Source organism: Hyaena hyaena, unplaced genomic scaffold (assembly GCF_003009895.1).
Source record: "Hyaena hyaena isolate Hyena2069 unplaced genomic scaffold, ASM300989v1 scaffold_233, whole genome shotgun sequence".
NCBI classification, from domain to species: Eukaryota; Metazoa; Chordata; class Mammalia; order Carnivora; family Hyaenidae; genus Hyaena; species Hyaena hyaena.
This window is the reverse complement of record NW_024080866.1, coordinates 1,088,342-1,231,374: the sequence shown is the minus strand read 5'-3', so window position 1 is coordinate 1,231,374 and position 143,033 is coordinate 1,088,342. Positions and strand designations below refer to the sequence as shown.

Genomic DNA, 143,033 nt, shown 5'->3' with positions numbered 1-143,033 from the left:
GTTAAGCAACTCTTGATTTCAGCTCAGGTCATGATCTCATGGTTTGTGAGTCAAGCCCATGTCCAGCTCCATGGCTGTGGGGCTCTGTGCTGTGGGGATCTGTGCTTCAGGGACCTCTGCTGACAGCGCACAGCCTGCTTGCAATTCTCTCTCTCTCTCCCTCTTTCTTTCTGCCCCTCCCCCACTTTCTCTTTTTATAAAAAATAAACACACATTTTACTTATTTCTTTAAACACACATTAAAAGGAATAAGAACAGTCATCATTTTCGAGTGCTTACTATGTACCAGCACTATGCTAAGCATTATACATTCATATTATTTGCTCATGACAACATCCCTAAGATGTAGGTATTATTATTATCTTTATTGCACAAATGAAAAAATTGAGTCTCAGAGAGATTAAGTAACTTGCCCAAGAACATTCTGCTGGTAAAATAGCAGAGCCCCTATCAGCTCCAAAGACGATGGTCCTTCCACTCCATCACACTTCATAGTGCTGGTCACCCAGGGGTCAGTTAGGTATAGATCAGAGACAGTAGTGGAGTTGTTGGGGCTGGAAAGTGGGAAGTAAGGACAGACCAAATGATGAACTGACTTGTTAAATGGGAATAATAATAGTACCTACCTCAACTGGTGGTTGGCAGAATTCAGTTAAATAATTAGTAAATCATAAATGCTTTAAAAAAACAGCTACTAATATATAACACATATTAATGAATATTATGTAGTAATTGCCATTTTTATTTGTTTATTGTTTTTTTCTTTTTATGTCCCTATAATAAGCCCCTGGTTTCTCTTGGATTAGATCAGAATTTAACATTGTCTTGGTTATTTTTTTTTAATGTTTATTTATTTATTTTGAGAGGGAGAGACCATGTGCAAGTAGGGGAGAGGCAGAGAGAGAATCCCAAGCAGGCTCCACAGCTCGATCTCATGAACTGTGAAATCATGACCTGAGAGGAAATCAAGAGTCAGACACTTAACCGATGAGCCACCCAGGCACCCCTGTCTTGGTTCTTCAGTTGTTTGTTTTTGTTAGTAGTTGCCACTTTTAAATTGTGGTAACATATACATAAAATTTACCATTATAATCATTTTTAAGTGTACAGCTCAGTGGCATTAAGCATGTACACACTGTTGTGCAATCATCACCATCATCCCTCTCAAGAACTTTTTCAACTTCTCAAACTTAAATTCTGCTGTTTGCTTTTAATAATTACTCACCTAAGCGGCGCCTGGGTGTCTCAGTCTGTTGGGCGTCTGACTTCAGCTCAGGTCATGATCTTGTAGTTCACAAGTTCAAGCCCTGCATCAGGCTCTGTACTGACAGCTCAGAGCCTGGAGCCTGCTTCGGATTCTGTGTCTCCCTCTCTCTCTGCCCTTCCCTGATCATGCTCTGTCTCTCTGTCTGTCAATCTCTCTCTCTCAGAAATAAATAAACATAAAAAAATAATTACTTAACTCTTACACTAAATATTTTTATGCTCCTCTCTTCTTAACAAAAGGCTGTGGGTTGTAGTGGAGAACATGGGATGAATATTACAACCCTGGTTCAAATTCAGGTTCCCTCACAGTATTTGAACTTGAATAATTCACATTCAACTCTGAACACCAGTCCCTCCTTGGAGATAAGACTAACATATGGAGAGCACACAGGGTTATAGTTAGTATTAGAAGAGGTCACCAAGGGAAAGAAAGTATGTTGCAACCTCCATGCAACACACATGACCTTTAGGTTGGTGGATAGATAGTACTTTTAAGATCCTAGCTCAGCTCCTGGCATAAAATAGGAACTCAGAAAAAGTTCTAAATGAACCAGAAAGAGAAGTTTCAAGCTGCTGGGTCATACTGCCCCCTGGTGGTAGCCAAGAAACATGCAGAGTCTCTGACCTCCCAGGTACTCTTGGGGCTGATTGGGTAAGATCAGAGTGGGCTGGGAACTCAGAGAAATCCAAGGTTCCCTCCCCAAGGGGCTTTTCCTCTTCTTCACCTAAACGCACACATGATCCCCCGACATTCCTCAGCTTCGACTCTTCGTTCCAAAAGGGCCACTCTCCTTTCCATAAGCCTTTCTCTTACCGCTTTTGCTGATGCTGTTCTAGTTCCCCACTGGTGGCTCACCCAAACCCTAAATCCCCTTCAGACCCACGCAAATCTCACCTCCTCCAGAAGGCCTCCTTGCAACCCACCAGCCGGGCTCTCCCTCAGTCTTTTTGAAACCTTTGCAGAACTCACAGCCTGTACTTAATTATATGCTGTGTGTAGTTCTCACCAAACTTTGATTCCTTGATATAATTTTCTTAATGTTTCCCACCGCCTTCATAGCATGAACTGAAGAGGTGGTCCCAGTTCCTTAAAAACTATACATTTCTGAATCCCTAGGTACAGCATGCTTAGATATGGGCTACAGCACCAGGTACTTTTACAAACATGCCTTCAATCCTCATGATAATTCTAATGCAACTCTACTGCAAATTACATATTTCAATTTGTAGAGAACAAAACTGAGTCTCAGAAAGGTTAAGTAGCTTGACAAAAGTCACACAGCCCATGTGTGCCTAATTACAAATCCACAGAATAAATTCCATCTCCCATGCCAATTCTTTTCAATTATTACCACCTGCCTGGCATAATGCCTTGGGAAGGAATTCAGAACACCCAGGCTTGGAGGGTTAAGTGGTGATTTGATTAGTAATGTCTTCATAAGTGAGACATGGAGAATGGTGACACATAAGCTTTGTATTTGCCATCCTTTATCTACCTCATGCTGGACCAGGTCTATGGGAGGATCCTCCGTCTTATTCTGGACATAGATTTAAGAAGGCACAGTATGTTGAATAAACATGAGATTTCAAGTAAGACTGACCTGGATTAAAATTCAGCTCCACCAGTTTCTGGAACTTTAAGCTGTTAATTGGCCTCTCTAAGTGAAATGTGGATAATAACCCCTGGGTTATAACAAAAAATTGGGAGGAAAAATAAACCTTTGTTGTTCTTTCCACAAGGCTGAATGTAAACTCTGAGACTTATTTCTCTAATTATCACAAGGGTCTTAATTTTGAGAGAATCTCTGAAGATGTTGCTATAATCTACCTATTATTTTAAACCTATTTTTATGAGAGAGAGAGAACACATTCCCCTAAATGAGGAAACAGAGTGGGAAAAAAAGCCTTCTGTAAACACCTTTGGCATACTACCTGGAACGGAATAAGTGCTCAACTGGTGTTACTTCCTTCTCCCCTACCTTCAGAAATAGAGAGCCTGATTCCTATCAATCAGTAGTTTGAAAGGTTTGTCCTTCCTAGCAAATAATAATTGTATGTTAAAACTATCACAAAGATAAAACTTTAACGTGACAAGGCCATCTGATAATCACTAGTCTCCAAATGTGATATACTAGGAAGGACATGATATTGTCTATGTGATGTTACTGCCAAAGGTGTCTAACTTGAATCTAAACATGAGGAGTTAGACAAAAACAAAACAACTGGCCTGAAGAAAGAAATAAACAAACAAAACATGACTGGCCTGGATGCTTCAAAATATCAATGTAAAAAATACCAAAGAAATGTATTCTTTTGGGTGGTTCAGTTGGTTTATTACCCAACTCTTGATTTCAACTCAGGTCTGGATCTCAGGTGAGTTCAAGCTCTACGCCCAGTATGGAGCCTACTTAAAAACAAACAAACAAACAACCCACCAAAAAAAAACCCAAAAAAGACTGGAAAACTGTTATGGATTAAGAGAGATAGAAGAGATAGAACAATCAAATGCGATGTATGATCCCCAAAACAAAAACAGCTAAAAAAGACAACTGGGAACTTGAACATGGATATATATTAGAGCATTGTATCAGTGTTAAATTTCCCAACGGTGATAATTATGTTGTGGCTGTGTAGGAGAACATCCATGTTCTTAAGAAATACTTGCTAAAGTGTTTAGGAGAGAAGTGTCATGATGCCCACAAGTAATTCAGATGGATTAGGAAAGGTTTATGTATGCACATATTGTCTGTAGGGAGAGTGAAAGCAATTATGGCAAAATGTTAACAATTCAATCTAAGGAAAGGGCATCCTTGTATTACTCAGAGTTTTCAGAAGATTTGAAATATTTCAAAATAAAAAGTCAAGAAATATATGTATATATTAAACTAGAATGAATACATAATATATATTATATATTTTCTATTTTATTTATATATTATATATTTCACTAATATATTATATATATTACTAATATACATATTTTTTTTAATTAACAAAGTTTTAAAGTTGTAATGCTCCATGTTAGTGAGTCCTAAACATACAAGGAAATTTCCAAGTGATAAATTGGCACAGCCATTTTAGAAAACAATTTTGCAAAACATGTCTGTGCATTTTAACATAATGATGTTCCCAAATGCTTCTGGGAATTTGCCTCAATAAATGAAAAGAAGAAAAAAATTTGACAGGGCACATGGCTGACTCAGTCAGAAAAGCATGTGACTCTTAATCTCAGGTTCATGAGTTCAAGCCCCATGTTGGATGTAGAGATTCCTAAAAAAAAAAAAAAAAAGTAAAAATTGTGAATAATGATTTTAAAAATATTTGAAGACTGTATCTCAACATGAAAAAATGAGATGGGGTGTCTGGGTGGTTCAGCTGGTTAAGGTCTGACTATTGACTTCGCCTGAGGTCATGATTTCATGGTTTGTGAGACTGAGCTCACCATTGGGCTCCATGCTAGCAGGGCAGAGCCTGCTTGAGATTCTCTGTCTCCTTCTCCCTCTGCCCACCCCCGGTGCCCCATGGCCATGATCTTTCTCTCTCTCTCAAAAATAAATAAACATTAAAAAAGAAAAGTATGAGATAAAAGTTAAATTTTTTTTTTAAATCTTTATTTATTTTTGAGAGAGAGAGACAGTGTGAGCAGGGGAGGGTCAGAGAGAGAAGGAGACACAGAATCTGAAACAGGCTCCAGGCTCCAAGCTAGCTATCAGCACTGAGCCCGACGCGGGGCTCGAACCCACGAACCGTGAGATCATGACCTGAGCTGAAGTCGGCCACTTAACCGACTGAGCCACCCAGGCGCCCCAAAAGTTAAATTTTGAAAAAGCAGAATACAGAGGTATAACAAAAAACTGGGAGGAAAAATAAACCTTTGTTCTTTTCACAAGGCTAGATGGAAGCTCAGACTTGCTATAATCCACCTATTACTTTACCTATTACTTTAAACCTATTTTTTATGAGAGAGAGTACGTTCCCCTAAATGAGGAAACAGAGGGGGGAAAAAAGTCTTCAAATGAGGTCCTGACACTGCCTGCTTGTATAGGAAACATTTTAAATGCACCAAGTCATTAATCACAAGCTCCTAGAGCAGGAATAATTTATCCTAATTAATTTCTTTTTAAAAAAATTTTAGGGGCGCCTGGGTGGCTCAGTCAGTTAAGCATCCAACTTCGGCCCNCCCCCCCCCCCCCGCGTCGGGCTCTGTGCTGACAGTTAGCTCAGAGCCTGGAGCCTGTTTCAGATTTTGTGTCTCCCTCTCTCTCTGACCCTCTGCTGCTCACGCTAACCCTCCGCTGCTCATGCTGTCTCTTCTCAGAAATAAATAAAACAGGGGCGCCTGGGTGGCTTAGTCGGTTAAGCGTCCGACTTTCGCTTGGGTCATGATCTCGCGGTTCGTGGGTTTGAGCCCTGCGTCGGGCTCTGTGCTGACTGCCAGCTCAGAGCCTGGAGCCTGTTTCAGTCTGTGATTCCCTCTCTCTCTCTGACCCTCCCCTGCTCACGCTGTCTCTCTCTCTCTCCCTCTCCTAGAAATAAATAAAAAGAAAATTAAATTTAAAAAAAAATAAAATAAATAAATAAAACATAAAAACAATGTGCAAAAAAAATAATAAAAATTTTTTATTGTTTATTTATTTTTGAGAAAGAGAGAGCATGAGTGGGGAAGGGGCAGAGAAAGAGGGAGACACAGAATCTCAAGCAGGCTCCAGGATCTGAGCTGTCAGCACAGAGCCCAACACGGGGCTTGAACTCATGAACCAGGAGATCATGACCTGAGCTAAAGTCAAATGCTTAACCGACTGAACCACCCAGGTGCCCCATATCCTAATTAACTTCTTAAAAATGAATTTACTTAGCAATAGAAATGATGGATCACTAAATATCCATTACAGAGCACTCAGCATGTGTCTACCTGTGGAGACTGAGAAGCAGTAACAAGAATTGAAAGGGTGAGAAACAAATGGTCTCAAATGATGAAAAAAATCACATATCTGTGATGAGCAGGAATGGAGTGTGGTCCTGTTTTACAAAATACTAAGATACATGGTGTGTGTGTAGGTGTGTGCAGAGACAGCCTTCTCTGAAGGATACGGATTCTTCTATTCCCTTTAGGATTCCTGTTTTCCACCACCCTAGTCCTGCTCTCCAAAGAAAGTCAGATGCTTAACTGACTGAGCCACCCAGGTGGCCCATGGCTTTTCTAATACCTTAGGACACATCTTGCCAATGGATGCACGAAATAAATTGCGATAAAGCACAGATGCTCAGAGACATAGCTTTATGCTGAGATGCTGAGCGTAGCTCCAGGGGGAAAGAGTGGGGCAGGGCCACTCTTGCCGCTCAGAGTGCACACTGGCTCTATAAGGGCTCACTGCAAAACAAACCCTGAACAGTATTTCCACTTATCACTTTTTTTCGTAAAAGCAAAAATCCTCTATGGGTTTCTTTTGGTTAGGGAAAGCAGGTATTAATGCAGGTCTTTCGTAAAAGCAAAGTGGTATAATGAGAACCTTGGAAAAGTAGGGGATGCCTGTAATGACAAGATATGAAACAACTATTTCTCAGGAGCCCAGTTTTAATTTATCTGACCAGCATCACCAGAAACAACCAGAACCACCAACCTAGGGGTCAAATACAGTCACATCTCTTCTACTTTTCAAAAGAAAATCAGCTTGGTCACTTAATATGATAGATTAGTGGAAAGCCCAATATCTGTTTCTCCCTTTAAGTCGTCCAACATGCCCAGTTTTATGCAAACCAAAGTGGCCAATATTGTTTCTGAGCACTTTATGGACAGAAGACTGGAAACACATTTCCATTCACCAGAGAACCTGTTTCAGGGAGCCGCTGCCTCTCTCACTGCCATGTGTGCAGCTGATGAAAACCCTTCATGGCACTGGGAGCTTGCTGCTCTGGATCTCTGTGAGGCTCTGAGCTGGACTCCCAAGGTCACCATCACAGGCTGAAGTGTGTGGTCCAAAATTTGTGTGTTGAAGTCCTAATGCCTAGTACCTCAGAATGATACTGTATCTGGAGATAGGGTCTTTAAGAGATAATTAAAGTTACATGCAGTCTTTGCTGTGGGCCCTGACCCAGTATGACTGGTCTCCTTTTAAGAAGAGGAGACAGAGACACAGGCATGCACAAAGAAAGACCATGTGAAAACAGAGGGAGAAGATTACCACTTACAACCAAAGGAGAGAGGCTTCAGAAGAAATCAACTCTGCCAATACCTTGATCTTAGACTTTTAACCTCCAGAAGTGTGAGAAAATTAATTCCTGTCATGTAAGCTGTCCAGTCTATAGTACTATGTCAACCCTGGCAAATTAATTCAGGGTCAACTTCATTCTTTTGCATGCATCTATCTACTTGTCCCAAAATCACTTGTTGAAAAGACCATTCTTTCCTCCATTGAATGCTCTTGGCATCCTTGTCAAAAATTAAATGACCTTGGGGCACCTGGGTGGCTCAGTCAGTTAAGCGTCCGACTTCGGTCATGATCTCACGGTTCGTGGGTTTGTGCCCCGCGTCGGGCTCTGTGCTGACAGCCAGCTCAGAGCCTGGAGCCTGTTTCAGATTCTGTGTCTCCCTCTCTCTCTGACTCTCCCCTGCTCATGCTCTCTCTCTCTCTCTCTCAGAAATAAATAGAATATTTTAAAAAATTAAAAAAAAATTAAGTGACCTAACGTATACAGGATTATTTTTGTACTCTTAAATCCATTGATTTATAGGTCTATCTTTATGCCAGCTCAACACTATTTGGATTAGTATAACTCTGCAGTTAAATTTTGAAATCAAGAACTGTGAGTCCTCCAACTTTGTTCTTCTTTTTTTAGGATCAGTTTGGCTACTCAGGGTCCCTTGCAATTCCATATGAATTTTAGAATCAGTTTGTCCATGTCCAGCTATAAAAAAAAAAAAGGCAGCTGAGATTTTGAGAAGTATTGCATTAAATCTATAGATCAATTTGGGGAGTACTGCCATCAATAATATTAAGTCTTTAGATACATGAACATACGACATAGTTTCATTTATTTAGATCTTCTTTAATTTTTTTCAATGACATTTTGTAGTTTTCAGTGTTTAAGTCTTTAATTTCTTTTATTCAGTTTATTTCCAAGTATTTATTCTTTTTAACGCTATTATAAGTGGAATTTTTATTATTTTTTTTTAATCTTTAACTTAAGTAACCTAACATGGGGCTTGAACTCACAACCCTGAGATCAAGGGTCATGCTCTCTACTGATTGAGCCAGTCAGGCACTCCATGAATAGAGTTTTAAAATTTTAATTTTTAAATTGTTCATAGCTGACTTTTAGAAGTACACTTGATGTGGGGCGCCTGGGTGGCTTAGTCGGTTAAGCATCCGACTTTCCGACTTTCGCTTAGGTCATGATCTCGCGGTTTGTGGGTTCGAGCCCCGCGTCAGGCTCTGTGCTGACTGCCAGCTCGGAGCCTGGAGCCTGTTTCAGTCTGTGACTCCCTCTCTCTCTGACCCTCCCCTGCTCACGCTGTCTCTCTCTCCTAGAAATAAATAAAACATTTAAAAAAAAAAAAAAGAAGTACACTTGATGTGGGTACACTGATCTTGTATCCTGCAACCTTGCTGAATTTGTTTAACTCAAATAGGTTTTTGTGGATTCTTCAGGATTTTCTCTAAATAAAATCATGTCATCTGTGAACAGGAATAGTTTTACTTCTTCTTTTCTAATCTTAAGAAATGTTAACTTTTTAATTTCTTTTTCTTGCCTAATTCCTTGGCTAGATCTTCCAGTATAATGCTAGATAGACATGAAAGAGTGGGTATCTTGGTTTTTTCCTGATCTTAGGAAGAAAGCTTTATACCTTTTGCCATTATGATATAACTATGGGGTTTTTTTTAAGTTTTTATTTACTTATTTTGAGAGAGAGAGAGAGAGAAAGACTGAGTTGGGGGAGATGCAGAGAGAGCAGAGGGAGGAAAGTTGGGGGACAGAGGATCTGAAGCTGGCCCTATGCTGATAGCAGAGAAGCCAGTACAGGGCTTGAACTCACGAAATGTGAGATCATGACCTGAAGTGAAGTCAATGCTTAACCAACTGAGCCACCCAGGCGACCCAACTATGGGTTTTTTATATGTGCTTTTTGTCAGGTTGAGAAAATTCCTTTCTATTTCTAGTTTGTTGGGTGTTTTATCATGAAAGGGTGTTGGATTTTGTCAAACAATTTTTCTGCATCTATTGAAATGACCACGTGTAGTTTTTATCCTTTATTCTATCAATATGGTGTATTATGTTGATTTTCACATGTTGAGACACCAGTGCATTGCTGGAGTAAATCTCATTTGGTCATGAAGAGTAATCCTCTCACTGTACTTGCTTGGATCAGTTTGCTAGTATTTTATTGAGGATTTTTACATCTGTATTCATAAAGGATATTAGTCTGCAGTTTTCTTTTAATTCGTTATCTTTGTTTGGCTTTGGTATCAGGACAATACTGGCCTCATATAATGAGTTAAAAAGTGTTCTTGCCCTTTTTTTTAAAAGTCTACTTTCTTCTTTTAAAAATTTTTAATGTTTATTTATTATTGAGAAACAGAGAGACAGAGCATGAGCATGGGAGGGGCAGAGAGAAGGGGAGCAAAGAATCTGAAGCAGGTTCCAGTCTCTGAGCTGTCAGCACAGAGCCCAAAGCGGGGTTCAAACCCACAAGCCGTGGGATCATGACCTGAGCTGAAGTCAGATGCTTAACTGACTGAGCCACCCAGGTGCCCTGTGTTCTTGCATTTTTTTAAACAATTTGAGAAGGATTGGTGCTGATTCCTCTTTAGACATCTGATAGAATTTACCAGTGAAAGCATCTTATCCTGGGATTTTGTCGTTTTTGTTGAGAGTTTTTTCATTATTGACTTAATCTCATTCCTTATTATAGGTTATTAGTGTCCAGTGTTCTGAAAAATTTGACTCTGACAGTTTTTGTCATATTTTTTATTGCTATTATGAAAGGATGAACTTTTGGAGTTTCTTACTCTGCTGGGTTTTTTAAATTTTTTAATGTTTATTTATATTTGAGAGAGAAAGAGTGCATGCACACAGATGGGGGAGGGGCAGAAAGAGAGGGAGACATAGAATCCAAAGCAGGCTCCAGGCTCTGAGCTGTCAGCACAGAGCCCGATGTGGGGCTTGAACTCACAAACCATGAGATCATGACCTGAGCCAAAGTTAGACACTGAGCGACAGCTACCCAGGCTCCCCGTTACTCTGCTGTTTTGTTGACATCACTTCAGTATAACTTATTACTAGTAATGTTAAGGTAGCCTCTGCAAGGTTTCTCCTCTACAGAGTTAAGATTTTTTCCTTTCCATATACTATTCCAGAGGTCAGCAAACCAATGGCTGCAAAACCAAATCCGGCCCACTGCCTGTTTTTAAAAACAAAGTTCTATTGGTCTGTTTTGGTAAATAAAGTTTTATTGGTACATGGTCACATTCATTTATTTATATATTTTCTGTGGCTGTTTCATGCTACAATAGCAGAGGTGAACTGTTGCAAAATACAGTGTATGGCTCACAGTGACTAATTTAGTTCCTATTTGGCTCTTTCCTGATTCCAACTATATTCATTAGAAGCATATCACTAAATCTAGCCCACATGTAAGGGGAGGAATTAAGGAGGAATTAAGCTTTACATTGCAGAGAAAGGAAGATCAAAGCATTTTTTGGACATATGTTTCAAAAAGTAATTAATAAATATTCTGGAGACTGTACTTTGAGACTATGCAAATATCCTGCTTCTCCTTAAAGTTTTGCATGCCAACATCAGCTTCATCAGTAGATCTTACTATTACTGTGGTGTTCTAATAGTGACTTTCTGCTTCTCTCATCCCTTTTACATGTATTAATTGGAATTCTTCTGTAAAGGAGATTTGTCCTTTCATCCCTATTTATTTATTTAATCTTTTAATTATGTAAGCATAATTCTTTGGGTCATAACCTATTACTATCATAATTTACTTCATGGTACAGGAATGGTACTTTCTCTTGCTGGAGAGACAACTGAGAACACAGTATAAGGTTTTAAGTTAGAAGCCTCAATTAGTGACCTTGAGCAAGTCTCTTGACATTTCACTCTTTTTTCTCATCAGCAGAATAAAAATATCAATAGCCACCTCACAGGATTCTTGTGAAAATGCTGTCGGAACTAAGAAGTAGGATGTAGATGTTAGGTTCTTGGGTAATGAACTTCCTTTACTCTTATTTTCTCCTTTATGTTCCTTCTCTTCCTCTTTCTTTTCTCTATTCTCATTCCACCTTTTTTCTCCTCTGCCTGTGTCTTGGGCCTACCAGAGGTCCCTCATGGCACTAAAGGGATGAATCCAGTGGGGTCTGAATCACAGCACTTTGAAGAAGGGCTGTTTTCAGGGCCAGCCCAAATAACCAGTTTCCCTCTGCTGCTATCCTTAGGAAGCTACTTTAAGGATTCCTTTGCTGTTCTAAGCAGATTGCTTCCAGCACACGTGCCCCCACCTCTCATTCCCCAGAGGGCAGGGACCTTGCCTTGTAAAACTCCTTTTCCTCCTTTACTGCACAATGCCTTTCAGATAGTCTTTAATCAACTTTAGACATGGATTTTAACATACATATTCTGCATTTTAAAATACACATGTTCTGCATAGTGGTAACCATGCAGATGGTCTTCAATCAACTTTAGATATGGATTTTAACACACATATATTCTGCATTTTAAAATACACATGTTCTGCATAGTGGTAACCACTATGCTGAACATAGGTATGCTACTGGCAAACATCACCACTGAAATTCACTTGATTGTTTCTATCTTTTTATTAGGGCCTCATTCCTAGTTTGGAGATATCTAACTTTATACTTTAATAGGCATTAGCTGTGTAGGAGGCTATGAAGTGAATCAGATATGCATGGCACTGGACCTTCAGGAACCCACAGTACAGTTCAGGAAAGAACACTCCGCACAAATTACCAACCACAGATTATCAAGGACTTCAAATATCAGATATCACATAGTCTTTGTTCAGCAGGCAGTGCATAACTAGTGAATGCTTTTGAGGTAGAAGGTGACATAATCTATACTGAGGAAGTGGGAGGGATGAAGTGCATAAGCTTGGATATAGGGGGTGCAGTTATGAGGCTTTTAGAATGACCAAGTGAGAAATAATATACATCAATGGCAGTAAGAATAGAAAGAAGTAGACAGAAAACTTTGCAACAGGACATGGTCAATTAGGACTCAGAGAATCTTAGGGGCACCTGGGTGGCTCAGTCGGTCAAGTGTCCGACTTCAGCTCAGGTCATGATCAATGGGTTCAAGCCCCGTGTTAGGCTCTATGCTGACAGCTCAGAGCCTGAAGCCTGCTTCAGATTCTGTGTGTGTGTCTCTCTCTGCCCCTCCCCTGCTCGCATTCTGTCTCTCTCTCTCAAAAATAAATAAACGTTTTTAAAAAAAAAGGAATCAGAGAATCTTAGAAGGTGACCCTTGATATTATCTGGGGGCAACTCTTATGTTTCAGCAGAGGAAGATGAAAACTGAGAACACTGTAACTTGCCCAAGCTCACACTGTTAATTAGTGACTATACTAGTCAAGGTGACTCTACGCTATGCTACAGTAACAGTCAAACCCCAGTCTCTAAGGTCTAATCCATAGAAGTTTATTTCCTACTCACAAAAAGTCCTAAGTCCAGAGGTTCCCCAGCACCATTCCAAACAATGCTTCAGGTATCCAGCCTGCTATCATGGGTTCTACCAATTCAACTCATACCCTCCAGGAAGAGAAAGTATGGAGAACATGTATCATTTCCTCTCTAACCCTACAGCCAGAATTAGAGACATGCCCCAGCCTAACTGCAAGAGAGACTGGGATATGTAGTGGAAAATGGGCATGAGATATTTGTGTGCTATTTATGAGCACTACATTCTCTGTCATAGTCCCAGAACTAGGAATGGCCTGATCCCCATAATCCAGTATTTTTTTTTATTACAGTTTATGGGAAGTGGAACCCACTTCATAGATTTGCTAACACCTGTGTTCTATCCTACTGTTACTGTAGACTTGGCAAGAGAACTGAAAACAGATTTTCAGTCTTGAGAGAAACAACCTCATTCAGAAACTGTAAGTAGGCAGCTTGAAATAAGCTAGGGATATTTCAAGAAACTCCAAACTATATATCACCATATGGCAATTATTTGTATAATTTGAACAATATGTGCAGAAGTATCTGTATACTCAATATACACATCAACTCAGAATATACACCTCTGCTCCATGACTTGTGAAGTCACAGAAGTAGATACAGGCCACAGAGTGTACAATGGACAGCCTCATAGTAGAGCATAGGAGCAGAGTAGAGCATAGTAGAGCATAGGATATAGAAGGATGAAGTCAATGACTCCCTAGGCACTTGCCTGATATGCTCCCAACCTCCTCCTGAGAAAAGCAGGCCTTTACCATTAGAACCCATATTCAAGGGGGGCCTTGATGGCTCAGTCAGTTTAGTGTCTGACTTCAGCTCAGGTCATGATCTCACAGTTCATGGGTTTGAGACCCACATCAGGCTCTGTGTTGACAGTGCAGAGCCTACTTGGGATTCTCTCTCCCTCTCTCTCTACCCCTCCCCTGCTTGCACATGCAACTGCATACCCTCTCTCTCTCAAAACAGATTGAATAAACTTAAAAATAACAAACAAACAAACATTCAAGGGGTGTCTGGGTGGCTCAATCAGTTAAGCATCCAACTTCAGCTCAGGACACGATTTCATGGCCTATGAGTTCGAGCTGACAGCTGTGCTGACGGCTCAGAGCCTGAAGCCTGCTTTGGATTCTGTGTCTCCCTCTCTCTCTGCCCCTCCCCCACTTGTGCTCTGTTTCTCTCTCTCTCTCTCTCTCTCTCTCAAAAATAAACATTAAAAAAAAAAACCTATTCAATAGCATGTGACTTAACACCCTGGCCATGACTGATCAGAGAAGGGGAAGATGCTTGACTCAAGGGCAACTAATTTCTAGGTGGGCAAGTGGCTTATGAGGTGATATGAAATTAACCAGGCCAATCAGAAAATAGAGATTTTTGAAGACAGTTTATCAGTTGATAGTAGGCACAGGAAATGAACGGCAGAGAAAAGACAGCATGCCATTGAAATAGTAGAAATCTAGAGTCAACGAAAGCCTGAATGTTGCTTCTCAAAGAGTAAGAAGTAGGTGGTTGGTAGTGCCAGACCATACAGAAGCTGTGGAAGCAGAATATCACTGAGTTGGCAAAGTAGCTGAGTATCAGAAAATAGCAAATTCCTGCCACTAAGGGGGCAATGAGATATTTTGGTCCCTAGAGTTGTGCTGATCAGATTCCAAACTGCATTTAAGTCCACAATAAGCCCAGCCATATGGCTATTCCTAAACTTCTAGCCTTTTTGCTGAGATTTCTGTCTTCTTTAAATCTCTAAGGTTGCTTACAATAAACCCTCATTACTTCTGATGGCCTGAGTGAATCTGTCCTCTGCAACCATAAGATTCTATTAGGCCATAAAAAGAAATGAAAATTTTTTTCCTAAAGGAACTAGAGGCAGAGCAACAAGAGCACCCTAAACCCAGTAGAAAAAGAAATGAAAAATTTTTTAAGTTCATTTATTTTGAGAGGGAGGGAGGGAGAGAGAGCATGTATGTGAGCAGGGGAGCAGAGAGAGGAGGGAGAAAGAATACCAAGCAGGTTCTGCCCTGTCAGCATAGAACCTGATTTGGGGCTTGATCTCATGACCATGAGATTATGACCTAAGATGAAATCAAGAGTCAGATACATAACTGACTGAGCCACCCAGCTACCCCAGCAATGAAGTTCTTTTTTAAAAAAATTATTTATTTATTTATTTATTTATTTATTTATTTTGAGAGAGTGTGTGTGTGTAAGCAGGGGAGGGCAGAAAGGGAGGGAGAGAGAGAGAATCATAAGCAGGCTCCACACTGCCAGCACAGAGCCCAACACAGGGCTCAAACTCATGAACTATGAGATGGTGACCTGAACTGAAATCAAGAGTCAGACACTCAACCAACTGAGCCACCCAGGCACCCCCAGAAATGAAGTTCTAATACATGCATTCTACAGCATGAATGAATCTTGAAGATATTCTGCTGAATAAAATAATTCAGACACAAAATAAATATTGTATCATTCCACTTACATGAAGTATCTAGAATAGTCAAAATCAAGGACACAGAATGTAGAATAGGAGTTACAAAAGGCTGGGGTCTGGGCAAATTGAGGAGTTATTACTTAATGGTTACAAATTTTCTATCTGGAATGATAAAACAAGTTTTAGAAATAGTGGCCAGTATCTAGTGGTGATGATTATACAACATGAATGTACTTAACACCACTGAATTGTACATTTTAAAATTGCTGAAATAGTAAAATTCAGGGCGCTTGGATGGCTCAGTTGGTTAAGCATCCAACTTCAGCTCAGATCATTATCTCACAGCTTATGATTTGGAGCCCTGCATCGGCTCTGTGCTGACAGCTCAGAGCCTGGAGCCTGATTCAGATTCTGTCTCCCTCTCTCTGCCCCTCCCCCACTCATGCTCTGTCTCTCAAAAACAAAGAAACATTAAACAATTTTAAAAAAGAAATGGTAAATTCGTGTTATGTATATTTTACCACACACACACAAAGACTCCATTAGGGATGCAGTATGATGCAAAAAACACCAGCTTGGAGTCAAAGAAACTGGGCTCATGACTCAGCTCTGCCCTTTTCTACCTGTGTCACTTTAGGCAAGTTACCCAACTTCTCAGTATATTCATTTGAAAAACAGAGATAATAAAACCCTAAGTTTGTTGTGAGGAACAATGAAGAAAAATATATTAAATCACTACATAAACATATTCTGAAAATGGTCTAGTGACTCTTGCTATGCATATTTGGAAGAAAAGACAACAGGTCTCAGTATTCTCATTTTAGGAAAGTGTGGGGCTTCTCCTTTGTGTGCTCAGGGCACACTGGTATGAACAAGCAGCTCACCACATCTGCTTTCAGAGAGCAGACTTCATTGAATGGCCCTTTTCTCCACATCATTCTGTCCTTCCCTCTCTAGCCCCTTTTGGGTCTCCAATGCTCTGCTGTTCTCTCTTCCTCTAGACCCCATGGAAACCAGCCTTTAGGCGGGATTATTTTCTCATTCAAACTGAAGTCCCTTCATTTCCCTTCCCAGAGTATATCTGTATTTAGGCTGAATCTCTTTGCAGGGAGGAGAAAGCTTGATACATTTAAGTTTGCTGAGTTGAACTGAAGGATTTTTTTTAGGCATCAGCAGACATGTAGGTATAGGGAATGTTGGAGGAAAGAAAGCCCTTCAAGACTTTTGTATCTCTCACAGCCGAGCTTTTAATAATCCTGAAATATTTGCTGACTAGGATCCTTTCTCTGGGCATCAGCAAAAGGTAGGGAGTGGATTAAATGGTTTTCTCAAATTCGATTCCATGCTGACATTCTAGGAAGTCGAGTAAAGTAGGCACTCACACCAGACAGGCTAGAGAGCTGTCCACGGTCCTGAAGTATAACTGAGCAGGCAAGCCTCCCTGTTTCTCCTAATTGTGAAGCCCTGTCAACTCTGGTTCAGACTATACTCAGATGATGATGATTATTATTATTAATTTTTATTTTTTTAGAGAGAAACAGAGTGCCAGTAGGGGAGGGGCAGAGAGAGAGGGAGACACAGAATCCAAGCAGGCTCCAGGCTCTGAGCTGTCAGTGCAGAATCCGATGCAACCCTACAAGGGGCTCAAACCCATGAACCACAAAATCATGACCTGAGCCAAAGTCAAACGCTCAACTGACTGAGTCATTCAGGTGCCCCCAGAGTACACTCAGATTTAGAAGAGGTAGATGAACAAATAATTTTGGAAAGGGGAAAGGATGAGAGAGATAGAAAATTACACAAGTACACACAACCTTCTGGATAGGCTTAAGCACAGAGAGACTGCTAAGGCCAAAACACAGATTTTTTTTTTCCCCAGAAACTTTTGTTTTGATTTTATTTTTATTTTTCTAAATATTTACTTATTTTTTAAAAAGAGGGAGCATGCAAGTGGGGAAGGGACAAAGAGAGAGGGAGACAGATGATCCAAAGTAAGCTCCATACTGACAGCAGAGAGCCCAATGTGGGGCTCGAATCATGAACCATGAGGTCATGACCTGAGCCGAAGTTGGACACTTAACTAACTGAGCCACCCAGTTGCCCCTGATTTTATTTTTAAATAAGAATGGTTACCCAGATACCCCAAATGCCTTAAGCAAAAATATGGGAGGAGTGAAAGAGAAAAAAAAAAAACTGTGTGTCAGGCAATGCAATGCAAAACCATGTAAACACAAATTTGTAAGCAGAACTATAACCACATAGATTGATGTGTCATCATCAACTGAGCCATACCAATGGACTCATAGTTCTTTATTTTTATCTTCTTTGTAGATAGAAATAGTTTAATTTTTATGAACAGAAGACAAATGGGAATATAAATTAGCCTGATGTCAGGTTATTTCATGTGTCTTTGTTAAAAATATCCCCCCTTCTCCAGAAAGTTTGGGGCATGATCCTCCTTATATGTTTTAATTATGTGCTTATTCAAGCATCTTTTCATGGGGGCCAAAGATACTTAGCTGAAAAAATAACTAGTCTAAAACCAACACAGAGAGGGGAAGCAGGCTTCCCTCTGTGTTCTTAGCACATATGGTCTGCAGTCAAATACATACTGCCTTATGGTGGTCCTTAGGTTAGGACCTCACATTAGCCATAACTCTCCAACTAATTGCAAGCTCCTTAGGAGTAGCAACCATGTCTCATGTCTTCTTCTGCACAGACACAAACAATGCCAAACACGCAGCTAGAAACACAGTAGGTGTTCAATAAATGTTGGTTGACAGCTTAAGGCAAAGTAGAGATGGAAGCTGGATTCCATTCAGATGATGTATTTTATTTTTCTTTCTTTTTAAAAATTTAGAGTTTTTTAAATTTTTTTTTATGAAAGAGAAAGAGAGAGACTGAGTGAGAGAGGGGCAGAGCGAGAGAGGGACATAGATTCTGAAGCAGGCTCCAGGCTCTGAGCTGTCAGCACAGAGCCGGACAGTGGGCTCGAACTCACAAGCCATGAGATCATGACTTGAGCCAAAGTTGGATGCCCAATGGTCTGAGCCACCCAGGGGGCCCCCAAACTAGGGTGTTTTTAATAGGGAAAAACGAAAAACAATATAAAAAATCCAACAAGAGACTGATTAAACAAATTATGGCACATCCATGCACTACACTGAATTATAAATAGAAGTAAATAGATCTAGATAGCTGCTATGGGAAAATAGCCATAATGAATGACATAAAAAAAAAAGCTGCAGAACAGTATATAAAATGCATATGATTCTATATTTATAAAAAATTTAATCTGAGAATGGTGACACTTTTTATCACTTCTATATTCATTGCTGTAATTCTAGCAGCTGGCATAGAGCCAAGATTCAGTAAATGTTTGTTAAATGCTTAACACCAAGGACTCAGAGTAGCACTTACAATACTTCCAACAGAGTGTGAATTCTGACCTTTTTCTGTTACTTCAGAAAAAGCAGGATTTTCCTATTGTTAGGCATAAAGGAGGGAAGAGAAGACTTTACGTTTTCTGTTTTGCTTACTTTATCTACCTATCCACCTATAAGTTAACCAATTTTCCTAACTTTTTATTTTGAAAATTTTCAAACCCACTGAAAAGTTGCAAGACTAATACAATAAGTATCTGTATTAACCAACTGTTAACTCTTTGCCACATTTGTTTTATCTCCCGTTTGTGTATGTGTGTTTGCTAAACCATCTGAGAGTAAGTTATATAAATCATGACAGTGCAACCCAAAATACTTCAGCATGTATCTCCAAAGAACATTTGCCTATTTATATATTTTTTCCAAAGAACTATTTCTTACTTTGAAATAGTTTAAGACTCACAAGAAGTTGCAAAAATAGTACAGAAAGTTCCCAGGTACCATTTACCCAGCTTGCTCTCCAAGATAGCATCTTATATAACCATAGTACATTATCAAAACCAGGAAAATGACATTGACACAGCAAATTAATTCAACTACAGATCCTATTTGGATTTTACTAGATTTCTCATTTTCTTTCTCTCATTCTATGAATTTTTCACATGTATAGATTTGAGTAACAGAACTGTTCCATCACCATACACACCAAAAAAAACCCCTTCATCCTTCATCCATTTTATAGTCACATTCTCCCCAAATCCTAATCCATCAACCACTAATTTGTTCTCCATCACTAATTTTATCACTTTGAGAATGTTACAAAAATGAAGTCACATATTATGTAACATTTTTAGGTAAGAATAATACCCTTGCAAAGTGAACTCTGTGCTGATAGCAGAGAGCCTCATGCAGGGCTTGAACTCATAAACCACAAACCACGAGATCAAGACCTGAGCTGAAGTCAAATGCTTAACCAACTGTGCCACTTAGGTACTCCAATAGTTGATTCTTTTCAATATAGAATAGTAGCACATTGGATGGTTTGTTTATTCACCTGTTGAAGGACATTTGGGTTGTTTCCTGTTTTTGTCTATTACCAAGAAAGTTGCTATGAACATTCACGTATAGATTTTTTGTAGATTTTCATTTTTCCAGACTAAATACTCAAGAATGAGATAGCTGGGTCATATGGTAAATATATGTCTAACATTATAAGAAATTGCCAAAGTGTTTTCCAGAATGGGTGTACCATTTTCAATCCTACCAGCAAAAGATAAGAGATCCAGATACTTTAAATCCTTGCAAGGAGTTGATATTGTCAGCATTTTGTTTCAGCCATTCTAGTAGGTAGATAGTATATATCATTGGGATTTTAATTTGCATTTCCTTGGGGCACCTGGGTGGTTCAGTAGGTTAAACCTCTGACTTCAGCTCAGGTCATGATCTCACAGTTTGTGAGTTCGAGGCCCACGTCGGGCTCTGTGCCGACAGCTAGCTCAGAGCCGAGGGCCTGTCTTCAGATTCTGTATCTCCCTCTATCTCTGACCCTCCCTTGTTCACACTCTCTCGCTCTCTCTCTCTCAAAAATAAAAATAATAAAACGTTAAAAAAATTTTTTTTAATTTGCATTTCCTTAGTAGCTAGTGATGTTGAACGTATTTTCATATGCTTATTTGCTGTTCTGTATACATCTTTGGTAAAATGTCTATTCAAATATTTTGCCTATTTTCTAACTGGAATGTTTGTTTTCTTACTGCTGTGATTAGAGTTCTGTATATATTTTGGATACAAATCCTTTGTGGGATGTATGATTTGTACATATTTTCTCCCATTCTATGGTTTGTCTTTTCTCCTCTTCCTCCTCCTCCTCCTTCATCTTTTCACCTTCTTAACAGGTCTTTTGCAGACGATTTTTTTTTTAATTTTGATGAAGTCAAATTTATGGATTTCTTTTATGGGTTGCACCCTTGGTGCCATGCCAAAGACTCTTCCCAAGTGGTTGTACAGAAAAGAATTTTCAACAATTTTTTTCACCTCACATGTGTTTACTACTGTGATAAATGCTGACAGAGATTCATAGATATAGGAGGGGCTTCCAATTAAGTTTAGACAAGCACATAAATAATTAACAGCAGAAGATACTGGGTAATTATGAGTCATGTGAATATTGCAAAGGTTATGGGGAGGAGGAGGAGGAGAGTTTATAGAAGGGAAGGCTCACTTTACATTTGAAATATCAGGGAAGACTTCATGGGGGAGATGGCATTTGAGCCTTAAGGATATCAACAGTTGAAGTAGAGCCAGAGGAGGGAATACCAGGAAGAGAGAGGTGCACAAGTGGAAGAACAGGAGTAAGACAGAAAAGTCAAAATTAGGGGCGCCTGGGTTGCTCAGTTGGTTAAGTGTCAGACTCTTGATTTCAGCTCAGATCATGATCTCACGGTTCATGAGTTCAAGCCCTGCATCAGGCTCTACATTGACAATGTAGAGCCTGCTTGAGATTCTCTCTCTCCCTCTCTCGCTGCCCCTTACCTGCCCTTTCTCTCTCTCTCAATAGATGATAGATAGATAGATAGATAGATAGATAGATAGATAGATAGACAGACAGATAGACAGATAGATAAGTAAACTAACTGAGTAACTAAAAAAAGGAAAGTCAACATTAACAAGCGTGCTGGGGTGGAGAGCCTAGAGGCTAGGTAAGTTCACTTTTAAATATACAGTACTTGAAAACCAGCAAGCATTCATGAGGGGATGTCCAACAGGCAGTTGGAGATGTGACTTTAAATTCCAGGGGCGCCTGGGTGGCTTAGTTGGTTAAGCGTCCGACTTTCGCTTAGGTCATGATCTCGCGGTTCGTGGGTTCGAGCCCCGCGTCAGGCTCTGTGCTGACTGCCAGCTCGGAGCCTGGAGCCTATTTCAGAGTCTATCTCCCTCTCTCTCTGACCCTCCCCTGCTCACGCTGTCTCTCTCTCTCTCTCCTAGAAATAAATAAAAATATTTTTTAAAAAATACTTTAAATTTCAAAATTGGAGGAGTGCATGGGTGGCTCAGTCAGTTAAGCCTCTCACTTCAGCACAGGTCATGATCTCACGGTTTGTGGGTTTAAGCCTCTCATCGGGCTCTGTGTTGACAACTCAGAGCCTGAAGCCTGCTTCAGATTCTGTGTCTCCCTCTCTTTCTGCCCCTCTCCTGCTCATATTCTGTCTCTCACTCTCTTTCTCAAAAATAAATAAACATGAAAAAAAATTTTAAGTTGGAAATTGGAAATAAGGATTTGAGAATCATCAGCATAGATCAGGTCTTTTGTTATATGCCCCAGAGCAACTTGTACTCTTCCTTTGGAGCACTTGTCACAATTATAATTAATTGTTCTTTAATCTCTCTCTCTCTCTTGCTAGAATTCCAGTCCCATGGAGTAGAGTCCACATTTGCCCTATTCCTAACACTAGTCCAGTGCCTTGCTCTCAGAAATATTTGGTGAATGAATAAAAAAGTTGATACTTCTAATAGCCACCATTTACTGAGCATACACATGGCAGGCACTGTATACCCACTTTGTGTATATGATCTCATTTAAACCTTGCAGAAGTCTCATGAGAGACAGGTCAAGGTTTCTCAGAACTAAATTCAATGGGTCTGGGGTAAGGCCCAAGAATGTGAATTTAAGTTCCCAGGGACTTCTAATTAGCAGTCAAGTTTGGGGACTACTCAGGTAGTCTATATTCAGGTAGTCTTCATCTATATGACAGATAAGAGAGGTGCTTGGGTGGCTCAGTTGGTTAAGCGTCTGATTTTGGCTCAGGTCATGATTTCACAGTTTGTGAGCCTGAGCCCTGGATTAGGCTCTCTGCTGTCTGCACATAGCCTGCTTTGGATCCTGTCTCCCTCCCATCTCCCTCTGCTCCTTCCCACTTTTGTGCATGCTCTTTTCTCTCTCTCTCTCTCAAAAATAAACATTAAAAAATTTTTTACAGATAAAGAAACTAAGTTTAGAAAGTCCAGTGGCTTTCTAAAGCCACTCTACTGAGCCAGCCAACTCAATCTTTCACAACCTTGGGGAGGTACGTTCTAAAGTCCAGAGCCATGATGCAAAACTAGATCTCTTAGGGAGAGAATTTTACCGCATGCCTCCCTTCCTCTATCTAAAGAAGAGTTTATGAGGGGAAAGCAGAAAACCAAACACTGGGTTTGAAACCAAGGAGAGCACTTCCAAATGCCACAGAGAGGCCACAGAAGATGTGGCATGAGGGAGAACCTGGGGATGCCTAACCAATGTATCCACAGTGCCTGAGTCTGGCTTTATAGGAAGATGAAGACACAACCTTTGCATAGGGCAGGGCACTCCCGCAAGAAACCTGGCCAGCTGGAAGGAACTGTGTTTTGAGGCTCAGCCAAGATCACTTCTTGGTAATAGAGCTTTGTGCTAAAAATATTTAAGCCAAACATCTGGGCCTGTAGGGTGGTATGCCAAGAAAGGGGAGGTACTAGTCCCTGGGGGAGTCTCAGTTTAGAATCTAAAATAAGCTAAGATAAGCTGTTTAGAAATTATAAAATGCAGCTCACTCTATATTTTCCAGACCACTACCCCTTTGTTGGATTATTAAGGTCTTTTGCCTTACTTCTGCTTTGTGTGTCTTTTACCTTGGGAGTACTGCAGAATGGAAAGAGAAAGAAAGGTAAAAATCCAACCAGGACATTTTTCTGATTTTTAGTTATTCAGCCCTGAATAACATGGTTTAAATGAAATTAGAACTAGAGCCCAGAAGGAAGATTTTCTAATTATCTGTCGTGTTTCTACTTAGCAACATTCAGGCTGGCTCCTGGTACCACAATCAAGGTTGGCTGTATTCTCTTTGCCAAGAAGCAGCCTGAAGGTCTGTGAAAGGAAATGATGGAGTTTCCTGAAACCCCATTACTAACCCCAAATCATATCCTGTTGGTGGTAGATGAGAAGCAATGACCCCTTATTTGAAAGAGGACAATAATGACAAGAACCCCCTATACCCATACAGCTTACAAAGCACCTTTGCGTACATCAACTCAGTCTTTCACAACCTTGGGGAGGTAGGTTATGTTATCTCTACAGGTTTGGTAAATGGCAGAAGCCACAACTCAAACCCATCACCTCTGATTCTTTGAACTACAACCCAGCCTGCTACTGTGTTACTGGTCAAAACTCCTCAGAAGCCAACTTAGCCTTATGCTGGCTGCATGGAAATTAATGAGACTTCAAGAGCCTCATTGCTCTAAGGAGAATTACGTAGTGAGGAAAGAATGTATGTGTTCTTGCCAGTGACCTTGTGCAGAGTGTTGCAGGTGAGCCTCAAAATGGGGGTAAGAGCTACCCTGAAGAGTGGCCAGAAAGGAAGTAAACTTGTGCAAAAGTCCTAGCACAATGGATAGCAGAGAGTAATCACTCAGTAGTGTTAACTAGCATTCTTACATCCTTCACCTCTTCAGGCATTTCTGAGCCCAACGAACACAGACTTCAGTTCAGGTCTGGGTCTGTGATAAGGAATCAGGGAGACGGGCTGTGGCAGAGCCTGATCATCTTCCATGACATCAAACATAAAGCCAAGAAATATGTTTCAAAGTCCCATAGGACTCCCCTTCTCCCTTCCTTTAGTGGTCTGTCTCAGGTAATATTTCCACCCACGAAGTTAAAACTTTTCTAGAACTACATCCTTGAGATTCAAATCAAGAAAGGCCTTCAGTCTGGAATTCTGGAGTCTACTAAAAAGTTCTTCTTACTTCCTCTTCGAAGCCATAACCACATCCCTACAGATATTATAAGCTAGAAGGTGAGTGCATACTGCAGACCCTACACTGACTCCTCCCAGCCTTCTTCTCTCCAGATCCCATTCTCTGGCTACCCCTCTTCCCACCCCACATCCTGTGCGGTAAAGGAGGCCACCAGGTGGACAGCACCCTTCCTCAATCCTGGAGTTTAATGTTTGTAGAGACCTCTTTTGTCCAAGGAGAGATCTACACAGGAAGGGCGCTCCTAAACCAGATGAGGATTTACACAGCCTGATATCTCTAGCACCTACAGGACTGGATGGTTAAAAGTAAATGAATTAAGAAGTTGGGTGTTATTCAGTGGAGAGTGGTGGGGGCTGTGGTGAACCCATCTCTATTGGGAGCTTGGAGAGGAGATGGGCATACAGGATACCTCCTAGAAAAACCCCAATTCCGGGTACAGGCAAGGAGGGCAGGGTCAAGGGAAGCGACAGAGCTGTGTGGCTTACGGGTGGAAAACCCGTTTATTTATATAAATGTCAGGGGCACTTCAGTTTTGCCCATTGCAGCCATCCCAGCTCTTTGATCTCCGCTTCTTTCTACTATCCGCATCTCGGGCCCATGTTCTTTTTCTATCCCCCCTCTTTTCCGGGGGCGTCACAAGCATTCCGCCCATCCACCCGCCCTGGGCGCTTCCGCGAGGGCTGCAGAGGAACGGCTGATGAGATGCTCTCTGACGTAGACCCCCTGGGAACCCCAAGCTGGCTGAGGGAAGGGACAAAGCCTGAGGGAAGGGACAAAGTCCCCACTCTTAACTGGAAAAACAGTGCCTCACCCTCAGGAGCTCCTGGATAGGGATGGGCTCGCTCACGGGACACCTCCCAGAAAACCCTAACTCCGGGGGGGTTAAAGGGGTCAAGAAGGACAGGGTCAAGGGAAGCGACCGAGCCGGGTGGTCTCCGGATGGGAAAGCCCAGTCGTTTAGGCACCCCTCCGTTCAAGTCACTTCCAAACCAGGCAATTCTTGGGGAGGGGCGCTGCAGACAGGGAGCGGCTCCTGCGCAAATCGCTTTGTCTCCGCGCCCTGGGTCCGCCGTGCGCGCAGCTGCAATTGTCACTGCGCTTCCCCGCCCCCGCTCCTGAATGCCCCCCTTCCGTCTCTCCGCCAGTCCCGGAGCAGGAGCTCCGCCCCCAACGCGCCGCCCCAGCCCCGGCGCCTTAAAACCCGGTGCACACCGCCCTGCCGCGCCCCGTCTGGCGCACCTCTTCTCTCCTCTGAACCTTCAGCCGCATCCGCTCTCCCGGCCCTGGTCCTGGCACCATGAGCTTCGGCTCGGAGCACTACCTGTGCGCCTCCTCCTACCGCAAGGTGTTTGGAGATGGCTCTCGCCTATCCTCGCGCCTCTCCAGCGCCGGGGGCGCGGGCAGCTTCCGCTCGCAGTCGTTGTCCCGCTGCAATGTGGCCTCCTCCGCCGCCTGCTCCTCGGCCTCGTCGCTGGGCCTGGGCCTAGCCTACCGCCGGCCGCCGGCGTCCGACGGGCTGGACCTGAGTCAGGCGGCGGCGCGCACCAATGAGTACAAGATCATCCGCACCAACGAGAAGGAGCAGCTGCAGGGCCTCAACGACCGCTTCGCTGTGTTCATCGAGAAGGTGCACCAGCTGGAGACGCAGAACCGCGCGCTCGAGGCCGAGCTGGCCGCGCTGCGGCAGCGCCACGCCGAACCGTCTCGCGTCGGCGAGCTCTTCCAGCGCGAGCTGCGCGACCTGCGCGCGCAGCTGGAGGAGGCGAGCTCGGCGCGCGCGCAGGCCCTGCTGGAGCGCGACGGGCTGGCCGAGGAGGTGCAGCGGCTTCGGGCGCGCTGTGAGGAGGAGAGCCGAGGGCGCGAAGGCGCGGAGCGCGCCCTGAAGGCGCAGCAGCGCGATGTGGACGGCGCCACGCTCGCCCGCCTGGACCTAGAGAAGAAGGTGGAGTCGCTGCTGGACGAGCTGGCCTTCGTGCGCCAGGTGCACGACGAGGAGGTGGCCGAGCTGCTGGCCACGCTGCAGGCGTCGTCGCAGGCCGCGGCTGAGGTGGACGTGGCTGTGGCCAAACCAGACCTGAGTTCGGCGCTGAGGGAGATCCGCGCCCAGTATGAATCCCTGGCTGCGAAGAACCTCCAGTCAGCCGAAGAGTGGTACAAGTCCAAGTTTGCCAACCTGAACGAGCAGGCAGCGCGCAGCACCGAAGCCATCCGGGCAAGCCGTGAGGAGATTCATGAGTACCGGCGCCAGCTGCAGGCCCGCACCATCGAGATCGAGGGGCTGCGTGGGGCCAATGAGTCCCTGGAGAGGCAGATCCTGGAGCTGGAGGAGCGGCACAGTGCAGAGGTGGCTAGCTACCAGGTAAGAGCTGGAACGCTGCAAAGGGAGGGGCGCCCTGTCCTCTCTGCCACCTACCTGCGCTTTCCCACACAACTGGAGCTCTAGGAACCGAGAGGAGGGGAGCGGAGGGGAGGGAAGAGGAAGAGGCAAACTAAAAGCCCTGGAGTCTATACCATTCATTCTAAAGTCCTGGCCACCCTCTGTCCCTGCCCGAGCCTTTTTAGAAAAATCCCTTAAGCTTATGTTTTTCACAATCCAAAAATCTAATGCTTCCCTGTCCGCAAATGGACATAAACACCCTGGCGACCTGAAGAACAGTTCCCCACCAAAAGTAGGAGTGAACCCATTGCAGGTGGGTTACAGCCTCTCGTGGTTGGCAGTGCTGTCTCGGCTGTCTGGCTTGTTTGGTTGACTTTGAAAAGCTTTCTGTGCGCCCGGGATTGATATTTATGGATTATCGTCTGCCCTAAAGAGAATGCTGGACTGAATTAGGAAGGGTTCTACCCCATTTTCTTTACTTTTGCCTTCAAAACAGTAGAGATTGGGAACCAAGGAGCTGGGTGATTGGGCTAGTTACAACTGCTCTGCTCCCCTCCCCCCCTCCCCCATCACACACACACGCGCACACACACAGTTTCCTTGTGGACCTATCGATGATATTTCTTAAGAAAGCTTCACACCGCATAGCAAACGGGAGTGGTCGGGGCGCTGTCCTCGGTGCTGATCTAGAGTTCTTTCCATCTCAGAAATGCTGTCTCTCCCGTCTCATGTCCCAGTTATGACTCTCTAGGCAATTAACTGCTTTGGACTTTTTTTTTTTTTCCATCTGCAACACCATCACATCAGTCTTAGCTACCTGCAATCAAAGGTCACCTCATGCACAGCATCAATTTTCACTGTCATGGATGGCTTAGCACTTAACAAAAAACACTTAATGTTCTCAGCAGCAGTGAGGTCTCACTTGAAAATTCACATCTCCTTAATAATTTTCCAGCCTAAATGCATGTGATAAATCACAGAGATGGATGATCCTATCTTTGTTATAGGCCACTTATTTTTTCCATCTTAGCATGTCCTCTAAGCTCCTATGAAGGTATTGATTGGATCTTTCTTCCTTTTCTCTCTAAACAAAGGCCACTGCATCTTCAGTCCTACTATACAGGACATTCTGGGCTTATGACCACAAAGGGTACAGAGGCAGTGGGAAAGAAAGGAACCCAAATAGTGTGATTCAATTCAAAGATATAATAAAAGCTCCGTTGGGTAGAATGGTAATAATTTAGAAATTTGCAATAATTCATTCTAGCCAAGATCGAAGTTTACATTTGATGCACTTAATAGGATTTGGGAACATTAATACAATAGAATCAAGAAAGGAGTAAAACCTCAGATTTCTTATTGGTGTGCAAATATTTGTTGTCCATTATAAACTACCCCCATTAGTTAAGGAAGACAGCTTGCTTGGACCATTTGTTTTGGTTAGTTTGGAATTATGGTACAATTCAAGTGAATACTTCTATTCTGCTTCAAAAGCTGTAACTTGAATTTTTCAGTATGTGGCCCAGCCCCTGCACGGCCTGAATTAACCACATTTAGTTAATTGAGACTTCGTGTGTTCTTCTAGAAGCCTCAAAAGATGAGCTAGGTGGTCTTCTGAAGGGCTAGCCCAGTATTTCTACAAAAAGAATAACTTACCTGCAACTGCCATGCCCTCTCTTTGGTACAGCCTACATTCTAAGAGGTAGTGACAGTACTGTGTGACTTGTTTTGTCTGCTTAAAAGGCTTTCAGTGTTAGACAATAGTAGGGTCATCCAGATACAGTCTACAGGAAACAAGCAAACAAACAAAACAACAGAAACTGCGGCATCTGCAGCTCTGCAGTGCTGCCCCCATCAGCATGAGCCTTCAAAGCCTGGTGGACCTGCTGGTGGAGTGGAAGAGGAGATGAGATGACAGAAAGCTATTTCCTACCCCTTGGGACTTCAGGCTGAGGAGGGGCTCGCATCCTCACCTGCTGATCCTGAAGGCCTGAAGTCACAGGAGTGTTCTCTGGCTGTTTTCTCTAATAGTACTGGCAGTGAGATTCAGCCATTGTTTTCTTGCCCTCTCACCCCTCCCTACTCCCCTTTCACTGCAGTAATGGGAGGCGGTTCTCTTTCTTCTGCTTCAAAGATGAATGATAGACCCATATTCCTTTGCAAGCTTGCCTCCCTCTTAAGAGGCAGAGGAAGGCCCCATTAAGGTCATATTTTCCGTGCCTGGAATGCTGACAGCTTATTCAAGGAGAGAAGGTTATTACACTTTTGAAAGGGTAAAGAATGATTCAAGGTGACATGGTAAGTACACAATGATATATGAGAGAGTCCAAATCAGGTGACAGGAGAAATTATGAAGCGCTAGGACCATTGTCTTCAAAACCCAAATGTAGCCACCCTCCAGTTGAATCCTTTTCCACTTCTGACCCAGGGCGAAGCTGGTTCCTGCATAGCTACTTCATCACCATTAAAGGCCCTGTTCTGCCAAAGACATCTAAGGATATTTTTTCAGGATACTGGAGGCCTTGGCCTTGTATTATGGTCAGCCTTGGAAAGCCAAGGCTTTCCTTGAAAGACCTTGCTGAATAATCAAGCTCACCATTAGTTAATGCTCCCCAGGGAGATGAGCCAAGTCTGCCCTCCTCTCTCCAGTAAGAGATTGGAATATAACCTAATGAAATAGCAAGAAGGGACTGACCCCTTAGAGACTGGGGGTGACAGTGGCTGATAGGTAAATCAATTGCGCGATAGATTTATCTCTGAAATTAGAATTCAAAAGAAACTACATTTAGTCCTTTTTTTTTTTTTAAATTCTTCCATGTGTTTTTGGTTTGGTTTGTTTTTTGCCCCTCTCTGCCTCTCTGTATTATCGTCACAAGGGCCACCTTGATTGCTCCTTCACAGAAATAAATTCAAACAAGTAGTTCCTAAATCCATTGGCCCACCAAGGTCGCTTGGGGGCTTAACAAAAATTCTTAGGCCTACTCCTTCTCCCAACTGGATTCAGTTGTTCACAGGTAGGGTCCAGGAATATGCAGTTTCAGTAAAAGTGCTGCATTCTATTATTCTCAGACTGATTTGGGGGTGCATTGACCTAAACCGCATTTCACGATATAAACCAGCTCATATTATGCAAGATTTTAAAGTCTGGTGGGGGGGGAAAAAGAAAGCAAAGACAGAAAGGAGAATAAGGCATATGGGTGGTCCACATATGAAAATCCTCTTTGCCCACCCACTAAGTCTGGATGGGCTCTTTCCTTCAGACTGTGCTGCACTCACTACTGCTCGCCTGGCTGAGGGCTCCTAAAAGTGATGAAATCCATAGCACCATTTGTGGTTCCTTTTCTCCAGTGCAGTTGCTTATGTGACCAGTTCTTTCTCTTACTCCTGGTCTGCATCCTTCCAGCCCTTGGGAAGATGCTCAGCACTTGTCTTAGCTACTACTCCAGGAGAGACCCCAGCTGGAACTGGGAGTGCCTCTCTTCCATTCCCTCAGGCTAAGCCAGCAGCAGCTGCGTGGTTGGGGGAGGGGGCAGACTGCAGTGCTCTGTTCAGATTTCCAGCTGGAGGCCATCTTTGTCAGGGCTTTTGAAGGGCAATGCAAGACAGCCTGGTATGGAGAAGAGAACACAAAGAGACTACACACTGAAGAGCAATGGTCAGCAGCACTCAGCCCAATTCCTTCTGAAAGGAGCAAAGTCATGCTTTTTGCCTACTCTGATCCATAAAATAGATGTATGAAATGTATAACATAAAAATTCAAGGAAATCTCCTTTATCTAGAACTCAGCTCCCAACAACCTCTTACTCAGTGAACACAGCTCTGAAACAAAAAGAGGACTACATTAGGGTGCCTGCGTGGCTCAGTCAGTTGAGCATCTGACTCTTGGGGTTTCAGATTGGGTCATGATCTCATGGTTTGGGGGTTCGAGGCCTGCATTGGACTCTGCGCCGACAGTGTAGAGCCTGCTTAGAATTCTCTCTCTCTCCCTCTCACAGCCCCCCTCCCCCCTCTCTCCCTCTCTTTCCCTCTCTCTCAAAATAAATAAATAAACTTAGGAGAAAAAAGGAAAAAAAAGAAAAAGGACCTTATTAACCCACTGATGAGATAAAACGTCTAACTTAAAATCACATATTGGGAAGTTGACCCCCTCTGGGGCCCCTCACTTATTCATTCTTACTTTACATGATCCTAAAGCACTTTGTCGTTTGAATTTCAAGCCTGCTACAAGATAGAGAAGAGGGACCAATGGAGTCAGCCATCATCAAGGACAAGGAGCATTAGTTTAACTTTCAAAACAAAGAAAATCAATAAGTAACAAGTACTAATGCAACCACTGCTCTTTGGGGCCATTTAGGATAGAAATAACCCGATATCCCTCAGTTGACCTGATGTATAAAAGACATCATAGAACTATAGAAAAATACTTGATCATTATCACAACCCATAGTTGATAAGAAAGGTTGCATTATGTTTATGTCCAAATTAAGAATGGTACAAGAGGGGCGCTTGGCTGGCGTGGTTGGTAGAGCATGCAGCTCTTTTTATTTATTTATTTATTTATTTATTTATTTACTTACTTACTTACTTACTTATTCATTCATTCATTCATTCATTCATTTTTGGGAGAGTACAAGAGGGGGAGGAGCAGAGAGAGGGGGACAGAAGATCCCAAGTGGGTCCATGCTGACAGGCAACTGGCAAGATCATGACCTAAGCTCAACTGACTGAGCCACCCAGGTACTCCAGAGCATTCAGATCTTGATCTTGGGGGTGTGAGTTTGAGCCCTGCATTGGAGGTAGAGATTACCTTAAAAAATAAAATCTTTAGGGGTGCCTGGGTGCCTCAGTCGGTTGAGCATCCAGATTCGGCCCAGGTCATGATCTCACGGTACATGGGTTCAAGCCCCACGTCAGACTCTGTGCTCACAGCTGAGAGCCTGGAGCCTGCTTCTGGTTCTGTGTCTCCCTCTCTCTCTGCCCCTCCTCCACTCATGCTCTGTCTCTCTCTGTCTCTCAAAAATGAATAAATGTTAAAAAAGAAATTTTAAAAATAAATATAAAAGTAAAAACTTTAAAAAAATGGTACAAGCCACTTTAGATAGGTTTTCATTCAAAAAATTTTTTAAATCTGATGCTTTAAGGAATATGCCTTCAACTATCTAATATTAAAGTTATACATTGCTTTCCTTAGTAATCCAAGGGGTTGTAGGGAGGACACATGATTAATCTGTCCATATGATTAAAAAGGGTTATAGAGTCACATGGTATGATATTAACAATAATAAAAATCATTAACAATTATTGAGCAATTTGTATGTGACAAGTGCTGTTCTAACACCTATTATCTAATTTAATAGATAATACACTCATATAGTAATGTGAGGTCCCTTAAATTGGAATCCTAACTTGAGGATCTCGGTATACCTCAGAAAAGAATTAAACATTATAATTTTCCATACGTCGAAATGAAAGTTTGAAAGAAACTAAAATATAGAAAACTGACTGAGGTATGTTAGATATTTGTGGCAGGGCAAGAAATGCAACCCAAAGATCCTGATGATCCTTTTCCTCAAATTTCATTTCTCCTGCTACTTTGCATAATGAAGTCTTCCTTCCCTTTCTCCTTTTCCCCTTAACCGTGGTAGTATTGCTTCTCTTACCCCCAGTGCATCACTAGCAGACTTGCTTGTAGGTTAAACTCCGGAAACAACCATCAAGTAAAATTTTTGGTAAAAAGCATTTTAAGCCCTTATGATCTCTTAACACACTTTGTAATATTTCCGTCGCTTTCCTTGTAATATGTATTTTCCATACTGCTTGTCATTCCTTGCTCTGTACCCCTCAGTTAATTGAGTCTCTCCTTTGCGGTATTCCTGTCAATATTTATAGAACAGGTAGGTGGTATGAATTTTCATTCTTTCTACAGTCTCCTGATTTGGAAGTCTGCACTCCCTGATGTTATCAGCCCTGCCTTCACCACCACTTCATCCTCCCCACACGGGAAGTTACGAGGGCCCCTTACCACTTCTTGAGGTTTCTGATGTTTATCTGCATCACTCATTTCATAAAAGTTACTCTAAATTGCTGTGTTCTTTATGTCGACAAAGCTTCAACTGAATTATATGGGTTATTAGCTCACATCTTTCAGGTCCTAGAAAAAGAAGTGCTTGTGTAGCACTGTTCATTCATTTAATAGTTATTCATTGAGCATCTAGTGTGCATTGTGCTAGGATCTGGGCTTCCCTGGATGAACTAAACAGAAACAGCTCCTGTTTCCATGTAAATTACATTCTGCAGCAGTAGTTCTCTGACAGGAGTGATTTGCCTTCGAGGGGACATTTACGATGTCTAGAGGCATTGTTGGTTGGTTATCACTGCTGGGAGGGAGGGTGTGTGCTACTAACGGGTAGAGGTCAGGGATGCTGCTAAACACCCTACAATTCACAGGACAGCCCCCAACAGCAAAGAATTATCCAGCCCAAAGTGTCAACAGTGCCCAGGGTGAAAAACCATGAGAGAGAGGAAGGTGACAGAAAATAAACTAGTAAACTAATAAATGAACAAGAAATTTTCAGATAATGATAAGAGCTAAGAGCAGAGTGGCCACTTTCAAGTATGTGCTTTCTTGTAATTTGTTCTCCCACTGAAGTTGCCTTTTCTCATTTGCACAAAGCCCATGCATGGGCTAGCTACTGGCCTGGCTTGAGGTAAAATACCATGCTAGATCAGTGTGGAAAGGGTACTTCCATTAGACACAAAGGAAGACCTGTCTGAGCAGAGGGCATTTGAACTGAATCTTCGATGAAACAGAATTGGCCAGGGAAGACCTACCACAGAGCATTCCAAATAGAGGAAATAGCTAGCCTCCAGGGCCTGGGACAGCAATGAACTTAGTAAGTTCATTGGTAAGTTTAAGGAGCAAAAGAGAAGCCCAGGGTAGCTGAAACACTTTGAGCAAGGGAAATAATATAGGCCATGCTGAGGAGTTTGGCCCTTATTCTAAAGCTGTTACAGGGTTTCAAGAACGTGAGCAACAGAACCTGCTGTGTTTTGAAAAGATCATCTGAGGGCATCTGGGTGGCTCAATCAGTTAAGCATCCAACTTTGTTTGCCTCAGGTCATATTCTGATGGTTCACGAGTTCAAGGCCTGCACCAGGCTCTGCACTGACAGTGTGGAGCCTGCTTGGGATTCTCTCGGTCCCCTTCTCTCTCTGCCCCTCCCGCACTCACTCTCGCTCTCTCTCTAAATAAACAAAGAAAAGAAAATTGAAATAAAAATAAATAGTTTTAAAAAATCCTCTGGCTACTCAAGAATCAAACTTTTTAAAAAATGTTTATTCATTTTTGAGAGAGACAGTGTGAGCAGGAGAGGGAAAGAGAGGGAGACACAGGATCCGAAGCAGGCTCCAGGCTCTGAGCTATCAACACAGAGCCTGACGCGTGGCTTGAACTCACAGGCTGCGAGATCATGACCTGAACCAAAGTCAGATGCTCAACCGACTGAGCCACCCAGGCAACCCAAGAATCAAACATTTAAAGCTAGTTGTCTTCTGTGCCTGGGTTTGCACCTGAAAGAAATTGGAGCAAAGCTATTACATGAACTTAGTTTCTTTTTAAAAATATAATTTAAATCTGTCATTTGGATTAAAACAATTCCATGGAATCTTTCTGCTTCCTCCTTATGTATTGTGTAAAATGCTTTCAGTAAGGTGATTGAGTAGCAGACTTCCAGGAAACCATCAGAATGAATGGAGGCAGAGAGGACTTGCCATCCTCCCTGTGCTTTTCACAGTGGAATTTTTGGAGTCTAAGCTTCTAACCTGAAGATTTGGATTTTGGAAAAAGCATGCAACAATGGAGTTATTCAGTAGCAATCAATAAGCAAAGGAGGGATGATAAGTAAGTTAAAAAGAGTGAGAGAGAGAGAGAGGGCCACCTGGGTAGCTCAGTTGGTTAAGCATCTGACTTCAGCTTGGGTCATGATCTCAGGGCTTGTGAGTTCGAGCCCTGCATCGGGCTCTCCGCTGTCAGCACAGAGCCTGCTTTGGATGCTTTGTCCCCTCTCTCTCCGCCCTTCCCCCACTAGCACTCTCTCTCTCAAAAAGAAATAAGCATTTAAAAAAGAGAGAGAAAATATTCCTCTGGTGTTCAGTCAAGAACCATATGCCCTGCAATAGAAGTGCCCAACCCTGACCATGCATCCAAATCTCCAGGGGATGTTTATGAAAAAATGCAGTTGCTGGGACCTCCCCCCCTCCCAGAACAAATGAATCAGAATCCGGGCTGGGGGGACAGGCCTAGATTTTTAATGTGGAGTCAGGGATGAGAATCCTTACTTTGTGGAAATCTTACTGAATTTCACCTGGGTCAAATATGTTGGATGTGTCACTTTTCAGGATAGCATCGGGCAGCTGGAGAATGATCTGAGGAACACCAAGAGTGAGATGGCTCGCCACCTTCGGGAATACCAGGACTTGCTCAATGTCAAAATGGCTCTTGATATTGAGATTGCAGCTTACAGGTATTTCAAAGGGCGTGCTCACCCAACCATGTCCGGTCATCTGGGGCAATACTACCCAAATAAGTGGATAAAGTGGTTTCAGTCTCTCTGATTTCTGATGGGTGAGAGGGGATGAGGAAAGAAAGACATCACTGGCACCGTGCAGGCAAGCTGACCCCTCTGTCCTTCAACTTGTTTATATCTCAGCTCCACCTTACTAGTCCTGGAGTAACCTACCTACCTCTACTGGGATTTAAGGAGATAATGTGAGTATCCAGAGGTTGACATAAAATCCACCAGACTCTGGGACGCCTGAGTGGCTCAGTGGGTTGAACGTCTGACTTCGGCTCAGGTCATGATCTTGCAGTTGTGAGTTCAAGCTCTCTGTTGGGCTCTGTGCTGACAGCTCAGAGTCTGGAGCCTGCTTCAGATTCTGTGTGTGTGTCTCTCTCTGCCCCTCCCCTGCTTGTGCTCTGTCTCTCTCTCAAAAATAAAATAAACTTAAAAAAAATTAAAAGAAAAAATCTACCAGATTCTAACTTTTAAAAATAGGGTTTATACAACATAGAACATCCTAATATGTGAGGTCTCCCCCTGGATTTCTACTCAAGCAATGTTCAAGTGAACATTACCTTTAAAAGTAACAGCAGCTACTATTTTTTGAATGACTACTATGTGCACTATATTAGATACTGTATTTAAATTATCTAGGTATCCATCATATTATTTCCATTTTGCAGATGAGGAAACTTGAACCACAAACTGACTATGCAACTTATTCTTTTTTTTTTTTTTATATATATATATATATATATATTTTTTTTATTTCTATGAGAGAGAGAGACAGCGTGAGCAGGGGAGGGTCAGAGAGAGAGGGAGTCACAGACTGAAACAGGCTCCAGGCTCTGAGCTGGCAGTCAGCACAGAGCCCGATGCGGGGCTCGAACCCACAAACCGCGAGATCATGACCTAAGCGAAAGTCGGACGCTTAACCGACTAAGCCACCCAGGCGCCCCACTATGCAACTTATTCTAAGTCATAGTACTGGTAAATGAAAGAGTTAAGCTTCACCTAAATATGAGAGATTTTTCTTTTTTCTTTTACACTATGTATACTACTTTAAAACAAAACTCCAAGAGTATGTGATAGTGTTTTGAGCTTCTTTTTTTTAAGTTTATTTATTTATTTTGAGAGAGACAGAGACAGCACAAGTAGGGGAGGGAGGGAGAGAGAGAGAGAGAGAGAGGGAGAGAATCCGAAGCAGGCTCTGCACTGTCCACATGGAGCCCAACACGGGGGTTGAAACCATGAAGCCGTGAGATCATGACCTAAGCCAAAACCAAGAGTCAGATGCTTAACCCACTGAGCCACCCAGGTGCCCTTGAATTTCTAATTTTAAAGAAAAGGTGGTAAAAATTATTAGAGTTATAAGAAACAAGGTATTGGGGCCATACTTACAATGCTGGTTAGGCGAGGCTGAGAAAAAGTCTGGTATCTGAAACAGTTTCATTCACTGGTTTTTGTGTTGCTGGTTCCATTCCCTTTGTTCTCCTATACATTGAAAAATACAAATCCCAAGTTCAGACTGAATTAGGCGGTTCCTTCCTCCTTTGTGGACTTCTCGCCTTCATATCCTTATTGCACTTAAGGTTTTAATTAGCAAAATTACTTCTCCCTAGAGCTTCATAGACTCTTAAATGCCAAAAATGAGTGTGATGAAGCCAAGGGGAATTGTATAAAAATTTCCTTTTGAACTTATTTGTGAATAGGATAGGTTTCCCTTTGACAGTGCTTTAAACAGCTGGTGCCAAACATGTGTGAGTGTGTGTGAGTGTGTGTACTTGGGCGTGTGTATGCATGTGCTGGGGCCTTAAAATTCAATATTTATTGGTTTCAAGCTCATGAATAAACTGAAGAGTCCTATGGAATCTTTATAAAATGAATAGGAGCTGGAGGGTTAAGTTCTTTAAAAAAAAAAAAAAAAGTTGCAAGTTCACTTCCTAAGAATGTTTCTCTGTTGGATTTACAGGAAACTGCTGGAAGGTGAAGAGACACGTTTTAGCACCGGTGGATTGAGCATTTCAGGGCTGAATCCACCTCCCAATCCAGGTTATCTGCTCCCACCTAGAATCCTCAGTTCTACAACCTCCAAAGTCTCATCCACTGGGCTGTCTCTTAAGAAAGAGGAGGAGGAGGAGGAAGAGGCTTCTAAGGTGGCCTCTAAGAAAACCTCCCAGATAGGGGAAAGTTTTGAAGAAATATTGGAGGAGACGGTCATATCTACTAAGAAAACCGAGAAATCAAATATAGAAGAAAGTACCACTTCAAGCCAAAAAATATAATTCTGATGCTTAAAAGAAGTTAATGCTTAGGAGGGGATAATATGCATTTGACTTGTTAAAGAGCCTATTCCTGAACCAAAACACCTGTCACCACTACAAAATGTCTTCAAGGCTTCAGTCTCCTATTTAGCATTGAGTCCTCACTTTCTCTAATAACAAAAGCACCCCTTAGGTTGGAGCAAACTGCAGTCCTAGCACAATCACAGACGAGTTATCTAAGAATTCCGCTTTCTCACCTAAAGCTCAGGCTTCACAGCATTAGATGATTCAGGTACAGAGGAAGTACAAATTAAGGTGCTAAATCTGTGATCGTCGTCATTTGCTGTGAATTGAAATTAAAACTTATATTTGCTCAGTATACCCAGACAACACCCTGCTATATAGTCTCACTCTAGGTACGTAAAACATAAGATCACTGCCAAAGATACACCAATGGTCCACATCCAACACCACTCTGACAAAACTGCTTCACAAGTGATAGGTGGTTGTTTAATGGACACTTCCTCCCACCTCTCACAATTCCTTGTATCCTTTTCTTCCATTCAGGAAAAAAGAAAAAAAAAAAGGCGAGTATAGTATTCTTCCCTCTTAAACACATTTAGGTTCTTCTCAAAAGAACGTACCCCCTTTAGCTCTCTTTGTTCAATGGGTAAATTAGATGCATGTTGACCATTCATGGAATGACTTCTTCCTGCCCATTTCATGCCCTTCCAATTCTAGAAGGAAAACAAAGAAAAAGCCGTGATAAGTTTTAAGGGTTGCCCCAACAAATACAATAATGAAAAGAGTCCCTAGATTTTAGGCTTTCAGCTTATTCAAATCCATTTAATTAGGGGGAAAAAAGGTACTTTATTAAGAATGTAGCTGTTCACTTTAACTTTAGAAACACATTTATAGTGCCCCAAGCTGTGATTAAGCTGACCTTAGATTTAGTAGTATACGCTAGAAGAGGTGAGTATTTGTGTGGATGGGAAAAGCCAAGGTCTCATTGATCTGTGTCAGTTCATTTGTGGTGATCTAGAATTAGCTGTTTCGTGCCCTTACCCTTAGAGCCCACTTATCCCCCTTGCCACAGTCTAGGTCCGAAAAAGGGCTTGCTTTTACTCTCCTATGCCTTTTAAGAGTGCTAAGTGTAATTAAGTTAATCCCCAGAACACAGTGCTACTGCCCAAAAGTAAAAGAAATCACCTCTGGTCAATCAACACCACCAGCAAGCATAAAAAATAAATCTTTCTCTTGTCTAATAAAAGAGTCCTGCCCAACAGTTTTCCCATTGCTGCGTGGTTGGTGAGGTCTCCCTTCCCTACTGGAGAGGCAGTGATGCCTATACTAGAGAAGGGGTACATATGCTCCTACTCATGTGCTAGGAAGTACATTCTGGAGAGTCAGCTTTTCATCTGCCCAACTGTGTAGCAGCCGCATTGCCCCATCTCCCACATACATGTGCCAAGTTTGATGTCAGGCTAATTCTCTGTCTGCAGTCACTTCCACCAGACCTTAAGAGTTGCCAGGTCTCTGTCACACACCTCCATTCACAGCAGAAAGGACGTGATGCTTTTACTAAACTTTCTTATCCTAGTACCTGCTTCAGGGGCTCAAGGAACTGGAAAGATACTTTCTCTTCTTCCTTTCCCTCACTCCATCCCTCTCTTTACTTCTCATACTTCCTGTAAAACATTAGTAAGATAAGAATTAAAAGTCACACGAATCCCACCAATATAATTTGTGTTCTGTGGTTTTTGCTGTTTCAGAAGCACTGTTTTGGTTCAATGAGACAGCTGTGCCCCCAAATAATTTAGAAATTATTTTTCCTCTGTTCCTTACATCTACATCTAGGTGGGTTTTTTTTAATGTTTTATTTATTTCTGAGAGAGAGAGGCAGTGTGAGCAGGGAAGGGTCAGAGAGAGAGGGAGATAAAGAATCTGAAACAGGCTCCAGGCTCAGAGGTGGCAGTCAGCACAGAGCCCGACATGGGGCTCGAACCCACAAACTGTGAGATCATGACCTGAGCCAAAGTCAGATGCTTAACCAACTGAGCCACCCAGGCGCCCCTACATTTAGGTTTTTTTACCCCCTGCCAAAGCCTCGGGGCTATATAGTCTGCATGTGTTTCACACTGTCTGAAACACATAATGTACTAAATGGACAGTTTATGGCAGGGAGAAGAAAAATCAAATCAAATGATGCAAGACCAAAGATTCTGTGCCTGGATAATGATTTAACTAGCTTAACTTGAGCATTTCTGAGAATGCACTGGCAGAACGCATATGATAAAAGGTAGTTCAGAACAATTAGTATCTTTTCTTTTTTTGAAAATGAGGTTATACTTCTGTAGAACCCATATGTTTAGGTAGAACATAGGCATCAGTAGTAGAAGTTTCCTCTACTGTAATGATTGCTAACCTTTGATGGATTACAGACCCCTTGGAGGAAGCTATGGACCCTTTTCCCAGAAAAACACACAAAACTTTGTCCATATCAAGGGGCTTGGAGTTCCTCATTGGACTATCTACTTCTGGTCTCCAGAAGTCCAGGGACCCCAAGTTGAGATTCCCTAATACAATGTCACGTTCCAGGATGGAGACTGTAAATGAGGGGATATGGATGCAGCTCCCACTGATACTGGTAGTGAAACTGGAGCTTGCTGAATCTTGAACAATCTTGTCCTCCGTCCATCAGGCTAAGAGCATTTGCATGCCATGCAAGGATACGTCGATGGTACCGCTTGGGAAGAGATGTTCATCCTGCACTAACAATGAGTGCTTTATAGTAATCAAACATCTTTTAGGGCCTATTAAGGAAAAATAATAGTCTCATCAGTACATGGGTTTTCAATATAGATATTGGTTGCCACTTCTAAGAATTCTGCATATTTGGTTAATGGATCTGTCTGAAAAACCACCATCCTTTTATTACACTTATATAATCTCTAGCTCTAATTTGTATCTCCTGTTTTCAGTGAGTTGCCACTAATTGCCATGAGCTCAGTTATAAAGACATTAAGTACCTGGAGTTGATAAATTTTTAAATCAGGACAGTCACAGTAACAAGGAAACAGTGTTCAGAATCAAAAGGCAGGGAGGAGGAGAGGAGGAAGCAAGCAATATCAACTATTAGAACAGGACAACAAAGAGTCTGTGAGGCTGTGGGGAAGCTGTCCACAAAGCACACTGGTGATAACCAAAATGACTTTCAGATTGATTAGACAATGAGATCCCCTGCCTCCTGAGACTAATAACAGTTTTAACTTATTCAGTACCTACTTACTATGTGTCAGACACTGTTCTAGGCAGTAAACAGAATTGTCTCACTTAAACCTCACAACCACTCTTGAGATAGTATTTGTGTGCCCATTTTACAAATGAAGAAATAGAGCCTTGGAATGCTAAGGTTAAAACCCATATCTAAAGTCACAGAGTTAGGTTAGGGAGCTGTGATGTGAGCCTTGAGCTTTTTATTATTATTATTATTATTTTTAACATTCATTTTTAAGAGATGGAGACAGAGCACAAGTTGGGGAGGGGAAGAGAGAGAGGGAGACACAGAATCTTAAACAGGTTCCAGGCTCTGAGCTGTCAGCACAGAGGCCGATGTGGGGTTTGAACCCATGAACCACAGGATCATGACCTGAGCTGAAGTCAGACATTTAGATGACTGAGCCACTAAGGCATCCCTGAGTCTTGATCTTCTGGCTGCAGTGCTTTTCTTTCCTATATTGCCTCTCTACCTAAAAGAAAGTCCTCCCACTTGAGGGAATAGGAATTCTTATTTTTATCATCTTTTTCACCCCTTCTTCACCAGGTTTTACTTAAGGTTTTTCTGCCCCAGAAACCATTGGCAACACCAAGTCCCATAGGCAAACTGCTTTGCAGACTTACTTTCCTGCATTGCAGTGAGGTCATGGCAGCTCAAAACTGGGTTCTGAGTCCATTTAACTGAGTCACCTCCTACTAAAAACAAAATAGAATTGGATGCAATTACCTAATTTTTGAAAAGGAGTTTTAAAATGTAATTTTGCAAAGGAACTCTGTAGCTCAGTATCAAAGGACCTGGAAATGAAGGGATATTACAGCAGGGACAATTCCTCAAGAGGTAATAAATCCAGGATACTTAGTATTCATTTAATGCACTAGCTAAAGAAGATGGCAAGATGTGAGCTGTTGTCTGGAAACTAGAGTCCAAATTTTAGCTCCAGACACAACACAAGTCACCTATAGTCCTGCAGATAAACTTCTAGAACTTACTTGTGAACACAAGCAGGGAGTCCAGAACCACCATTCATGACTCTAAAGGCAAATATGAAATAGTTTCTAGAACATAGTAAAAAATTCATTGTGGGGCACCTGGGTAGCTCAGTTGGCTGAACGTCCCACTTTGGCTCAGGTCATGATCTCCCAATGGACGAGTTCAAGTTCCGTGTCACGCTCTGTGCTGACAGCTTATAGTCTAGAGCCTACTTCAGATTCTGTCTCCCTCTCTCTCTGCCCCTCCCCTGTTGGTGCTCTGTCTCTTCCTCTCTCATAAATAAACATTGGGACACCTGGGTGCTTAGTCAATTAAGCATCCAACTTCGGCTCAGGTCATGATCTCGGGGTTCATGAGTTCAAGCTCTGCATTGGGCTCTGTGCTGACAGCTCAGAGCATGGAGCCTGCTTCAGATTCTGTGTCTCCCTCTCTCTGCCCCTCCCCCGCTCGCACTCTGTCTCTCTCAAAATTAAGTAAATATTTTTAAAAATTTTTTAAAAATGGAGTGCCTGGGTGGCTCAGTCGGTTAAGCATCCGACTTTGGCTCAGGTCATGATCTTGTAGGTTTGTGAGTTCAAGCCCTGCATCAAGCTCTGTGCTGACAGCTCAGAGCCTGGAGCCTGCTTCAGATTCTGTGTCTCCCTCTCTCTCTCTGCTCCTCTCCTGCTCACACTCTGTCTCTCTCACTCTCTCTCTCTCAAAAATAAAAACATTTAAAAAATTTTAAAAATCATTGGGACAGAAAACAGATTGGTAATTGCCAGGGCTAAAGAGAGGGGGCAGTAAGGGGTAACTATTCAGTGGGTATGGGGTTTTATTTTGGACTTATGGAAATGTTTTGGAACTAAATGGAGGTGGTAGCTGCACAGCATTGTGACAATACTAAATGCCACTGAACTGTGCGCTTTAAAATGATTAATTTTATATCACATAAATTTCACCTCAATTTAAAAAAAATCCACTGATAGAGAATTTATGGAACTATCAGAAAAAATATAATTACAAAGTCTTCTGCTCCAGCTGAGACCACTACGTACAGCCACCCTGGGTCAATCTCAGATGGAAGAAATTCCATTAGGATAATATGAGCCAGATCTAATAAGAATATTGATTTTGAAACAGAACCTGGAGAAAAAGCCAGAAATACTCCTGATGTAAACAAAAGAAAGAATAGCTAGAAATATTGCTTGCTTATGAGTATCCATCACTGATCTCCAACTGATATTAGTTTTATTATTATATCATCAGAAATCTTCAAAGTCCTTAAAAGCATCTAATTCATAAGAATACATTTCCCCCCTTAGAACCAAATAAACTGGTGTGCCTAAAAGCCCAGTAACTTAAAGTGGAAATAACTTGAGGGGGGGGCTTTGTAGGATCTTAAAACAGAACTCATATGTGAAATTTATTTTTCTTTATAGAACATACACTACTGGCTTTGCTGCCATGTTCAACTTTAATGTACATTTTAGATTTAAGCCAATCATGACTTTGCTATTTTCAAATATCTCATATGGATATGCCATTTGCAAAAGGGGTAAATGCTCCCGAATCCAGTCAGACAAAGAATTGTTTTATTAAATTACTATCCCCTGCAGCAAATCCTCAATAGATGAGAAGAATGGTTACTATGTAGATCAAATGGCTTCTCTCCTCCTCTATTGATCTCTTAGATGATTTGATTGTGCTCATGTTTTATGCTGATATTTCACAAGCTTACTTGGTGGGGGTGGTGACTAGCTAAAATTTATAAATTCTTGCTTACAATCCCTTGAAACACACAGAAATACAGACACATAGCCCAGGATTATAATAAGATACAGTGAGTCACACTGCAGATATTTAAAGATTTGTTCCTATAGTTCTTTAGTGACTCTGAATGAGATAAAATAGAGAAAGTTCAGGGTACAAAGAAAAATGAATATTGATCTTGGAGGGGTCTCCAAGGCTCCCTTCCTCATTGATTAATTACCATCAATCACCACATGGCCACTCTCTCCCCCAGTGAGGCAATTGGTCTCTGTGGTGTGTAAGTCTGAGACATTTCATTCTAGCGCTATTGTATGCTTTAATAATAGGGTACAGATGTTAGCAGAGGGTAGCCAAAATCATTAGCATAAAGGCTGGAGTTCTGGAATATGATCAGTAACAGGTCTAGTTAATTGCTGATTACTGTGCAGGGCAAAAAAGGTATTTTTCCTTAGAAGTGCTTATTATACATTTCTCTTAAGTAATTTCTGTGCCCAACATGGTGCTCAGACTCAAGACTCCAAGATCAAGAGTTGAATGCTCTACCAACTGAGCAAGCCAGGTGCCTCTAGAGGTGCTGACTAAAACAAACTTAAGGGGCTCTTGGCTGGCTTAGTCAGAGCTTGTGACTCCCAGTCTCAGGATCATGAGTTCAAGCTCCACGTTGAGCATGGAGCTTATCTAAAAAAAAAAATTAACTCACTTAGGTTCACTTGTTATGCCATAAATATGAATAAATGAGAAGTGTAATTTCCATTTCCCATTATTTCCTGGGGTAAAGATTCATAAATGACATATGGAATTCCTGATGCCCTTCAGGGCTAGACAAATCTTTTATTTTTACCTGAAGCCAGACTTGAGCTCACAAAAGGAACTCCTGGCAACTGAAACGTCTAAGGACTGATCTAGTCTGCAAAGTATAAGCAGCAGAGCTAAGACTAGACTTAGAGTGAAAGCAGAATCTAGGTCTGACTCTAGAGCCTGTGTCCCTGCCCTTCTCCTGGTTACCCATAGAAGGAGGTGAAGAGAGAAAATACAGAAGAAAGAAGACAGAAAAAATAGTAAATGGTTCAACATAAGTCTTTTAATATTAGTGGACCCTACTACTCATTAGAAAGGAACTAATTCAGCAAAGTATTCTAAGAAGTGACTACACAGGGACCATATTTGAATTTGACAGTAGACTATATGCCAGGTAGGGGTTCTGAATGTTTCACTAATTAATATCCATTAATCTTCATAACAACTCTTTGTGTTAGGTTTCTTTGTCCCTGTTTACAGACAAGAAAAACTACAGTTCAGAGAAGTCATATAACATGTCCAAGATCATATAGCTTGCAAGTAGCAAAGCTGGGAATCAAAGTTAAGCAGTCTGGCTTGAAAATTCATGTCCTTAACCACTGTGCAATATTGCCTTTATGTATTTTTTTAGAGGGAAAAAAAATCTGTTCTGGAAACCTTTGTCTTCTTCAATCTCTAATTTAAAATATTATTCAACCAGCTTTTCTCTTGGGAAAAGATTTTCTTAGAAACAAAGGAAAAAAATCTGTTCTTATTTATATGAAAACATTATCACAATAAGAACCTCTGTAAAACTACAGACATCATCAGAACAAAATCAAAATGTAGTAAAGATCAAACCATAATATCCACTCCATTTAAGTAAATACTTGGCAAGCTTTCAGGAGATCAATATAGCATTTCATCTGTGAAATGACTATTAATCTCAATGGGTGATAAAATTTAGATTTCATCAGTGCAGTTTTGAAGAGACGCCAATAATCAAACTCATTTGCAGAACAACATACTGAAAAGGGATAAAAACGAGGACCTAATCTTTGGTCATGGTCTACCGAAGAAAACAAAGACAAACATTCAGAATCAGCATCTGCTCGAATCTTCTTGATTACCAGGAGTTTCCAAGATGACAAAACACACTACAGAGGTTGCAACTATTAGAATTTGAAAGAAAAAAATAAAAAATTTTAAGGTTAGTCACACATACATTTGATAAACCAATTACAACTTGGTGATCCTACAAGAATACTTATCTAGGATCAAATCACAGAAAATATACTTTGAACTGTCAGCACAGAGCCTGACTCGAACTTACAAACTGTGAGATTGTGACCTGAGCCAAAGCTAGACGCTGAACTGACTGAGCCACCCAGGCGCCCCAGCAGAGGTATTACTTTTTAAAAAATTATTTAAGGTTTATTTATTATTGAGGGACAGAGGGAGACAGAGCATGAGCGTAGGAGTGGCAGAGAGAGGGGGAGGCACAGAATCTGAAACAAACTCCAGGATCTGTCAGCACAGAGCCCAGCGTGGAGCTTGAACTCACAAACCGTGAGATCATGACCTGAGCAGAGGTCAGAAGCTTAACCAACTGAGCCACCCAGGCGCCCCTAGAGAAATTACTTTCAAGAATTCAAAGTCGCTGTAGGAGAGTCATTGTGTGCATGTGTAGATCTGTGTTAGCTTGGAGTCCAGAGAAAGAATTATCAGAGACAAGAATGTAACTGAATCAAGAGGCAAGGACAATGCAGTGGAAGCAGAGGAGAAGCTCAGTGAAGCCCACGGTCAGAGAAAATGACTTTGGCCTATTCTAGAGAGAAAAGATTGGGATGGATTTAAGGGAGGAAGTGAGAGACCTGCCAAGCACACATTCTGCCAAACTACAACTACCATAAACTATCCCTGTGGACATCTTTGCTTAGTGTCACCTCCGAGAGGGCTTAGGTAAAAACAAAGGGACCTGCATCTATGCCAAACTTCTTAGCCACTGAACTTGGGCTCTTGGATCTGTACTTCATATACTCTTATTAGTGCAGATTTGGGTGGGTTTTTTTTTTTTTTTTACAAATAGTTTATTGTCAAATTAGTTTCCGCATAACACTCAGTGCTCATCCCCAAAGTGTCCTCCTCCATGCCCATCCCCTCCTCCCCCCAAAAATATCTTTTAAGTGTTTAGTTTTGAGAGAGAGTGAGGGGAGGAAGGGAAAGAGAGAGGAAGACACAGAATCCAAAGCAGGCTCCAGGCTCTGAGTTGTCCGCACAGAGGTTGATGTGGGGCTCGAACTCACAGAGTATGAGATCATGACCTGAGCGGAAGTCGGATGCTCAACCGACTGAGCCACCCAGGCACGCCGTTGGGTGTTTGTTTCCAGTAAAAATTCCCTTTGAAAAACCTTTGGTCTTATCTCATCTTCACTAAATGCATGCTGTTGCTGGTGGCAGCCAGGCTAACCCAAGGCAACAAGTCGGCATTTGTGCTTTTCCCACATTTAAGTCTTTGACTCTCTGGTTATTTGAAGATAGCTACCATGGATTGTCCTACTCCTAAGTTTTTGCCTTTCCAAGTTAACCGTAAGCAATTGCTCAACCCTTGCTCTTGTTTTTGTTCTGGGTCTTATTCCCTATCCCATTACCCTTTCATCTCTCAGTAGTTGGGTTGTTACCCAGAACTGGACACAACATGAATCGGATATTGAAAGTATAAACTCCCTTGATCAGAAACTGTATTTCCGTTGATGAAGGCCAAGATCACACTGATTTTAGGGGTACAGATTTGAAAGCCAATCAATCAGCATTCTTCACTACTTGTTTTACTGCCTGGTGAGAACAATAGGCCAAATACATATAACTAGATATAACCTAGTTCTTTGGGATTAAAAAAATTTTTTTTTTAATATTTTTGAGAGAGAGAGACAGAGTGCGAGTGAGGGAGGGATGGAGAAAGAGACACACACAGAATCCAAAGCAGGCTCCAGCTCTGAGCTGTCAGCACAGAACCTAATGCAGGGCTCAAACCCACAGACCATGAGATCATGACCTGAGCTGAAGTCGGATGCTCAACTGACAGAGCCACCCAGATACCCCTTTGAGATTAAGTCCAAGAGGGATCAAAAAAGCAAAGGGTAGACCTCTTTGGGACTCTTACAGTATTTACAAGTGTTTGCCTTTATTGATTCTGAAACATGTATGTAACCCATAGGCTGAATTCCTTGAAGGAGATCCCTCCTTTCATTTTAATCTTATCCACACAATATCTGAAAGACGATATCCTTCTGACTTCCTTATCACGTGTTTATCAATTACATTTAATATTCTGCTTTAAAATAAGTATTTTCCTATATTACTGAATCCTTGGAATATCCTGTCCTGTATGCCTAAGACGGTGGCCACAACCAGGTAGCTTATCCTAACAATGTGTCTTATGATGAATGCCTCTTTTTGTATACTTGGGGCTGTAGGACATGCTGTATCAGTGTGACCACTGGGTGGATGCTGGACCCTCGATGGCTGAGTCAATCATATGGGCACTGGCTGCCCACAGGAATCATTCCCATTAAAACCCCTGGACACTAAGGCTCAGGTGAGCTTCCCTAGTTGGCAACAGTTTTCATATGTCACATATCATTGCTGAAAGAATTAAACACTGTTCCACGTCTCTGTAGGGAGAAAACAACCAAAAGTTCATATCTGGTTTCTCCTGGACTCAGGAATATACATTTTTTTTCCCTTTGCAGATTTTAACTATATCCTTTTACTGTCATAAACTACAAGCATAATAAGTCGTTCTAGTGAACCACTAAACCTCAAGGCAGTCTTGGGGGGCCTGGCTGGTTTAGTCAGTAGAGCATGCAACTCTTTAATCTCAGGGTCGTGAGTTCAAGCCCCAAGTTGGGCATGGAGCCTACTTAAACAAAACAAAACTTGAAGGTAATCTTGGGAATCCCTGACAAAGATATGTTAACATGGGACAAGAATAAAAACAGTAAGTAATTTGGGTAAGAAACATTTAAGAGACAATGAATTCCATACTTGCTATTCTTGCTGTTATCTAGTAAAGTCAGTGAAGATGTTTATAAAGTATTTATTTGATGGTATTTTAATTTGGATACCTTGTCTCTTAAGGAATTTTGGTTATTTTTGTTTCAAACCACAATAAATATGAACATTTAAAAATAGGTTAAAATAAATTTTTATTAAAATTTTTTATTAAATGTTAGAAGAGATTTATACACAATTCACAAATTCTTTACAAAACAATTGCCAAACCTCATTCATTTGTAATTGTTTCTATATGCAGACTTGGAAATTTTGCAGTGAAATAGGGTCTACAAAATATTGTTTTAGAAAGTATCACAATGCTAATTTTAGGCAAAATAACATTTAAAACGGAAATCTTTGTATGTGAGTTAACTCTCAAACACCCGTATTCTTTATCCCAGTGACAAAGTAGTGGGAAAATGAACATTAAATTGACTTATTGAGGAAACAGTGAGTAAGAATTCTGTAAACTTGCAAATTCACTCAAGTTTCTTTATTACTTTCAGAACCAGTGGTTTTACAAGGTATTGATAACCAAACTATGTACTCAAATAAAGTGAATGCTAATCAAATTAACATTCAATAATAAAAATGTTTCAAAGAGGCACCCCTTGTTGTAAGATATGTTGAAGGAGTCTTTATTACACTGAAGGCTTATAGTCCAGGCCATAAACCCTGCAGGAGACAGTCTCTTCACACAGAATAATAATTCATCCTTTTTAGAAGTATATATCATCTCTGTAGTAGTATTGCTGGTAAAGGAAAGACACATGTTCAAAATATGATGGCAACGTACAAAAGTGTCCGGTAGTTTTGGTCTTTGTCAAAGAGGTACACTCTATAGTTTAACAAAGACTGGCTCTGAATCTTTAGTTCAAAAGTATACTTCTTTTCCAAAAGTATGACTGCCCAACTGATACTATTCCAGAGAGCAGCATCCTAACCACAACGGGAAAGGGATATGGCTCAACAAAGAAGAAAATAGTAACCGATTTACCTCAATGATTAGGAAGCAAAATCAACATCAAAGTATTTGAGATCACAAGGAATTTAAAAATTCAATGCTTTGAAAATTTCCCCCTGAGCTATGGATGCTTTTTATATATAGTTTCTAGTAAAACAGATGCATTCCGTCATTCCGAGTTGTACTTATAAATGTTATCAATCTAGGTGCTGAAAATAGAGAAGTTATGTCTCCAACAGCACAAAGTGGTATCAACTACATGTTTTGTGGAAATCTTTGGTGAAATGCAATCCTGCAGAAGCCTCCTTATTTCTTTTCCCTCCTCCTAATGCTGCTAGAATCTTCAAGTAATTTTCAGAGGAGAAACTACAAGACCATAATGAAGGACCAGCAGACCGTCCTGAAAAGAAAAAAAGTGTTTTGCAGTTATTTGAAAACCAGTTATGTAAATGATGAAGTTAAGTCAGATATTTTCACAGCCCAACACTAATATGAAATTCTTTGATTTAAAGAAAATAAAGTGTCCAAGACCCTTACCCTTATTCATTATTCTTTTTTTTTTTTAATGTTTTATTTATTTCTGAGAGAGAGAGAGAGAGAGAGAGAGAGTGTGAGCAGGGGAGGGCCGGAGAGAGAGAGAGAGACACAGAATCTGAAGCAGGCTCCAGGCTCTGAGCTGTCAGCACAGAGCCCGACGCAGGGCTCGAACCCACGAACCATGAGATCATGATCTAAGCCAAAGTCAGACACTTAACCGACTGAGCCACCCAGGCGCCCCCTCCCCCTATTCATTATTCTAATGAATAGACTTACTTATTCATTCACCTTATCACCAGATATTTCCTGTCAATGTACCTTTGTAATGACTCTCAGGTAATTCTGAAACTTCATAATTAGCCAGGGTTGTTTATGGCTAAACAGTTCTCTAAAAAGAACTCAAAGAGATACACCTTTCCTTCTGCATAGACTACTTTCCTGAAAAAAGATGCAAGTGTCATAAAGCACCATGGATCTGCTCAGAAATTAAACATTTATTTCCACGTAAATGCAGCTCATTACTATTGTTAAAAAAACTTTGAAACTCTTGCCCATTCATACATTATACATTTTACCCATACCCAAAAGACTGTTCACAACACAGTTTAACCTTTCTTTGACATCCAGAGTCATCATTATGAACAGCGAGTACACTGTTCTGTAACAGTGAGGTCTTTGGCCGCTGGGCAAATGACCCGTGTACTAAATGACTCCAGATACTGTGTTTCTGAATCTTTTCATCTGCTTTTTTGGGTTTCTATCTTCTCTTTTGATATCAGTCTTAATCATTTGTGTTCTTACCAAGTCTGCATCCAGCAAGCAATCCACCTTTTAAAGGTGCCATTTCTTTTTTTTAATGTTATTTTCTTTTTGAGAGAGAGAGAGAGAGAGCGCGTAGGGGAGGGGCAGAGTGAGAGGGAGACAGAGGATCCCACGTGGGCCCTGCACTGACAGCAGAGAGATCATGACCTGAGATCATGACCTGAGCCAGAAGTCACAACACTTAACCGACGGAGTCACCCAGGCGCCCCTAAGGTGCTATTTCTAATCTAGTGTAAACTGGAAAACTAGCTAACAAGTAAGACTTGTTGGGGAAGTGTGCCATGAGCAATGGGCTGACTTTGAGCAACACAAAAAGGGAATGGTGACATGCGCCCCTTGCATTTCCAATCACATTCTAGCTATTTCTCTCTCCTTTGCTAAGCTTTTCCATGGCTCTACTTCCTCATCTCTCATTCATTACACAATTCACTGCAATCTGGATTCTGTTCCTCGCAACTCTAGTGAAAGCTCACCAGAATTCTAGAAAAGGGTTCATAAATTAAAATGCCCAGGGCCAGGAAAGTAATATAGATGAATATGTGACTTAGTTATAATGAGTCCATAGGGAGTGTGGAGACCACTGGTAAACCTGAGAGCAGATGTGTAGCTACAGGAATTTAAATTCAAAAATATTTAAAACACAGTAAACCATGTAAAACATAATTTCATACTATGTTTGGCCCATGGACCATCAGATCTATTCTAGACTAATTAGCCTAATCTAAGTAAATGAATTTGTATTATAACAAACAGAAAGATTTTATCAATGTTCTTAGAATACAAATTATATTTTACGTGTTAATTTTTTGCATGTAGTTACTCATGTTTCAGAAATGAAAGCATCATTTGAAAAATATGACATGCTGAGATATCAAACTGAAAATAGCTTACAAGTGGTTTTAAAACCTCAAAACGTCAATATATGTATAAAATCACATTTTATGAAATGAAATAATTATAATTTAAATCTATTATATTTCTAGTCTATATACATAAATACTGTTTGTATTTTATATTTAGATGCCTCCATTCATAGTCTTCTTGAACTATCCAACCAGAATGAGTCTTCTAAAACATAAGTCACAGTAGGTCACTTCTGTCCTTGGCTTAAACCTCTCCAAAAATAATTTCCTGTATTAATTTCCCAATTAGAATCCAAAGTTCATACTATGGCCTATAAAGTCCTACACATGGTTTTATTCTGCCTGCCCAGACCTCAGCTCCTACCATTCTCCTCCCCTTTCCCACTGAGAAGGTATATCATTCATTTAGCTGAGAGGTCCTGACAGTCCATGAATCTTACATTGTTGTCAATGAGGACTTTAATTGTATTATAGGTTAAGTTCAGGGACTTGCTCATCTCTGAATCTTCCCATGTGTCTAGAATAGTTTTCTGTAAGTATAATAAAACCTGGGAGTGTGAGTAACAAGTTCTGTGAGTGTCCTGCAAGACAAACAAACATTTCTAATAAATTTTAGCTTGATAAACATCTTGCTCTATTAGTATGTGATGCTGAATGTCACAAGATTACAGCTGAGCCAATGGTTCTCTCTCTTTGTGGGATTGTGAGTGATCGTCTCCCATGTTTGGATCTTAGGCCATGGTATTTGGCAGAAATCAGTGATTTTTCAGAACACTGGAAGGTAACCACAACTGGCACTAGTGTATTTTTTGGTCATTTCAAAGCACCTACGGACAGTCCTTTGCTTTTCCATACAAGAGTAAGCTTAGGAATGCTTTGCTTCCTTCTAGGTCAGGCTGCCTGCAGATATAGACCCTTTCCTCTGCTGCCTGAATGCCAGTTACATTAAATACAGTAAATGACAAGAGTTTATTAATACTGTACTGTAGTGAACATCTGTGTGAGTGTATACAACAGCTTCCATGCAGAAAGATTCCATTGAACCAACAGACAGCAGTGGTTCCATTAGTGATAGTGAAAGTTGTTCTACACAATAACCCTCATGTCTTCCTCACACCAGCCACGAAGATTTTCAAAGTTAAGTGCAGGTTAATTTGTTTTTCTTTATACTTTATATTTTCTTTATTATTTTATATTACATACTGTAATCATTTCATATGAATATTTTTGGGTTGTGGGACGATCATCTGAGTTTCTATTATTTCTTATAGGGTGCTTTGGATTACAAGGATGTTTCTAGAATGAATTATGCTCCAAAACTAAAGTTTGACTGTATATTTTAAAAAATATTTCTTTATTTTGAGAAATATTTGAGCACCTGTGAGTAGGGGAGGGGCAGAGAGAGGGGGAGAGAGAATCCCAAGCAGGCTCCAAGCTGTCAGCGCAGAGCCTTACCCAGGGCTTGATCCCATGACCCATGAGACCATAACCTGAGCCAAGATTAAGAGTTGGCCACTTAATCAACTGAGCCAGTCAGGTGCTCCAGAAAATATTAAATATTTTTTGAAGTAATATTTTCTATCTGCTTCATTGGGATTTTACTCCTAGTTTCTTTTTCTTTTTTTTAAAGAGATTTTATTATTTTTTTTAATGTTTTATTTATTTCTAGGAGAGAGAGAGACAGCGTGAGCAGGGGAGGGTCAGAAAGAGAGAGGGAGTCACAGACTGAAACAGGCTCCAGGCTCTGAGCTGGCAGTCAGCACAGAGCCCGACGCGGGGCTCGAACCCACAAACCGCGAGATCACGACCTAAGCAAAAGTCGGACGCTTAACCGACTAAGCCACCCAGGTGCCCCCTACTCCTAGTTTCTTACATTTCTAATCAAGTAAGCTTAATTTTTTAAAAGATAATCATTTTCTAAGATTCTTGAAGTTTAGCATTATAAAATTTTCAGAAAATGTTTTGTTTATACCTCTAAGTATGTTTTAGTTATCTAAGAAATAATTTTGTTTCTGTATTTTAGGAAGATTCTTTTAAACTGTTACTAAAATGTAGACAGTTGGCAAGGTACTATACTTCTAAAAGTGTGTTAACAATAAGTTGAATAATCACCTGAAAAAAGTATCTGGTTACCCTTCTGTGAAGAGCCTGAGCTTTAAGTTCAAATTTTCAACAGCTGAATCCTGATCCTACCACTAATTACCCAAGTGATCCTGGACAAGTTATTCAACCTCTATATGTCAGTTTTCTAAATTATAAGATCCACCAATGGATGTTAGAATAGAGGGCAAAATTTGAGGAAAAACAGGATATCTGCATAGTTTCAAAGTATCTCTCCTCACAAGATTATTAATTCCAAAGAGAAAAACCTATCAGTATTATCTCCTGATGATACTCCAAGGATGGGACATCACTTGTATGTGATGTGCCAAAAAACGCATAACCTCCATCTAGTCATGAGAAAACATCTGACAAACCCAAATGAGGGACAGTTTATAAAAGAACTGACCAACACTCAAGTCACAAAAACAAGGAAGGACTGGAGAAGGGGGAGAAGACAAGGAGACATGATAACTAAATACAATGTGGATCCTAGGACAGAGAAAGGACAATAGTGGGAAAACTAGCAAAATCCAAAGTCCACAGTTTTGTTAACAGTATTGTAACAATGTCAATGTCTTAGTTTTGACATTTTGACTGTACTGTGGTCATGCAAGATGCTAATACTAAAGGATGCTGGGTGAGATCTACATAGGAACTCTCAGGACTATTTTGTAACTTTTCTCTAAGTCTTAAAGTATCTCAAAAAACATTTTAAAAAAGAAAAAAGGAGATAGTAATCATTCTTTTTTTTTTTAGTTTACTTATTTATTTTCAGAGAGAGAGGGAAAGAGTAAGCATGAGCAGAGGAGGGGCACAGAGAGAAGGAGAGAGAGAATCCCAAGCAGGCTCCATGCTATCAGCACAGAAGCCTATGAACTGTGAGACCATGCCCTGAGCTGAAAGCAAGAGTCAGACACTTAACCAACTGAGCCACCCAGGCACCCCAATAATTGTTATCTTTTAAGATTGTTGTGAGGCTTACACAAGATAAAACATGTTCTGGGGCACCTGGCTGGCTCAGTCAGTGGAGTGTGTGGCTCTTGATCCTGGGGTTGTGAGTTTGAGTCCATGTTGGGTGTAGACATTACTTACCTCAAGAAATGTTAATTATTAGTAGTATTGTCTTTTACTGAGATCTAAGCAATTTCACATCATATATGTGTTGTTTCCTCAATTAGCCTGGCAGGCCTTTTTCTTTTCACTTTCCAACCCAAGTAACTTCAAGACTTTTTTTCACTAAGTCCTTACACCATTTCATTCTATCGCTAAGCTGGCTGTATTGCAAAAATAATTACATTTCATGCATCTTCATGTCCTTTTTCTTGCTCAAGGAAAAGCCAGCTACTTTTTCAAAGAAACAGAAAAGTGACTAAGTCCTCTTTCTTCTTTGTAAATCACATAAAATTCAAGTTAATAATAACCATTAAAAAAATAATGGCTCCTAATCATTGTATTGCGAATTACATTTGTTCCACTGACAAACTGCTTCACAACTAAAGTATACCTATAAAACTAAAGGATAATTACAACCTCTAATATCATAGTAAAGAACAGTTAGCCTTGGAGCATTTTTCCAGTACCCAATTACATATACTCCAATACTCAAGTTTCAATAACAAAATTACAAAACTTGTGATTTCTTTAAAAAATCCAAATACCAGGGCACCTGGCTGGCTCAGTTGGTTGAGTGTCTGACTCTTGATTTCGGCTCAAAGTTGTGATCCCATTGAGCCCTGCGTCAGGCTCTGTGCTGAGGAGCCTGGCTGGGATTCTCTTTATCTCTCTCTCTCTCTCTATGGGATTCTCTCTCTCTCTCTCTGCCCATCCCAAGCTGAGCATGCTTTCTCTCACTCTCTCTCAAAAAACAAAAACAAAAACCCAAATACCATTAAAAAGAAGTTATGAAAAACTGAATGACCATGAACGACCAATTAGTATTAATTTGGAGGTTACAATAAAATGTTAATGAGTAAGCAGATGGGCAAATATGGAATCTGTGAATAATGATGATCAGCTGTGTATTTTTTGGGCCCTACTTCTTTTGCTCACTATTATGCCTGTGTGATTCATTCATGTTGCTGCATATGGTAGTTGTATTCAATTGTATGTATATGTCACAATTTTTTACTCAATTTTTGTTGGGCATATAGGTTGCTTCCAGTTTGTGGCTATCATGATCAAGCTATTATAAACTACCTTGTACATGTCTTGTGGTGGACATAATATTCATTTCTATTGAGTCTATACTCAGGTACAGAATTGCTGGGGAATAGGGTGTATATACATGGCTTTAGTAGTACAGTATCAACAGAATTCTAAAGTGATTGAATCAGTTGATACTCCCACTACCAATGTACATAAATTCTAGTTGCTCCACATCCACACCAACGCTTACGTTGTGAGTCTTTTGCATTATGCGAGGTCAACTTAGCCAAGCTGGAATCATATTTCCCCAAATCCCTTCCCTTTTAGGTTAGCCAATAGAGACTTGTATAAGATATGCAAAGTGGAAGGAGGCAGAAGCCATTATGCTCAGGTCACCATAGATACCAGATGCCCATTAAGCTCATACACATTGTTGCTCGTATGCTGGCTCACACTGTAGGGACAGGGCAGCAGTCAGGCCTGCCACTAATTCCTCTTGCTCCCACCAGAGATCCCCCTTCAACTTCTCTGAGTTCTGGGCCAAAGACCACCAGCTTTGTCTACAGATCACCCATGTCAGTGAAGATGGAACTGATGAGACAGACATCCCAGTTTCTCCTTACAGGTTCCAGTTTATTCTCACTATTCCCCACTCATGTCTGTCTTTTCTTTCAATTGCTGCCCTGTTGATTTACAATGACTTACTGGTCCACTGGCACTATCTTTCAACACACTTCTTCACCAGCCCCTACAGTTGTTTAAGGTATAATCCCCTACTATACTATTCCATAATATTCATATTGGTTCTATTTCTCAGATGAAATCCTAACTGTTAAAGCTGGTGAATCCAGGGGTGCCTGGGTGGCTCAGTCAGTTAACAGTCTGACTCTTGATTTCAGCTCAGGTCATAAACTCATGATTCCTGAGTTTGAGCCCCACATTGAGCTCCATGCTGACAGTGCAGAGCCTGCTTGGAATTCTCTCTCTTTCTCTCTCTGCCTCTCCCCTGCTCGCACTCAAAATAAATAAATAAACTTAAGGGATGCCTGGGTGGCTCAGTCAGTTAAGTGTACGACTTTAGCTCATGATCTCCTGGCTCCTGAGTTCGAGCCCTGTGTTGGGCTCTGTGCTGTTAGCACAGAGCCTAGAGCCTACCTCAGATTCTGTGTCTCCCCCCTCTCTGCCCCTCCCCTGCTCACACTCCTGTCTCTCGAAAATAAATAATAAACATTAAAAAATAAACTAAAAAATAAACTTAAAAAACAAAATAAAACAAAAAACTGCTGAATTCAGGTAAAGCATAGATGAATATTCACTGTACGATTTCTATGACTTTCCTAAAGATTTAAAAATTTTTTCAAAGTACAGGGACACCTGGGTGGCTCAGCTGGTTGAGCATCTGAATTCGGCTCAGGCCGTGATCTCACAGTTTATGAACTCAAGCCCCACAGTGCGCTCACTGCTGTCAGCACGAAGCCTGCTTTGGATCTTCAGTCTCCCTCTCTACCCCTCCTCTGCTTGTGTTCTCCCTCCCCCTCTCTCTCTCTCGAATAAATAAACCTAAAAAATTTTTCCCCCAAGTACAAAGTTTAATACATTTGTAACCAGTACTCAGTTTCATTGAGTATTAACACTTTACTTTGTTTCAAATTTCTTTTTAAAGTGATGAAAATTTTACATCTTCCTATCCGAAAGAGCAAAGTGTTACCAACCCTCATTAAATCTGAGTGGTGGGTGCAAGGAAATCTATAGCAAATTAGTAAAAAGAAAACCAAGCAAAAAATAAATAAAAATTCTCCATAATGGACCAGTCATTAAGGCTGCAGAAATTTCAGCCATAGTTCTTTACAGGTTTGGTGGCAAAGCACAGCCACAAAAATCCTATCAAAATATACCAATTATTTGTTTCCTATCAAATAAAACATACACCTTCCCTATGATCCAACAATTTCACTGCTAAACTATTTGTCCAAAATAAGTGAAAGCAAAACTGGTTAAAAAAGATGAGGAGGAAGAAAAAGAAAATGTATACTTGTATAAGTGTTCATAGCTACTTTATTTGTATTTTTTTATTAAAATGTTTATTTTTGAGAGAGTACAAGTGGGGTGAAGAACAGAGAGGGGGGACAGAACATCCAAAGCAGGTTCCGCACAGACAGCAGTGAGCCAGATGTGGGGCTCAAACTCACAAATCACGAGATCATGACCTGCAACTTTATTTGTATTAGCCAAAAACTGGAAATAGCCCAAGTGTCCATGAATAGGAAAATGGATAAAATATGGCATGTTATACAATGAAATACTATGTAGCAATGAAAAGAAACAAACTATTCCTACATGTAACCACACAGATAAATTTCAAAATGTATGAGGGATAAAAGATGCCAGACACAAAAGAGTACTTGATTCCACTTACATGACATTCCAGAATAAACAAAACTAATCTATGGTGAACACAGGTGTAAATATTTATGACCCTGGATTAGGCAATGGTTTCTGAGATGACACCAAATACAGAAGGAACCAAGGGTGCCTGGGTGGCTCAGTTGGCCAAATGTCCAACTCTTGATCTGAGCTCAGGCCATGATCTTATGATTTGCGGGTTCAAGCCCCATGTCGGGCTCTGTGCTGACAGTGTGGAGCATGCTTGGGATTCTCTCTCTCTGCTCCTCTCCCGTTCACATATACTTGCGTGTGCTCTCTTTCTCTCAAAATAAATAAATTTTTTAAAAATGAAGGAACAAAAGGAAAAACAGATAAAATGCACTTCATTATAATTAAAAACCTTTGTGTTTCAAAGGTCATCACAAAGAAAATGAAAAGACAACCCACTGAGTGGGAGAAAATTTTTACAAATCATATATCTGATAGTGGACAGGTATACACAATATATGAAGAACTCTTACAACTCAATAAAAATCTCCAATTTTCAAAAATGGGCAAAGGATCGAAAATAGAAATTTCTCCAAAGATATACAAATGGCCAATAAACACATGAAAAATCCTCAACATGATTAGTCACCAGGGAAATAAAATCAAAACCACAAAGAGATACCACGGCACACCCAGTAAGATGGCTATAAAAAAAAAAAAAATAGAGGGATGCCTGTGTGGCTCAGTTGGTCAAGCCAACTCTTGAGTTGGGCTCAGGTCTCTCTCTCTCTCTTCCTTCCCCTCTTGTGCACTCTTTTTCAAAATAAATAAACTTAAAAAAAAAAGAAAATTGGGGTGCCTGGGTGGCTCAGTCGGTTACGTGTCCAACTTCGGCTCAGGTCATGATCTCATGGTTCGTGAGTTAGAGCCCCACATCGGGCTCTGTGCTGACAGCTCAGAGCCTGGAGCCTGCTTCGGATTCTGTGTCTCCCTCTGTCTCTGCTCTTCCCCTGCCCATGGTCTCTCTCAAAAATAAACATTAAAAAATAAAAAAAAGAAAATTATAGAATCTTTATTAAAACTGTTGATAAATTTCTTTCATTAAACAACATGCCCATCAGGCAGAAGTACGATGAAGTCTGGGACCTACCTGCATTGCTGCATCACCGATCGCACGTCGAATCTCCCTTAGTGTCTGATACCGCTCCAACAAATGATCGCCACAGATGATATCTACCTATGGGCAAACATGAGTATCAGATTGCTTTCCTGCTTCAAAAAACCATATGAAAAAGGTTAAGAAAAATCAACATAATTATTTCCAAACTAGACTTTTCTATTTTATTTTAGGTGGATTAAACATTCCCAAGACAGATTTTATTTATTTTTTTCCTGAGAGAGAGAGAGACAGAGACAGCGAGACAGCATGAACAGGGGAGGGTCAGAGAGGGAGACACAGAATCCGAAGCAGGCTCCAGGCTCTGAGCTAGCTGTTGGCACAGAGCCCAATGCAGGGCTCGAACCTACGAACTGTGAGATCATGACCTGAGTCGAAATCGGGCACTCAACTGACTGAGCCACCCAGGTGCCCCTCTCAAGACAGATTTTAAGAACTTGGTATAAAAATAAAGTAAACTGGAAGGAGCATTAGAAGACATAGCAGGAAAATGGCACAGTACAGCAGATACTCAAAATGATTCCCTTGAATCTCTGAGAACAAGTAAAATCACATTTAATACATTCAGCATAAGGCAGCACAGGAAGGTACATTTTTTAAAGTTCATGATAAAATGATTAAAAGAGTATATAATACTTAAAAATACAAATCTTCAATCTTTGTCTTTCAAGGAGTCTTTCCCATTGCCTTAAAGTGGGGTCAGCTTCTTGATGTCTTATTTGTATAGATCCCTTCACTGACTACATCTCCTAAGGTCCCTGTTTATAGTTTATGGTGTGACAGTTGTTCTTGTCCTCTCACCCAGAATAGAGTATCACCTCTGACTCCTAATTCTCCTTTCCCTTTCTTCTCACATGCTATCAGTCACCAAACCCTGTGGCTTCTTTCTTCATAATACCTTTCAGTGTTCCTATCATCCCTTGCCCCTGGGCTTAAAGCTGAAATCTCCTTCTAACCAGATTTTCCTACTTTCAAATTGTGTTTACTCTAAAAATCCCGTCAAATACCAACATATTAATCTCCTTGAAAGCTTCATCATAGATGAGGAAGAATCATAAAAGCAGTTGCATTTCACTGAGAAGCCATTATGTATATTATATGTTAACTATGCATCTAATCCTCACATTCTTGTAAGCTAGCTATGATAATGCCCATTTTTCAGATAGAAATACTAGGAGGTAAAGACATTTAACTTTCCTAAGGTCATAAAGCTAGTAACTAGTAAAGTCCAGATCTAAACCCAGGTGTGTCCCCAGATCTTTCTCCAAAGCCTAAGTGCACATCAGGGGTTAGCAAACTTGTTCTATAAAGGGCTAGACTAAATAGTTCAGGATTTGTAGGCCCTAGGATCTGTCATATCTACTAAATTCTGCCACAATTGCATGAACACAGCCTTAGTATGGCTGTGCTCCAATGAAATTTTATTTATAAAAACAGATGGCAGGCTAGATCTAGCGCCTCTAGCTTTCAAGTAAATGCACACGCTAGATCCTAGAGCATAAACTCCCATAGTACCAGCTTTTTTAAAAAAGATTTTTTTTAAAAGTAATCTCTACACCCAAAGTGGTGCTCAAACCCACAACCCTAAGATCAAGAGCCACATGCCAGTGCGACTGAGCCAGGGAGGCACTCCCAATTAGTACCAACTTTTGTGTCTCACATCTACTAGTTTCAAGATTGACAGAGCAAGACTTGTTTGCAAGAGGACTTGCAAGTGATAGCATATTTCGTGCACAGAACTTATATCCATGAAAAACTAAAGAATTTGGAAACTGTCATTATGTTTTGATTAAGTATTCAGCAATCCAGAGACCATCACTCTTCGTAGGCTTCACCTCATGGTATACATTTATGGTCTGGTTACTATATTTTTCTTTTCACCTCAATCTTAATCCCCAGAAGTTGGCCAGTTACTAACAGTTTGATGTGGATGGCCCTAGATGCTATGTGAACATGTGGGATTTTTGTTTGATTAAAAAAAAATGAGATCATGAGGGAGCCTGGGTGGCTCAGTAGGTTAAGCGTCTGACTTCAGCTCAGGTCATGATCTCATAGCTCATGGGTTCGAGCTCTGCCTTGGGCTCTGTGCTGACAGACTGGAGCCTGGAGCCTGCAGCCTGCTTTGGATTCTGTCTCCCTTTCTGTCGGCCCCTCCCCCACTCATATTCTGTCTCTCTCTCTCAAAAATAAACATTAAAAAATTTTTTTTAAAAAATGGGATCATGCCAAATAAACTGTCCTACAACTTATTTAAAAAAAACAAAACAAAAAGCCTTAAAATAGCACAAACATCTTTAAAGTACACAGTACCTCTAATAGCTATATTGTGTTCCATTGTATAAATATACCATAATTTTTATATTTATTTTTTATTTTAGAGAGAGAGAGAGCACAAGTAGGGGAAAGAGAATTTTAAGCAGGCTCCACACTCAGCATGGAGCCCAACACAGACCTCGAGCCCATAACCCTGGGATCATGACGTGAACTGGAATCAAGCGTTGGACACTCAATCAACTGAGCCAACCCACGTGCTCCTGAATATATCATAATTTATAAACCCATTTCCCTGATGAACACTTAAATTGCTTCTGATTTTACATACTGATTTTTAAATGTTACCTGACTGTAAATATTTCATCAATTACTTCATTCAAACAGTCACATCTCTGAGGTTCCCACAAATATGACCCACATATTTGGTAGTTTGCATTTGGACTCACAGGACTCAGTAACACAGCAAGGATACGTGGCTAGATCAGTAATGGAAAAAGATGTAGGTGGAGTCTGAAATCATTCACTTTTGCACTCTTGTCACACTCACCATATCCTATTGTCATTCAGTTGTTTTCTTGTATATCTTCCCCACAACTGAGCCCCCTGGTGGCATAAATTTTCTCTCTCATCTTTGTATTCTTAAGACCAAATACATAGATGCTCAATTTAGCATCGATAGGTAATAAATAAATGGTAGGGACACACCATATAATACATTAGAGTCTGTTTAAAAATTCATTTGGAAACAATTTAATAGCAAGGTTAAGGTCATATGCTAAATAAATAATAACCTACCTTTTAAGATGGAATTAATTATGGTAGGATTAACAACAAAATCTAATATCACTTATTTTATATAACGAATTTTTTGTGATCAATGTGATGTTTATTTTCTGAGTCTTGTTTCATAAACCAAAAATAAGATCTGAAGATCAAACAATGTACAAAGGAACACAAGAGTAGCTACAAGACAAAATAAAATAAGACATGAGTTCAAGATACCACTAACTCAAAAACGGTAATCCAGAGGCACTCAGGTTACTATGTAATGGAATCTACCCAATTACCAATTTCTGATTTTGAATTAACTTAAATCTCTTATAAGCATACGTGATCTGCAGAGAACTCTAGATGCTGGCGAGGATGTGGAGAAACGGGCACCCTCCTACACTGTTGGTGGGAATGTAAACTGGTACAGCCCCTCTGAAAAACAGTGTGGAGGTTCCTAAGGAAACTAACAATAGAACTCCCCTATGACCCAGCAATAGCACTGCTAGGAATTTACCCAAGGGATACAGAAATGCTGATGCATAGGAGCACAGGTACCCCAATGTTCATAGCAGCACTCTCCACAATAGCTAAAACATGGAAAGAGCCTAAGTGTCCATCAACAGATGAATGCCACGTGCAAAACTTTTGAAGAAGAATCCTTAAAAAAATGGTCTAAATAAAATACTTCATATTCCAAAAAAAAAAGGTGATCTGTATTTTTCTTTTTTTCATTTAAAAAATTTTTTTAAATTTATTTCTGAGAGAGAGAGAGAGAGACAGCGTGAGCAGGGGAGGGTCAGAGAGAGAGGGAGCTATAGAATCTCAAACAGGCTCCAGGCTCTGAGCTGGCAGTCAGCACAGAGCCCGACGCAGGGCTTGAACCCACAAACCAGGAGATCATGACCTGAGCCGAAGTTGGAGGCTTAACCGACTGAGCCACCCAGGCACCCTGTGATCTGTGTTTTTTTAATCTTTCAGAATTGTCTTCCTTTTTTATTTTGGTCTGCCACAAATAACTTTAAGGTAGTTTATCATTTAACAGTCCTGTAGTAATTCATTCCTGTTAGAAATAACCCTAAGCGAAGGCCACATACCTGTAAACAACACACACATTCCCTACTTGGGAATAACTGGTTTAAAGAAGATCAGCATAGGGGTGCCTGGATGGCTCAGTTGATTAAACATCCGACTTCAGCTCAGGTCATGATCTCGCGCGGTCCGTGAGTTCGAGCCCCACGTCGGGACTCTGTGCTAACAGCTCAGATCCTGGAGTCTGCTTCCAATTCTTTGTCTCCTTCTCTCTCTGCCCCTCCCCCACTCATGCTCTATCTCTCAGAAATGAATAAATGTTTAAAAAAATGAAAATAAAGATCAGCATAGCAGGCTCAAGTGCCTGGGTTCACCAAGCATTTTATTGTGATTAATGGTTAACTAGCTCAATGTTCTGTTCATATTAGAAGTAACTTTTGTTTATTCTCTCTTGGATTTAGAAGGTCTAAACAATTTTAGTCACAATATTTGCATATTTGATAGTTCTCTGTTCCATCATTTCAACATTTCGGTGAAATAGTAATTTATATGAGTGTTACCACCTCTAGAGTCCCTGAATAGGAAATAAATATTTACTGAGAAAGCCAAAAACTGAGAATATTAAATGTTAAAAACAAATTTTACATAATTGTATTTCAGGGGTGCTCAGGTGGCTCAGTCAGTTGAACATCTGACTTCGGCTCAGGTCATGATCTTGCAGTTTGTGAGTTCAAGCCCCATATCGGGCTCACTGCTGTCAACACAAAGCCTGCTTTGGATCCTCTGTCCCCCTCTCTCTCTCACCTTCCCCCACTTGCATTCTCTCTCAAAAATAAACCCATATACATACATACACATATATATCTGTATATATATATAAAATTTTATCTTAAAATGCTGAAAGCCTTGAATTCTATGATATGGAAAAAGACCCCACATTTTTGCACAGTCAAACCAATTTGGCAACCACATTTATTAAAACACCAAATGTAAAACTTTTATAAATGATAATTGTGCTCTGATCAGTATGCAGCCACAGAGGAAGTAATCTATATCCTACAGAAAGCTCTCTTGGGTGGCACTTCTTGGTTACTTTATATAATCAGGTGCAACTCTTCTGAATTCTGCTTTTAGAAATAATAGACTGTTATCAGATCATTTACAATTCTTTGTCCAAGGGTCTCTAACCAGTTACCTATTTAAAAAAATTTTTTTAATTAATGTTTCTTTCTTTTTGAGAGAGAGAAAGAGACAGACAGACAGACAGACAGGGCTGAGCGGGAGAGGGGTAGAGAGAAGGAGACAATGTGAACCAGGCTCCAAGCTCTGAGCAGTCAGCACAGAGCCCAACTCGAGGCTCTAACTTACGAACTGCGAGATCATGACCTGAGCCAAAGTTGGATGCTTAACCAACTACCCAGGTGCCCCACCCATCCAATTACCAGAAGACTAGGAATAACCTCAAGTAAGCTGTGACTACAAGGTGACAGATAAGTTATTTTCAGTTGCCATGAGAAATATCTGTTAACTTAATAGCAAATAGGTGTTTTAAATAGAAATTATTTCTTGAAATTTTACACATGATGGAAAACAAAATCCTCTTTAAAATTTAAGTAATGAAAGAAAAAGCAAAACGATATAGATGTGTATTTTCAGTGGGCCACATTCTATTTACATTTTATGTTCAACAATACATGAGGTTCGAGTTCCTACTTATAACAAGAACATATTACATGGCTAGAATGAGAGATCTTTTCTAATGCTCAAAAAACAAACAGCATCTATATTAGACAGCTATTTCACTTTTCTAGGTGTCTTGGAGATAGCTTGTTATAAATGCAAGGATGTCCTCTGAAGAGAAGAGGATGGATGATAAATAACCTTCTGCACTATCAAGGAGATGGGGAACCGAGGCTCATATCCTCAGCTCTTCTCTTGACACTGACAGGTAGTCACCAACGCCAGTAAGAAGCAGACAGTAAGTCTACAGTGATTAACGTGGGGCTGGAATCACTGTGTCCCAATATTTAATCAGTATTTACAATATCTACATTTTATAAAAGCCACAGCATGAAATCCTATTTAGCATTTCCTCAATATGCTAATCTCACAACTTCATCTGTCCTTTTACACACATGTACCCTACCTGACAAGCTGGATCAAGACCCATTTTTCTTCTGAGGAATTTTTCTACATGCCCAATAGTTGCTTCTCCAGAAACTCGAACAAACTTCTTTTCCAAGGGCTATAAAAATAAACATAAATATTTTCAGAATAGATATAAAAAATATAAATCATAAAGCAAATTTTATAACAAAGATGTTCAAGAGATTTATGAAGAAAGAATTACTATGAAATTTGAGCTAATTTACTTACCAAAGAAGAAAAAAGGAATTTTTGGTTAGCTTCCCCTCTCTGAAAAGTATGTCTAATATTTTTTTTAATAGAAAGGCTGGTTTATTTTAAAACCTCATCAAAAATAGAGCAGAGTAAAATGTATTGACAGAGAGAGAATATCTAAGGCTAAATTATGTCTAAAACAATCTAGCTTCCTCAACAAAAAAACTACAAGAAAAAAAAAACAAGATGGAGAAGGAAATTTTACACTGAAAAAGATGTGAGGAATATAAATAAGAGATATGTCAACCAATTACAATGTATGGATCTTATTTAGGTCCTGATTTAAACAAACCTATATAACAATTTTTATGAGATAATCTTGGAAATTTAAGTAGCATGTGGATATTTGATTAAGGAATTACTATTAGTTTTCAAAACTGCAGTATTACTGTTATGTTTGTATAAAGTCCTGATCTTTTAGAAACAAATCTAATTATTTACTGATAAAAAAAAGACAGTCCCAATTTGCTTTAAAATTATGAGAAGTGGTAAAGATATAGATGAAATTAGATTGGCCATGAGCTTATAATTACTCAAGCTGAGTTCTGCACATGGGTTTTCATTTTACTATTCTGTCTACTTTTGTGTAAGTGTGAAGACTTCCAAAATAAAGGGTTTTCTTTTTTAAGTAGAAAATAAAAAGACTGACATCTAGACATATGTGCCTGGAATCTGATCCGATGGTCTAAGGTGACAGGGGGAGAGGCCACAGGGTTTTAAAGGAGCGACTAATGTTTAGCCAGCTACTCCATCTCCAAGGCAAATTTAAGGATGCTACTCTCTAACATAAAGGAAAAGCTGAGGTAATCAGAACTAAAAGGTACCTTTTAGGAAAACATGAGCAGTAGGTTAGGCATGCATTTGTTCCATATAACAGCACTCAGCTTTCTTATCTGTAGTCTTGCTCCTTAAGATATTTCCTTATAATAAAGCCACCCCCTATTACCATAGGGCAGCAGATAGCACAGATGTTACGTACAGGTATTCCAGAAACAGATGACCTGGGTTTAAACCCTGGTTCTGCCATTTTCTAGCTCTGTCTTTAGGCAGGTTGATGAACCTTTCTGTCCCCATTTGTAAAAAAGATAATGATAGCACCTACTATAGCTCATAGATTTTATCAAGAGGAAAGTAAATTAATGTGTATAAATAACTATTAATTCCTGACACGTATTTGTTACTGGTGTATTGCAATCATTTCACTCTTGATGTAAAAGAACTAGACTCTCATATAACAGAGTCTATGTAAGAGATTTTCATACGATGGTTATGGGATAATGATATAACCTAAACCAAAATGGCAAAGTTTCATGTTCTTTTATTACAGGTACAGGAATCATCTCACAAAGCTAAGGCAGTCTCACTAAGGAGGAGGCACATCCATGCGCCAGGTGAAGTCCCCAAGAAAATATCTCATTGTAGGGGGCACTGATAAGCATGAGAATCCCATCAAGGACCTTGCCTTGAGAAGCTGCTATTCTGAATTATCTAGCTATGCCTGTCTGGCAACCAGTTTAGTTTTTTTTGTTTGTTTTTTGGTTTTTTTTGAGAGAGACCAAGTGGGTAGGGTAGATAGAGGGAAAGAGAATCTTAAGCAGGCTCCACACTCAGCACGGAGCCGGACATAGGACTTGATCCCACAACCCTGGGATCATGACCTGAGCTGAAATCAAGAGTCAGACCCTCAACTGAATCAGCATTTCTGAAGGTTAATTCCCTGGGCTTACCTCAGGTATACCAGCAGAGGACAGTCCAAATCTCTCTTATTTCTAAATAAGAGAGAACACCTAACCCCAGGTGTTTGTTAAAATTCATCTAACTTAGCTAAAGTTATAAATACTATACTTTTTAACTTTTTAAAAAAAATGTTTATTTTTCAGAGAGCGAGCGAGCAAACAGAAGGACAGAGAGAGACAGAGGATTGAAAGCAGGCTCTGTGCTGATAGCAGAGAGCCCAATGTAGGGTTTGAACTCACCAACTATAGATCATGACCTGAACTAAAGTCAGATGGCTTAACCAACTGAGCTACCCAGGTGCCCCAATACTGTACTTTTTAGATCACCTAGAACAGAATTATGATATCTGCCAACACCTGAAAAAAAAAAAACAAACTTCTCTTGGCTTTCAAAGCTAGGGTTCTCATGTGGCTAACTTAGCCTCATGCCCCAGGTTCACAAGTTAACTGGATTTTCCCCCATATAATTCACAGTTTTTTAGAAGACAATTTGGGGTTTTTTTTGTTATTGTTTTGCTTAAAGCTCTAAAACCAGTTCTCACCTACATAGTCAACTCTTATCTTTTCTGCTACACCTAATAGCCTCCTACCATCTGTAAATGAACAGGAAAAAAAATCCAGAAGATTTATATCTCTTTGAAATTAAGCACAGACTGCAATCTTCCCTACCATCTATAACACAAAAGGCCAATTTGATAAGAAAGTTGAATAAGCTAGTTTAGATCTGTAGATTTAGAAAATATTCAGTTATTTTCTTGCTTTAAATAACACATACCACTAGACAGATCTTTTAGAGAAGATACCAACTCATAATTACATTTTACCTTGAAAAAAATCCTATTTCTGTCAACTGAAAAAGACTACAAACTGTTATGAACCCAGTAGCTAGGTGAACCCCCAGTAGTCACATTGATTTGAAAAACTACCTAAAGAGGGGCACCTGGGTGGCTCAGTTGGTTAAGCGTCTGACTTCGGCTCAGGTCTTGATCATGCAATTTGTGGGCTTAAGCCCCAAATCACAGGCTCTCTGCTGTCAGAGAGGCCCCCCGGCCCTCTAAAAAATAAACACAAAAGTAAAGAACCACCAAAAGGAACTAGGACACCTTGGAGAAAGGACTAATTCCATGTCTGAGAGACAAGAGATGTACAAGTTTAGCATAGAATATCTTGTCATATCAGATTGCAAGAAAGTATCACAGACTATGATACCTATGATAGGACAATTTAAATATCAATAAAGGTAATAAGCAAAATGGGTTTAAATCACAAATATGTTTAAATTCATGAGTTCACACTAAAGTAAAAACAGAACAAGACAACCTATTTGATGTTGCCATGACTAGAGTATGCTAATGAACCAACTCATTACTCTGAACTTGGTAAGTAAAAAGAATCAAACATTTATCTTGCCTTTCCTATATAAACTATTCCATTGGCTAACCCTATAGAGGAAAGGAAGTTTCTCATTTATAAGGGTATTTTAACTAATAAAAGGAATGATGGGGTGCCTCCATGACTTAGTCAGTGAAACATGGGACTTTGGATCTTGGGGTTTTGAGTTTGAGTCCCACACTGGATGTAGAGATTACTTAAAATCTTAAAAAAAAAAAAAAAAAGGAATGATAGCATCATTTTTCAAACCCTCTTAAGCTAATGGACTTAGACACTGAGCACCAAGGGCTGCTAACATTATAAAGAGACCCAGACAACCAGATAATATGTGTCTCTAGATTAAGAAACACCTCCATCGGGGCGCCTGGGTGGCTTAGTCGGTTAAGCATCTGACTTTCGCTTAGGTCATGATCTCGCGGTTCGTGGGTTCGAGCCCCGCGTCGGGCTCTGTGCTGACTGCCAGCTCAGAGCCTGGAGCCTGTTTCAGTCTGTGACTCCCTCTCTCTCTGACCCTCCCCTGCTCACGCTGTCTCTCTCTCTCTCTCCTAGAAATAAATAAAAAATATTTAAAAAAAAAATAAAAAATAAAAAAAATAAAAAAAGATAATAGATGATACAACTTACTATCAGTAGGGTAAGAACCACTTCACTGGTCAAAATATTCATGCTAAAAAACCCCTCTGTTAGTGACAGTGATATGGGAATTGTTATTTATATTTTNCAGCTCAGAGCCTGGAGCCTGTTTCAGTCTGTGACTCCCTCTCTCTCTGACCCTCCCCAGCTCACGCTGTCTCTCTCTCTCTCGCTCTCCTAGAAATAAATAAAACATTAAAAAAAATTAAAAAAAAAAAGAAAAAGAAACACCACCATCTATGAAGTATTCTTGATCCCTTCAAATCAAACCTGTATGATCAACACTCTGAATTTTATCAGTTTATGGAAAAAATAGAAGACAGAAGAACATGCAAAATTATACAATGATGCAACATCAAAACCCAATCTAAGAAAACTACTAGACAAAAATGACTCCATGTCATCAACAATTCCAAGAAAAAAAGAAATGGAAAACCTACAGATTTGAAGACATTTATCAACCAATCACAATGTGTGAACTTCATCTGGATCCTGACTTAAAGTGTTAAAAAAAAAAAAAAAAGTGGGGTGCCTGGATGGCTCAGGTGGTTAAGCAACCAGCTCTTGGTTTCAGCTCAGCTCATGATCTTGCAGTTCATAGGTTCAAGCCCTACAATGGGCTCTGTGCTGACAGTGCAGAGCGTGCTTGGGATTCTCTCTCTCTTCATCTCTCTCTGCCTCTTCTCCATGCACACACATTCTCTCAAAATACATAAACTTAAAAAAAGAGAGAGAAACACCCACTAGGATTGACACAATGAAAAATTAGAACACTGAATAGATAGTTCACAGCAAGAAATTAATTTGGGGCACCTGGGTAGTTCAGTCAGCTAAGCATCTGACGTGATTTCGGTTCAGGTTATGATCTCACAGTTCATGAAATCAATCACTGCACCGAGCTCTGTGCTGACAGTGTGGAGCCTGCTTGGGATTCTCTCCCCTTCTCTCTCTGCCCCTCCCGTGCTTTCTCTGTCTCAAAATAAATAAATAAACTTAAAAATAATGTTAATTTATTTCATTCACCACCCCCAACCTTTTGTAAAATGACTAGTGTACAAAGTTGTAAGATAATACCATGAAGACCCAGATAGCTTTCACCTAGTTTACAAACTGTTAATATATTGTGGTCTTTGCTTTATCTCTTCTAATCTATATGCATGTGTTTATATGTGCATGTTAATTTTTCATTGGACCACATGATTTATTTGCAGACACTGAGATATTTTACCCCTAAGCATATTAGCAGTTATTGTCTCAGAATAAAGGGATTCTCCTGTATAATTACAATATAATTATCATGAAATATATACAGTATTCAGGAATTTAACATTAATACAACGCAATTATCTAAGTAGTCCAAATTCTTTTATAAATTGTCCCTGTAATACCCATTATAAATTGTTCTTATATCAAATCACACATTGCATTTTGTTATGTTTCTGTAATCTCTAATATTAAATAGCTCTGCCACTTTTTTATCTTTCATGACACTGACACTTTTATACTTTTTTTTTGGTATGATACATGGTCATTAAAAAAAAAGTCTTCTTTTAAGAATACTGAAATAAGGGGTGCCTGGGTGGCTCAGTCAGTTGAGCGTCCGACTTCGGCTCAGGTCATGATCTCACGGTCTGTGGGTTCGAGCTCCATGTCGGGCTTTGTGCTGACAGCTAGCTCAGAGCCTGGAGCCTGCTTCAGATTCTGTGTCTCCCTCTATCTCTGCCCCTCCCCCGCTCGGTCTCTGTCTCTCAAAATAAAATAAAGACATTAAAAAAAAAAAAAGAATACTGAAATACTTGGGGTGCCTGGGTGGCTCAGGCAGTTAAGAGTCTGACTTCGACTCAGGTCATGATCTCACAGTTTGCAGGTTTGAGCCCCGAGTTGGGCTCTGTGCCAATAGCTCAGATCCTGGAGCCAGCCTCGGATCCTGTGTGTCCCTTTCTCTCTGCCCCTCTCCCTACTCGTGCTCAGTCTCTCCTCTCTCTCTCAAAAATAAACCAAAAAAAATTTTTAAAAACCAACTAAAATATTTACAGATAAAGTAGCAAATGCTGGGGATTTGTTTCAGAACAATAGGGAAGTGGACAGAGGTAGAGAAGAAATTGGCCATTAGTTAACTTGTAAAGCTGGGTGATAGACAAAGGGAGGGTCTACTTTATACTATATTTAAAAATATTCATAATTGGGGTGCCTGGGTGGCTCAGTTGGTTAAGTGTCCGACTTCAGCTCAGGTCATCATCTCATGGTTCATGGGTTCGAGCCCCATGTCAGGCTCTGTGCCGACCGCTAGCTCAGAGCCTGGACCGTCTTTGGATTCTGTGTCTCCCTCTCTCTCTCTCTGACTCTCCCCTGCTCATGCTGTCTCTCTCTCAGAAATAAAACATTAAAATTTTTTTTAAAAATAGGGGCACCTGGGTGGCTCAGTGGGTTGAGTGTCCGACTTCAGCTCAGGTCACGATCTCGTGTTCGCGGGTTCAAGCCTCGCGTTGGGCTCTGTGCTGACAGCTCAGAGCCTGGAGCCTGTTTCAGATTCTGGGTCTCTCTCTCTGACCCTCCCCTGCTCATGCTGTCTCTATCTCTCTCTCAAAAATAAATAAAACATTAAAAAAATTTTGTAAATTAATAAAAATATTCATAATTAAAAGTTTAAAAAAATGACTCCTGGGAAAAATTATCTAGACTATATCACTACCTTGTGAAACACTTTGAAATTGAATGTAGCAAATAGGGTTTATGACTTTTCATGCTACAGGTCTACATGGTAAAAAGTTTAACAACCATGCATCACCTGTTCAGACATATTTATTTAAACTCAAAGATATAAAAACAGCTTTGTAAGTAGCAGAGAATACTGAGCTATACTATGAAAAGCTGTAACTAGAACTCTGTTAAAATGACAGAACAAAAAGAACAAGAAAATTGCTGATTTGTTAACTAAGTAGAAGGCTGTTTTAGCAAAGTAAAAATCATCACAAAATACAGAATACGATCATGTTTCAGAAACAACAGATTCATCACTCTCACAGGCATAAAGCCTACAAATTAACATTTGTATCATCAATTAAAACTGAAAATTTGAGCTTCTGGGTCGCTCAGTCATTTAAGCATCCGACTTTGGCTCAGGTCATCACCTCACAGTTTGTAGTTCGAGCCCCACGTCAGGCTCTGTGCTGACAGCTCAGAGCCTGGAGCCTGCTTCAGACTTTTCCTCTCTCTCTACCCCTCCCCTGCTCATGCTCTTTCTCGCTCTCTCAAAAATAAAGAAAAATTTTTTAAAAACTCTGAAAATTAATGTCTCAAAACTGTAAGACAATAGTATAATCAAACTCCTATATGCCATCACTTAGCTTTACCAACTCAAGGCCAATCTTGTTTTAAATATACCCTACCCATTTCCCACTGCAACTACTTCCTGGCCCTCATTCCCCAGATTAGTTTTGAAGCAAACCCCAAATATATTATTTCATTTGTAAATACTTCAGTATGTATCCCTAAAAGGTAAGAGCTCTTCTAAAACACACAATACCATTGTCATACTGTAAAATCCCTTGATGTAAAAAAATATCTAGTATATGTTCAAATTTCACAAACTGTATCAATTTTCTTACCCAAGGAAATGATTTTACAGTTTTAGGACTATCATTAAAGAGGGAATAAAAATAGAACAAAGATCTCATGAAAAAAATGAAATAACCAAATAGACTCAAACTAAAATTCCAATTCATGCATGTATTTTTACCAGGTACATTTTCTTTATAATGTCAAAATACATACACTGAATATATTATGAACAATAATCCTATTCAAAGTTTCCGTTGGGTCTTGGCTTACTTTTCAAAAGTTTTACAGCTTTATTGAGATATAATTCATATATCATTAAATTAGCCACTTTAAAGTATACAATTCAGTGTTTTTAGTTTATTTGTAGAATTGTACAACTCATCACCACTATCTAATTTCAGAACATCTTCATCATCCAGAAAGAAACCCCATACCAATTTTGTGCCTAGCTTCTTTCATTTAACATATTTTCAAAGTTCATCCATGTTGTAGCATGTATCAGTGCTCAATTCCTTTTTATTGCCAAATAATACTCCATTGTGTAGACATAACATATTGTGTTTATTCATTCATCAATTGATGGATATTTGGGTTGTTTACAATTTGGGGCTATTTTCTTATAAATTTTTTACAGTTTACTTTTCAAGTCAAATCCAAATAAACTCCATACATTGTAGTTAGTTACATCCCTTGAGTCTCTCTTAATTAATCATTCGATCTATATGTTCCCTTTTCACCTCTCCCTTTTATTCTAAAGAAACAGAATTGTTTCCATTGTCTAGATCTGGCTTATTATATTCCTACAGTGTCATTTAAGATCCCTAGATTTCTTGTAAATTAGTAATTAAATCCAGCAGTGTGATAAGCATAACATTTGTCTTGGCAAGAATACTTTACAGGTGGTATTGTCGTGTTTTTCTAATGTGTTAGGATTGGAACTACTTAAATATTCTAGGTCCATATGCTTTTGTGGAAGCAACAGGCTAATTAATTTCTAGTTCTTTCCTCGTGAAGTTTTTATATTCTGTTGGATGTATGACTACTATAGGTCATTGGACAAACATCTTCAGCAAATTCAAGGAGCATACTTGTCCTATACAGAAACTTATATGCCACTTTCCCACCTACCATACTACTATGAAAGAACTTCCTAAAGTTAATCACCGTAAATTTTTTACAACTTAGAATAAATTCAAAGTTACCAAACTTAACACTGCATTCCCTCTATCCCATCTATAATATACTTCATCCATAGAAGTACCCACCTATTCCTATGCTGTAGTTCATGTCTTATAGCAACTATACTCACAAAACAGTATACCAAACCAGATATAATCCACCCAAGTGTTAGTCACTAAAAATCTAAACAGATCAATGCTATTCCCTTATATATTTATAATCCCAAGTAACTATAAGGCCTGATTTAGCCCTTTTTAAAAAGTTACCTTTAAAAAAAAAGTTAGCTTTTCCTGAATGACTCATACAATAGAAGCAACACCGTATGTAATGGGACCTGTGATAATAGAGACTTTAAGACAACCTGAACTTAAGTATATTACAAAGGAATTCAGTCTTACTTCTAAAAGTTCAGTAAACGATTGAAGTAACAAGTTAGGGCAGGTTATCTTGAACCCAAAATATTATGTACAGATAAAAAACTAAGCTCATATTTAACTCTGAATGCCAACTATGCAAAAAATGCTTTTAGACAGTTTTTAAAATAACCAAATTAGGGGTGCCTGGGTGGCTCAGTCGGTTAATAATCTGACTTTGGCTCAGGTCATGATCTTGCGATTCGTGGGTTTGAGCCCCGCGTCGGGCTCTGGGCTGACAGCTAGCTCAGAGCCTGGAGCCTGTTTCAGATTGTGTCTCCCTCTCTCTCTGACCCTCCCCTGCTCATGCTGTCTCTCCCTCTCAGAAATAAATTAAAAACATTAAAAAATTTTTTTAATAACCAAATTATCATTTAGTTTTAGAATTTTAAAAATGTCTCACTTATGTTTCCTTAGACCACTGCCCTGTATTAATAACAAATCCCTACTTATTCAATTCTTTTCTCATAAACTTATGAGAACATTACTGAATGTACTTCATATTTCTATAACTTTTATTTACAAAACACTACTGGAATTGAAAGCAATCTCCATGATTGCTAATATGACTGAAATTGTGTACTACAGGGTCTTCCTGTGAAGTAAATGAAAATAAAATACCTTAAAATGTCCCGTGCCTTCATTAGCACTGAAAAATGAAAGCAAAATTAATCAACATTTTAAACTATATGTTAAATCATATAACACAGAAAAATAACATAAATAGAAATATTTGAGAAACATCAATTTAATTTTAAAATGCCATCAGCTAACCCTTTATGAAATAAAGAAATGTAGTTGTCATTTCTGCCACCTACTGGCAAGGTAAGGTTAGTTTTATCCGCTATCTTCTACTACTTTGTATACTTCCAGGAGTTACAAGTATATCCTTAGTATTTAGGTTTCCCCCCACATGTTGCTTTCTTACATTTTCTAATTTAAAGTAAAACTTTTTTCCTATCATAATAATTAATGTGTTCTTTTTTCTTTATAGTAACCTTTACAAGACAGATTTCTTATCTAGATTTCCAATTATTTTCCTTATAGCATAATGGGCATGAATTAGTTTGCTTTCACCTAGAAGTGCAAAGAAACTTATTGATTAAGTCAGTTACATTTATTCATGAGACAAGAGGCTCTAACTTTTGTTGAGCATCTACTATGTATAGGCATTGTATTAGGTCTTCATAGAGGATGTATGTTTTTCATTTAGTCCTCATAATAGCCCTGCATATCCGGTACTAGTATCCCCTTTCTACAGATGAGGAAAATTAACCTCAGAGAGGTTTAATAACTTGCTTAAGGTCCCAGAGCTATTAAGTGATAAAGCTTCCAACTCCAGGTGTACCTAGCATCAGAACCCACATTCTTTCCTACCATGTAATAAAGAGCAGGCCAGATCACAATGGCATCGTTCACAAAATATTCTAATACAAATATATTAAAATATAAAAGCTATATCATATATACATTAATATAAATGTTATATACATATATATGAATGTAATATAAACCTAAATTATATAATCTTAGAGTTGCAAAATAAAATATCCTACTTGTTACAAGAATTATTTCTATAGAATCCATGATGTATGGTCATCTGGCTTCTGCTTAAGCACTTAAAGAGACAGCTTCTCAACTGACAAGTCAGTTCATTCCATTTGTGGGCAACTTGGTTAGAAACCACTTGCTTGTACTGAATCAAACATGTTTCTCCCTGTAACTTACACCTACCAGTCCTAGTTTTGTCTTTAGGCACTCTTGTGAACTAGATCCAACTTATCTTTTATATGATAACCCTATAAAGATCTGAAATTAACTTAAGGGCTTAGGATTGTTCTTTTTCAGACTATTTTTGTTCCTTCCCTTACCACATAAGACATGGTTTTCTAACTTTTTCTATTCTGGTTATATCTCACTTTACCAACCTCTCTCTTAAAACATAGTGCCCAGAGCTGAACGTAATACACTAGTTGGATTAATACAGTGTACAGTTGGATAGCACCTCCCTGGTCTACTAAGTGCTACTGAGCTTAAGATTGCATTAAATTTTGGCTGTATCAGGGAGCCTGGGTAGCTCAGTCGATTAAGCGTCCAACTTTGGCTCAGGACATGATCTCACAGTTCGGGAGTTCGAGCCCCGTGTCAGGTTCTGTGCTGATGGCTCAGAGCCTGGAGCCTGCTTTGGATTCTGTGTCTCCCTCTCTGGCTTGCATCTCCCTGGCTTGCACTGTCTCTCTCTCTTTCTCAAAAATAAACAAACATTAAAAAAAATTTTTAAATAAAAATAAAATAAATTTTGGCTGTATCATACTTATCTCACATGAGTCCATTTTCTTTACTAGGCAGATGACATAGAACCACACATTTCTTTAATCTTTTTTTTTAAATGACCCTGCATTATTTCAATATTCATACGTTGCTAATAGTTTAGACATGGTAGGAATACCATAAAAATTGATACTTAAAACATTCCTGTTAGTTGCTATTATGATCTCCAATTTAGAAAAATAGAAACTGGTGATAAGAATTCAGCTACATCCCAAAGGTTATATACATTTAGTTACTGAGACTCTTCAAAGTCTATGGTTTCTATACACACTATATTGCCTGACTGAGGTTATTTTTTATAATCTTCTACTTTACACTCAGGAACTGAAGAACAATAACAAGTATAAGACTATGCATACCCAATTTAGGGGGGAACCTAGCTTCATATTCTAGTGATTGAAAAATCACTGCCCACGGGGTGAACCTACCTCAGATTTTTTTGCTCCTCCAACTCAAGTGGGGTCAACAGCTGAACCAAATTTTACTTTTGTACTTGTATCAGGTTAAAACTCATCTGCCATTTGTCCTGCCATGAAAGAGCTGCCTATGCATTACTCTCAGTAGCCTGACTTCTGTGGTTAACATAAAAGCTTTTCCATGTAGTGAACTCTGGGGACTGGTGACTTCAAAAGGACTCTTTGCTCCTGGAAGCTTTCTTTCAAAGGACACCTTGCCACTTTAAAAGCTTTCTTCCTCTCAACCACTTGAAACTAGATAAAGGGCTATGAGTTAGACTATCCATCATAATCATCAACACAAAAGGTTCAATTCTTTCTTTTTACAGATACAGAAGCTGAAGCTCTGAGACTAGAAGTTCAGTGAGGGCAAAGGCCATGGCTGACTTCTTCAAACCCATATCCTCAACCACTAGAAAAGTGCTTTGCTGGTATGCAGCAGGACCTTAATAAACATCTTGTCAATAAACAAAAAGCAATTTGTTAATGTTTACAAAGCTAGATAATAGAAAAGCTAGGATTTAAACCTAGATCCCTTATTCCAAGTGAAGGCTCTTCTTCTTCTTTTTAGAACAAGAACCACGTGTTTTATTTGTTCATTTCTTGCATTTGAAGTATTTCTCAACGACATCCTTGGCCTGAGACTCTTCGCCACAGTCCTTAACCACCACACAACTGCAACCAACCACTTAATGGGGCTTTCCTTCTCTGTCAGTTTTACATAGGCCCACCCGTTTCCCTTGTTTCTTGTTGTCATCAACCTTAATTAGGTTAATTTGGTATTCAGCACAAAGGGCATCCATCAACTTGACATATATAGGCTCATCACAGTTGGTTGCAAGCACACAAAGATGGGCTTGGTGCTTGTTGAAGGCTTTGACAGCTTTGTGAATTCCACATGCTAGCCCATCGTGGATGAGGGCGGTCTTCAGCACCTCTTGTAAAGCAGTATTAATGTCCATTACACCTCTGGCAGCAATGCCTTCATCAGCCATGGTGATGAGTTACTGCTGGAGCTGAATCTTGAGCACACCAGAGCCTCTGCCTCCCCGGGGCTCCCCATGACAAGGAAAGAGCATGAAGGCTCTTTGTTCTATAGCAGGGAATTTACTAATCAAACAGCTTTGGTAAGCGTTAATGATTGCCTTGAGTACTGAGGTCAAGTTTCACTCATTAGGAAAGCCTGCCATGATTTATTATTGATTTCTGCTGTGGGCAAAGAAAGGTGATGGTGGCATACCCATCACTTATTTGCCACCCTTATATCCCTGCTACTTTTCAAAAAATGTATAAAAAACTGATCATTAGTTCTTACTGTATATTAATAGAAAATTTTACATTTCCCCAAAATATTTTTTAGAAATATAAACTCTTCAGTTTTCAAATTTTAATTAAGTAGACATAAAATATCAGGTTACATAGTAAAAATTCAAACACTATAAAAGACTTTTTCCCATTGTAGACTCACAGACTCCAGTTCCCCTTTTCTAGAGGCAACTGCCATTAACTTTTTTTTTTACATGTCCTTTAAGGAATGGTCTGTGCATGTAAAAAAGAAATACATATACACCTATTTCCTACCACTCTCTTTAAAAAAAAAAAAAAGAAAAGCCATAAATGGGCACATGCTATGTGTTCTCTTATTTTGGAGACTGTTCCCTATTAACACATATGCTGTTACATTACGATATACTCATGTGCTATATACCATTATTTAACCAGGTCCTTTTTAGATTGGAATACATTCTTTATGATCAAAAATTGCTGGTTTAAAGTTTGGTTATTACATAGTTTCTGTTCATTCCTCCAAAGGGATTTCTGTCTTGTTATCAACCACTACTACATGGGCTTTGTGTAGGCATGGAAAGAAAGGCTTCTGGTCTCTTACAGGTCCTTAATATCAGCTGAGAACACAGGGTGACTACGTAAAGAGAAACACAACATACTACAAGCTAGATATTAAACAAATGCTAAGGGCAATCTAAAATTATGAGGAGAAAGTGACTGAAAAGTAAAATAGTCATCAGCGACACAAAATGCAAAATCTAGATTTTCTAAAAAAAAAAAAAAAGCATTTTAGTTTATTCTGCAAACTGTGTAAGAATTTTGAAAACTGCAGTTTGATACATGCCAACTCTGTGATCATGATACTGTATTTAACAATGTTGCAATATAATGGAATACACAATATGCTACATACAATGTTTGAAAGAAGCAATTTATACCAATTGGAATGATATCCGACTACTTCAGAAAACAACTTGGCAAAACCAAGTAAAGTTGCAAACAAATATATCCTAAGACTCAGCAAATCTATACTCTTAGAGAACTATTTCACATACACACAGAGATATGTACAAAAATGTTTAAAGCAACACTGTTTATAATAGCAAAAAAAAATTGGAAACAAGCTAAAAGTTCAACAGTACAAGAAAAAAGTACAAGAAAAAGTCTATTTTAAAGGAATACCAGGCAATGGTGAAAATCAATCAACTAGTGCTACACATTTCCTCATGGATGAATCACAAAATGCCGAGCAAAAAAAAGTTGGAAAACACTTATAGGGATACTATTTAAAGTTTTTAAATGGGCAAAAGCAATTCTACATATTACTTAGGGATAGGACATGCGATAAACATATTTTAAAATATCATGGGAATCGCAATCATTACTTTTAGGAGAGTGGTTATTAACCTCTAAGAAAAGGGGGATGAACAGGAAGGGGTAGCCGAAGGGCTGGTGCCACACGAGTGTGGGTTATTTCTCAGCCTGATGATGGTGATACGAGTGGTTGCAGTGCTATTCTTTAGACATTCTTCTAAGTCTTAAACATTTCATGATTAATTTTAGAAGGGTATCAGAAACATTTGATTTTACCTAAGTTCAGGATGATTTCATAACTGTTGGGACTCAACACATTCTTTTAAGGTTAAGAGGTAGAGAGATTTAGGGTACTCACCCAATGAACTCTAATAATAAAGACATATCAAGTTCAGGTGGAATACGAAACACCGATTCTAAGACTTTCTTAGATCTTCCTTTGCTCGAAGGGACTGGCTGTGGAACAGCTATTTAACAGCCAAACAAAAGAGTTGAGTTAGAATAAAAATTTCATGAATTGAGATCTTTGAAAAATATTACAAAGATATTATAACTATGTTGACTATTTAAAAGATCATAAAGCACTCAATCTCCCTTTCTTTAATAACATTAACTAATCTGTCAAAACCAGTGAAACTGCACCTGAGCATCACTCCACAATGGAAGGCAGGTGTAAGTGGTTGGTTTATCAGGGCCCCAGAGACAGCTCATCAGAACACAATGGTTGTAGATAATTCTTAACAAGCACTATTGTGTGCCAAGGCTCAGGGTTCATGCTCAGCACTGCACATGCACATTCTCATTTAATCCTAATTATAATTCTAATTATAATCCCATGAGATAGTATACTGCTACTTTTTTATTGTTTACTTAAAACTGTAAAAAAAAAAAACAAAAAACGGAGATTACTGTTCAAGTGAGATTAGGCAATATGTAGTACGTGGAAGAACCAGGACTTAAACACAAATTTATCTAACTTCTACACTGTTACATCACCATCATCACAAAAACTGAACAGTTACTATGTTCCAGGCACTGTTGTAAGTGCTTTGTATTACTCAATGTATCCTTACAACAATTTTAGGAAGTACTATCATTATCCCTACTTTATAGAGGAGGAAACTGAGACATTGAAGTTAATTTGTCAAAGTCACACAGAAAGTGGCAGGGCTAGGATCCAACTCAGACAATCTAGCTCCATAGTCTGTACTCTTTAATTTTTATAATTAATTAAACTGAATTATACACCATCACCTTCATCATCTGTCTCTCTCTTTGATCATAAGAAAACAAGCTACCACCAAAAAGAACCTCAAAGGGAATAAATTTTAAGTTAGTATTCTTTAATCTGTAAATACATTATGGTATACACCCAAACTTACCAGGTTTAGGTACTTCTAGACCTCTTTCTTTATAGAAATCATGCATTTGCTTTTTTTCTCCTAAAAAATGATAAAACACAGACTAAATTACACTTAAAATGTAACTAGTAGAGTCAGCAGAGATTCTGGGATTCACAACCATGTAATAAAATAAACTTACTTTCCTCTAGATTGATCACTAATTTGTACACTATGTCTTGTAACTGTCGGTCCAACCTAATAAAAGGAAAGGATGGAGAATACCTCAGAATTCAGCAAAATGTATTTTGGTACAGAGAATGAATGATGCTCTTTGTAAGTAACTGTTTTCTCTTGGGAATAGATATCTTCTTTTTCAGAGGTGAGTTACTTTTAGGTAGCACTGGTTCTCAACTGAGAGAACTTCAAGTCATTACTTATATGTAATCATAACTAATCACAGACTCTTGAATGGTTTGCTAAATTGTTCCATGTGTACTTAGTCTCCTGATAAGAATATGAGCTTAAGGGCAGAAACTGTATTTTGAACTTTTGTGCATCATCTGCAAAGCATTCTTCTAGTAAAAATGTAATAATATTTGCTGAACACATGAAATCAATCCACTTTTAATATTTTTCTTCCCTTAGGAAACGCAGTATGAACTGAAAATCTGAAAAAGGCATAATGACCTGTGACACACAGGTTTTTCTAGAGGCCAGTTCTTTCAGGCATTATTTTTAAAAAGCAGAATTCTAAATATCCCAAAATGACAAGCCTAAACTGCCTCATTAACTTGAGTGACGGAATTAAAACCCTCAAAAAGAGAGGCCTGTGCTTATTTATTTATTTATTCTTGGTCCCCAGAAGGTATCACAGTGCCTGGCACACAGTAAGTGTGTTTAGATGTATTTCTTTAGAGAATATGCAGTTCTCTTTTTGAAACAGGTCAAGAATTCATTCCGAACTACACAACTAGAAGTTTTCAGGAAAAAAAAGTGTATTTAAAATATAAGTTTTACTTATATATTTCTCTTACCTTATGTTATAAAGAGGTTGTGTTTGATGTACTACTATGTTGCATTTTGGACATCTGTTACTATAGTAAAAATGTCTTACGATGCAGCTTTTACAAACTGTTTGAAAAAGAAAATGTTTAAATTAGGATGCTTTAGAGACATTTCAAAAATTGTATTATTTCAAAATGTGAACTATACGCTTACATGTATGAAGACATTCTGTAATGGTAGTTGCATCTATTAAGTAACCTTTGCAAATGGAACACAAAATGTACGGGGTCAGTTCCGAGAGATTAATCAGGCGCTGCAAATGCAATGGAAATAGTTTTAAAATACAAGCTCTTGCCTTCTCAAATTCTTAAGCTGTAATCCCCACATGTCATTATGAACAATGTAACGTCCTTTGCAATACCACAAGGTGTTACAGTACCTCCAACCCTTCAAAATACTTAAGAAAGTTACAGTAACACAATATAAACCAATGTTTCAAAACGACCCCATTCTCTTGGATATACTGTATGCTGCCAGATGAGGGGCATCTTGCTTTATGAAATACTTACAAAATGGTCAAACTTTCCAGATATTAGTGTTTACGTTTAATAGGTCAATTCTGACTGGCTAAGTGGATTACCCAAGTTGATGAAGTATGTGCTACCACATTAAAAACAAAACAAAAACCCTTCTTAATTAGAGACTGACTACCTAGGGAAGGGTTTACCATCCTCTCAACACCCTGTAGAAGAAATGGACTGTCTCCCGTCCGACTTGCAAGTTCCTGGAAGGAGCAGCACCGCACCCTTGACGCCCACCCGCCTGGCATAATTTAGTAATTATTTCCAGAAAGACTGAGTCGGACTCGGAGAGCCTAAGTGAGCGGCAGGAATCTCACAAAGAGTCGACAGGGGGTCGGGCGGGGACCGAGCCCAGTCCGCGCCACAAGCCGCGGCAGGTAGAGCAGGGAGGGGTGGAGGTCGACGCGAGTGCCAAGGGCTGCAACGGCGAGCTAGGGACACGCGGCCCGGCCCTTGATGGGGAGGGCTGGCTTCGTCCCGAAGGCCCCTCGGTCCCGGCGTGGTCAGGCAGGGGCTATAAATACCTCCTCCTCTTCCTCGGAGTCGGGCCGGCCCCCCTCCAGCCTCAGCGAGAAGTGGCTCATCTCTTCCTCCTCCTCCTCCTCCTCCTCCTCCTCCTCCAGGTCCTCATCCTCTTCCAACTCGTCGTCCTCGTACTCGAAGCGGCCCCTCATGCGGCCCAGGCTGCGCTCCGGCTCCAACTCTGGGGGCCGGGAGCCGGAGCAGCCGGGAGCCCCCGCCTCGGGCAAAGGCGGCGGGCCCTCCTCACCCGCTGCGGGTGCTGGGGTGAGGGCAGGCGGGGACACGGCAGGTGGGGGCGGCATGGCTGCAGCTTCCTCGGCCCTGGCGGCTCCCGCGCTGCCCGTCGCCACCGAAACCCTCTCCATGCCCGGGCCAGAGGCCGGTCCTGACGAGACCCGGCAGCTGGATAGCGCGGGAGTTCTGCCGACCTGCCTACGCTGCCAGTGCGCAGGCGCAAGAGACCCGCAGGGCCCGCTGGGAAATGTGGTTCACCATCCTCACCTAAACCTGGGCGAGCACTGAGCCGTTCTGCATATAGGGCGGGGCCTACTGGCCGTGTTTAGAGGAATCCTCAAGTTTTAACTTTGAAGGCTGATCTCTTCACTCCATTTTCATTTTATCTTATTTTTAAGCAATTTGCTCTTTCAACTGATCGCTACACCAAGGCAGGATTCGAACTTACAACCCTGAGATCAAGAGTTCCGTGCTCTACATTACCTGTTTAAAATGATGAAATTGTTAAGTATATGACTTCCGCTCAGATCATGATCTCATGGTTCATGGGTTCAAGCCTCGCGTCAGGCTCACGTCAGGCTCCGTGCTGACAGCTCAGAGACTGGTGCCTGCCTCAGGTTCTGTGTCCCCCTCCCCTGCTTGTGCTCTGTTTCTCAAAAATAAATTTAAAAAACGTTAAAAAATTAACATGACAAAACTGGTACCATTACAGAGAGCAGTATTCTGTCTATATCGATTGGTGTGCAGAGCACTAAAATAGGTGCTATTATGTATTACGAACAAAAATGACCTAAATTTGAGTGGCGGTTGTGCGTTTCTTTCATCCAAGATTATTTCCATTAGGAAGTATGACGTTTCTATTTTGAAATATGTAAGTTTATTTATTTGGAGGAATTAAATCTTTTATTGCCACAGGATGGACGTTTAATCACCATTTGAAGACCATCCTCAAGTCCCCATCACATAGAGGAAAGTCAATTATATTTACTTCAACATTTATCGGAGGTCTATTGTAGCAGGAACTGAGACCTATCCACGCACTCCCACTCCCACGCCAATTTTTTTTTAAGAAAGAGATTTGGAGTTGGCGTCCTTTATCCATGCTAACATAGTGCCAGCTAATGTCACGATGCTTGCAAGCTGGATTCAGAAAGGAGTTAAAAGCTCCTTAAGGAAATAATGCTAGCGGCGGTGGGGGGGAAGATCACACTTGAAAGAGAATGTGTTGTCACTGAGTAAAATCAATGCTAATTTGGGAGTGCTATACATACTTCTTAGGGAACTGGTGAATAAATCAAGTCACTATGCTCATTTGGGGGAAAGTGAACCAGATTTGATGTGCACTCAACGCTCCTGGACTAGACTCTCCCTCTCCCTCTGTAGTCCCCCAAATCTAGTCAAGCCTAAAATACTGAAGTATGCAAGATTCAAAAAGTGGAAGGAAGGAAATGTCTCTTCCTGTATGGAGGAGTATAAAGCTTCCAGGAAGGGGGATGGGAACTGGACGAGGTTATTGAAAGAGGATGGCTGAAGAGTTTGAAAGAGAGACACCTGAGATACTCTCCTTACAAGACCCTAAAACTGTAAGATCTTCCACCTGATTACATTAGATTAAGGCATAGCTTCTAATCTTTCAATATTGTTAAGACAAAATAATTACTTGTACCATACATTTTAATTACAAAACTTTGTACTGTGGGGCGTCTGGGTGGCTCAGCTGGTTAAGCTTCCAACTCTTGATATCAGCTTAGGTCTTAATCTCAGGGTCGTAAATCGAAGCACCACAATGGGCCCTGCACTGGGCAGGGAGCCTACTTTATTAATAGTTGTATTTTATGTAAAGAATGTAAAATATTGAGAATCCTCAAAAATTTTTAAGTATAATCAAAAATTGCATATTTTAAAATCTGGCAAGCTAAGTGAATTATGAATTTGAATTACTGCCATTGGGTGGTAGCAGTTTAGTTGGTAAGCAGAAATATATGCAGGCTTTGTTCAGTCCTAGAGTGCTAAAGGCAGTTTTATGTGTCCTCTTGGCAAGGCTATAGTACCCAGTTTTTCAAATACTTACCTAGGTATTGCCGTGAAGGTATTTATGGATGTAATTAACATCTCAGATCAGTTGACTTTAAGTCAAAGATATTATCCTGTATAATTTGAACAGATCTTATCCAATCAGTTGAAAGCCTTAGGGGTAAAACTGAGATTTGCCTGAGGAAGAGAAATTCTTCTGAGGACTACAGCACTCATCCTTCCCAGGAGTTTCCAGCATGTTGGCCTGCCCTACAGATTTCAGACCTGCCTAACAAGCCTCCACAATTGTTTAAAGCAATTCCTTGTAATAAATCTCTTAACATAATTATATGTGTCCTAGTAGTTATGTTTCTCTGGTAGATAGACTAATCTATATGGTAAATGGCTTAACTCTGTGATATTTATAATACGTGAAGCTTTCCAAAATGTGTATCTATTTCATAAAATGAGGATTTCTTGTATCTCCATTATGATCTAAGTGTGTTTCCACATCAAAATTAGATTTTGGACTCTTAATCTGGGACCTTTACATTCTGACAAGGCACTGGAACTGAATCATGTTCTCGACTGAACCAGAACTTGACTTTCACCCTGAATGCTAACTTGTTAAAATAGTGTAAATGTAAAACAGCAGAAGTGGACCTACACAATGAATAACTGCACTCCTTACACGATAATTAATTAGACTGACAGAGACAGTGCAGAAAAGGTGAAAAGTCAGTACTAGAGTCATTTTGGGGGGGAGTGTGTTGCTTTGATAGTTCAAACAGAAGATGTGCCTCATTGGCTTAGTCAGTGGAGCATGAAATTCTTGATTTCAGGGTTGTGAATTCAAACCCCACATTGAGTGTGGAGCCAACTTAAAACACACAAAAGAGGGGCACCTGGGTGGCTCAGTTTGTTAAACACCGGACTCTTGATTTTGGCGCAGTCCACGATCTGGCAGCTTGTGAGTTCCAGCCCTGTGTTGGGCTCTGTGCTGACAGCATGGAGTTTGCTTAGGATTCTGTTTCCCCCTCTCTTTCTGCCCATCCTCTACTCATGTGTGCTCTCTCTCTCTCTCTCTCTCTCAAACATAAACATAAAAAGAAAGAAAGAAAATCATATCTAAAAACTGTTATGAAGGGTTCACACATTAATTAACTATGAGATGGCAGTGATTGCTTGATTGTAAAGGTTGATTATGAAGGATAGTGGGTCTCTGAGTATAAATTGTTATTTTTATTTATTTATATATTTAAAAGTTTACTTATTTATTTTGAGAGAGAGAGAGAGAGAGAGACAGCGAGAGCATGCAAGCAGGGGAAGGGCAGAGAGAGAGGGAGAGAGAGAATCCCAAGCAGGTTCCTATGCTACAGAGCTAACTCAAAGCTCAATCTCACAAACCATGAGATCATGACCTGAGTTGAGATCAGTAGTCAGACTCTTAACTGACTGAGCCATCCAGGGACCCTGGGTACAAAATTTTTAAATCAGATCCATGACCAATATTGTGGGACTGAGTTCTTGAGTTGCAGCCCTGGGTTGCACTCTGTGCTGACAGCTCAGAGCCTGGAGCCTGGTTCAGATTCTGTGTCTCCCTCTCTCTCTGCCCCTCTCCTGCTCACACTCTGTCTCTCTCTCAAAAACAAATAAACATCTTTAAAATTTTTTTTAATGTTTTTACTTATTTCTGAGAGACAGCGTGAGCAGGGGAGGGTCAGAGAGAGAGGGAGATACGGAATCTGAAGCAGGCTCCAGGCTCTGAGCTGGCTGTCAGCACAGAGCCCGAAGTGGGGGTCGAACCCACGAACTGTGAGATCATGATCTGAGCGGAAGTCGGATGCTTAACTGACTGAGCCACCCAGGCACCCCTTAAAAATGTTTTTTGAATCAAAGGACTGGGGAGCCTGGCTGGCTCAGTTGGAAAGGCATGTGACTCTTGATCTTGGGGTCATAAGTTTGAGCCCCATGTTGCGTGTAGAGATTACTTTAAAAAAATACAAAGGATTTTATGGTATCAATATTCATTTCAAAAAAGTATTATTAAAACAATTTCAAATCATCAAATGAATATGTTATATAAATAACTACTGATATAACTCTGACCCAAAATACAGACTCCAATAAAGGTCTAGACTTGATTTGTAAATATTATTTACCTATTTCTTGTGCTGATTTGCTAACATAGTGAGGGTTCCTGAAACTCATAGCTTTGTCTTAATTTCAAGGATCACATGGCTAATGATCTAAAATTCTGCACTGCTGCTCAAGTCCTACAAATCATGTCTTCGGATGTTATACAACAAATTGTATTTGTGAAAGAAGATCAAACTTTAGAATCCTCTAAAAAGTCAGATTTCAAAGTTATTTAGCATCAAATAACTTTGGTAACTTTCTAAATAAAAATGTGTTTTTTGTTTGTTTTCTCAAATAGCCCATCTAAAGCAGACTCTTTAGAATTCCATTATAGAGGTTTGTAAGAACTATACTAAATCTGATTAAAGGCAGGGGATGAATATACTCATTTGTTGTTGCTTTTGTTGTTACAAAATGTTGACTAAGTTTAGCCAAAACAATCTTGAAAGAGAAGAACAATGTTGGATGACACACGCATCTCAATTTTGAAACTTACTACAAAGCTACAATAATCAAAACACTGTGGTACTAGTGTAATGATAGAGATACAAATCAAATAGAATAGAATTGAGAGCACAGAAATAAACCCTCATATTTGTAGTCAATTGGTTTTTGACAAAGTTCCCAGAACATCCAAAGGGGAAAGAATCTCAACAAATGGTGCTGGGATAACTGGATATCCACATGCAAAAGAATGAAGTTGGACCATTATCTCTTACCATATATAAAAATTAGCTGAAATATTAAAAAATTAGTTGAAATGGATGATAGACTTGGGGCACGTGGGTGGCTCAGTTGGTTAAGCAACCAGCTCTTGATCGCAGCTTTTTAAAAGTTTATCTTTTTTTTTAATGTTTACTTTTGAGAGAGCCAGTGGGGGAGGGGCAGAGAGAGTGGGGAGACAGAGGATCTAAAGCGCACTCTGTGTTGAGAGCAGAGAGCCCGATGGGGGCTTGAACTCATGAACTGCAAGATCATGACCTGAACCAAAGTTGGATGTCCAACTGACTGAGCCACTCAGGTGCCCCTATTTATTTAGTGTGTGTGTGTGTGTGTGTGTGTGTGTGTGTGTGTGTGTGTGTGAGAGAGAGAGAGAAAGAGAGAGAGGAAGGGAGGGAGAGAGAGAACCAGTAGGGGAACTGCAGAGAGAGAGAGAGAATCCCAAGCAGGCTCTACGCAGATGGCGCCGAACTCACAAAAAGTGAGATTATGATCTGAGCCAGAATCCAGATCGGGACGTTTAAGCAACTGAGTCACCCAGGTGCCCCATCAACTCAGGTCTTAATCTCAGGATTGTAAGTTCAAGCCCTGCATTGGGCTCTGTGCTGGTTGTGAAGCCTACTTAAAACAAACACACCAAAAAATGGATCACAGACTTAAGTGTAAATGCTAAAAACAGTGAGGGTACAGTAGAAAATATGAAAATGTTACATTCATTTTTCTTTTCAAAATTATGTTTAAAGACTTGGAAGACAAAAAGAGAGGTCATAAAAACTGTACAAGAGAAATAATTCCTGAATAATAATAATAATAATAATAATAAGCATTCACTTAAATGACACTGGACCCAAGAAAGACAGACTAAATAAGATTAAGCACAGTTTTTTCTGACATGCTTTCATTAACCCACAGATACATGTCTGGTACACATCACTATCATGTGTTAAGGAATGTTATATTGGCCCTTCCTATCCTTAAAAAATAAAATAATAAAGAATTTTTTATGTGTGTGTGCTAACGAAACGTCTTCAATGATAATTCTGAGAACCAAATCTTTTAAAGTATATAAGGCAAAATTTTGTTATTCAGGGTAGGGGTATGGATATATGGGTAGGCCCTAAATGTTGGTTTAGCTTAATTTAGACCAGATACTCTGCACAATAGGGCAACCCACGTCTTCTTGGCTGAGACTACTATTAGAAGGGCCCACTGAGGAAAGAAAAGGACCCACTCTATGGCAAACCACTTGAAGATATTAAAACAGAGCAATCATCTCCCTAAGATCAGTTTGGGTCCACAGAGGTAGACAGCCCTTTAGCCAATGGTTGAAAAATGAATAGTTTTGCATACCTTGTAAAAGTCATCTAAGCAACAATTTCTGAGGTTTGAGAGTTTGTTGTTTTTATTTCTCCCCCCACCCCACCCCATTAAGAAGATATGGTGCTGCTCCACTGGAAATACTGGAATACTGAGGCAAACCTTCTACCAAGTGGAAGTCGGAAGAGATGTGAAAAGCTAATAGCCTCCTTTCAGACACGGATTTGGCCAAATCCTACAAATGCTTAAGGTGGAAGAAGGGCTTGCAATTGGGAGTATACTGGTCATGTCCTATAGGATATTCATAGAGGAGGGGATAAAGCAGCAGTTGAACACACTCCCCAGTAAACACGGGCTCCCACAGACCAGGTCAGGGCTCCAGCCTTGTAAAAGTGGATCGTACTCATCTTGTTCTATGAAGAACACCATATTTGGACAGGGAAGGGAGGGGGAAGAGGCAAGAGAGGGGGAGAGAGAGAGGAAGAAAGAGATTTAAGTACCAGTCTGCAGGACAATAGCATTAGCACTGGGCATAGGCACCAGCTGACTATAATGAACAAGAAGATTCACCCTCATATGTCAAGGCTTGTCACTGACCCAGACACAGGAGCTGCTAGAGTGGGGAAATGGTCACTCCTTCATAAAATAAAAATGTGACAGCTATTAAAAAATGTGATAGTCATTTAAATTCCCTCAAAATGGGTGAGATTACCCCTTCTCTTCAGACGAGATTGGTGTGTTCAGGGTGGTATGGCCGCAGACTCCCTTCTCTTCATTAGGAAGGGCTCATCTGGCATGAATGAAGATCAGTGGCTGCCTGAAGTCTGCTGCCTGTTTGCAAGTCACACCATGTTTTATTACATTTAATAAACCAAATAATGCAATCTATTATAAATACACATTATGGAAAATTTAGAGAATTTACTAGAGGAGGCAGCAATAGCACCTGGAAAAAAGTTGAATATCTGGAGAAAAGAGGAAACCAAACAGTAGATCTGAGAGCATAAATAGGAAATAGCCTGGAGCAGAGATTGGCAATGTTTTTAAAGTTCTTTCTTTTTTATTTTCAAAAAGTTTTTTTATGTTTATTTTATTTTCGAGAGAGAGACAGAGACAGAGTACAAGCAGGGGAGGGGCAGAGAGAAAGGGAGACACAGGACCTGCAGCAGGCTCCAGGCTCCAAGCTGTCAGTGCAGAGCTTAACGTGGGGCTCGAACTCACAAACCATGAGATCACGACCTGAGCTGAAGTCAGCACTCAAATGACTGAGCCAACCAGGTGCCCCATTTTTTAAGTTCTTTAAATTTATTTTTGATTTATTTAATTTTTAACTTTTTGTTTTTTTGTTTTAGAGAGAGAGAGCACAAGTATGGGAGAGGGACAGAAGGAGAGAGAGAATCTCAAGTGGGCTCAACGCTCAGCATGGAGCCCAATGTGGGGCTTGATCCCACAAACATGGGATTGTGACCTGAGCCAGAATCAAGAGTCAGACACTTAAACATCTGAGCCCACCTGGGCTCCCCACCTGTAAAGTTCTATTTAGTAAATATGTTTGGCTTCATGGGCCATTTAGCCTCTGTTGTAGCTATTCAAGTCTGCTGCACACACAGAGCCATAGATAATATATAAACAAATAACTCTGACTTTGTGCCAATAAAAATTTATTTTTGAAGAAATGCAGTGAAAAAAATAAAAATAAAAAAAGAAACGCAGTGGGCTGTAGTTTGCTGATCCAGTCGTAGAACAATTAATATCCTAGCGTTAAGTGTGAACTACCACACTAGTCGATAGTTAAATCTGTGAAGAAGGTATAATAGGAGTCAACTGTAAGAAAATGGAGGTGGAGGGAAGAGCTGCCTAGGCAAAGTGTGCAGCAAATGAATCGAGAGGCGTTGGAGACATAGGCTTCAAGTACGCAGAAGATTGGAACCAAGGGAAACTATTTGCATATTATATTTTTTCTGTTTTTTTTTTTGTTTGTTTGTTTGTGTTTTTATTTCTAGGAGAGAGAGAGAGACAGCGTGAGCAGGGGAGGTTCAGAGAGAGAGGAAGTCACAGACCGAAACAGGCTCCAGGCTCTGAGCTGGCAGTCAGCACAGAGCCCGACGCGGGGCTCGAACCCACGAACCGCAAGATCATGACCTAAGCGAAAGTCTGACGCTTAACCGACTAAGCCACCCAGGCGCCCCACTATTTGCATATTATAAATGAGGTGGGAAGTCACTGAGGGGTTATAGGCATGTGAAACAATTTAAAAAATTTTTAACATTACTTATTTTTTGAGAGACAGTAAAAGACAGATTGTGAGCAGGGGAGGGGCAGAGAGAGAGAGAGTCACAGAGTCTGAAGCAGGCTCCGTGCTCTGAGCTATCAGCACAGAGCCCAACGTTGGGCTCAAACTCACAAACCACCAGATCATGACCTGAGCTGAAGTCGGATGCTTAACCGACTGAGCCACCCACGCACTCCAGGAGTAGATTGTGGAATTTTTTAACAAGATTTTTTTCTTTTTAAGTGATTTCTGTACCCAATGTGGGGCTTGAACTCACAGCCCCAAGATCAAGAGTCACATGTTCTACTGACTGAGGCATCCAGGTGCCCCAGTTGTGGGATTTCTCAAACACTTTTAGAAAAGATAGACTCATACCTCCTATCATACTCAAGATTGAGTCCCAAACCAATTAGAGAGCTCATTGAAAATGTATGAGCTCTAGGGGAAAATATGGGTGAATCCCTTCTTTAACTTAGGTGAAAGAAAAGTCTATTTATGATTCAAAATCCAGATGCAATAAAATAAGTTGACATGTTTGACATCACAAAGAACACTTCTGCATAGTCCCCAAAATATAAACAGTATCAAAGACAACGGCCAAACTGGGAGAAAGTATTTGCAACACATGTCTCAGATAAGGAACTAATATGCTAAACAGATACAAAAAAATTAGGGGGAAAAGATAAAACTTAATCCCCCAAAGTAATATAAAAAGAGTTCAGAGGCACCTGGGTGGCTCAGTGGGTTAAGCATCCAACTTTGGCTCAGGTCATGATCTCACAGTTTGTGGGTTTGAGCTCCACATTGGGCTCTGTGCTGACAGCTCAGAGCCTGGGGCCTCTTTCGGATTCTGTCTTCCCCTGTCTCTGCCCCTCCTATGCTCATGCTCTGTCTTTCTCTCTCTCAATAATAAATTTTAAAAATGTTAAGAAATTTTCTAAAAGTTCCAGAATATGAAAAGATGTTCAATCTCTCTAATGATAAGACAAAATATAAACTAAAATACCTATCAACCAATATGGCTAAGATTACTGGCTTGTGGTCAAGATAATAAGTGCTTCACTTTGTATTTCTCACTGAATACAGGTAAAAGCTTTGGACAGAATGCATGGAACAGCTATCTAGAGACTCTAGAATGTAGTCGGTAAAAGGCAGGTTGGAGAAGGCAACCAGATCTCAAACTACAACTGAATCATAACTGCATTTCCCATTTTGTTTTTCCTCTGGTGTCTCCTGGTCTGGACTCAAACACAAGCTGAAAACTCAAACTGTGCACCAGGTGCGGTAAGATGGAACTCCAAGAGAAATTCTCTATCATGGTTTGAAGGGCAGGAAAGGGGGCCACTGTGGGTCATAAAGAATGAAGGAAATCTAAACTTCCTTTTGTTTTTGTTTTTCCATTCTCTCCCATGCCAGTCCATAGGCAAATCCATCGTGGCAATGGATGCGGGATAACAGTGGAGGCCAGGCAGGCAGCTAAAACTCTGAGAGGAGAACTCTGATCCCAAGAGCAAGGGCAGCCCCACTACTGTTCTCACTGTATATTCTCTTGCTTCTTGGCTCCACAGCAGTTGCATTTTCAGGGAGTACACAGGAGAGCAAGACCACTAAAGCCCACTCCCTTTTCCAGCTGGAGGACCAGAAAGGGATGTGTTTGGGAGATTAAGGAGATCCATAAAATGGTCCCATGAAGTTGGGTTTATCCTTAAGCTGTATATACATGATCTGAGCCTAATCAATGCTCCACAGGTTTTAAGAACTGAGAAACAAAGTATATCCCTACCCAGAAATGTTCTTAAATTGATAAAGGGCATTTATAAAAACTCCTACAGTGAACATCATACTTAATAATAAAAAACTAAGTACTTTCTTCCTAAGGAATGAAGCAAGCATGTCCACTTTCCCCTCACCACTGGTATTCAACACCATATTGCAGGTCCTAGCTGCTGCAGTAAGACAAAAAAAATATGTAAAAGGCACACAGATTGGAAAGGACATAGTAAAACTATCTGTAACATAATAAGAAATATCCACTTGGCCTCTGTGCTCCCCTCCCTCTCCTAGCAAATAAAGCACAAAATCTATGGAATCTCTGAAGTAATAAGTGTCTTTTTGTATGCCAATGAGATGGCTGGAGGCTGAAGAAACCTGGACAGCCTGAGGGTGAGGTCTGGAAACAACCATGTGATTAGAGGTTTGGAATTTTCAGCCTGATCCCCCTGATGTGAGTTTAAACTTAGGAACCAAACAAGATGGCAAATTCACACTGGTGGCTGGCTTTCTCATCACACCCAACCTGAGGTGGCACCCAAATTGAGAGATCTGTAAAAACTGAAAATCCTGAGGATGTGTGTGTGCACACATGTATGCGTGTTGAGTACATGTATGCATGTGAGTTGGCAAAGAGGGAGTGATGGAGCCCAGATAGTGACACCATAGGCTTTCCTCCTTTTGGTGAGTCTCACCTTTTCCCAATGCTGGGCCTCTGCCTCTCCCTTTGAGTATACATATTAGCCAAGGTAGCTTATAGCTCCACTGAAATACAAATTCATAGAGAAAAGTAATGAGATGTAGCAGGTGTAACTCACATTGAGGCGAGAAGGTGAACAGCTTAGACTAGTTAGAATAGATTGTATGCCTCAGATGAAAGTTTAAATAAATAATATCCCCCCAAAGCAAAGTGTTCATATTGGTTACATCACGGGTTGTCTATCAGGGCACTACTGATATTTTGGGCCAGATAATTCTTTGCTGTGGTAGGATGGGGTTGTCCTGTGCATGGTGGGAAGTTTAACAGCATCCCTGGCTTCTACCAGCTAAATGCCAGCAGCAGCACCATGAGTTATGACAACCAAAAATGTCTCCGTGTATTGACAAATATCCCCAGGAGAGACAAAGTCTCCCAAATGGGTTGAAACAGGATAATAAATCATGAAGAACCAATTCAAAATACTAAGAAAAATATAATGGTTGAAGTAAATAATTCAATAAATGGGTTATGTAACAATATGTATCTTGGCTGAAAATGAATGATTACACAAAAACATAAGGTAGAGGAACGTTTTTAGGAAGGGATAAATATGACAATGTGAAAACAGACCTAGAGGATAGAAATAAAAGTGTGAGGGTGCCTGGGTGGCTCAGCAGGTTAAGCGTCCGACTCCAGGTTTCGGCTCAGGTAATGAATTCATGGTTTGTGAGTTACGGCCCCACATCGGGCTCCATGCTCATAGCCCAGAGCCCGCTTGACATTCTCTCTCCCTCTCTCTCTGCCCCTCCTCCACTCATTCTCTGTTTCTCTCAAAAATAAACTTTAAAAATAAAAAAAAAGAAATAAAGATATCAATATCTGTATTATAAAAGAAAAAGGAGAAAAATAGAAGGGAGAAATTATTTGTAGATATAATGCTTCCAAATTCCCAGAATTAAAAAAAAACAACTCAGTTTGAATGAGTGCATAAACGGTCAATCAGGATAGACATGAAAAGTCCAACCCTTGACACATTAAGAATAAATCAAAGAACATGGAAGAGAAAGAGAAACATCCAGAGAGAAAGTGTAGCTCTTCTGTAAAGGGACAGGATACAGATTGACACTTCTTAACACATCCCACGAAGAGAGTAGATGGAGAATGAAAGTAAGGATTAGAAAGGAAGGAGAGGAGGGGCACCAGGGTGGCTCAGCCGGTTGAGTGGCTGACGGGCTCAGGTCATGATCTCATGGTTCATGGGCTTGGGCCCCGCATCAGGCTCTGGGCTGACAGCTAGCTCAGAGCCTGGAGCCTGCTTCCGATTCTGTATCTCCCTCTCTCTGACCCTCCCCTGTTCAAGCTGTATCTCTCTCTGTCTCAGAAATAAATAAAACATTTAAAAAAATTAAAAAATAAAAAAGGAAGGAGAGGGGCATCTGGGTGGCCCCCTAGCTCTTAATTTTGGCTCTGGTCATAATCTCATGGTTCAGGAGTTCCAGCCCTGTGTTGGGCTTTCCCTGTTCTGGATTCTCTCCCTCTCTCTCTGCCCCTCCCCCGCTCACTCTCTCTAAAAATAGGTGAACTTAAAAAAAATTTTTTTTAAACTTATTTTTGAGAGAGTGTGAGGAGAGGGGCAGAGGATCCAAAGCAGACTCTAGGCTGACAGCAACAAGCCCAATGTGGGGCTCAAATTCCCAAACTGAGACTGTGACCTGAACCTAAGTCAGCTGCTCAGCCAACTGAGCAACTCAGGCACGTCTAGGTGAATAAAGTAAAAAAAAAAAAAAAAAAAAGTAGGAAGGAAGAGGAAAAGAGAAATAAAAATTGAAAGTGGGTCTTGCAGTTGTTATTTAATATACTTTACTGTGGTATGAATACCCAACCCAGACCCCAGACTTTTTGGAAGTAAAGAGACAAAGCTAGGTGAAAGGTAGACTCTACAGAAGGAAAAGTGGTGGCAGTACTTTTGTGAGTCCCAGTATCTGGGTTTCAGCTGTACAGGTGGATCCAGTTTCCAGGATCTGATTCTCAAGACCAATATATGCACCAGAATGCTAATTTACTATTCGTAAGGGGGTAGAGTAACTTTCCAGGGAACAATAAATATGCCTGGGCTTGTTATTCGTGGCATCTCTCATCTAAGTGCTTAATAATTTGCGAATTAATTATCAAGTTAATTAGTGAATACTGAATCAGAAAAATTAATTGAATGATCCTAAGGAAAAGGACAAATTCTCCCCACTTCATAAGTGTGCACATGAGATTCAGGTTCTCTCTCTGTTGCTCAGTGCTGGGTAAATGGTAACCAATTCTTGCTCATCTTCTCCTCCACCTAGCCCTTCCTCCATGTTCCATAATCTTACTTTAGATATCCAATTAGACTAGCTTCACATTTCAGTTTTAATATCACTCTGAACATCATAATTGGACTTTATCAAACATTTACAGGATACCTTTTAAGGTGAAGAAAAACTAAACAACAGCTATTTATTACATGTCAGGTATCATATATACATTATCTCATTTAATCCTTATATATTATCTCTTTTAATCCTCACACAACTCTGTGAGGTAGGTACTATTATTATCCCTATTTTAGAAATTGGGCAACTTGAGGTAAGTAACTTGTTCCAGGTCATTCAACTACTAAACATGGTTGAAGGAAGCCAGTAAGACCTAAAAACCAACAACTTGAATAACTGTGCTAGATCTTCTCAACTCCCCTGCCTCACTTGCCTGCATCTACCCCCCGAGTTGTGAGATTCAAATGAGATAAAATAGGCAGCAGGGTTTTATAACCTATGAAGCATACTACAAAATGGGACATACTATCTTAAACACACAGTTAAAATGCAGTTTATTTGTAACAAAGGATAACATAGCACCAATACAGAACGTACACATTTCTCAGTGACAAAATTTAGATACTTAGCGGCGGCTGGGTAGCTCAGTCAGTTAAGCGTCTGACTTCGGCTCAAGTCATGATCTCAGGTTCGTGGGCTTAAGTCCTTGTCTGGCTCTGTACAGACAGCTCACAGCCTGGAGCCCACTTGGAATTCTGTGTCTCCGCCCACTCTCCCCCATTCTTTCTCTGTGCCCCTCCTCCACTCATGCTAAGTCTCTCTGTCTCTCAAAAATAAACGTTAAAAAAATCGTTTTTAGAGGCACCTGAGTGGCTCAGTTGGTTAAGCATCAACTCTTGATTTCAGCTTAGGTCATGATCTCATGATTTATGAATTCGAGCCGGCTCTGCACCGACAGTGCAGACAGCCTGCTTGGGATTCTCTCTCTCTCTACACCTCTTCTGCTTGCTGTCTCTCTCTCCTTCAAAAGAAATAAATAAACGAAACCAAAATTTAAAATAAAAGCTATATATAACACATATGCTGCAAAGTTTACAAAACTTAAAGCATGTAGGTTGGTTATTTTTACAAAGTAAAAATAAAAAAAAAAAGTCACCACCACCCAGATCAAAATATAAAACATTACCAGTATCTCAGAAGTCTCCTTCTGGCTATGGTATAAGAGACCTGGATTGGAATCTTGACACTCACTTTCCTCTTGCCTGGCTTTGGCAAGTTATTTAACCTCTTTGGATCTCGGCTGAGTCACCTGTAAAGAGAGGCAAATACTGCTTTATAAGATTGTTGAATTAAAAGAGGTCATAAAATGTAAAATGCCTCTCATAGTGCCTAAAAATAGCTAGTCTACAATAAACGGTAATTATCACACGTAAAGGCTACAGGCGGTCGCCACCTCCTCCTTCCTGCCTTTCAGTCACTCACTTTTGAAACAGCTCTCGTTCCTATTCTTTTTCTCCTTCGTTCTCGCCCCTCCTACTGCCGTATATTGCCTTCTCAGGCTGTCGTAAAACGCTCCTCCCCGCCCTCCATGTGGCGAAAACGCAATCACGCTTGACGGCGCGAGGTGGCTCAGCCGCAAGATGGCGGCGCTGGCGGAGGAGCAGACGGAGGTGGCGGTCAAGTTAGAGCCTGAGGGACCGCCGACGCTGCTACCTCCGCAGGCGGGGGACGGCGCTGGCGAGGGTGGCGGCGGCACTACCAACAACGGCCCCAACGGCGGCGGCGGGAACGTTGCGGCAGCGTCGTCGTCGGCCGGCGGGGATGGTGGGACCCCCAAACCCTCGGTGGCTGTCTCCGCCGTTGCTCCGGCGGGGGCGGCCACGGTGCCCGCCGCTGCCCCGGAGGCCGGCGCTCCCCACGACCGACAGACTCTGCTGGCCGTGCTGCAGTTCCTGCGGCAGAGCAATCTTCGCGAGGCTGAAGAGGCGCTGCGCCGTGAGGCCCGGCTGCTGGAGGAGGCAGTGGCGGGCACCGGAGTCCCGGGAGAGGCGGACGGCGCCGGTGCTGAGGCGGCTAGCGCGCTTCTCAGCCGGGTCACAGCCTCGGCCCCCGGCCCCGCTGCCCCTGACCCTCCGGGCACGGGCGCTTCGGGGGCCGCCGCCGTCTCGGGCTTAGCGACAGGTCCTGCGGCTCCCGGGAAAGGTGAGCCGCGGAGTCCCGGGGAGGCAGGGCACGAAGGGGAGCAAGCCGGGAAGGCAGAGGCTGGCAGGCCTGCACCTCTGCGGGCTTGTTTTGAATTTCCTGGGCCCGCCTCTAGGACCACATGCCCGCCCCTTTCTCTAGTGCGCCGGCTGCGCAGTCAAACCTTCTTCCAAGCTGTCAGTTCCAGTGAGAGGCTGAGCAGAGCTGTTGAGCAGAGGGATGGCTGGGGAAGGTGGGCGCCAAGAGCCGAGGACCTTCAGGCTTTTGGTCCCTTTCCTCTTTTTTGGGCCGTTGAGCCTTGGCAGGTCTGCATAAACAGTAATACTATTTGTACTGTTCTGTACTAGCTTCTTTAAGTAATTACTTAAAATATTTTATGTAGCCTAATTCTCACAATTCCACTGTGAGCTAGACATTACCTAGCTCAGAAAACGGACTGAGCAAGGCTAGCGGACCTTTGCTTTGGACCAAACCGCCAGTATTTCTCAAAACATAAGCTGTTACTAGTGTTAAACCTATAGGGGAATGCAGATTTCTGGGCATCACTTCAGACTTAGTGAATCAGATCGTGTAGAGGTGGAGTTTAGGAATCTCCATTTTTGAATATTTGCTTCCAAGAGGTATTAATGTATGGCACAGTTTGAGAACCATTCATTTAGGAATAGCCTTTGGACAGACCTGGGTTCAGATTCTGTCTGTTGCTTTTACTTGCATGATGCTGATTCTTCCTGAGTTTGATTTTTTTCTCTATTAAATGGGTTATTTTAAAAAATGGGTTATTGTGAGTGTCATATATATAAAATGCCTGGTACTGAGAAGTTTATGCCTAGCACCCAACACCTGAGACCTCCCTCCCCAGCCTTTTCCTAGCAGCTGTTGTTGCAAAGTCCATGCAGTAAAATTCATACACAGTATAAGGTCTCAAAGGTGATCTTGAGCTGATTATAAATGTTTGCCGAGTTAAGTTATACAGGGCAGAGCCTCTAGCCAAATTAATCTGTATTTATGAGGCCCAATCTTTGCAGCATTGGCAGACATGAAGTATGAATATATAGCATTGTATTCCATAAATAAATATGTACGAAAATGTGATTGAGAGGAATCTTTTCTGAGTGCTGAATTTTGTGAATTAACTAAAAGATGAATTATGTTGTTTATCTTTCTGTAATGTGTCGTCTTTTTTTGGGAACTTGACCTATCATAACTCAGAAACCGGTAAGGAGGAAAAAAGGCTATCACAGTAATCAAAATAACTTATTTGTGCATTTAAGAGCACAGTAGTACTATAATTTCCAACAGTCAAACTCTGATTAGATGTATCATTGTTTGGTGTTGCTACATTACAAACAAATACTAATGTTTTCTGCCTTGGAATGATGTTTATGGGAGTTATTTTAAACATATAAAATTGAGTTATCTTTCGGAAATATAAATAAGGCTAGTCCTTCCCATCCTTAAAATGCTTGCATTTTGTAAGGAGTGATTGAGGTACACATATTCTACAGTATAGGATGTGTTATAAGAAAGTCAAACAATAGGTAGATAGCTCAGAGAGCTGGGAATGTTACTTTAGGGCATGGCTTCCTGGTGGTGGGTGCCATTTACACTATGCCTGAGAGAAGATTAATATTTTTGTTTGATGTGCACATGTCATGTTTTATGAAATTTGCCTTTAAAAAAAAGGTAGCTGCAGGAGAACTATTGAACTGTTTCACTATTGATTTGGAATTTCTGTTTTAAGATGTGGACAAGCTGAGGGGCGACTGGGTGGCTAAGTCGGTTGAGCAACTGACTGTTGATTTTGGCTCAGATCATAGATCCGAGCCCCACATTGGGCTCTGTACTGGCAGTGTGGAGCCTGCTTGGTATTCTCTCTCATCCTCTCTCTCTCTGCCCCTTCTTGTGCTTTTGCATTTGCGCACTTTCTTGTGTGTGTGCATGCTCTCTCCCTCTTTCTCTCAAAATAAACAAAAACATGAAAAACTCATTCACATTAAAGAAAGAAGATAAGGACAACTGAAGGAGTTTTGGATGGGTGACTGAAACAAAAATGAAAATCTCATCGAAAGATCATGTGATTGTGTTGGGGAAGAGAGTTTGGTGAGGGACAAACATCTGAGAAACAATTTACCTCTAGACCTTAGTGGAACAGTCTTAGTCACTTGGTGCATATCAAGTCATTTTCTTGAAAGTTGTTTTTTGTTTTTTAAACAGTTGGAACTGTAGCTGTAGAAGACCAGCCAGATGTCAGTGCTGTGCTGTCAGCCTACAACCAACAAGGAGACCCCACAATGTATGAAGAATACTATAGTGGACTGAAACACTTCATTGAATGTTCTTTGGACTGCCATCGGGCAGAATTATCCCAACTCTTTTATCCTCTGTTTGTACACATGTACTTGGAACTAGTCTACAATCAACATGAGAATGAAGCAAAATCATTTTTTGAGAAGTATGTGAACTTTATATATATTATATATATAGTATACATATATATATATATAATGTATATACTCATCTGTAACCACACTAATGTAAGATTGTAACTCAAAAAGTATTTCATAAAGGAGAGGTACCTGGTGCTCTGAGAACCTGAAAAAGGGGTTTGATCTAGTTGGAGAAGTCAGGGAGGGCTCCCAGAGGAAGTGATGCCTGAGGTAAGATTTGAAGATTGGGTAAGAGTTACCAGTTGAAGAGAAGAGGGAAAAGCATTGTGACAGCTCTGGTGGGAGGGATCATGGTAGGTATAGAGATGAAAGAAGGCCAGCGTGGCTGGAGCAGAGTATGGGGTTGGGTGTAGTATAACATGAAGCTGGTCTGGAACAGGCAGGTTCTTGGGCCACATTGAGGGTCTTTATTTATCCTTAGAGCAGTAGTGGGTTGTATTGGGTAGGATTTGATTTGGTTGAGGTTCACTGAAAACTCAAAACAATAATGGCATAAATAAAATAAAAGTTCATTTTTTTGCTTCTATCCTAAGAGCAACAGAAAGCGGTGTTGGGATTAGATTAGACCAAGAATGGCTGAAAACCCAAACAATAGAAGCTTAAACATGATAAAAGGTTATTTCTCTCTCATAGAGGTAGGGCAGTCCAGAACTGGTATGGACTCCTTGACTACCAGGGACCTAGGCTCTCTCGATCTTGTCGCTTTACCATCTTTGTCATGCAGCTTCCAGCTGTGGCACAAGATGGCTCTTTGGCTTGAAGCAATCACATCAGTGTTATAGTCAGCAGGGAGGGCACACATCCTTCCTGGAAGTTGCAGACACTTCTTTTTTCTTTTTTTTTATATATATATATATATATATCATTAGTCAGTGGCTACAGTTACCTACAAGGGAGGTAGGAAATGTGGCTTTTGCCTGAGTATTTGTGTGTGCAGCTAATATTCAGGTATTCTGTTGTGGAGGAAAAAAGAAAAAAATGGATATTTGGGGACAGTAAAGTGTCTGTGCTACAGAAGTCATTGAAGGACTATGTCATTATTAGATTTGCATTTTTTTAAATTGTATTTTTTCTTAAAGTAATCTCTTCACCTAATGTGGGAGTCAAACTCACAACCCTAAGAAAAAGAGTTACATGCTCTACCAACCGAGCTAGCTGAGCACCCCGATTTGCATTTTGAAAGGACCTTTATGCAGTTGGGAAAATACATGGTGGGAGAGAAACAGAGTGACTCTAGAGTGACCAGTTTTGAAGGTTATTGGAATGGTTCTCAACTTGGGGTAATATTATTCCTTCTTTCTCTGGGCTATTTGAAAATGTGTGGAGGTGTTTTGGTTGTCATAATGACTAGGGTGGGGAGGAGCAGGTGGCTTAAGGTCACCAAATGTTCTAATATGTGCAGGTAATCCCACTAAGCAAATAATTATTCTGCCCCAAATTGTTCTGTTGAGAAACACTAGACCAGGATGCGGTAGTGTTTGTGAAGGGAAGTAGACATATTGGTAAGACAGTTGGTGATGGATTGGATATGGAGGTGAGGGAGATGAAGTTATTGTTGATAACCCCTAGGTTTCTGGCTCCCCCACCTGGATAGGAGCGCCCTTCACTAAGATAGAAAACCATGGAAGAGGACCTGGTTTGCCAGGTTGTGGAGTAATCTTGAGTTCAGATTTGAATATGCCTTTGATTCATTTAAGAGATGTCAAGTTGATAGGCGGATGATATATAAGGCCCTGGAGCTCAGAGGAGATGTAGGGACTGGAGCTATAAATTGCAGTTGTGTATAATATTGATGGATATGGATGAGATTGTCTGGGGTGGGAGTAGGGGTATGAAGTAAATCAACGAAAGGGCTCTAAACCTTGAGGAACTCCAGCATTTGGAGTGGAAGAGATAGAAAAGAATAGAAGATATGACCAAGTAGAAGAGATATGCAAGGAGAGGTTAGAGAAGTAGGAAGAAAACCAGAAGGGTATTGAGTTTTAGAAGACAAAGAAAAGAGGAGGGGTACCTGGGTGCCTTAGTTGGGTAAGCATCCAACTTTGGCTCAGGTCATCGTCTCGGGGTTCGTGAGTTTGGGCCCTGCGTTTGGCTCTGTGCTGACGCCTGGAGCCTGCTTCCGATTTTGTGTCTCCCTCCCTCACTGCCCCTTCTCTGCTTGCGCTGTCTGTCTCTTCTCTCTCAAAAATAAACAAATATTAAAAAAAAATTAAAAAACAAGCCAAAGAAAGGAGTGTTTAAAAAAGAGGCAGTACTTAGCAGTTTGAATGAGAGCACTTTAATACAAACAATAGATCCAAAAGCCAGGACTTATCAGATAACACAAATAATAGTAATAGATGAGTAATAGAACTCGGGACTCCTAGCTTCTATGCCATTCATTATTGTTCAAATGCCTAATAGAAGGTTATAAAGTAAAAGTAAATGTTCTGTAGTTTAGTATTGTTGAAAAAAGAACAGTGGCTGATGATGACAACTTCTACTCTAAGCTAATTTTTCTTACAGTATTGTCATCAAAAAACCTCTTCCTCTCTCAGTCTCATGGGATAGCCATCTCCTCACATAGGAAACTGGAATATCTCAGAGGACTCTGTCTCCTTCTTATGGACAATCTCGGCCTTTGCCCAGACACCATGCTCAGATGAGGTTATGGACAGTGACTGATGTGAACACCAAGAGGCTAAGATTTCTAATTCCGCTCAAATCTTGGACAGAAACCCTTAGTTCATGTCTTGATGAGTCATAACAGGGTAACACAGGTAACAGTTTAGGAATGTATTGACTGTGTTTCAGAGCTAGAGCCCTACTATGTTTAGTCATCGTTCTCTAATTGTTTTTGCATTGTTTGCTGCTCTTAGTGAGTGCCAAATATATAATCTTTAATTTTACTTTATCAGGAAAATTGAGATTTGTATAAACAAAAGTACATTTAAATTTACAAATTGTCTCCAAGGCTGAAAGCTTTACTTAATTACCTTTCATAATGGTGAGTATATGGAAGTGTTCATTCTTTGGCAACAACATTTATTTGTCCTTTAGTTATATTGTTATACTGATGTTTAATAAATACATCTGGTATTAAGAATATAAGAAGTCATTGAAAATGGTGGGTTTTATGAGGATGCCATGTATTAATTATTGTTAAGAGGCTGAGTGATAGGTTCATTGAATTAATTTTACTAGTTTCTAATTTTGTATATGTTCAAAACTTTCCATTTTTGAGAGAAGATAAAATTTAGTAAAGCAAGAATTCTAAATCATATGTTTACCAGTGTTAGATCTCTTTCATTCACTTACGGTATTTTTTTCAGATTCTCTTAAAATGTTAACGATACATTTCATTAGAGAATTAAAATTTTCAAATTTCAGGATGAATTCAGAAACTGAATTGTAATCATTTTGAAATGAGTTACTTCTGATCCTGTAGCTTAGTCCAGGATTATTCAGACTGCTACGTTGAAAATATTCTGGGATGTTTATAAGTATATGGGGGAGAGAAGATCCCTTAATGATTACATTGAAAAATGACTTTTTAAAATCACTGAAACAGGTTCCATGGAGATCAGGAGTGTTATTACCAGGATGACCTACGAGTATTATCTAGTCTTACCAAAAAGGAACACATGAAAGGGAATGAGACCATGTTGGATTTTCGAACAAGTAAATTTGTTCTGCGTATTTCCCGTGACTCGTACCAACTCTTGAAGAGGCATCTTCAGGAGAAACAGAACAATCAGATATGGAACATAGTTCAGGAGCACCTCTACATTGACATCTTTGATGGGATGCCGCGTAGTAAGCAACAGATAGATGCGATGGTGGGAAGTTTGGCAGGAGAGGCTAAACGAGAGGCAAACAAGTCAAAGGTATGGGAATAAACCTAAGAACTATGTAATGCAGATTATGAAAAACTGTAGCATTTCCATCTACATAATTTACACATCTTTCTTATAGCTAGTTTGGGAATAATTGTACACTATATACTAAGTTTCATGTTTTAAGGATGATGTTTAGATGAGAATTTGGGAATGGTTGCATTTAACAGAACCCTGACTACAATGGCTGAAACAAGTAAGGGATTTTGCATACATATAATGAATTGCAGAGGAAAGCCCTCTTGGACTGGCATGAGGGCTCCACAGTGCCATCAAGGAGACTGGCTCCTTCTAGTTTCTGCTCCACCATCTTTAGAATGTGGCTTTCTTCTTTGCGCTCACAGATGGCTGTTGCAACTCCAGCACTGCACGTGCATTCCAGGAAGGCTGAAGGGGGAGGACAGAAGGCAAACAGTATTTTCTTCCTAAAACCCTCCCCAGTACATTTGTGGGCACATCTGTCACATGGCTATTCCAAGCTGCAAAGGAGTCTGGGAACAGAAATGATTTCACTGAGCATATTGCTGCTCCAGCAAAATCAGGGTTCTGTTAGAAAGGAAGAGGGATTGGCTCTTGGGTAAAAAAGTACAGAATCTGCTTCAGGATATAAATTACTGTATTGTAATTGTGACTTATCCTATCAAGATATGAAAAGGATGTATCGATGAGTGACATATTAATTTTGAAAATGTTGGCTCTTTTGACTTGTAGGTATTTTTTGGTTTATTAAAAGAACCAGAGATTGAGGTGCCTTTAGATGATGAAGATGAAGAAGGAGAAAATGAAGAAGGAAAACCTAAAAAGAAAAAACCTAAAAAAGATAGTATTGGGTCCAAAAGCAAAAAACAAGATCCCAATGCTCCACCTCAAAACAGGTGAGGAAAGAACTTCAGGAACATGTGTAGAGTTGTAAGATGATACATTGTTATAGAGAATTCAGTAATTCAGAGTACTTTTCAGCCTGTTTTTCTCTTACAGAATCCCTCTTCCTGAGTTGAAAGATTCAGATAAGTTGGATAAGATAATGAATATGAAAGAAACCACCAAACGAGTACGCCTTGGGCCAGACTGTTTACCCTCCATTTGTTTCTATACATTCCTCAATGCTTACCAGGTTGGTAAAATTGTTGGCGCAGTTTCTGCCTGGAGAGTCATGTAAAATGGTGACTTACCATTAAAAGAAACCTAGATGTGTTAACTAAGACGGAGTTTTCTTTTTTAAACTCTTGATATAAATATAGCTTAAAGACAGAAGTTAGAAAAGGATAATTGGACACTGCTTGGAATAGCTAGAAGGCAATGTTGAAAAGACCTTTAGCAACTTGTAGATGCCAGAATCTTGGTTATATATGTCTATTGTTTCACTGATCAGAATCGTGCTAGTCTTTGAGGAGGAAGAAACTGTGTAGTTCATCTTTATTTAACTTGGCTTAAGTACTTATATAAACTTAATGCTTTTTATTAACGATTCTATCTGTCTTTATAGATTATTTATAATCTGAGGATATAATTAGCAAAGTACAAAAATGACTAACATTTTCTTCATATCACGTGCTCCAAATTTGGAGGGCAAAAAGCGGTGAATGATAACATGTTCTCAAAGTAAATACTTTCAAACAGTGGGTTTCATAGGAGAATGAAATCTTAAATATCTTTTATGTGAGAAAAAGAGTTATCGTTGCATATTCTCTGAGATGTAATTGTAATTTCCCCCCCCTAAGACAGTATTGTCTAGTACAAAGTTTTTATTTTTTCATTGGCAGGGCCTCACTGCAGTGGATGTCACTGATGATTCTAGTTTGATTGCTGGAGGTTTTGCAGATTCAACTGTTAGAGTGTGGTCTGTGACACCCAAAAAGCTTCGTAGTGTTAAACAGGCAGCAGGTAAGTGAGATGACCTGTTAGGATGTGAACTTGTCCTTAGGTTACGTCAATCTGGATTCCAGGGAATATATACAAGAGATTGTGATCTTAGAAGAATTTCATTTGATTTTACTTTAACTCAAAATGTTAACATTCCCAGGGTGCCTGGCTGGCTCAGTCGGTGGAGCATGTGACTCTTGATCTCAGGATCATTAGTTCAAGCTCCATGTTGGGCATGGAGCCTACTTAAAAAAAAATGTTAATGTTCCCAACAGTGAAAAGTGCATTGGAGTGGCAATCAGGAGACTGGGGTACTAGACTGGTTTAACTTCTCTGGGCCTCAGTTTTCTCATCTGTAGAATGTGAGGGGGCTGGGCTAGAAAACTCTGTAAGGTTAAAAATCTAATTTTATGACTAAATTTTTAAAAATGTCTGTAAATAGAGGGAGAGTACTTCTGTTTTAAACATAAAAATGGCTAAAAAAGAATAAGGATGGAATTTCACTTTAAAGGTTTCTTGCTAAATGTATTGTTTAAACAAGAGAATACGTTTTCAAAAAAAAATATTTCCATAGTTTTCATTTGTGTAAAACATTATGATAGAGTGGATTACTTTGAGTTTCAGTCATAGTTCCCACACGGAGTAGATGTGTGCACTCTGGCAAATTTTTAACTGAAACCTTGGTTTCCTCTTCTATATACTGGGCTAATATCACCTAGTTTAGGGGCATTAGCACAGTGGTTGCTATGCAGGAGGAACTGTTCAAATGGTAGTTCTCCTAAATAATGATGTGATTGCCTTAACATGTTCTAATGAATATCCTTTTTTTAAATGTGTTTTTAAAAATCAATATTTCTGGACCATTTTAGATCTTAGCCTCATAGACAAAGAATCAGATGATGTCTTAGAAAGAATAATGGATGAGAAAACAGCAAGTGAGTTGAAGATTTTGTACGGTCACAGTGGGCCTGTCTATGGAGCCAGCTTCAGTCCGGATAGGTAAAATACAAATAAAATATGAAATACTGCTGTATTGTATTGAGATTATAAAAGTTAACTACTGGAAACATGTGGGGAAAAATTATGTTAGAAAAATCTCATGGTTACCTCTCATTATCTTTTAGAATCTTGCCATTTGCTTATTCTTCTTGGGGTACTGGTATACAAGGTAGCAGCTTTATACCTAAATTTATAGATTCAAGATGCACAGATTCAGGGTTTGTTGGTTTTAAAAATTTGCTTTAGTTTTTGTAGAACCCCTATAGGAGCTGAATTGCTTCTTTGGGTTCTCGCCTTGGGCTTGTGGCTACTGCTGTATTCCATCATCTCCAAATTCAGAACAAATTCCTGATGTTAAGGTAGATTAGATGTCAGCTGAAGATTTTGTATAATCAAAAGAATTAAGACGATACTGAAAAGGGAATTTGAAACCCACAAATAGGTATTTACTTATTTTTCATGATCTCTGACATTCTGTAGAAATGGAAGGGGATTTTATATTTATAGTACCATTTGTATCTTAATAGCTTTCAGTCCACCAAGATTTTCATGTTTTTTTAAAATTTTTTTGAGAAAGAAAGACAGCATGAGCAGGGGAGGGTCAGAGAGAGAGGGAGATACAGAATTTGAGGCAGGCTCCAGGCTCTGAGCTAGCTGTCTGCACAGAGCCCGACGTGGGGCTTGAACCCCTGAACTGTGGGATCATGACCTGAGCCAAAGTCGGACGCTTAACCGACTGGGTTACCCAGGCGCCCCAAGATTTTCATCTTTATGAAACCTTGAGAATGAAATTTTGATAGGGTTTAGACAGATGATACATTTTTAACTGAGGGAAACCTCTAATTTCAGTGAAAACCATAACAACTTTCTGAGTTGTTCAGCTTTTGTGTTTATCTCTGAAAAAAGTTAAAAGTATTATTTACAGTGTTATTATCTATAGTGTTTTTGTATTTTTTTGTCCAAAAGATATTTCCTTTTGGGACACCTGGGTGGCTAAGTATCCAACTCTTGAGTTCAGTTCAGGTCTTGGATCTCAGGGTTGTGATTTCAAGCCCCGCATTGGGGTCCATGCTGGGTGTGAAGGCTATACTTCTTTTAAATACTTACATAAGTCATACAGGATAGGAAAATAGCATCTTCATTTTAAAATAAAAAATTGTTGAGTTTTAAGTAACATCTTATATCACATTTCTTAGTTTTTCTCCACTGACCTTTTTGACCATTCTTTTTGTTGGTACCCTTTGATATAATTTTATAAGAACTGTGGCTTTTCCAATATATTTTTAAAAATAATGTAACCTCATTAGTAGGTGCTTTGTAGAGTGTCACAGCTAACATCAGTTTGGTTAGTACTTTCAATTTTGTTATCTACTGTGAATTCCATGTATAAAGTAAAAAGGGAGATGGGTAGCTGTATTTAACATACTCAAATATAAAGAGAAAACTGGACAGGTAACTAAGTTATTTTGGGAATCAAATGTATTACCTTCTTTTCCCTCAGGAACTACTTGCTTTCCTCTTCAGAAGATGGAACTGTTAGATTGTGGAGTCTTCAAACGTTTACTTGCTTGGTGGGATATAAAGGACACAACTACCCAGTATGGGACACACAGTTTTCTCCATATGGATATTATTTTGTGTCTGGGGGCCATGATCGAGTAGCTCGGTAAGAACGTTGTGATCTTATGACTGGCAGAATGGTTTCTTTTTGGGAATTAAAAACTCCAGCCAAACTCATTTTCACTCCTATTATATGGGATCAACTTTTCGAGAATGTCAATACTTATAGCTTCATATTTGAAAATGAACTTGGGAGAAGTATTACTCTGACTGCAATTATGTCTATACCAAGATTAAGAGTCCTCCTTTTTCCCCCTCAAGCTAGCTTATTAACATGCTTCCAGCCCCTCCCTTGCTAGATGCTAACCCTTGTCTTTCATGTTTTTGTGCACCTGTGTTTTCCTCTGATCTCTTGTTCATGATGAGGCAGCTCAGGCTAGAAACTGATTTTGTGGTAGCCAAAACTAGGGAAAAATACTTTTCTATGGTTTAGACTAGGAATTGAGGTAAAGGGGGGTACCGAGAACTATAGAATTAAAAAAATCTTGTGCTAGATCAACTTAGTTTTCCTTAAGAATGTTATTTTGTCTCAGTCATTCCATTTTCTTTCCCTCAGTCAGGCAGCTAGTGAAGGGGCAGTCATTTGGATCTAACATTTCACATGGTGTTTCTATGATTTATTTTTGAATTTTGGCAGTTAGCCATTAAGTATCATTTGTTGCTTTCAATGTATTTTTTAAAAGGCTCTGGGCTACAGACCACTATCAGCCTTTAAGGATATTTGCTGGCCATCTTGCTGATGTGAATTGTACTAGATTCCATCCAAATTCTAATTATGTTGCTACGGGCTCTGCAGACAGAACGGTGCGGCTCTGGGATGTCCTGAATGGGAACTGTGTAAGGATATTCACTGGACACAAGGTATTTTACACATACAAGTTTGCCTCTGAGATAAATATTTTAAAAATTAACCAGTGACACATTTGAAAGAAACTATTCCACTAAGCTTTAAAATTTCTAGCTTTGTCTTATTTTCTCATTTTTAACTTTTTGATTCTTCTTTTATGGCCTCTTTTTCTAGGGACCAATTCATTCCTTGACATTTTCTCCCAATGGGAGATTCCTGGCTACAGGAGCAACGGATGGCAGAGTACTCCTTTGGGATATTGGACATGGTTTGATGGTTGGAGAATTAAAAGGCCACACTGATACAGTCTGTTCACTTAGGTTTAGTAGAGACGGTGAAATTTTGGCATCAGGTAAATGACTAGAAATGACTTCGTGGTAAAGGGATGGTATGTTAAAACAAAAGTGTTGACTGTGTTAGGTTTTTGCTTCTCTTAGCCATGATTCCAGCCAACATGTTTGTTGACTTCTCAGGTTAAACTGCTTGAAAAGGTCCTTTAGAAGGAAGAATAGATATTTTCACCAGAAATATACAGTAAATATGTGAAGTATATTTGACAAAATGTCAGAATCTAAATATGGTAGATGCTACTAAATGGTTTCCTTTGACCTTCCTATAGGTTCAATGGATAATACAGTCCGGTTATGGGATGCTGTTAAGGCATTTGAAGATTTAGAGACCGATGACTTTACTACAGCTACTGGGCATATAAATTTACCTGAGAATTCACAGGAGTTATTGCTGGGAACATACATGACCAAATCAACGCCAGTTGTACACCTCCATTTTACTCGAAGAAACTTGGTTCTAGCTGCAGGAGCTTATAGTCCGCAATAAACCATCGGTATTAAGGACCTCTTAGAAGCTACTGTTTGAAAAAGGGAGACTAAAAGCAAATACCTCAGTGATTAATATTTAAGCTACAAAGAATGTTTTGTCTATATGGATCTGGAAGGATGCTGCTTGAAAAATCTGAACAGGACAGTTCCACGTTTCTATAGCAACCACATTTAACTAATTTCCGTTAGTTGAATAAGAGGTATTATGTTCGTGGAGGGGACATTTATGGTGCTTTGGATTGTGTGGAAACTATGCATTTTCTGTTCAAATGCTATTTTAATTTATTATGTTTAGGAAAAAAATCAATTACAATAATTCATCCTGCTTCAAGATTCAAATCAAGTAATAGAATACCATCTTGAATTTTAGCTGAAGAATTCTATGAGCATGTGTGTTTCTGCTGTAAAAATGTAGTTACTGTATGGCACTCAAGTACTATGTTAAATGATCCACTAACCTTTTTGCTTGGCCCATGACTAGTGGAATGTACGTTACTGGGTAGGGTGAACTACAGTTCCTTTCTAAGTACTAGATGAAGTACAACCATCCAATGACATCTGAATTTATAACTGTTGCATTATGAGTGCACCTAAACACTCTATAAACCAGGTGAAGAAATTTAGCTTCCATGTTCTACTTCAGCTAAAACAGCTACATACAACCTAGTACACTTGAAGTCAGACAGACATTTCAGTTGCTTACCTCCAATACTGAGCCTTGCTTTGGGAAACTAAAAGATTTAGACCAAGTCACTGCCAGTTTTTTGCCTTTGTTGCATTTTGTACAGTTTTTATATTTTTGATATCTTGTAAATAAAGACAACCAGCTTTTCCAGGTTCATAATTTATTGTACAAATTGAGTATCACATGATGAGCTGACATTAGCTTCTCCAGGCATGGGAACTTAGCAGATGAGGTACACTTTAAAATCCTATAAACAAAGCAAAGGTAGTTTAGACACAATTGTGTTCAACTCTACTTTTAAGATAGTAATTATAAGGACTCTCCATGAAGCCCCTGAAATTGAATGCAAATTTATCAGATTCTCAGAGTCAGTAACCACCCCAAAATGAAGAGGTCTCTCAGCTTAATACAGGTTAACTTAACTTAATCTTTAACAAAAGAGCTGCCAGGAATTCAGTATGATCCTGATATATGCTATTGGAAAAGTCTAAGTGCAAAGTAACATTTTAAATAGTGGAAAGCAATCTGTTACTTAGTATCAGAGATAAAATTTCTCCATATTTATCATGAGGATACTACCACCCTCCCAAAGTTGGGAGGTACCTAATGGAAAACTGGGCAAATACTGTTTGTCGGGAATAAGCCATGGACTACTACTATATTCTGGGTAACAGTCAACAGTTTTGAGATTGGAAAAGCTTTTAAGAGCACAGGAAAAATTTTCTGTGGAGAGCTACATTAGATTTGGGTTTTGTGCACATCATCTACTACCAAGACAAATATTTATTCACTTGAGCATGAGCAAATGGAGACTGTGGGGCACCATAAGAAGAAAACCAAATCTATGGGAATTTAAGGGAAAGATAAAATTGCTTATATAAAAATTAGAAACTAGCAAAAAGATTTGTAATGTATTTAAAAGGCTGGCTAATAATTATTACATAAAGAGCTTATATAAGAGAAATATAAGCTTGTCTTCACAAAGACAAGACTTAATTGCTTTTTTTTTTAATTTTGTTTTTTAATGTTTACTTATTATTGACACAGAGAGAGAGAGAGCATGAGCATGGGAGGGGCAGAGAGAAAGACACAGAATCCGAAGCAGACTCTAGGCTTTTAGCTATCTGCGCAGAGCCTGATGTGGGGCTCAAACTCAAGAACTGCGAGATCATGACCTGAGCTGAAGTCAGACACTTAACCAACTGAGTGACCCAGATGCCCCAAGACTCAATTGTTAAATGACAAAAACACGAGAGAACATTAAGAAAAGTATATATGGTAAACGGAAAAAATGTACAGTTTCATTAAAAAGACAAATTAGGGGTGCCTGGGTGGCTCAGTTGGTTAAGTGACCAACCCTTGGTTTTGGCTCAGATCATGATCTGATAGCTCTAAGCTCTAGGGTTCCAGCCCCACATTGGGCCCTGTGCTGGCAGTGCAGGATCTGATTGGGATTCTCTCTCTGCCCCTCCCCTGCTCGTGCTTTCTCTCAAAATAAACTTAGAGAGACAAATTATTGTCATTCATCAAATAAACAAAAATCAGAAACTGATTATTATTCAACATTGGCTAGGGCAAAAGAGACACTCTCGTACTAAGCTGGGTGCCCTACTACCCTTGGGGAAATCACCTAAGTCTAAAACAATCCTGTAACATTTCAGGCTCAAAAGTGTTCAGTGTTATTTATATTTTTAAAAATTCTAATAGGAAACATATAAATCACACATGCAGGGCACCTGGGTGGCCCAGTCAAGCATGTGACTTTGACTCAGGTCCTGATCTCATGGTTCCTGAGTTTGAGTCCCACATCACATGAGCTCAAGTCCGGCTTCAGGTAAAAACACAAGCCCTGCTTCAGGTGAGTCCCACTTCTCTCTCTGCCCCTCTCTCACTTGTGCCTTCTCTCTCTCTCTCAAAAATCATATATCCATAAACACTCATGGATTCAAATAACAACATACTTGCTATAAGACCATATTACAGATACGACTCATAGCTAATGGAAACCAAATAAAAAATACAAAAAGAGCCAAACCAAAATGTTAACAAAAATTGTCATGGTAATGGGCTATGAACAATATTTTCCTCTTTTTCTTGTATATAATTTTGCATAATGACAACAATTTACTTTTATAGTGAGGGAAAGAATGCTAACAAAATGTCTAACTTAGAAACTTCTAAATGTCAGGTCCTTACTGTTTATGTTGCTTTAACAGCTGGTGTCTTTTTAGACCTTAACTTGAAGTATAAGACCATCAAAGCGATGCTTCCGTATGTGGCCAGTACACACTAAAAAAAAAAAGGACAAAGTAAACAAAAGCCATTGCCATCTCTATTATTCTAAAACATAACTGCTGAAAGGTATCATTAATACTTACATTCATTCTACCTGTGAGGGTGTAAGAGTTGAAATATTTTTTGATACCAGTGAATTGGAATTGGGCATCAATTTCTGGACCTGCCATGACTTCAATCTTTTTAAAAAAAGAAAGAAACAATAAATTGGTTTAGATGCAATTTAAAAGAAAAGTAATTTTTTTTAATTCAAAGATTTTAGTTTTTTAAAGTAAGCTCTACACCCAACATGGGCTGGAGCTCACAACCCAGAGATCAAGAGTTGCATGCTCCACTGAATGAGCCAGCCAGACAACCCCCTCCCCCCACATTTTTTTAACTTTAAAACCTAAAAGTCACTGCACAGAAGTCTTATAAATTTTTACACATGTCTTGCCCAACACAGTAGCAGCAAAGATGGTGGAAAAAGCCTTACTGATAAGCCTACCATTCAGAAGGAAGACTTTACCATGGTGGCTACTATACAGCATTCTAGAATATACATCAAATCACCTAGCACAGGAAGGAAATCGAGTAGTCTCTAAGTCCACCCTCTAACCCAATGCTGCTTGATATTTTCATTCCTGGCTCTAGTTATACCATATTACGCAGTGCATAGAGTCAATCAGTTTTAACACTAGTTGCAAGTTGGAGCTTGTGATACATTTCAAAGTTTCTCAGAAGGGTAACCATCAAGAAACAAAACAGCTCAATTAGCAACCTCTTTCACAATTTTTCCTGTATGGGAAGAGGAGGAATCAGAGGCCTATTCAATCAGAAATTCTGGGGCCCAGCAATCTAGGTGTTTCTGATGTAAGCTACAGTTTGAAAAACATTGCAGTAATAGAAAACCAAATATTTGTTAGTAATTATATAGAAAAAAACTCTGGAAAAATGCGCAGCCAACTTTTAGGAAGACATATCCATAGTACCTATATTTTAGAGGTATATATTTGTTATAATAAAAAAATAACGAAGGCACATTCAAAGGTCACCAAAACAATACTTGAAAATTCGTATGTATGACCGCCTATCTACCACGACCGACGCCACGCCGAGTCGATTGGCAACATAGACGAGCCGGTCGAGGTCCGGTCGAGATTGGTAGGCAGTGGCAGTGACTCAGCTGGCTCTTGATGAAATGAAGAGGGAGAGAACTGTGAGGAAGTCGTTGCTATGGAAACTGGTACTCACCAGTTTACCATTCAAAGGGCTTCAGAGGCTTTCACGTGCATAGAATTGGCAATGGAAAATTGGACAAATGACCTTAATTCAGAACACTGTTTCAAAGTTCTTGAATCAATGAAGGAAATCCAAACTTCCTTCGGACCCCTCAGGGGCCTTGGCCTTTCCAGCCCAAGTAGGAAAATCTCCATTAAAATAAATCTTTATAATGTAGCTGTTACATTAACTTGTTTCCTTCTACTAGACTTATTAAAGGCATATTCTTCCCCACATTCATCTTCATGGTACTTTTGTATTCTTACGGTATTAAGTAGGTTTCTAGGAGAAACCCAACTTAAAACAGGAGCTTAACTTCATCAAATTATTAACTGATAACCACATGACCTTGTGCCTAATAAAAATTTTTAACAGGAAGTGGTGTCCAAATGAAACAATACTAAAGTAATTTAGATTTCTCTCTACACTTTATAGGAGGAAGGCTGGGATATTCCACAGAGGACTAATTTTGACTGCTCGGAAGGGCATGGCATAGGAACTGAAATTTAGTCTGGGTCTTAAGACTTTGTGAAGGTGTGATGGAGGCAGGAGTGGGGAGTAAAAGGTTGCCTGTGAAATAAACAATGGGAGAAAAGCCTACAGGCACTTGGGTCTGCACCCCTCAGCAAACTACAGGTTACTTCTGGACAAATATCAGGAACCGTTGTGCTAGAGCACCCTTTGTGGAATAACTGACACTGAAATCTTACTCCTTTTTAAATCCTATAAAGTTTAGAAAGACCTAATAATAATGGAGGAAATTACTTGGGACTAATAATATACTAATTGTTAAATGGTAGCCCGTGGAGAAATCTAAGCAAGGGGTCTTGCTCTTGTTTATTAACCGGCCCACCTTTGTTAAACATTAAGCCTTCCACGTCTTTTTTTACACCTGTGAAATGGGCATTTTAGAAAAAAGGCCCAAAGGGACCAACTGCCCTCGTTACCGTTTCTTCAAACTGCAATTTTCCTCTCTGACTGGACCTACCTGTAATGGTGAGATCACGAGGTAAAAGGTGGCAAAGTCGAGAGCCACTCGGGGACCAGAAGCAGCCTCTTGCACTTCAAGGAATTTACAGCTCTCTGTTCTGGCTATCTCCTAGGAAGCCTTTCCGACTGATCGGACACAAACTGAAATCTAACCCGCTTACCGCGGGCTTGGCGAACTGCAGGGGCCGGGCCACACTCACTCTCGCTTTGACAAAAGCTGCAGCGCAGCTAAAGGCCTTGCTGGTCAGCTCCCTAAGCACCGCACGGTGGAAGCAAACTGCTATGGGCACACAGAAAAAAGGTTAACTTGGCCAGAGGCCCGAGTCCCATTCAATATGACTTCTCTGGTGACCTTGGGGGACTCCCTTCGCTGCGGACCTCATTATCTTCCATTGTAAAATGCAATCTAAGGGCCTTGGGGAACCATGGGAGCCTCTGGGATCTCCTATCCGCCTCGTCCCGAGGCTTCCCAGACGAGTCCGACCCCTCGCGCCCCGGCCCTCGTTATCTCTAACTCCATTTCCATTTTCCACTGTTCTCGCACCCCAAAACGGTGTTCCCGGATTAGGAACGGCGGAATTTTTATGCCTGCCCTGCAAAGCGGAGGCTAAGGCCTGAGCCCGGGTTCCCCTCCACACACCGACCTTGCAAAAGACACCAATTCCGCTGCTTGTGTCCTTCAGCCTACGCAGCTACCCCGCCGCCGGCCGGAAGAAGCCTCCTCCCCCCGCCCGCGTTCAACGGGCCACAGAGACTCAGCCTTCACTGTCGATTGGCTACGGCTCGGAGTCCCTCCCTTCCGCTTCCTGTCTCTAAATCTCTCCCCCTCCCGCACCGTTCCCATCTGAAGGACCAAGCATGGTAACGGAAGTAGGGCCTTAAGCCCGCCCTCGCTTCCGGAAGAGCAGTGTTGGGGTGTGGGTGTGCTGGTCTCCGCGTGCGTGACTGCAGTGGTACCGGCTCAGAAGTGTAGAGGTGCTGGCGTCGCGGGGCTGGTAAGTGAGGACAAGGGCGAGAAAGGTGGAAACCTCGTGGCTTCCAGGTCTGTCCCAGGGCTAGGTCTTCTGGGTCTCTGCTGTGCACCTACAGTGCTGGGTGAGTGGTTCGGCCACCCCAGCGCAGCTCATGAGGCGGCTCTACTCGAGTGGCCCTCGTCACATCAAGCTCTGTCCCTGGAAAGTTGCTTAAGTCCCTTCTATGCCGCTGCATCGTCTCTTTGAAGCTTCAGTTTCCCGTTGTCTGAAGTGAGACTAACAGTCAAATTCCCTGCAAACTAGACTTCTTGGCTCTTTTCTATTTCTATGAAATATTGACACACCTGTTCCTGATTCCAAGGCACCCAGTGGGTCGTCTCCTCTTCTACAGTCTCAAGACTTTTTAGATCCTTATACCAAGGGTCTCTCACAACCAATTTCTTCTACCTTCCGTTCTCACTTGTACCTAGTTGTCATTCGGATGGTTTCTCTCTGTTCTGCAATTGACTTATACCCTGTTTACTTTCCTTAGTCCTGTCTCTCATCCTGTCCAATTTATAGCCTGTAGTATATTTTTGATCGCTGCTCTCTTTCTTCCCTTAATTAAGACTCTGACTTAATCAAAGTAAACATTAAACTACTTCTATCTAATTCAAAATCTTTCACAAAAAAGCCCACTTGTCATCTACAATTTAGCTTTTATTATTATGCTTTATTCTCCCTGTGGTCTAGTTGAATAGTTCTTCAAAGAAAAGAAACAGCAACTTTTTGAGCAATTTTTTGACAAATTGCTGGTGATTATTGAAATATTTGGCTTTAACTGAATGCCTTTTCTCATACTCCTGCTTTTCCTTTTCCATTTGTCAAAATCTTTTTCACGTTTAACAGCTCGAAGGCATCTTCTTTAAGAACCTTACCTTCTTTTCTGAAGTCTCATCATTTCCTATTTCTTTGTTTATAATTTGATTTATATTTTATTTTTTTAAAGTAGGCTTCATGCCTAGCGCAGAGCCCAACATGGGGCTTGAACCCATGATGCTATGAGATCAAGAGTTAGACGCTTGGGGCACCTGGGTGGCTTAGTCGGTTAAGCGTCCGACTTTCGCTTAGGTCATGATCTCGCGGTTCGTGGGTTCAAGCCCCGCGTCGGGCTCTGTGCTGACTGCCAGCTCAGAGCCTGGAGCCTGTTTCAGTCTGTGACTCCCTCTCTCTCTGACCCTCTCCTGCTCACGCTGTCTCTCTCTGTCTCCTAGAAACAAATAAAACATTTAAAAAAAAAAAAAAAGAGTTAGACGCTTAACTGACTGAGCCACTGAGGCACTCCTGATTTGTACTTTTTTTAGTAATCTCTACACCCAACATGGGCTTACCACCCTAAGATCAGGAGCTGCATGCTCTTCTGACTGAGTCAGTTGGGTGCCCCAAATTGTACTTTAAATTGTTTGCATAGTTGCTTTATTTCCTTAAAATTGTGCATGTTCTTTGAAGATAGGGATTTATATATTCATTTGTGTACCTCTGACTTAGCTGTAGCTGCTCTATATTTACTATGCTGGATCTAGGTCTTCTTTTTCTGGAGGAGAATGTATGGACTTATGGTTTTGAAGCAGATATCATTGGAAAGATGAATTATGGTTATTTGGGGCCTAGCATCAAACCGTCTATTTCTTAGGTCTGAATATTGTCTAGCACGTTGGTGCTAGAAAGCTCTACCTCTTGTCCATTGATCACAGCCTTTAGGAAATCTGACACCAAAGCTACATCTCACTGATACTCTTTGCATTGTTTTTAGGAGACTCAAACACGGCAACCATGGAAGAAAGCTTCCCCCGAGGGGGTATAAGAAAGACCCACAAATCAGAGAAAACTTTCCAGCAGTCAGTTGAACAGGACAACTTATTTGATGTAAGTGGTGTGCTTGTTTGGTAGGACTCACTGAACACTTTCTAGTATCCTTGTGAAGAATGAACCTTGTTTGAGAATGTGGTATTTTCCATATTCGTTTCTTTTTGAAGTCTCTTTTTGTAAGGTGAACTTGTTAGAGAGTCCATACAACCATGAGGCTATATTTTTTGAAGCATCGCATTTAGTACTTGAGTTTGCAGTGCTGTTCTTTAGTCTTAGAAATTTTTGCCATGTTGGTTAAGGATGGAGAGAAAAGTTACGAAATAAGTCATGAAAATCTGTCCAACTATGTTGGAGTAGAGAACATCATTCCGTGATGAGGAACTGAGGCTGAGAGAGGTTATATGTTTGAGCTAAAACCACATAGTTTGTTGTGGTGGAGTTGGGAGTTTAACTCTGGTCTCTGTGTTTCCACCTTCCGTTTTCACACACTCTTCCAAATTGCCTCTCATACTGGGGACCCCAGTGTCCATCCCAGTCAAGGGAGGAAGAACACAGAAGAGAAGGGGCTTTTGAAAATGTGCAGAAGGCTCCCACCTTGGGCTTGAACAAAGGTGGCAGAATGGGAGAGATGAGATTAGAACAGGAATTACAGGAACCCTGGGGGAGGGGGGCAGTGGTGGGGTAACGAAAGCAAGGTGACAGGTGACCTGAAGTTGCAAGGAAAGTCCAGGATTGTTTCTCCTCATTCCTTGGGATCTTTCTTCCCCCTCTGTAGATTTCTACTGAAGAAGAATCCGCCAAAAGGAAAAAGAGCCAGAAAGGACCAACGAAAACAAAAAAGTTGAAAATCGAAAAGAGAGAAAGCAGCAAGTCTATAAGAGAGAAGTTTGAAATCCTTAGTGTTGAGGTTTGTTACAATTTGATTTTGTTCTAAACAAACTACTTGAGTTCCTTAAGTGTGTGTGTTTTTCTTCCCTCTTTCCTTTCGTTTTTCCTTCATTCCTTTTGTACATACACGTGTGCATGTGCATGCCCTCCTGGAGAGATTTTGTGCAGTTTGTGCTCAGAATTGAACTTTATTGCCTTTGACTATTACCCAGGGCCTGGGATCATGTGTTGTTTTTCTTTTTAGCTGCTGAGTCCCTTGTGCTTATGGCTTCATTGAGCTTGTGCTTTAGTAGATTCATAGGTTAGAGCTGGCAATAACTTTAACAACCTTACGACTTCTGTTTCATTTTGTAGCTGTGGAGATTCTCTTGGAGAAGAGGTCTTTTATTTTTCTTTAGATTTTTAGATTATAATTTGGATGTATGTTGTAAAAAAGAAAAAAAGAAGTCAAATAACTCTGAAGGAAAAGATTCAAATTCAGCCTGCAGAAGTATTTGATTTGCTTCTGTGACACTCAGAACAATAATTTCTTTTTTTATTATAAAGACTTTTTAAAAAATACTTATTTATTTTTGAGAAAGAGAGCATAAGAAGAGCAGAGAGATAGTGTCTGAAGCAGGCTCCAGGCTCTAGGCTCTGAGCAGTCAGCACAAGCCTGACACAGGGTTTGAACTCATGAACTGTGAGATCATGACCTGAGCCGAAGTCAGATGCTTAACTGACTGAGCCACTCAGGCATCCCTGAGAAAAAATAATTTCTTAACTTTGTGTTAACATTAGAAAAAGTTTCATGTGAAAATGGATTTCTGGGGTTGCCAGGGTGGCTTAGCTGGTTAAATTCTGACTCTTGGTTTTGGCTCAGGTCTTGATCTCATGGTTCATGAGTTCGAGCCCCATATCAGGCTCTGTGCTGATGGCACGGAGCCTGCTTGGGATTCTCTCTCTCTGCCGCTTCTCTGCCTATGCTCTCTTTCTCTCAAAACAAATAAAATTTTAAGAATGTGATTTCTGGCTTCTTGTAAGAATTTGAGCATGCTTACAGCACGAACTCATGTTCCCTCATGTTTGTAGTCACATGGAGGTGAGTAGTGGTTGAGCCCTTTAGGTCTGGCATACACACCCCACACTGCCATTGTCTCCACTGACCTGCTTCCTTCATGTTGTTGTCTGCCAGGCATTTGAGTGTGGAATGTTTGGAGTAAAGCAAAAGTTAAAAGTGTCCTTGAGTATCCTAGTGCTGTTTCACGCTGCTCAGCCAGCTATTTGATAAGTGTCCTGACATAATACACACATGTGTTTTCTGTAGCTTTTCTAGGTCAGAGTTGAGACAGGCCACAGCCCCTAGCCTCCTCACTTGTTCTGCTTTTCCCTGTTGTACACTTTTCACTTTTTCTCTTCTAGTCCCTGTGTGAGGGGATGCGGATTTTGGGTTGTGTGAAAGAGGTAAATGAACTGGAGCTGGTGGTTAGCCTGCCGAATGGCCTCAAGGGCTTTGTGCAAGTGACTGAAATCTGTGATGCTTACACCAAAAAGCTGAATGAGCAGGTGGCTCAAGAAGAACCTCTGAAGGTAAGGGAGACTTGAAAGTACTCAGTAACTAGAGCTAAGTGATGTACAGGTAGATGTAAAATGGCAACTTTCTAAGTGCTGAGAAGTCCAGGTACAAGGTGCCATGAGAGTTTATAATGGGATTGTTATTATAATTTTTTTTAATAAGGAGATTTTGACTTAGCCCAGGAGCACGGGAGACTTCCCTGAGGAAGGAATGCTGGAGCTGAGATCTGAAGGATGAGGGTATACCAGGTAAATAAGGAAAGGAGTTCAGGCAGAAGGAGCTGAGAGAAGGCTAGTGTGGCTGTGGCATAGAGAGCAATGGAGAGTGGCGTGGGATGGGGCAGGAGAGCTAGCTGGAGGCTAGGTCATGTTGAGGATTGGTTTTTAATTCTAGAACCAATGGGAAGCCCTTGAAATGTTCGTACGTAGACAGCACAGCGAATACATTGAAGAGGCATGTGTAGGCAGAGACCAGGTAGGAGGTTACTGGAGTAGTTCAGCTCTGAGATTGCTGGCAGGTTGCATTTAGGATTTCCTGCAGACTGAGGAGGAAAAGTCAATGGCCATTGATGGGTTTGATGGGGCGGGTGAGTCCTAGGCTTCTATTGTACATGACTTGATAGTCGGTCTTGCCATCCTGAGATAGAAACCCTGAGAGGGCCTGGATTGTGAGAGACAGTGATGATTTTATATTTTCCTGTGTTGAGTTTGAGGAATGGTGGAGACATCCAGTAGACAGGTGATTCCATAGCTTTAAGAGGTCTGGGCTAGAAATGGGCATTTGTGACTGCTCTGTGTAGGTGGTGATCAAAGCTAAAAAGGGGAAAGTTGGTGCCTAGAAGGAGTGAATAGACTGAGAAGAGATAGAAAAGCCTACCCTCAAAGTAAATACTGACCCTTGAGAAAGACTGACCCTCAAGTATTTTAATCTCTGAGTAGGACTGTTGCTTTTGGAAGGAGGAGGAGGGGCCACAGGGATAGTGAAGAAAACCAGCACATGAAGGGCTTGGAAGCCAGGGAGGAAATGTTTAAAGAAGGAAGGAGAGCCGCCAGTATTAGATGCGTTTTATTTATTTATTTATTTATTTTTTGTTGTTAGATGCTTTTTAGTTTTTTTTTTCAAATTTTTTTTTTTTAATGTTTTATTTCTAGGAGAGAGAGAGAGAGAGACAGCGTGAGCAGGGGAGGGTCAGAGAGAGAGGGAGTCACAGACTCTGAAACAGGCTCCAGGCTCTGAGCTGGCAGTCAGCACAGAGCCCGACGCGGGGCTCGAACCCACGAACCGCGAGATCATGACCTAAGCGAAAGTCGGACGCTTAACCGACTAAGCCACTCAGGTGCCCCTGTTAGATGCTTTTTAAAGGTCACATGTAAGAAGAACTGGACGACGGATTTGGATTTAGTGACAGGGAAGTCACTGGTGATTTTGTTGGGAGATAAAGTGGTGTGTGAGGGGTGCAACATAGATGTAGTGACCTGAAGAGGGAGCAGGAGGTGAAGAAACAGAGACAGTGAATACAGACAATTCTTGACAAGTGATTTACATCTGCCTGTTTTGTGGAGGTATTTGGAGGCCTCATACTGAAATTGAAGACTGTAGGCGAGTGGTTACTCTCTTTGTCCACTTTTTGGGTTCTCTGGGATCTGAGGATGAGAAACCACTGAGCCAAGGTTGGGCAGCGGTATGTTGGTCTAGGGGAGGGGTATGTATCAGAATTTTCTCATTTGTATCGTGCAGGACCTGGCCCGCTTGCCTGATCTCTTCTCACCTGGAATGCTTGTGAGGTGTGTGGTGAGCAGTGTGGGCTTCACAGAGAGGGGCAAAAAGAGTGTCAAGCTGTCTCTGAACCCCAAAAATGTCAACGAAGTGCTAAGTGCTGAGGCCCTGAAGCCCGGCATGGTATGTATCGGGTCACGGAAGAGGAGCAGACTATGTGCCTTTTTCCTGGCCTGCCTCCTGGGGAGTATCTAGACCACCTTTGACTTTCAGCATACACCTGGGGATGGGTCTTTTTCTGGGAGGGAAGGTCTCCAGCGTGCTTGGGTACTTAATAGAAATTGAAGGCTTGAACCTAATCACACTGCCTTGGAGAGGAGAAAAAGGAAGGTTCACGGTGACAAAAAAAAAAAAGCCTTCAAGGATGCTTAGCAGGGGTGGTGAGGAGTTCCACAAAGTGCCTTGCTTATCAAGACTTGTACTTTACAGATTTAAGCCTTTTTCAGAGGCTATCTGGTATCTGTAGGGAATGCTTGAGGGCTCCTCTCTGAGAGCAAGAGACAGGTAGACAGGGCAATTAGTCTGTCAGCTGTACTGATGGGGAGCTCACTACTGAGGCTCCCAGGCCAGTGGAGATTCAGGAGAAATTAGCTCCATGTGTCAATGTCCAATAGGTGTAAAATACACTCAAAGTGCACTCATCTAAGTGTTGTTATAATTGAGAGGAAGTAGATCAATAGTATCTTTTAACCTTTACGTAGAAGCAGTGAGTTTGGGACAGACCTGAAAGCTGGGCAGAAAGGGGAATAAGCCAAGGTACAGGAAACAGACAAGCATCAAGAGCCTGCTGTTTGCAGGTGCTGTTTTAGACATTTCATCTGAAATTTTCACAGCAGCCCTTTGAGGCAAATAGCTATCTATCTTGTGCATTTGAGAAAATGGGCTCAAGTTTGTGACTTGCCAAAGACAAAACGTTAGTAAATAAGAGTCAGATTGGAATTCCACCCTGCTTCTGATGAAGTGTACAAGAGGTTGGCAAGATTTTTCTTTTTTCAAAGTCTTGGAGGCACTTAGAGAAGACATGATGACCACTAGAAGAGCAGTTCTGGATTAGTCCTGGCGCTGGGAGTGACCTTGCAAGGCCCTCTGGTTTATTCCTCTTTGTGTAACACAATAGTCTTTCCTATCTTTTGAAAATTCTCCAGGGGAAAAACCCCTCTTTGTCATTCCCCAACTGTGTATAGCACTCTTCACTGTCTGGAAACCATCAGATCCCTCAAGTGCTGGGAGAATTAAAGTTGATATCTTTCCCTTTTCTGTCTTCTAGTGGGATTGAAATGTAAAGTTAAAAGTTATTGGGACGGGGATCTGGGAGAGGATTATGGGATGATGTGTTAAGATTGATGATGGGAACATTCATGTCTGGTAGTAGATATTTGTTGTGTATCCCATCACCTTTGACTTTTGAACTCTGGGGAATGCTTTCTCATCCCCCAGCTGCTCACAGGCACTGTGACCAGCCTGGAAGACCACGGCTACCTAGTGGACATTGGTGTTGGTGGAGCCAGAGCTTTTCTGCCACTGCAGAAAGCCCAGGAATACATCCGACAGAAGAACAAAGGTGAGGGGAAGAGGGGCAGGTACATGGTAGTGAGGTGGTACATGTAGGAATTATGTTTAAATGCTACTTGGTGAGTAAAATGACAAAATGGTGACCCTAGAAACTGTTTGGCTTTGCTAAAATCAGCGTGGATCCCAGCTGGTAGAAAAGGGAAGATGTGTGAAGGGCCAGGGAGTGACAGGGTCTAAGATCCAATGGACTAGTTATACTTTTTCTCACCTAGAAGATTCCCCTGAAATTTGAGCGTCAGAGCCTCTGAACCAGCCCTCTTCCTGCCTTGTTGAGATTTTCATGTTTAAGTGGTGTTGATTCCAGATCAATCTGGGTCACTTTATTCCTCTCTTGTAGCTGGTCGCTGAGAGGTTGGGAACATGGGTATTACATGGTAACTGGGCAGGTAAACCATGGATCTTTTCAGGTATAACTTGAGCCCAAGAGCCCTTCTCATTGAGGTATATTTTTCCTTTTGGGGGCTGGGGCTGGGACTTGCAGGTGCTAAACTGAAGGTGGGTCAGTATCTGAACTGCGTCATTGAAGAGGTGAAAGGCAATGGAGGAGTGGTTGGTCTGTCTCTTGGTCATTCTGAAGTCTCTACTGCCATTGCTACTGAGGAGCAAAACTGGACCCTTAATAACTTGCTACCAGGACTGGTGGTCAAAGCCCAGGTACAGCAGGTAAGCCATTCATTGTCATTACTATTTTCTAAAATAAAGATAACTTTATGAAGTAGTGCTGTGCATACAACCTGAAATTGTTCTGTCCAGTAGGGTAGTCATTGGTCATATGTGGCTTTACACAGTTGGAATGCAGCCAGTGTCATATGTGGAAATGATAATATTTTACATCTATTGGGCTAAACTGTTATTAAGATAAATTTCACCTATTTCTTTGTAGTTTTTAAAATGTGATTTACTAGAGAACTTAGAGGTATAGACTTATGTGTGGATCCTGTTTCTTTTGAACAGTGCTGATCGAAAAGGTCAAATAGTATTAAAATACTTTTTTTAAAAAAAGTTTACTTAGGGGCGCCTGGGTGGCTTAGTCGGTTAAGCGTCCGACTTTCGCTTAGGTCATGATCTCGCGGTTCGTGGGTTCGAGCCCCGCGTCGGGCTCTGTGCTGACTGCCAGCTTTGAGCCTGGAGCCTGTTTCAGAGTCTGTGACTCCCTCTCTCTCTGACCCTCCCCTGCTCATGCTGTCTCTCTCTCTCCCAGAAGTAAATAAAACATTAAAAAATTTAAAAAAAAATGTTTACTTATTTTTGAGAGAGCAAGAGAGAGTGTTCATGAACAGGGCAGAGGCAGAGAGAGGAGGGGAGAGATAGCATTCCAAGCAGGCTCCCTGCTATCAGTGCACAGCCCAACGTGGGGCTTGATCTCCTGAACTGGAGATCATAGCAGGAGCCAAAATCAATAGTCAAATGCTTAACTGACTGAGCCACCCAAGCACCCCTAGGCATTGAGTTTTAAGTTCTTACCATGGTGGATGATTATTTGGCTCTCTTAATTTTTTCCTTCCCTTCCTCCAACCCCTTAACAGAGTATATTACATTTTTAGTTGAATCATTATTCAATACTTAATGTACATACTATTTAGTGCTGAGCTAGGTAATATACTCTGATTATTTCTTGAACAGCTTTTTTCCCAGGAGTTGATTATCAGCTTTTTTTTTTTTTTGTCATTTGCCAAATTCTCTTCTTACCTACCACTATTTCTTAATACTGTATATCTTGTATTTTCTTTACGCTACAATTTTCCATAATGACTTTCCTTTTAGATAATTTCTTGGTGGTGGTTGTTGTTTTTAACTACCTAGGGCCTTTTTTCCTGTCATCCTCCTCCAGGCTAGACTGGTTGCTCTGGTAGGACCCCTGCCGGGCTGATATCCTAGGACTTCCCTCCTCGGGCATCATGGTCCTTCCCTTCTTTCTCTTGTATTGGAGTCTTCTTTGATTCCACGTATTCTTCTTTGTTGGTTTCCTTGCTTATTTTAGTGTGACCCATTCTTCAGAAGCATCATTGGAAATGTACATGGGAGGTTAATTTCCTGACCTAGTGTGTTGGATCCCCAGGACCACTCTCAGGTTCTCTGATGTGCTAGAAACCCTTAGAGGACTCAGCATATGGTAAAATCATCACTATGACTTATTATGGTGAAAGGAGGCAAAACAAAATCAAAGGGAATAGGCACTGGGAGCACAAGCTCCTCTCCCAGTGAAGTCACAGAGTAGAAAAATATTCTACACTCACATGTGATTAGTAGTAAAGCTGAGATTAGCATCCTTTGTCAAAAATAACTTGAGAATTTTGAAGACCTTGTTCCCATTGTTATCTGGCCTCTGTTGCTCTTGAAAAGTCTGATGTTACTTTGATTTCTCTTCCTTATATGTTTTGTTTTGTTTATATTTTTGGAAGTGTTCAAAGATTCTATCTCTTTTATTTTAAAATTTCATGATGATGTGTTTTGGTGTGGATCTCTCTCCATTTATTGGTCCTACAATTTAGAAATGCAGATCTTTCAATGCTGAGAAAATTCCTTGTATTACTGTTTTTTTTCTATTTTTGAAATAACATGTAATTCACATAATAGAAAGATCCACCCTTTAAAAAACGTATAATTTAGTGATTTTTTTTTAGTGTACTCACAAAGATGTGCAGCTGTCACCACTATTTAATTCCAGAACATTTTCATCACTGCAGTAAAGAGACCCCATACCCATTGATGGTCACTCTCCATCCCTCCCTCTCACAATTTCCTGGCTCTGTTTTTTGTCTCTAGATTTGTCTATTTTGGGTATTTAATGTAAATGGAATCCTACAATATGTGGCCTTCTGTGTCTGGTTTCTTTCACTTGGCATGATGTTTTCATGTTTTCAAGGTTCATCTAAGTTGTAGCAAGTATCAGTGACTCATCCCTTTTTATGGCTAAATAATAGTCCATACTATGGATAACACATTGTGTTTTTCCATTCATTAGTTGGTGGCCATTTGCGTTGTTTCCACTTTGGGCTGTTAAGAGTAATATTGCTATGAAATACGTGTTTAAGTTTTTGTGTGGACTAAGTTTTCATTTCCCTTAGGCCTATAGTTGGGAATGGAATTGCTGGGTCATATGGTAACTGACTTTTTAGAGGAACAGCCAAAGTGAAAGCACCGGTTTACACTACCACCAACAATTAAAGCATCCAGTTTCTCCAAATTTTCACAAACATTTGTCTTTTATTTTTACTGTAGCCATTCTCGTGGGTGGGAAGTGGCATCTCGTTGTGACTAGGATTTACGTTTCTATAATAATTGTAATGTTGAGCATCTTTTCATGCACTGGTTGTATTCTATTTGTGTATCTCTTCTTTGGAGAAATACTATTCAAAAGTCTTTTGCCTGTTTTAAAATTAGGTTGTCTCCTTATTTATTAGGTTGTAAGATTTCTTTGTATATTCTGGATACTAGTCCCTTATCAGACTTTTTTTAAAAAGATTTTATTTTTTTAGTTTTTTAGTGTTTATTTATTTTTGAGAGAGAAAGAGAGAGAATGAGCCAAGGAGGGGCAGAGTGAGAAGGAGAGAATCCCCAAGCAGGCTTCACACTGTCAGTGCAGAGTCCAACTTGGGGCTCGATCCCATGAACCGTAAGATCATGACCCAAGCCAAAATCAAGATTCGAATGCTTAACCAGCTGAGCCACCCAAGCACCATGCCCCTACCCCCACTTTTTTTTTTTTAAGTATAATTTCCTCTTCTTTGTCTTAAACTCCTGGTAGTATGATGTTTGACTTAGTGATGAGTTCTTTAGTTTTTGTCTCTCCTTTGTTTTGGCATGTGCAGGTATTATCTAGATCCTACCTTCTGGGAGAGTCCCTCAACTTTAATTTTATGTCCTCCACTAAGTTTTTTAATTTAAAAAAATTTTTTTTTAATTTTAATTTAATTTTTAAAAAATTTTTAAATTTAATTTTAAATTAATTTTAATTTAGAAATGAAATTTCTAAATTTTGTTTATTTCTGAGAGAGAGAGAGAGAGACAGCGTGAGCAGAGGAGGGTCAGAGAGATAGGGAGACACAGAATCCGAAACAGGCTCCAGGCTCTGAGCTGGCTGTCAGCACAGAGCCCGATGCGGGGCTTGAACCCATGAACCGCAAGAGCATGACCTGAGCCGAAGTCGGCCGCCTAACCGACTGAGCCACCCAGGCGCCCCATATCCTCTACTAAATTTTTGTTTTGACTGCCATCTAATGCTCGAGGTGGTAAAAAGTGTGGTGTGCCTGGTTGGGTGTGTCCTGTTGACTGGCTGACTTCTCTGTCAGGATCAGGACCTAGCAGACTTTGAGCAAGCTCCAGATGTCATTGTTATAAGTCTTCTCTGGCATGTCAGATTTCTCTAGAAAGGATTTATTAATCTCTCCTCAGGAGGGTAATATCCTGGCTGCCTGAGAGATAGGTGGGAAAGGGGCTGGATGTCTTTGTATCTGTATGATGTTCAGAATTTTTCTTAATCTACATTTTCAGGGTTTACATGCCTCTGTCTTTTTAGTCTCATGCATTCCTGTGGAGGCAGGAGAGGCGTAGGCCCTATAGTTTAAGGAGAGGACCTGGAGATCTAACTTACTTTCCCTGATTTCACTGCTGTCTTTTGAGGTGCTTGTCACCTCTAATTCCTTAGCTTTTGGGAGGCGCTATAGTATGAATCAGCATGGTCAGTTTCTCCCTTTTGCATGCATTTGGATTTTGCCTTCTTAGTCTGGGCAAATCAATTTAGCAACAATTTGTCCATGTTGTCAGGCTGACAGTTCCCTAAGGATCTTTGTGCAAATTGTCCTCCATCCCATTTGGAAATCTCAAGGATGGGAGGACTGATGTCCCCGCAGGCCTGAAGGGAAGTGAGCTTACTGAATAAGAAACAGCCAGGGCCAGGAGTTGCCCTGCCACTTAACTTTATAGGAAGAAAGATGGACAAGGGCTAGTTGGGGGAGGAGAGATACATAGTGGTTATAGAAAATGTGGCATTGACTGTTTCATCCGCAAACGTCTCTCACATTCTTGGGTTTTTTTTCTTCCATTTGTTTCCAGGTGACTCCACATGGCCTTATACTGAACTTCCTGTCATTCTTCACTGGCCTGGTTGACTTTATGCACCTGGATCCCAAGAAAGCTGGAACATACTTCTCAAACCAAGCAGTAAGAAATGTTTTCTTGATTCCAGTTGTGTCCCAAGCAGCTGTCCAGTACTGCAGCTAGCTATGGGCTCATCCTACGGCTGCACGTGTACGGGTGTTAGAAGCGGCGAGGGGAAGGAGAGGTGTTCTGAAAGGACCACAGGAAGCCACCATGGTTATTTTTGTGGACTGAGCTAGAGATAGAACCCGTGAAAAAGAACGCAATTTGTAGTTTGCATTTCTGACTTTTTTAGATAGTTTGATTTGGGGGGGGGGTGCTTAGTTGGTTAAGTGTCCGACTTTTGCTTAGGTCATGATCTCGCGGTTTGTGGGTTCAAGCCCCGCGTCAGGCTCTGTGCTGACTGCCAGCTCAGAGCCTGGAACCTATTTCAGAGTCTGTGTCTCCCTCTCTCTCTGACCCTCTCCTGCTCGCGCTGTCTCTCTCTCTCCTAGAAATAAGTAAAAATATTAAAATAAATAAATAAATTGCTATTACCATTAAAAGTGTTTAAGAAGAAAAAAAGTATTTAAGAAGAATATTTAACATAAAAGAACAAAATCTACATTTAAATAGAAAAATGTGTTTAAAAGTGCTATGAATAGAGTAGCTCCAACTTTGAAAAACAATTTTTTTTTAGAGAGAGAGTGCTTAAGCAGGATTGAGGAGCAGGGAGAGAGAGAGAGAGACATAGTGAGAGGGAGAGAGACATAGAGTGAGAGGGAGGGACCAAAAGGGAGAGGACTCTGGAGCAGTCTCCACACTCTGCACAGAGCCTGACTCAGGGTTTGATCCCACAACCCTGAGATCATGACCTGAGCCAAAGTCAAGAGTCAGATGCTGAACCGACTGGGCCATCAGGTGCCTCTGAAAATATTTTTTAATAGTATACCTGCATAAAATATTGGAAGATTTACAGTCAGGCGTTAATAATGACTAACTCTGGGTGGTTTTTCTACCCTTAGCTAAGTATTCAAATCTTCTACAGTGAACGTGAATATTTGGGAAGAAAATCCCAATGTATGTTATTCAAAAACGATACTAAAATGATTCTTTTAATTTTTAACAGTGACATATGCCGTTATATTCTGTAAAGACGTATATTTTTGAACTTTTTTTTTTTAATGTTTAATTTTTGAGAGAGAGAGTATGCATTCGCTAGCTGGGGAGGAGCAGAGAGAGAGGAGGACAGAGGATCTGAAGCGGGCTCTGTGCTGACAGCAGAGAGCCTGACGTGGGGCCTGAACGCACAAACCATGAGATCCTGACCTGAGCCAAAGTCGGATGCTTAACCGATTGAGCCACCCAGGTGCCCCTTCAGACACATGTTTTGTAACTAAACTGGTTTTCCACCACTTATTGGTAGACTTTTTTCTAGTAACTTTTTATAGTCCTATTTATAAACAAAGTGCAGACAATTATGTGCTACAACCTTGTGCACAGAGTAGGCTGTTCCAGGTGTATTTCAGATGAGCCTCTGATAGAGTGATGCCAGTACATGGCTTCTGTTGCATATGTGTTACCAGCCTCATGGTGTTGAAGGGACCCTAGTAGGTTTTGCTGGCCTTGAGTAAGCATTGATATAGTTGGATGTAGTTCTTCTGGGGCATTTTGTTGGAAGTTTCCACATGCCTCTTGATTGCACAAGCTGATGGGAGTACTTCTATCCATAGCCTGGTCAGCACACATTGAGTCTTTGCCTTTGAAGTCTGCCCTGGGTATATTCTGTGTGCCTCCTGCTCATTATGCTCTTTCCCTTGTCTAGGTAAGGGCCTGTGTTCTCTGTGTGCATCCTCGGACCAGGGCCGTGCGGCTGAGCCTGCGCCCCGTCTTCCTGCAGCCGGGGCGTGCGCTCACCCGGCTCTCCTGCCCGCACCTGGGAGCAGTGTTGGATGATGTTCCTGTCCAGAGCTTTTTCAGCAAGGCCGGGGCTACCTTCAGGCTGAAGGATGGGGCTCTGGCCTATGCCCGGGTGAGGAGACTCTCTACTTCATTGGGATTTACTCCTAGAAGTACTTTGGGGATACATGGGTCCTTGTCTGTTTCCTTCATCCCTTGTATTAGTTTCCTGTTTTTCAATATCCCCAAGTGTGGTGGACTCTGCATAGGGATTAGAACAATGTCTGTTTGTTCTGTTAGAATTCTTCAGGATTAATTTGACTTATTTTGATACTTGGTTGATGGTAGGTACAAGAATGTGTTAAGATTTACACCAGAGCTTGGCAAAGTTTTTTTAAAGGGCCAGATAGTAACTATTTCAGGCTTGTGGGCCAAATGATTTCTGTCCTGACTACTCAACTCTGTTGTTAAAGCCAAAAGCAGCCATAGACAGTAGGTAAATGAAAGAGCATGGCTGTGTTTAATAAGACTTTTATTTGCAAAAATAGATGCTGACTTGTGAGCTGTAGTTACTGACTCATGATCTAGACTGTTCTCTGACCTTATAGAGGGTCTGTGATAGTAAAGAGTAGTGTTTTAGTTAGAAGAATTATTTTAACAGGCAATCAGAGTTCTGTTTTTATGGTACATGGTAAAAGTGTTATGTTGCATGCTTTCATACCTGATTGCTTCATATCTGCGGTCTCTGGCTTGTCCTTAATCACTTGATACTTTGTAGCTCAGCCATCTCTCCGATTCTAAGAACGTCTTCAATGCTGAGGCCTTCAAGCCAGGGAACACCCACAAGTGTAGAATCATCGATTATAGCCAAATGGATGAACTGGCTTTGCTCTCCCTGAGGACGTAAGTCTGTCATTAGTGCATGTGGGCCTGTGGAGATGGGCTCCTCTGTGTCTTCACGTTCAGTTTCTCCTGGTCTGGCTTGGTGAGGGTTCTCTTTCTTGCCAGCATGATTTTGGTAGCCCTGAATTTTAGGTAGCCTCTGCCTTGGTTTACGTAATCTTGTATTTTCTTTTTATGCTAGATCTGTTATTGAAGCTCAGTACCTTAAGTACCATGACATCAAACCTGGGACATTGGTAAAGGTAAGGCTCAAGCATATAATTAGATACCCTTCTGCCTTCAGACGTTCTTTAGTTCACAGGTTAACTGTGAGCTCATTAGTTCTCATGGGAACATATTTAAAGTCACCTTCCTTCTCTCTGCTTGTTAACTGGCATTTCTTTCTCTTCCCTGGGTTAACTTGTAATTAAATTCAAGGTAAGGTCTGAATAGCATCATCTAGCTGCATAGAAGCAGTAGATCATACATCCTGGGATTTGATGGTGTTTGTTAGACCAGGTCGAAAGTTAATTCTATGATAATTGAGCTCCTGTAATGTTAGTATGTCACTTGCAGTTGCCCCTCCTGTCCAACCGTTTAACCCCACTTGAGCAGATCTCCTTTATATGTAGAGTTTGGTCCTTAGGAGACCTAGATCTCTCCTTCAGAGGATGTGCTTGTGAGGTGGGCCGAAAGAACACACTCCCACAAAAAGATGTGAAGACTCCCATAAATCACCCAGACTCCATTCAGATCAGTGTGGAGTATGTGCTTTACCCCATGACATCTGGAATAGCAGCACAGTTAGTCCAGAAAGCTGGGCTTTGAAAGAGATGTGACATGCTTTGTCGTAAGAAGTGGAGAAAAAACCATTCTTGAGGCATGATGACATCTTTTCTTTGGACTCCCTAGGGCACGGTGCTGACCATAAAGCCATATGGGATGCTGGTGAAAGTGGGCGAGCAAATCAGCGGCCTGGTACCTCCCATACACCTGGCTGACATCCTGATAAAGAATCCAGAGAAGAAGTACCACATTGGGGATGAGGTCAAGTGCCGGGTGAGCCTCTTGAAGGGTCTCATTGGGGTTTTGGCCAGATGGGAAGAGAGCATTGCATTTCAGCTGAAGTTTCTGCCTTTTTCCACAAAATGACCATCTAACATCTGTGGTGCTCTGCCTGGCAGTGGGAAGAGAATAGTGGGTCTCTGCCCTTAAGAGTTGTGTAATATAATTGAGAGTTAAAATATTCGTACATGAAAAGAGCAAGCCATTGTGTGACCTTTTGTCACATGGTTTGGTACAGGCTGTATGCTCTGGTTATATCTCAAAGGGGAGGTCATGGTGGGCTGGGCCAGCAAGAATCATTGATGATGTCAGTAGCAACTACAATGTAACATGTATTTAGTACCAGTTATGCTGACTCATGACATGCTTTATGTCATTGGATCTTTAAAACAACTGTACAGAGGGGCGCCTGGGTGGCTTAATCGGTTAAGCGTCCGACTTTCGCTTAGGTCATGGTCTCGCAGTTCGTGGGTTCGAGCCCCGCGTCGGGCTCTGTGCTGACTGCCAGCTCAGAGCCTGGAGCCTGTTTCAGTCTGTGACTCCCTCTCTCTCTGACCCTCCCCTGCCAACCCTGTCTCTCTCTCTCTCCCTCCTAGAAATAAATAAAACATTAAAAAAAAATTTTTTTAAATAAAACAACTGTACAGAGTAAGTACTGTTATCCTCATTTTGCGGGTGCAGAAATTAAAGCTTAGGAAATTGAAATACCTTGCCCAAAGTCACAGAGCTAATAAATGGCAGAACCAGTTTTCAGATTCAGGTCTCCATGACAATAATGTCTTCTAGATTTCTGGCAGAGGTGGTACTTGAACTGGAAAGGATTTGAGGAGGAGCAAGGGATGTGTGTCAGACACAGAAATAGACAAGCTAAGTTGCCAAAACTTGAGTGGTTTATAACAAAGTCTTGAATCCCAAGAGAAGATTTGCAGGGCTGTGAAGGTTATGTTTGGTAATATGCAGTGGTTAGCACAGGACCTGGTGTGTGCAGGCAGTCACAATGTTAGCTGTTCTTCCTCTCATTTTGTTTCATTATTGAGTCAAAATAGATATTGATCACCCATTAGTGCAAGATTGTACAGTAGTGGACGGGGCGCCTGGGTGGCTTAATCGGTTAAGCGTCCGACTTTCGCTTAGGTCATGGTCTCGCAGTTCGTGGGTTCGAGCCCCGCGTCGGGCTCTGTGCTGACTGCCAGCTCAGAGCCTGGAGCCTGTTTCAGAGTCTGTGTCTCCCTCTCTCTCTGACCCTCCCCTGCTCACGCTGTCTCTCTCTCTCTCTCTCTCTCCTAGAAATAAATAAAAAAGAATATTAAAAAAAAAAAAGATTGTACAGTAGTGGAGTCAGGAGGTTAGAAGTAGAGGAATTTCTTTGCCTTTTAAGAGATGACCTGAGGGATGAAAGATGGTTGGGTCTCTTAACCTTAGTATATAATTAATACACATCAGTACAGAGGTGGGAAGTGGGTTCAGTTGTTGATTCTGTTATATGGAAGGAAGTACATTTGAGATAAGTGAATCCTCCCTGGATTGTCATCCAGCAGGGAGCAGGGAGGATTTGCCTCTGAGAATACTCAGAGGCAAAGAGATAGCAGGTTCTTAGGGGCTGACCATGGCCTTTGGGTTCAGAGGTTGCAGAGACTAATCCAGTGGCTCTCTTGATACTGGGTAACTTGATAACAACCAGTATCCTTCCCCTAGGTTTTGCTTTGTGATCCTGAAGCCAAGAAGTTGATGATGACCCTGAAGAAAACCCTGATTGAGTCCAAACTGCCTGCTGTTACCTGCTATGCTGATGCCAAGCCTGGTCTGCAGACACACGGCTTCATCTTCAGAGTCAAGGACTATGGCTGCATTGTGAAGTTCTACAATGATGTGCAGGGTCTAGTGCCCAAGCATGAGCTCAGTGCCGAGTATGTCCCTGACCCAGAGAGGGTCTTTTACACAGGCCAGGTAACCTTTCCTTCGACAGGCTCTTATCCTTGCTGACCCCATGAATACAGGTTTGAAGGAGTAGCAGGAGGACTGTTTTTTAAGGGATAAGGAATGAGCATGTGGGGCAGTGGGCTTGAGCCAGCTGAGTGGAGGAGATGTGGAACAGAACTGACAACCAATCCCTCAAAGGGGGTTCAGCCGAAGTGGGCAGACCAATGGACCTCAAGCCCACAACCTGGAAGAAATTAGTCTTACAACATACTAGCATTCCTCACATCAGAAGTTGTTCTGAAGCCACTTTCACCACAAGGTGGCAGTGCCAGGAAACTAGGGAGTCAGGGTTTATCTAAGAAAAATAATTTTTTAAAGCTTAGGGTTGTACCAAGAATTTATTCATGTCTTCCTTTCACTGAAAAGGCTGATTTGAGATTCTGTGTAGCTTTCAGTACGTTTCTTTCCACTGCCCTCTGATCTGATCCAAGGTCTTGATGGGTCTTGCTCTGCAGTGCTCATTGAGGGCAGTTCTCTCTAGGGCCTGATAGGCTTGCTGGGAAGAGTTAACCAGGCAAGTGTGGTTTCTTACCAGGTGGTGAAGGTTACGGTGCTGAACTGTGAGCCATCCAAAGAGAGGATGCTCTTGTCCTTCAAGCTGTTGGGCGATTCAAAGAAAGAGCATATGGGACAAAGTCAGAAGAAAAGAAGAGCTGTTAATGTTGGACAGGTACCTGGATTTCTCCAGACAAGCTATTTTAGTTAACAATGGCAGAAAGCAGGGTGCCACTGACACATGGGGCACTGGGACCCATGGAGGGAAGGATCAAGGTAGCTGGATAAGATTCTAGGGCTAGAGGGTACCTGGATGGCTCAGTTGGTTAAGTGACATTTGATTTTGGCTCAGGTCATGATCTCACAGTTCATGGGTTCGAGCCCCACGTTAGGCTCTGTGCTGACAGTGTGGACCCTGCTTGGGATTGTTTCTCTCCCTTTCTCTATTCCTCTCCCTCACTTATCTCTCTCTCTCTGAAAATAAAGATAAACAAAACAAAACAAAACAAAACAAAAGATTCTGGGCGTAGAGAGAATTAAAGGTCTTGAGAGAGGAGGGTTCTTTGTGTCAGAGCAAACGGAAGCTGTCCAGGAAAGGAAAGTGCCATGTGGTCTGGCTTTTCAGCAGTGTACTGCTGTCCTCTCATCTTTTTCCTCTCTGGTCTCTAGGACCAGCCTGCGAGACTGTCTTTCCCCTGGGACTTGGGGGAGGAGTGACACAAGTGTGCACGTGGGTCCTGGGGTGTGTGGATGTTTGTGCGTGTGCGTGCCTGCAGGGTCTTTGGGGGCAGAGGTGTGGAAGAAAGCTGCTTCTCTCATCTTGACCTCTTCATGTCCCTGGTGCTGGAACTTGATGCCCCTGATCTCCGCCTGAGGCAGATGCGGTTTCTGTCTGCTCAAGACAAGTACTAATTTTTGTCTTTCTTTTCCTGAATAGTTGGTGGATGTGAAGGTTTTAGAGAAGACCAAAGATGGGCTGGAGGTGGCTGTCCTGCCCCACAACATCCCTGCTTTCCTCCCTACACCTCATCTGTCGGACCATGTAGCCAATGGCCCTCTGTTGTATCACTGGCTCCAGGCTGGCGACACCCTTCACAGAGTCCTGTGTCTGAGCCAGAGTGAGGGACATGTCGTATCCTTTATGTATCTGGTGAGCCGTGGGCCCTTGGGGGAGGATTCTGGGTCAGGCTCTCCTCTTCATTTAAACTCCATGGGAAAAAGTCAGCCATTTGACTTCAGAAGTACCTCCACAAAACCAGACCAGTGACCAGATCTGGTGGAAGGTAAGAGAATTGATGTCCTATCAGCAGCTGCTGGTTGGTCCAGTCCAGAGGGGGCAGTGTGGCCTGCCGAACCCAATAGGATATCTCCAGTAGCACAACTTGCCTTCTCAAGCACTCAATGCTTGCCCCTTGAACTGGAACAATTAATAGGGTAGCTGCTGTCTTCCTCCCCTGCCCTCCCCCCATATGGGGCTCAGCATATTCTCTTTGGTCTTGGTGTGTGCATTTTGAAGGAGAACACTGCCAGAAAAGAGGCAATGTAATAATGTATTTGCACAGAATGTAAAATAAAATCTCCTTAGAGTGCAGATAAGCAGAGGAGGTGGGGTAGGGTTGGTTAGTGTGAGAATTGTGGAGGATCCTGTCATGGTCCAGCTGCCAAGCCACAGGGATGAGCCAGTCCCTTTTTTTGGTCCCTTCCGGTAATCTGGAGATGAATTCCTAAGAAGAGGGAGAAAACTGGTTCTGAAACTTGAGTGTATATCAGGGTCACCTGGAGGGCTTGTTCAAACGGCTTACCGGGCCCACCCCAGAGTTTCTAGTTCAGTAGATCTGGGGCAGTGCTTGGGACTTTGTGTGTCTAACAACTTCCAGGTGATGCGAATGCTGCTGGTCTGCATGCTTAGAGAATCATTGTAGCAGCAGAGCCTGTAGAGTGGAAAAAGGAGATGGAGGGATGGATAATTTCATCTGCCTTTTCTGGAATGTTCCTTGATGAAGTGCTTCCAGCTCCTTTGCAGGAAGCCAGCTTTGGTTTCTACCGTGGAGGGTGGTCAGGATCCTAAGAGCTTCTCAGAAATCCATCCTGGGATGCTGCTCATCGGTTTTGTGAAGAGCATCAAGGACTACGGTGTGTTCGTCCAGTTCCCCTCAGGCCTTAGTGGACTGGCCCCCAAAGCTGTGAGTTCAGCTCTGTGCACAAGAGCATTGGAGGGGAGACATTAGGGTGGGAAGGGGCAGGATACCAGAATGCCTTGAAGATTTTCAGGGGCAAGGCAGAAAGGCACCTGGCTGAGGGGAGTGTGACTGAGATCTTGCCCAGCCATGTGTCCCGGTGCAGGGCTGTGTCCTGGAGGAAGAGGCACCTTTTCTCCTTCACAGGACAGTGTTCAGTAAGTGGCAGGGGCCATGAAGTCTTTAGTCTCCAGCGTGGGGATAGTGAACTTGTTTCTATACTCTCAGTATGTACAGACGTGGAAGTTGATTTTCCTGAGCAGCTGAGTACAGGTTTTACAACCTTTTGAGGTTTTTGAAGTGTTATGGTACCAGAATACCCTTGAAATGAGCCCCCTCATCAGAGTGTCTTAAATCCTTAACTTTTCAGACTGGGAAAAAATCTTAGTGATCCCATAGTTGAACCCCCTCATGCCTGCTGAATTAACTGAGACCCAGAGTTGGGAGGAGTCTTACCAATGTCACTGCAAACAAATGGTGTGTAGTTTATTCCTGCCACAGATAATTCATAAATACTTCTTTCTTCCCTATGTTTGTCTCCCTGATATTTTCCCTGGGCAGATCTTATTTGCAAACCTTTCTAGAGCAATTTTAAAAGTGGGAGCAGAGGGGAAACCTACAGAAGCATGTATAGCATGGGGCAGAGGGTTACCATTGGTGTTAGAGACATGGGTCCCTCTAGCTTGCCAGTGATGTGCCTTCTTGGCTGGGTGCCCTCTAGGAGACTGGGTTGGACAGCCAGGGCCTCGTATGGTTTTCTGGAAGTGGGGTAGAGTTGTGTTTAGAGAGGGCTGGGGGGACATGCTTCCTGGGTCCCATCTCTCCCTCCCTTCCCCCCCATATTCTTTTCAGGGGGCATTAAGTGGGTTGTCACGATAGGTACTTCTTTCTTTACTTCTTGCCTACTCTTCCCTTTAGATCATGAGTGACAAGTTTGTGACCTCCACAAGTGACCACTTTGTCGAGGGGCAGACTGTGGTCGCAAAGGTGACCAACGTGGATGAGGAGAAGCAGCGCATGCTGCTGTCCCTGCGGCTGTCGGACTGCGGTCTTGGGGACCTGGCCACCACCAGCCTCCTCCTCCTGAGCCAATGCCTGGAAGAGCGGCAGGGTGTGCGCAGCCTCATGAGCAACCGAGGTGGGGACTTGGGGCCTGAGGGTGAGGGTCAGGTGGGAGTCGTATGTCACAAGGGATGCCCGTCTGTTCCGATGAGTTGTTGGGCTTCCCAGATACTAAAAACAATTTTGACAAGCCTTTTTTTTTTTTTTTTTAATGTGGGAGTATAACCCGTATAAAATGCATAAGTCATTATTTAGGGTACAGTTCAGGAAGTGTTTGTAAAGTGGACATTCCTATTTACTGCGCAGGTTCAGATAAAGATGCCAGGTCCCCTCCCAGACCAAAACCAAAATTTCCCTTAGTTTTATGGTCTCTGGTTTGAGTTTGTCGTGAATCCATTCACCTCTTCACTTGTTCTTTTATTCAACACATACATGGTGAATGATAGAATGGACCAGGAACCTTCTAGAAGACTTTACGAGGAATTATTATGCTGATCTTCCTGTTTTGAAGCATTGGGTAGGATTGTTGGCACCCTGATGGGATTTGGGAATAGGAAGCTTGAGAGGGTAGATTCCAAACAGAAGTAGTGAAAATTCAGAAATCAAAGGAAAGTGTGCACTTGTGGTATTTGTTGGCTACTTTCATGAATTGTGGCCAGGTAGGATTGGCAAGAGGAATAGTTCTCTCTGCCTGTGATAGTAGGGTTCAGGGTATCACATATTTCTACCCAAAGTGACTTTACCTTCACAGTGCTTGCAATGCTCTGCCCTCCCTAGCTTGGTGGCATGTTTCCAAAGGAAAAGAAAGGTGACTATTTCTGCTTGTTAATTCCCATTTCCTTTGGATCTCTGGCAGACTCTGTGTTGATCCAGACACTGGCTGAGATGATTCCAGGGATGGTCCTTGACCTAGAGGTGCAGAAGGTGTTGGAGGATGGCTCTGTGGTGTTCAGTGAGGGCCCAGTGCCTGGCCTGGTCCTGAGAGCCAGCAAATATCATCGGGCAGGTGAACACTTCTTCTCACCCTTCATGGTTTGTGGGGGAGATCCTTGGCCCATTGTTCCCTCTCCTGGATACAGAATTTCTAGATACATAGTGTAGATGAACTGTATATATTTTCTACTAAAATTTTTTTGGCATCCCTGTCATTTATGAATGAAAATCAAGGCAATTGACAGCATGCTGAAGAATGTTTACGTGTGAATCCTTTTATTATAATTGGTAAGTCTGGATTTTTGTCTATTAGGTTGCATAAATTAAGGCACATCTGAACTTGAATTATGGGAGCCAGACTTTTAACTTTCCTAGGCCCTATAGACCCAGGACAGATGTCCTCTTTTCTGTGCCTAAGGGCTTGCGAGGCTCTTGGGGAGATGCTTCCTTCCCTGCTCTGAGAGGGTGAGCACTTTGTGTGTGGTTCTGTACTGCAGGGCACGAGGTGGAACCTGGACAGAAAAAGAAGGCTGTAATCTTAAGTGTTGATATGTTGAAGTTGGAGGTGCATGTTTCCCTTTGCCACGATTTGGTGAATAGAAAAGCTAAAAAGGTAAGCTTGCTGATGACTTCCATTCCCCTGGTTTCAAAGGCATATCGGACCTTTCAGCCCCACACACTTTGCTCAGGGATTCTAATGCAGATGGCTCTACAGCCATAAGATGATCATTATGTCAGGCTTTGTCCGGATCATTGTTATAACTCTTGGTGTGGTTATTAATAGCACTGACTTGCCCTGTGGTTCCAGGGATAAATTATGTGGTCATCCAGTCTTCAGGGCCAGGTATATAATGTAAATAAGTTGAAGTGGGCATGTCCAGCCCACAGAGGGGCAGAGATGATTGAGCGCCTTGTGGCTAAGCCAGAATGTCTGTGCCTCGGGTTGCTGCATCTGATTTTTAAGAGAAGGCAGAATTTGGTTTTTATTTGAAATAAATTTGAGAAATGTTGGAAACTTTTTTAAAAACATATGAACCAAAGAAAACCTGTCTGTGGGTGTTCTGACCTCCAGGCTGCTCATCCACACCCGCTCCTGGACAATTTTGTGTGAGAGAAGATTGGGTTTGATGGAAATCTTAACATTTATAGTATTTTTCTCTGGATGACTTACATATTTGGTCATCATTTAAAGTACTTATTAAGCGGGATACCTGGGTGGCTCAGTCGGTTGGGCGTCCGACTTCAGCTCAGGTCATAATCTCACAGTTCATGGGATCAAGCCCTGCGTCGGGCTCTGTGCTGACAGCTAGCTTAGAGCCTGGAGCCTGTTTCAGATTCTGTGTCTCCCTCTCTCTCTGACCCTCCTCTGCTCACGCTATTTCTCTCTGTCTCTCAGAAATAAATAAAAAACATTTAAAATTTTTTTAAGTACTTATTAAGCATCTAACTGTGTAGGGTATGTTGGAGAGAATTACATGTCTTAATGTCTGGTTGCCCATGATTTTAAGACTTGGAAATAAAGAGAGAGAGAAACAATGTTAGCCTAAGTTTTCTAGCAGGTCCCTAGTTTAAGTGAAGCTGGTGCATAT

The 143,033-nt window shown here is 40.9% G+C and overlaps 5 protein-coding genes and 1 pseudogene across 13 annotated transcripts in view; 3 read left to right on the top strand and 3 right to left on the bottom strand.

The window, feature by feature from the left end:
* Positions 1-25,786: 25,786 nt before the first annotated feature.
* On the top strand, positions 25,787-39,485 carry INA (internexin neuronal intermediate filament protein alpha). Its single transcript, XM_039243914.1, has 3 exons — positions 25,787-26,907; positions 35,323-35,447; positions 37,456-39,485. The coding sequence occupies exons 1-3, from the start codon at positions 25,846-25,848 to the stop codon at positions 37,766-37,768; spliced, it is 1,500 nt and encodes a 499-aa protein (XP_039099845.1). The 5' UTR covers positions 25,787-25,845; the 3' UTR covers positions 37,769-39,485.
* A 9,318-nt stretch (positions 39,486-48,803) lies between these two features.
* Positions 48,804-84,209, bottom strand: PCGF6 (polycomb group ring finger 6). Of its 4 annotated transcripts, none has more exons than XM_039244000.1 (10): positions 83,812-84,209; positions 82,920-83,019; positions 82,736-82,832; positions 81,901-81,956; positions 81,741-81,800; positions 80,717-80,825; positions 75,593-75,620; positions 65,804-65,902; positions 59,557-59,643; positions 48,804-49,963 (listed from the first exon to the last, which is right to left on the bottom strand). In XM_039244000.1, the coding sequence occupies exons 1-10, from the start codon at positions 84,172-84,174 to the stop codon at positions 49,907-49,909; spliced, it is 1,056 nt and encodes a 351-aa protein (XP_039099931.1). In that variant the 5' UTR covers positions 84,175-84,209; the 3' UTR covers positions 48,804-49,906. The 4 variants fall into 4 exon arrangements, with proteins under 4 accessions (XP_039099931.1, XP_039099932.1, XP_039099933.1 ...); XM_039244001.1 differs by having other exon boundaries at positions 59,557-59,639; XM_039244002.1 differs by lacking the exon at positions 65,804-65,902.
* On the bottom strand, positions 78,319-78,772 carry LOC120239616 (annotated as a pseudogene).
* Positions 84,210-98,711: 14,502 nt separating the features above from the next.
* TAF5 (TATA-box binding protein associated factor 5) lies at positions 98,712-112,800 on the top strand. 2 transcript variants are annotated; one of them, XM_039243978.1, is made up of 11 exons: positions 98,712-99,479; positions 101,694-101,931; positions 105,477-105,792; positions 106,513-106,676; positions 106,762-106,915; positions 107,565-107,685; positions 108,534-108,663; positions 110,165-110,329; positions 110,967-111,144; positions 111,305-111,482; positions 111,750-112,800. In XM_039243978.1, the coding sequence occupies exons 1-11, from the start codon at positions 98,918-98,920 to the stop codon at positions 111,965-111,967; spliced, it is 2,424 nt and encodes an 807-aa protein (XP_039099909.1). In that variant the 5' UTR covers positions 98,712-98,917; the 3' UTR covers positions 111,968-112,800. The 2 variants fall into 2 exon arrangements, with proteins under 2 accessions (XP_039099909.1, XP_039099910.1); XM_039243979.1 differs by having other exon boundaries at positions 98,713-99,479; positions 106,780-106,915.
* On the bottom strand, positions 112,798-117,950 carry ATP5MK (ATP synthase membrane subunit k). 2 transcript variants are annotated; one of them, XM_039243981.1, is made up of 5 exons: positions 117,844-117,939; positions 117,198-117,479; positions 115,033-115,128; positions 114,851-114,943; positions 112,798-112,901 (listed from the first exon to the last, which is right to left on the bottom strand). In XM_039243981.1, exons 3-4 carry the CDS (start codon positions 115,117-115,119, stop codon positions 114,854-114,856), a joined length of 177 nt encoding a protein of 58 aa, XP_039099912.1. In that variant the 5' UTR covers positions 115,120-115,128; positions 117,198-117,479; positions 117,844-117,939; the 3' UTR covers positions 112,798-112,901; positions 114,851-114,853. The 2 variants fall into 2 exon arrangements, with proteins under 2 accessions (XP_039099912.1, XP_039099911.1); XM_039243980.1 differs by lacking the exon at positions 117,198-117,479 and having other exon boundaries at positions 117,844-117,950.
* A 159-nt stretch (positions 117,951-118,109) lies between these two features.
* PDCD11 (programmed cell death 11) overlaps positions 118,110-143,033 on the top strand; it is a 45,492-nt gene continuing 20,568 nt past the window's right edge. For all 4 annotated transcript variants that reach the window (XM_039243937.1, XM_039243936.1, XM_039243935.1 and 1 more), the window contains exons 1-19: positions 118,110-118,194; positions 119,966-120,078; positions 120,797-120,928; positions 122,311-122,478; positions 124,202-124,363; positions 125,678-125,801; positions 126,294-126,475; positions 130,868-130,975; positions 132,717-132,923; positions 133,569-133,693; positions 133,875-133,935; positions 134,585-134,731; positions 136,433-136,684; positions 137,253-137,387; positions 138,150-138,344; positions 139,225-139,395; positions 140,368-140,587; positions 141,368-141,517; positions 141,942-142,057. In XM_039243937.1, the coding sequence (XP_039099868.1) occupies positions 119,986-120,078; positions 120,797-120,928; positions 122,311-122,478; positions 124,202-124,363; positions 125,678-125,801; positions 126,294-126,475; positions 130,868-130,975; positions 132,717-132,923; positions 133,569-133,693; positions 133,875-133,935; positions 134,585-134,731; positions 136,433-136,684; positions 137,253-137,387; positions 138,150-138,344; positions 139,225-139,395; positions 140,368-140,587; positions 141,368-141,517; positions 141,942-142,057 (2,748 nt within the window). In that variant the 5' untranslated portion in view covers positions 118,110-118,194; positions 119,966-119,985. The remainder of the gene's footprint in view (positions 118,195-119,965; positions 120,079-120,796; positions 120,929-122,310; positions 122,479-124,201; positions 124,364-125,677; positions 125,802-126,293; positions 126,476-130,867; positions 130,976-132,716; positions 132,924-133,568; positions 133,694-133,874; positions 133,936-134,584; positions 134,732-136,432; positions 136,685-137,252; positions 137,388-138,149; positions 138,345-139,224; positions 139,396-140,367; positions 140,588-141,367; positions 141,518-141,941; positions 142,058-143,033) is intronic.

Coding starts and splice junctions, on each gene's coding strand:
- INA (XM_039243914.1), top strand. CDS start 25,846: ATGAGCTTCGGCTCGGAGCACTACCTGTGCGCCTCCTCCTACCGCAAG. Junction 26,908..35,322: donor CAGAGGTGGCTAGCTACCAG/GTAAGAGCTGGA, acceptor GTCACTTTTCAG/GATAGCATCGGGCAGCTGGA. Junction 35,448..37,455: donor ATTGAGATTGCAGCTTACAG/GTATTTCAAAGG, acceptor TTGGATTTACAG/GAAACTGCTGGAAGGTGAAG.
- PCGF6 (XM_039244000.1), bottom strand. CDS start 84,174: ATGGAGAGGGTTTCGGTGGCGACGGGCAGCGCGGGAGCCGCCAGGGCC. Junction 83,020..83,811: donor ACTCCGAGGAAGAGGAGGAG/GTATTTATAGCC, acceptor TTGCATTTGCAG/CGCCTGATTAATCTCTCGGA. Junction 81,801..81,900: donor AGTGATCAATCTAGAGGAAA/GTAAGTTTATTT, acceptor ATCATTTTTTAG/GAGAAAAAAAGCAAATGCAT.
- TAF5 (XM_039243978.1), top strand. CDS start 98,918: ATGGCGGCGCTGGCGGAGGAGCAGACGGAGGTGGCGGTCAAGTTAGAG. Junction 99,480..101,693: donor TCCTGCGGCTCCCGGGAAAG/GTGAGCCGCGGA, acceptor TTTTTTAAACAG/TTGGAACTGTAGCTGTAGAA. Junction 111,145..111,304: donor GGATATTCACTGGACACAAG/GTATTTTACACA, acceptor CTCTTTTTCTAG/GGACCAATTCATTCCTTGAC.
- ATP5MK (XM_039243980.1), bottom strand. CDS start 115,119: ATGGCAGGTCCAGAAATTGATGCCCAATTCCAATTCACTGGTATCAAA. Junction 114,944..115,032: donor CCCTCACAGGTAGAATGAAT/GTAAGTATTAAT, acceptor TTTTTTTTTTAG/TGTGTACTGGCCACATACGG.